Source organism: Lacerta agilis, chromosome 1 (assembly GCF_009819535.1).
Source record: "Lacerta agilis isolate rLacAgi1 chromosome 1, rLacAgi1.pri, whole genome shotgun sequence".
NCBI lineage: Eukaryota > Metazoa > Chordata > Lepidosauria > Squamata > Lacertidae > Lacerta > Lacerta agilis.
Genome location: NC_046312.1, coordinates 6446498 through 6590676, shown reverse-complemented (window position 1 = coordinate 6590676; position 144179 = coordinate 6446498). Strand labels below are relative to the sequence as shown.

The window sequence follows — 144179 nt, the reverse complement described above, 5'->3', positions numbered from 1 at the left end:
CTTCACTGGAGGTTTTTAAGCAGAGGTTGGTTGGCCATCTGTTAGAGATTCTTTAGCTGTGATTCCTGCATTTCAGGAGGTTGGGCTAGATGACTCTCAGGTTCAACTTCCAACTCTACAGTTCTATGATTCCATACTTTTGCAAAACCAACCAACCAATGGACCAAAAGCCAAAACGGCACAAGGAAGCTCTGCCCAGAATACATTTCCCATTGAAAGACATCATGAAGGATGAATCAACAACCCCTATAAAACTGTGAATGAGTAGCAAACTTAGCTGGGAACAGTACATTCTTGGCACTGTGTCACCTCTTCAAAGCCCGCTGCCTCTCCTGTGAAAAGGAAGGATACAATCTGCATCAGAGATCCTTCGGTTGACAGGGAGGTTGCTTAACCCTTTCCTCACACACCAGTTTCCTCCTGCATCTCTCCAGCTAATAGGTGCTTAGCAGGATAAAAGGTTAAGTGCTCACATCCAGACTGAAGCTTCTGTACTGCAAATCACAGCCTCCCCGTCCTGCTGTGAGTAAGGCAGTAGCAACTCCAGACTTTGAAAGTCTTGTGTTTAGCCATTTCAGAGAAGATGCACCGCACTTGCCGGCTTTGACAGGGTGCTCTGCAATTTAAGCTACTGACATATCATCATGGATGCTAGCAGGCCATTTCCTTTGTTAAGCAGATGGCAGGTTTGTATTCCAGGAAAATCACCTGATTATGTTTTCATCAACAGGTTAGGTCAGGACAACTTTTGTCAACCTGGCTGCCCCTAGATGTTTTGGAATATAATTGTCATAAGCCCAAGTTAGGGGCAGATCTACTATGAAACTAAGAAAATTAAAATTCAGGGCCCTTAATCCCAGAGGGGATGCGGGTGGCACTGTGGGTTAAACCACAGAGCCTAGGGCTTGCTGATCAGAAGGTCGGCGGTTTGAATCCCCACGACGGGGTGAGCTCCCGTTGCTCGGTCCCAGCTCTTGCCCACCTAGCAGTTTGAAAGCACGTCAAAGTGCAAATAGATAAATAGGTACCGCTCTGGTGGGAAGGTAAATGGTGTTTCCATGCACTGGTTCACCAGAAAGCAGCTTAGTCAGGCTGGCCACATGACCCGGAAGCTGTACGCTGGCTCCCTCGGCCAGTAAAGCAAGATGAGCACCGCAACCCCAGAGTCGTTTGCGACTGTACCTAATGGTCAGGGGTCCCTTTACCTTTACCTAATCCCAGAGGGGCCACAGAAGTTTTAAAATTTTGGCTCTAGTGGATCCAGTTTTAGTTACACAACTCTCATGTTTTTGAAGACTCAGAAGAGAAGCCTGAATGTAACCAAGGTGCAAGGAGTTTATACCACAAGTTGGGAAAGATGGAATTTGCTTCTTGTTTTTTAGTCATTTGGAAGAAATGCTAGAGCCTTTGAAAAAAGCAAGTAGGAAACTCCAAACCCCTGGTATTTAAAGGTTGCCTTCTGCTATCTACCGTCATTCATTAAAGAACTCGGGAAAAATTCAGCCAATAGGATTGCGCACTGTGATTCAGAAGCGAAAGGTTAGTGTGAAGCAGGGTTGTAGGGGGTGGGCCGCCCCATGTTCCATAATGGAGGGGGTGACAAATTATCAAGAAACAATTACTGCCCTACTTTGTTGTTGTTGTTCATTCGTTCAGTCGTGTCCGACTCTTCGTGACCCCATGGACCAGAGCATGCCAGGCACGCCTATCCTTCACTGCCTCTCGCAGTTTGGCCAAACTCATGTTAGTAGCTTTGAGAACACTGTCCAACCATCTCGTCCTCTGTCGTCCCCTTCTCCTTGTGCCCTCCATCTTTCCCAACATCAGGGTCTTTTCTAGGGAGTCTTCTCTTCTCATGAGGTGGCCAAAGTACTGCCCTATTAGGGTAGTTCACAAAAAAGCTTTTTAAAAAAATGCCTGCTCCAAAAGCCTTATCTTACTATACTAGGGATTATATAGCTATATATGAAATTTCATGCATATCGGTTAATATCTTGACCTTCCTCCACCAAAATAGCTGTTTACTTGGCTGTTTTCCTATGTCGTGAAAGCTGAAATTTCAGTTCAGTGGAGCACTTACTGTTCCCAACCCTAACCCTGTGGAAAGCCATCTAATTAGACTTAAATATGGTTTTGAGATGTTTTTAGGAGGTAATTTAATTATTGTTTGATTTTATACCAATGTTATGTATCTGATGTTAGCCACCCTGAGCCCGACTTTGGCCAGGGAGGGCGAGATATATATAAAAGTTTTTTAAATAATTATTACTTGTTATTATTCCTTTGTAAGAAAATATGAAATAACGTAAAACCATTTTTGCAGGGGGGGGGGATCAACGGGGGGGTTGACAAGAAATTTTTCGCACTGGATACCACCTGACCTTCCTACGCCTCTGGTGCGAAGATACCACCCTAAGTTATTCTGATGCTTCCAAACACATTGCTACAAATAAATTTTCAGATGGAGCAAGTGGAATTGTTTCTTTGATAGGGGCTGACAAATTTCTATCAGTTCGGTGACTGCTTGGCAATCGTGCTGAGCAAGAGGATTGAACCATTTGAGCAGGTTATGAAAAGGTTCAAATTTCTCCCAGAACTGGTGAACAATTTTGAAATTAATGAGGGCAGTATTAAACTGATAATACCGTATTACAAAGACAATATTGACCTCAAATTAGTGAATGGGTGTTATCAGTTCAAAGAATATTTGCACTTTGGGAAACCCCAGAAGAAAACACTCCATCTAAAATGCAATGCCCAGAAGTTCTGCAGCTTATTTGTGACCAAAACCTAATTGAAGTGTTCCCCAATATTACTACTGCACTTAAGCTGTACTTGACATTGCCTATCTTGAGCTATGAAGCAGAAATTGATTTTTCAAAGCTACCCTTTATAAAGAACAAATTTCAGTCTACCATGATTGAAGAGTGCTTAAATTCTTTAAGCATATTGTCTCTAAAAAATGACATTGCAAGGAAGGTTCCATAGGACAAAACTGTATGTATGTCGCTAGAAAAACCAGGGAAAAAATAGTATTTTGTAAAAAGTGCTTCATGTAGTATTTAGTCTCATAGGTGTCTAAAATAAAATGTTGCACTGACTGTAGTTTTTTGTTTTGTTTCACCATTCTATGAGGTTGCGGCCACAGCAAAGGTGGCATTTTTCCATCTCCGCCATATTAAGCAGTTGGTCCCTTACCTTTCTCGCCCTGATCTGACCACAGTGATCCATGCAACGGTCACCTCCAGGCTTGAGTATTGTAACTCGCATATTCACCCAGTGCTTTACCAGCTACACTGGCAGCCGGCAGAGTACAGAGTCAGGTTTAAGGTGCTGGTTTTGATGTTTAAAGCCCTATGTGGCCTAGGAACCCCATACCTATGGAACCGCCTCCTGGTATGCCCTGTGGAGGACCTTAAGGTCCATAAATAACAACACTTTGGAGGCCCCAAGCCTCAAGGAGGTTAGATTGGTTTCAGCGAGGGCCAGGGCCTATTCAGCACTGGCCCCGATGTGGTGGAACGCTCTGTCACAAGAGACAAGGGCCCTGCGGGATTTGACATCTTTCCGCAGGGCCTGCAAGATGGAGCTGTTCCACCTGGCCTTCGGCTTGGACTCACTCTGACCCCTTATATGGGATTTGGCATATCAATTTTCCCTTGGCTTTTTTGCTGGCCTATGTAGGACCAGCATGGATAGCTGGCTTGGGTGAATATCTGATGTTTCCTCCCTTTATGGTCTTTATTTATGGGCTACTACTAAAATGAGGCTGCATTTTAAACCGTATTTTAATTAACTGTTTGTTCGTTGTTTTAGTTATTGTTTTTCCTATTACATTTATTGTAATTCATATTTGGTGTTAGCCGCCCTTAGCCCGGCCCTGGCCGGAGAGGGCGGGGTATAAATAAAAAATTATCATTATCATTATTATTATTATAATTATCATCATGTTTGTATATAATTTCTATCCGTACCATAACTTGAAAACTATAAGGCATAGGACATTTTTATTCACACCAATGACTTTGACATGCGAGATAATCCAGTACTGTACACCAGTTTTAAGGAAAAACTGAGGTGTAGTAGTTAATTTTTTTTTAATCGTGGTGATCTGTCATGGAACAACCCCACTGAAGAAGATAACAGTTGTTGTTGTTGTTGATGATGATGATGATAATGATGATGTTATCTATTAGATTTATATACCACCCTTCATCATAAGATCTCAGGGCGGTTCACAGAATAAAGTTTTACCCATGTATAAAAGGTTACCCAGACCTCGTTTCTGGTTGCAAAGGGTCTCACAGGGGAGGCAACTTGGGCCCCAGGTTATGGGTGCCCAGTGCACATGAGGATGGGGCCACCCCTCATGAATCCTCCTGCCCACATGTTGGAGGGGAAAGCTTGACCTGGTAAGCCTACAAACACACACACACAGACACACACAGAGACACACACACTGCAATTCTGGACCCTGTTTGTTTAGGGTGTGAAATGCCACAGGACAAGCTCCCTGCTCCAGACTTTTTCTTCCGTTGTGTGGAGGCTGAGGTCATCAGGGGACATAATATTGAGGGTGGGGCTGGGGATTGGGACCCTGTGAATGACTAGCACCCAACCGCAGCAAGAGAGACAAAGAAAAAGCAGGGGGTGAACTTGGAGAACAAGCCATACCCTAAAGAAGAAAATGTGGTGGGGATTTCCGGGGACCAGCAAAAAGCTTTGGGCATCATGGGATCTGGCTAGGGCAGTCAATCTTTTAATGTCATTTGGGGGGGTCTCGGGGGCCACAGTCCCTTGGTTTTCCAGGTTTTATAATGTGTGGGGAGTCACCCCCCCCCCAAAAAAGATTGCCCTTCCACTCATGGAGGTTGATTGAAATGGAAACAGGGGGCGGGGGGCAGCTGATACTCTCCCCCACCGCCACTGTTGACATGTTAAATTAACCTTGATATCGACTGCCTGCAGAAGCCTCACAACAATATCCAGGTCTGTTCTGCAGTCCCACTGCTTGTTTCTCGCCTGTTGGTTTTTCCTCTGTTCCAATAAACGCCTTGTTATTAATCCTGGAGATGGAGGAAGCTGGCAAGGCAGAGTTTCCTCCGTTCGGATCTACCTGCCTCCCCTGCAGGCAGCCAAACGGCAGCGAGGGCTGCTCATTTAATGCCGACGGAGCCCCGCGAGAAGGAAAACCAGAGGCCTGTGCCATAATTTCCCTCCCCTCCTTCCTGCCGGCGACGGCACTTCAGGGAAAGGAGGAGGTGGTTTGCACCGAGGATCATTATGCCTGAAATATGCCAGCAATTTTCGCTGCCGTCTGCCAGGAGCTGTTTTGATTTCGCTGAGGGTTCCCCCCCATTCCCTCCCCCAAGCAAGAAGCATGCCATCTGATTGCAAAATCACAATATTGATCAATTTGATTTGAAGTAGAGCCAGCTGCTTAATTTCTGAGTGCCCCCCCTCTCTCGTGCGTTTCTCTTTAATCTGGCCTTGGAAGCAAGCCTGGAAACTCCAGCAAGGTGGTGGGGGGGGGGCGGCGGCAGGGTAAGGAAATAAAAGGAGAGCAGGAAAGAGAAAAAGGAAGCGCTGGTGTCACGATAGATTTGCAGAATGGCCACGGTCTTCGACGGTCAAATTGCTATCAAGTCCCCTGGCACTTGCCAGGCAGTAATTTCCTGAACTGTGTGCCACAGCAGGATTGCTGGAACGGCAGGAGAGAAACGCCGAAGGCTGTTGTTAAAACATGGCAAGAAGCCGTTTCTGGGCGTACAGAGGAGGTGGGGAGGGGGGCAAATTGGTCCATTTTGGTTTCTCTCCATTTCCAGCTTTAAGTTCGGTTCTCCACATTTCTGTGTCATTTTGCAATTTTTTTATTATTATTTTAGAAAAGCACACATGAAAATTCGCAAGCATCTTAGCCTTTACCTTTCTCCTACTCTACAATTTTGTGTAAGCGATTTTGCCTGACGTGAGCATTTGGGCAAGCAGCTTCCCTCCATGTAATGCATTTTTTTTGGCATGTTATTTTCACCATTCTATACACTTCTGTGCACACTCTCTCCCCATGCCAAAAAAATGTGGGCATTTTATAAACATAATTCAGCGAGAACTGCAATGCAAAATTCAGAGAAGTGTGAATTTTTGAGGCTATCTGTACTTCCGCTAATGAATTATTTCAGAAAGTGTGGGTCTGGCCGCTTCACCTGTAAATGTGAATTTAGGTGGTTCTCTCCTCCATCCCTAGTAAGAGAATATCAAGACAATGGGTAGATTCAACGCCATGCTATGAAGAATGCTTTGTTAGTGCAAGGGTTTCGGCTTGCCAGACAGAATGATTCCCTTTCTCCTCTCCCTGAAAGCTGTCTCAGGCGTTCTCCTGACATGCCCTTAAAGGTAATTTGGGGTGAAGGACAGCAAGAGGGGAAGCCCCATTGTGCAAGCTGAAGGCCTTGTACAGTGCTGCTGCTGCTGCAGTTTCTGGTGACGTTCACAGGCAGGTTAGATGTCATGGACTGGTTGGACACAGAGGAATGGTGGGAGGAACCAGCTGGCACACCACCAAGGGAAGAAGGTGCACAGCCCAGTGTGTGGTAGTGGAACAACAATGAGTTGTCAGAGGATGAAGGGGGAGAAGACTGGGAAGAGGATGTGTCGAAAGCGATGGGGTAACAGAGCTTAGTGAGCTGGGAGAGTCTGTGGCAGAGAGCAGTCAAGAATCAGAAGTTGTTGAAGAAGAAGAGGAGGAGGAGGAGGAGTTTGGATTTGATATCCCGCTTTATCACTACCCGAAGGAGTCTCAAAGCAGCCAACATTCTCCTTTCCCTTCCTCCCCCACAACAAACACCCTGTGAGGTGAGTGGGGCTGAGAGACTTCAGAGAAGTGTGACTAGCCCAAGGTCACCCAGCAGCTGCATGTGGAGGAGCGGAGACGCGAACCCGGTTCACCACATTATGAGTCTACTGCTCTTAACCACTACACCACACTGGCTCTCCAGAAGGCAAGTGGGAGGAGGGAAGCCAAGAGGCAGAGCTGAGTCAGGCTGGTGAAGGGTCATGGGTGCGTCCCCCTCCTGCTGTGATAAGCTTTCCCTCCCCCTTGTCTTCCAGAACCAGAAGAGGCATGAAGAGGGAGGAGAAGAGGTTGGCTTCACGCAGGTACAAGTCTCTGATTGCTTGGGGGGTGGGAATGGGAAGAGGCATAGACGGCTGTGGAAAGCCAGGGACTTTCAGTCTTGGCAACTGATTCACGGGGCAAGACCTACCGGAGATGAGCTGCTGTGCCCATTAGGCCTGACACTCTGCCAGGTGAAGACCATGTTTTTGCTAATCAAGAGTTAACTCCAACTTTGAACGGTGCGATTTCCTGCCGTCTCACTCTTCGACATTAGACGACATTGCACCAGAGCAAGTGGTAATGCTTTATAGATTAAAGTGTCAGAACATTTTAGAGCAACGTTTGTAGGGTTTCAAAAGAAAAACAAATCAAATAATTGCTGTACGGCCAGCAGTTATTAGGCTATCTACATTTTTATGCACTGGGATATTTGATTTAAACATTTGATATTTCACCGTGTTTGAGAGCTTGACGTGCAATGACATGTTAAGAAGAGCCCTGCTGGATCAGACCCAAAGGCCTATCAAATCCAGCATCCAAGTTCCCAGTGCAATGTCAAATAACCCAGTCAGAAGCTTTTAGAAAGCCTGCAAACAGGATATGACACAACAGTTTCTCCTGTGTTGGTGCCACAACTGCTCTTCAGGGGTTCAGCTGCCTCTGAATCAGGAATTTCCACCTAGCCATCCTGGCAATTTGCCACATCCTTTACAAATTTGAATCATAGAATCCTAGCGTTGGAAGAGACCACAAGGGCCATCCAGTCCAACCCCCTGCCAAGCAGGAAACACCATCAAAGCATTCCTGACAGATGGCTGTCAAGCCTCTGCTTAAAGACCTCCAAAGAAGGAGACTCCACCACACTCCTTGGCAGCAAATTCCACTGTCAAACAGCTCTTACTGTCAGGAAGTTCTTCCTAATGTTTAGGTGGAATCTTCTTTCTTGTAGTTTGAATCCTTTGCCCAGTGTCCGCTTCTCTGGAGCAGCAGAAAACAACCTTTTCCCCTCCTCTATATGACATCCTTTGATATATTTGAACATGGCTATCATGTCACCCCTTAACCTTCTCTTCTCCAGGCTAAACATACCCAGCTCCCTAAGGCATCATTTCCAGGCCTTTGACTGGGTTGCCCTCCTCTGGACACGTTCCAGCTTGTCAGTATCCTTCTTGAACTGTGCTGCCCAGAACTGGACACAGTATTCCAGTATTCCAGGTGAGGTCTGACCAGAGCGGAATACAGTGGTACTATTACTTCCCTTGATCTAGATGCTATACTCCTATTGATGCAGCCCAGAATTGAATTGGCTTTTTTAGCTGCTGCATCACACTATTGACTCATGTCAAGTTTATGGTCTACCAAGACTCCTAGATCCTTTTCACATGTACTGTTCTCAAGCCAGGTGTCACCCATCCTGTATTTGTGCCTTTTATTTTTATTTTTGCCCAAGTGTAGTACTTTACATTTCTCCCTGTTAAAATTCATCTTGTTTGCTTTGGCCCAGTTCTCTAATCTGTTAAGGTCATTTTGAAGTGTGATCCTGTCCTCTGGGGTATTAGCCACCCCTCCCAATTTGGTGTCATCTGCAAACTTGATCAGGATGCCCTCAAGCCCATCATCCAAAGATGTTGAATAAGACTGGGCCCAAGACAGAACCCTGTGGCACCCCACTAGTCGCTTCTCTCCAGGATGAAGAGGAGCCATTCATGAGCACCCTTTGGGTTCGGTCAGTCAGTCAGTTACAAATCCACTGAATGGTAGCATTGTCTAGCCCACATTTTACCAGCTTCTTTACAAGAATATCATGGGGCACCTTGTCAAAGGCCTTGCTGAAATCAAGATAGGCTACATCCACAGTGTTCCCTTCATCTACCAGGCTGGTAATTCTGTCAAAAAATGTGGCTTTGACTTCTCCCCTTTCAAAGCCATCTAAATCAGTGGCCGTGGCATGGAATTCCATATAACAATGAAATGCACAGAGTGAGACCCTGCAGCTCGGAGTGATTTCATAAATGATTTTAACATTTATTATATTAGTACCTGAATATTTGAGGGATGGCATGCGATAGTATTTGAGTGCATTTGATAATTGTCATGCAACGGTATATAGTATTTGGCAGGGCAGATCGGTGTGACATACAATGATATTTATCATTTGACACTTTCCTTGATGGCATCCATCTGTTGTGTGAGACAATGGAGGAGTGTGCCTTTGGGGGTGAAGTCAAAATTGTTGGAGAGCTACAGCACCTTATGTAGCCACAAAGATCAATATGGAAGAGAAATAAATTAAGAGATGCCAAAGAGCCTGTCAGGGATTTGCCTTCTCCTTGTGAGGAGAGCCCGGGGGTGGTCCTACTTGTGAGGAGAGCCCGGGTGGGAGTACTCCTCGCAGGGAGAGAGGGGAAGGTGATCCTGCTAGTGGGGAGGATCAGGGTAGGGGACCTACTCGAGAGGAGGTCTTGCTCAGGTACAGGGAGCCCCAGCCAATGCTGTCATCTGACTCCTCTCAAAGCCCATCGCCACAGCTCTCTCCCGCGGAAGAGGAGGAGGAGTCGGGGGTCAGGGATGCTGGGCAGAGACCCAGCAATGCCAGCCAGAGGCGATCAGAGGGGGAGTTGCAGCTTCTGGCGCCAGCACAGCATCGGGGGGGGGGGGGTCAGGGGACACAGAAGACGTCATTTCAGGGTGCCGAGGCTTTGGTGCTGGGCGGGAAACAGGAGAGGGGCACTTCCGGATTCTGCAAGTCACTGAGCGGTCATGTTTTTAGTTAGCTCTTCACTGTAAATAGTTATGCACAATAAAGTAATCTTTAGTGTAAGAGGACTCTGTTGTTACTCATGAGCAACACTGTGGTGTGCCCTGAAAGAGCCTATAGCTTTTGAACATTAAAGGATCTGGATGTGTTTTTGTTTCGTTTTGATTTTTGCATTCACTTGAAATGGAAAAGCTGGTGAATGCCAACCAATAGCTTATTTTTTATTTATTTTTTATTTCATTTTTATTTATGGGATTCCTATCCTGCCTTCCTCGTGATGGTGTGCAGTACTGTGACCAATCCTCTAAAATAGAATTCTAAAGTTACCAACAGCTGTAATCGGCAGCAGTAAAACACAACATATTTCCAATTCAGCTTTTGGGGGGTGGGGTGGGGTGGGGGGCAGAGATCGGCCGAGGGTAATTTTTGAGCTGTGAGGCTCAGGGAACCGCAAGCATGTCTTCTGTGGGATCCGACCATCCTTGAGAAAGAAATGCCGTGCTTCAAAAATAGGTCAAGAAGACAGGTCCTGAAAACTTCCTCAAAGGCTTTCCTCGGGAGGCCGGTTCCTGCCAACACCTGTTCCTAGCTAATCTGGAAATCCCATCAAAACAGCCTTTCTCTCAGCAAACACTAGTGGAAAAAAAACATACCCTGACAGGCTCCTGGTAGCCAGATCACTTAGACAAGCAGGGCTTTTCTCGAGACCACCCAAGGCCTGGGGCTGCCTGTTTTGATCGCTGCGGGTGCCTCTCTCTCCACATACAACCTTTACGCACCTGGGGCAACCCCCCCCCCCGTGACTTGCAGCCACCGCTTTGGTATCTGCTGATTGCAATGGAGGAAGGAAATGGCCTTGGATGGAAGGTTCTTTTTTAGAGGGCAAGCGTGACGCATGAGAGGCCTGCCAGGGAGGAGGAAGAGACAATGAAAGGAAGGAGAATCTCCCACCCAGACCAAATTTCCTGCTCTTCCACAACCCACCCCCACCTCCTGTCTCAGATCCCAGGTCTATCTTTACCCCTGAAAACATTTTTTTTCTCCTTCCCCCACCTTCCTCCCCATGCCTGAAGTCTGCATGGCGTCTTTGTCCAACCCACCCACTCCGTGGAAAGCTTCTGTTTTTCCTAAGTGACCTTTACTTTAAATTTTTGCATTTCCCCGCATCTAACCTCTGGACACAAACGGCATTTTGGTTAGCCCAGCATTTTCCAAACAGCTGAGAGCAAAGGGATATTCCCAACTACCCCCCCCCCCCGGGGATTAAACAGGATTCATAAAAAATCATAGCGCTTGGAAGGGAGCTGGGAGGTCGTCAAATGGAGCCTTCTGTGACTCAGGGTGCAACTGTACCATCCCTGGCAGATATCTGTCTGGCCTCTGCCGGAATAGCTCACCTTTCCCGCTGAAAGGGTTTGTGAGGGAATTGCCCAGCCTTCGCAGGAGCACCTTGTGTCGCAAAGGGCTGCCAAATTGATCCAGGGAATGCAGTGTCTCCCCTATGAGGAGAGGGTTGCTGTATTGGGGGCTCTTTAGTTTAGAGAAAACCCAAGTAAGAGGCGACGTGAAAGAGGGGGAGTCAAATTATGTATAATGTAGAGAAAGACGACAGAGTGGTTTTTCTTTTTCTTTTTCTTTTAAAAATAATATTTATTAAATTTTTGACATAACAAAAAACAAAATGACAACATAAAAACTACAATAACAACAACATTAACAAAAAAAACAAAAAAACCACAAAAATAGCAACTTATTACTTTTATAAAAAATAATTCGATTTTCCCTCACATCTTATTAGGACTTCCTCCTGTCTCCTCCTCCTGCGTCCCTTGTGAATACCTTTTTCGTAACTTCCAAAACCTATATAATTCTAATCTATTTTCTATCAACAACTTATCCATTTATATCTCTTGTCTCTTAACTTATATTCTATCCTTATCTAATTAATTAAATTTATCTCTTATCCTATCATATCATCATATATCAAATACAACTAACTTCTAATCTACAGCCTATCTTATCCTCAAAATATATCTAAGTTTCAATCTTACAATGCTCTTTTAAATACATTTTAAATTTTCCCCATTCTTCTTCCACCGCGTCGTCCCTCTGGTCACAAAGTTTCCCGGTCATTTCTGCGAGCTCCATATAGTCCATCATTTTTATCTGCCATTCTTCCATCGTTGGTAATTCCTCTGTCTTCCAGATCTTAGCTATCAAAACTCTAGCTGCTGTTGTAGCATACAAAAACAAATTCCTATCACTTTTTGCAATGTCTTGACCTAGGATGCCCAGTAAAAAGGCCTCTGGTTTCTTCTTAACAACAGAGTGGTTTTTCTCCCTATCTCCTAACTCTAGAACTTAGCGATATTAATATTGCGCAGTTTAAAGCAAGTGGATGCATGAAAACTGACTCCTTTTTGGAAACGAAACATTGTTCAATTAAAACTCTGCTTGCAGAACTTTCTTCAAAACAAAAGCATCAAATGCTACATCCAAACAGTTCCATTAGACACATGCCGGTCCAAGGCACAGGCTCAGCATCTTACAAAATATGAAATACTCCAAACAGACCTAGAAGCAGAGGTCTCTCTCTCTCCACAGCCTGCATCCTGCCTGAGGCTGTGTGCTCTTGGGAAGCTTAATTTGCATCCTCACTCTCACAGAGAACAAAGGACACTCTGGCCACCACCTTTCCAAGACAGCGGTTTTGCAATTCAATACCTTTCATGTGATATATGGTTAAACACTCCTGTGTTAGCTAGCAGAAAACAGTAATAGCTAATTATCAACTCAGCTGAAGCTCAGAATCCCTTAGAACACTGCAGTGGAATTCCCCCAGAGTTACCAACACACATTTAGGCATTCACCATTTCAGTATCAAGTAAATAATTATTCTTAACAATCCTATGGAGCCAAATGTTGGAAGATTGGCTCATAGTTCCCTCCCATAAGAGGCAGTGATGGCCACTAACCTGGATGGCTTTAGAAGAGAATGGGGCAAATTAATGGAGGAGGAGAAGGAGAAGGAGAATACCAATTGTTGGGAACTGCAGGAGTGGAGAGGGCTATTGCACTTGGAACTTGCTTGCAGTTGGCCACTGTGAGAACAGGATGCTGGGCTAGATGAGTCCTTGGGGTCTTCTTATGTCCTTGTGGCTCGTAGAAGAAGAGAGAAGAAGAGTTTGGATTTGATATCCCGCTTTTCACTACCCGAAGGAGTCTCAAAGCGGCTAACATTCTCTTTTCCCTTCCTCCCCCACAACAAACACTCTGTGAGGTGAGTGGGGCTGAGAGACTTCAGAGAAGTGTGACTAGCCCAAGGTCACCCAGCAGCTGCATGTGGAGGAGCGGAGACACGAACCCGGTTCCCCAGATTACGAGTCTACCACTCTTAACCACTACACCACACTGGCTCTCGTCAGTGGAATGTGACCTTGTCTCATCCCCTTTAAAGAGATCCTGGCCCGTGGCCATTATCCCATCTTGTGACAGTGAGTCCCAGGAACCAATGATGTGCCCTGCAAGGAGGACACTCAGTTTGTCTGCCCTGCATCTACTGCCGAAGAACTCCTCTGGGTGACTCAAAGCTCAGGCCCTGCCAGAGGAGGCGAGAGATCTCCACTGACTCCCCCCCCCCCACGCCAGGCATCACGGTTCTGCTGTCAGCCGGGCGATGGCGACTTTCACAGCAAGTGAAAAGCACCCAGGGACAGCCAGGGGGTGGCGATGAAGGTTGGCAGGGGGAGAAGCGGATAAAGACTAACTTAGAGCATGCTGGCAGCACTTGCTGGAAAACGTCTAGTGCTCTCTCGCAGGATTTCATGCGCTTAGCGCAAAAGTGTCGCCCACAATGATCCTTTGGGAAGGGGTGGGAGTGCCTCCAGATTGCCTGTTCATTGATCGTTGATCCCGATTTGGTTGCACAAAGCTTAAGAGGAAGTTGGATTGCATCCGGTCTTTACTGAGCATTTGCTCTGATTCATTTGCAGGGTGTTTGTGCATCTTCCTGTTAGTCGTTCGTTCATCCCACACTTTCCAATGCATTTCCGTTCCTTTTAAAAAGTGGAATTGTTGTATTAGGGCTATGGAGCTCTTTAATACACTTTAACCACGCAATGCTGGTAGCGCTGTGGTCTAAACCACTGAGCCTAGGGCTTGCAGATCAGAAGGTCGGCGGTTCGAATCCCCGCGACGGGGTGAGCTCCCGTTGCTCAGTCCCAGCTCCTGCCAACCTAGCAGTTCGAAAGCATGTCAAAGTGCAAGTAGAGAAATAGGTACCGCTCCGGTGGGAAGGTAAACGGCGTTTCCGTGCGCTGCTCTGGTTCGCCATAAGCAACTTAGTCATGCTGGCCACATGACCCGGAAGCTGTCTGCGGACAAACACCAGCTGCCTCGGCCTATGGAGCGAGATGCGCACACAACCCCAGAGTCGCCCGCGACTGGACCTAGCAGTCAGGGGTACCTTTACCTTTACCTTTAACCATGCAAAACCTAGATTTCCCAGGTTGTGCTGTAATGCCTCCTGCAAAATGTGCCTTAGCCTCATTTAGTTACTAATTCAGATGTGCTAAAAGTAGTAAAGGCTGGAAACCTTCCTGAACTTACTTACTTATTTATTGCATTTATATCCCAACTTCTCGCCAAGGAGCTCAAAGTGAAGTAGATGGTTCTTCCCCTCCTCATTTAATTCCACAACAACCCTGTAAGGTCACCCAGAGAGTTTCATGGCTGAATGAGGATTTGAACCCCAGGTCCTAGTCTGCCACTTTCAACCACTACACTGCACTTTACACTTCACACATTCTGAATGGTTCAAATGTCCCTATATATATGTTGTTGTTCAGTCGTTCAGTCGTGTCCGACCCCATGGACCAGAGCACGCCAGGCACCCTATCCTCCACTGCCTCCTGCAGTTTGGCCAAACTCATGCCAGTCGCTTCGAGAATACTGTCCAACCATCTCATCCTCTGTCGTCCCCTTCTCCTTGTGCCCTTCATCTTTCCCAACATCAGGGTCTTTTCCAGGGAGTCTTCTCTTCTCATGAGGTGGCCAAAGTACTGGAGCCTCAACTTCAGGATCTGTCCTTCTAGTGAGCACTCAGGGCTGATTTCTTTGAGAATGGATAAGTTTGATCTTTTTGCAGTCCATGGGACTCTCAAGAGTCTCCTCCAGCACCATAATTCAAAAGCATCTATTCTTCGGCGATCAGCCTTCTTTATGGTCCAGCTCTCACTTCCGTACATTACTACTGGGAAAACCATAGCTTTAACTATACGGTCCTTTGCCGGCAAGGTGATGTCTCTGCTTTTTAAGATGCTGTCTAGGTTTGTCATTGCTTTTCTCCCAAGAAGCAGGCGCCTTTTAATTTCGTGACTACTGTCACCATCTGCAGTGATCATGGAGCCCAAGAAAGTGAAATCTCTCACTGCCTCCATTTCTTCCCCTTCTATTTGCTAGGAGGTGATGGGACCAGTGGCCATGATCTTATACACACACACACACACACACACACACACACCACACACACACACACACACACACACACACACACACACCACACACACACACACACACACACACACACACACACACCATGCACAAGGAAAGCTAGTATGTCAGGGATGAAATATCTGGCATGGCTCTTCTCCCAAGTATGTTGTTTCTCCTCCATGTGCATGAAGAGAGAACATATGAACAAGCAATTCCCCAGTGGCAGCCTAAACTGGAACAGACAAACTTAGGTCCGGAATGAATTAGCCATCAAGGGAAAAATAAAGTATTGCTGCCATCTTCTGGCCAAATGGCAAACAAAGGCAAATGTATAGATGGTGACAGAAGTTGGGCACAAGGTGGCGCACAAAGGTTTAAGAATATCACAACGCCACAGTTTCATGAAGATCGTTCAGGGAAACAGAAATACTGTAAATAAAGGTAGGCGGGGAATCTCTTAGTGGAGAAATCCTGTCCTACCTGGGCTCCTTTATTCCATGTGAATATTTGCAGAGAGACTCAAACGTTTGGATAATACGAATGTCCCGAATGGAGCTTAAGTCGGTGGCAGGCCACCTATGGCAAAAAGTGAGTGATGCCTCTCTAAACAATGCCCCCCCCCCGGCCAACAATTCCTGAATTACAGTATGTGGAGACAATTGTGAGGCTCTAAAAGGAGCCTTGTGAGAACTGAGCCTGCCACACAATATTGACCAACCCCTTGCTGAATCAGGCCAGTGGCCCGTCTTGTCCAGCATCTTGTTCTCACAGTGGCTGACCAGATCCCTGTGGGAAAACTGCTAGCAGGATTCAAACACAAGACACCTCTCCCTTCCTGTGGTTTCCAGCAACTAGTGTTCAGATGCGTTACTGCCTCTAACTGTGGGGGCAGAGCAGAGCCACCCTGGCTAGTAGCCATTGATAGCCCTCTTTCCTCCACGAATCTGTCTTTCAAAGCCATGTAAGTTATATTACCATAACAAATTTCACATTACAAGTGTCTTTACATCTCCTTGCCAAAGATTTTAATTGTTAAATAAATTGCAGATTTCTTCCAGTCTTAGAAAATACTTGATCTTCCTGGTTTCGGATCTTCCCTGCAATCCATCCATCTACGTGCAGATGTATTGTAGATACAATAAAACCAAATATCATAAAGACACCACAGTCACTGTTTTGCCGCATTGTCCCAAAAGGGAACACAGACTCTGCTTATAGAAATTGGGGTTGTGCATAACAATACATTAAAGTTGATGGCCATCACTGCCTCTTGTGGGAGCAAGTTCCACTGCATGAAGACCTGCTCTTTTTATTTATTAAGAATTTTTATTGAATTTTCAATTTTACAAACAAAACAAACATTTTACTTACCATTAAATATCCAACGACTTTCCTCCCTCTCCTTCCTTGGTACATTTTCTTTACATCCTCTTCCTTCAAATTTTACTAAAACAATTTTTGTCAGTTCTCCATTTTTACATTCCTCAAACCAGGGGTCAGCAAACTTTTTCAGCAGGGGGCCAGTCCACTGTCCCTCAGACCTTGAGGGGGGCTGGATTTTTTTGGGGGGGGAATGAACAAATTCCTATGCCCCACAAATAACCCAGAGATGCATTTTAAATAAAAGGAGACATTCTACTCATGTAAAAACACCAGGCAGGCTCCACAAATAACCCAGAGATGCATTTTAAATAAAAGGAGACATTCTACTCATGTAAAAACACCAGGCAGGCCCACAAATAACCCAGAGATGCATTTTAAATAAAAGGAGACATTCTACTCATGTAAAAACACCAGGCAGGCTCCACAAATAACCCAGAGATGCATTTTAAATAAAAGGAGACATTCTACTCATGTAAAAACACCAGGCAGGCCCACAAATAACCCAGAGATGCATTTTAAATAAAAGGAGACATTCTACTCATGTAAAAACACGCTGATTCCCAGACCGTCCATGGGTTGCATTTAGAAGGCAATTGGGCTGGATCCAGGCTACGGGCCTTAGTTTGCCTACCCATGCCTCAAGCAATAATTACACTGTTGGTTTTATCTTAATGCAGCCAGCGTTTTCAGCTGGTACTGTTATTTTCCATATAGGTAGTCACTAAATATTTTTCACTCTTCTTTAAATATATGATCTTCTTGCTCTCTTATTTTATATGTTCAACGTGCAAGTTCTGCATATTCTAACATCTTAAGTTGCCAGTCCTCTTTACCTGGGACATCTTTCACTTTCCAGTTTCGGGCTAACAAAACTTGAGCCGCCGTTGTGGCATACATAAATAAATTTATCTGATATCTGGGAATTTCTATCCGGATTATTCCTAACAAAAAGGACTTCGGTTTTTTGGGGGGGAAGTTATTTTAAACATTTTTTTTCAGCTCATTGTAAATTATTTCCCAATATTCTTTTACCTTTTTACATGTCCACCACATATGAAAAAAGTACCTTCCATTCTTTACATTTCCAACACATATCAGATTCTGATTCATACATCTTAGCCAACCTAAAGAGAGCCAGTGTGGTGTAGTGGTTAAGAGCGGTAGACTCGTAATCTGGGGAACCGGGTTCATGTCTCCGCTCCTCCACATGCAGCTGCTAGGTGACCTTAGGCTAGTCACACTTCTTTGAAGTCTCTCAGCCCCACTCACCTCACAGAGTGTTTGTTGTGGGGGAAGAAGGTAAAGGAGAATGTTAGCCGCTTTGAGACTCCTTCGCGTAGTGAAAAGCAGGATATCAAATCCAAACTCTTCTTCTTCTTCTTCTAAAGGTAAAGGGACCCCCGACCGTTAGGTCCAGTCGCGGACGACTCTGGGGTTGTGGCGCTCATCCCGCTTTACTGTCCGAGGGAGCCGGCATACAGCTTCTGGGTCATGTGGCCAGCATGACTAAGCCACTTCTGGCGAACCAGAGCAGCGCACAGAAACAGTGTCTACCTTCCCGCCGGAGTGGTACCTATTTATCTACTTGCACTTTGACATGCTTTCGAACTGCTAGGTTGGCAGAAGCAGGGACCGAGCAACAGGAGCTCACCCCATCGCAGGGATTCGAACTGCTGACCTTTGGATCGGCAAGCCCTAGGCTCAGTGGTTTAGACCACAGCGCCACCCGCGTCCCTCTTATAAATAAATAAAGTCTTCTTCTTCTTCTTCTTCTTCTTCTTCTTCTTCTTCTTCTTCTTCTTCTTCTTCTTCTTCTTCTTCTTCTTCCCTGATCGGCCGTGCCTCTTCCAGGGTTCCAGGCAGGGGTTCTCCCTACCAGCAGATTCTCTGCCACTCAGCTACAGCTCGAAGTGCTCCCTCGCTTTCCTTCCAAGCCCGGAGCCAGCATTATCCCTGTTGAATGATGCTATTCTACTGGCTGGCCTTAATCTGCTTCCCCTTCTACAAGAAACAGCTGCTACTTAGCCTGGGCATGTTTACATTGAACTTGCAGGTATATATACATCCCCCGTCTCTCTATCTCACAGCTCCCCAGCAGCAACCGTAATTCCCCTTCTGTTTTGCAATCAGTCTCCCCCCACCGAAGGATCATCCAATTTAAGTCACAGCTTCTCCTACAAGCGTGAGCCACCACTAGGGGGCATTGCATCATCTAATTACACCAAGTAAAGTCATGGTCCTTTGGCAAAGCCACCCCTGATGAACTTAAATGGATTTTAAACATTAATATAATAGGTATTTAGTTAAGAATAAGGAGGACGGGGGTGTTGCGGCGGGAGGGTTGGGGGTGGGGGGGGAAGGAAGAGCGTTTCAAAACCAGCCAGCGGGTACCGGAGGATGCATTAGGAATGCCGAGTTCTGAGTGGCTACTGGATTTATTTCGATATTTAGGAGAGTTCCAATTGTCAAGGAGGCGCAGGGAAGCTAATTCGAGGAAAAGCTCATTTTGATAAATGGCGGTGCAATGACCCTCATGAATCGCAGACTTATTTCTGGAGCTAATGGAGGGTTACTAATTTCACGCCGTCGGAAGGCGCTTCTTCATTTACTTACAAAATGCCTCCTGCGGGCCAAATGCAGAGAAGTCTTCTTTTCGGCAACAGCTGACAGGAAGCTCTGCCAGGATTGTGAATTCGAGGGAAAGGGCAAAAGCCAATGGGCAAAAGAAGGATGTTGTTCGTGTTAACCTCTCTATTTGTTAACCTCCCTGCACTCCCCATGTCTAGGGCAGGGGATGGGGAACATTCTTCACCTGAGGGCCACATTGTCCCATAGGGAACTTTCTGAGGGACGCATGCCAATAGGGGTTGGGACTGATCTATGGGGTCATTTATTTATTTAATGGCAGTTCTATCCCACATTTTCTTCCAAGGAGCTCAAGGTGCCATATCCATGGCTCTCCCCCTCCTCACAACAACATGGTTGGGCAGTAACCCCCCCAAGGTCACCCAGTGAGCTCCGTGGCTGAGATTCGAATCCTGGTCTCCCAGGTCCGAAGACAAACACTCTAGCCATGGCACCTGACCACCGAACTGCAACAAACAAGCCTAAACGGCCTCGGTCCTGTATACCTGAAGGAGCGTCTCCACCCCCATCGTTCAGCCCGGACACTGAGATCCAGCGCTGAGGGCCTTCTGTTGGTTCCCTCGCTGCGAGAAGCAAAACTACAGGGAACCAGGCAGAGGGCCTTCTCGGTAGTGGCGCCCGCCCTGTGGAACGCCCTTCCATCAGAAGTCAAGGGAATAAACAACTACCTGACATTCAGAAAATACCTGAAGGCATCTCTGTTTAGGGAAGTTTTTAAACTGTGATATTTTAAATGTATTTTAATGTTTGGTGGAAGCCGCCCAGAGTGGCTGGGGAGACCCAGCCAGATGGGCGGGGTACAAATAATAAATTATTATTATTATTATTATTATTATTATTATTATTATTATTATTATCTGCACAAGCATTTCTGTTTGCCGAGTTGAATGATTCCCACTTCCCCCCACCCCTCACACACTGTTCTGATCCCCCCATGCTACCAGAGCAAATGGGGGGTCATGGGGGGCACGTAGGGGAAGGAGAGGGGGAAAGCCCCATTGTTCACATGGAAGTCCTTGTGCAGGTCTTCCGCTGATGGGGCTGGTTAGGTGCATCCCACACAATATCCTGTTGTAAAGGTAAAGGGACCCCTGACCATTAGGTCCAGTCGCGGACAACTCTGGGGATGTGGCGCTCATCTCGCTTTACTGGCCGAGGGAGCCGGTGTACAGCTTCTGGATCATGTGGCCAGCATGACTAAGCCACTTCTGGCGAACCAGAGGAGCGCATGGAAACGCCATTTACCTTTCCGCCGGAGCGGTACCTATTTATCTACTTGCACTTTGACGTGCTTTCGAACTGCTGGGTTGGCAGGAGCTGGGACTGAGCAACGGCAGCTCACCCCGTCATGGGGATTCGAACTGCCAACCTTCTGATCGGCAAGCCCTAGGCTCTGTGGTTTAGACCAGAGCTCCACCCATGTCCCATATCCTGTTGTAGCTCCTCCATATAAGAGGATGTCATCCTGTTACATTAAATGGGCCTAGTGAGGGATAAGAGGCTGCAGGGGCAAACACTGAGGGCTCATGCGGACGTCTGATTTTCCCACTGCTTACCCACCCCCCAGAAAACCCCATCTTTACAGCTGAATTGGCACAAACGTCAACCCGGTTCCCCACAAATAGACATTTGCTCCGATTCAGCACTAAAGAATGAGTTTTCCCAGGGGAAACATTGGTGCAAACAGAAAACCGCTCTCATCTGTGCCTACAAAGAATGGAAAAGCAGAAGTGAAGATGAGTCCTGATTGTGGTAGCAGAAGACCCCCAGGGATCTGGTGATAGAGCTTAGTGATAGAGCAACTGCTCTGCATGCAGAAGGTCACGGGTTCAATCCCCAACATGCCCAGGAAGGGAAAGGGAAGATCCCTGTCCTGGAAGCTCACTGCCGGTCAGTGTAGACTATATTGAGCTAGACCGACTGAGAGTCTGGCTTGCTATGAGGCAGCTGCCTGTGTTTCTCCATGTGGTTTTTACTCCTTAGCCGGAGGCCGGATGGGCATCTTTGGCTCCCAGGGATGGTGCACACTGACCTGTCTTTCAGAATAGATTTCCTTCAGCTGCCAAGCCAGCTTAGCCTAGCTTCATAACTCCCACAGGGAGTCCCCAAGTCTGAGCACCATGGACCCTGACGGACAAACGCCAAATGGCAAGCTGTTTGTCAGCCAGCAAATCCAGAGATTTTTCCCCAGCTTGGATTTGAACCCAAGCTGAAGAACAATTTGGGGACCTGTAAAGCTCAACTCTGCTTTAAGTGGGCTTTAACAAGCCATCAATTTTATTTTTTGCGTTGAATGTTGTTGGGTTGGGTTTGGGTTTGGGTTCAGGGGTTCCAACATGAATAAAATATAATTGATCACATGATATGAGACACAAACACTATTTGAATAATAATGCCCATTAACATTTTGGGGGGTCCCGGCCACCTCAAATATTTTAGTGGGGGCAGGGTCCCTGTGGCCTCTAGGAGTTTGCTCCTGCGCTTGGGCCTTACAGGCAAAGCAGAAGTTATAAGCAGAGCCTATTCCGGCAGAATCAGGCCAGGTCAAGGCATGGCAGATCAGCACCCTGGACAGCTTTATGTGGAGCTGTTGAAGAGGTTTTCACAGTCTGTTCCATACCATCTCGGCCTCCCTCATCATCCTCAGATTACTCTGGTGTAGCTTCTCCTGCTCTACTTTCACGGAATCTGTAGGGTCCGCTATGGAGCCTTGAATGACTCTCTCAAGAGGGACAGAAGGGAAGACCCCACTATTCTTCAGACAATTTTGGCCTTTTGCTGTGACAATACCTTCCATAGCTCAGCCAAAAGGGCTCATGGGGTCCTGATCTGCATGGGAAACTTTTTCAGCAAAAGGGATGCCTCTGGGAGTGGCCGCCGGGACCACATAACACTGGTCCTGACAGATCTGCATTGGCTCCCAGTACGTTTCCAAGCACAATTCAAAATGTTGGTGCTGACCTTTAAAGCCCTAAATGGCCTCGGTCCTGTATACCTGAAGGAGCGTCTCCACCCCCATTGTTCAGCCTGGACACTGGAGGTCCAGCTCCAAGGGCCTTCTGGCGGTTCCCTCATTGCGTGAAGTGAGGTTACAGGGAACCAGGGGGAGGGCCTTCTCGGTAGTGGCACCTGCCCTGTGGAACGCCCTCCCATCTCATGTCAAAGAGATAAACAACTACCTTACATTTAGAAGACATCTGACGGCAGCCCTGTTCGGGGAAGTTTTTAATCTGTGACATTTTAATGTATCCTAATATCTGTTGGAAGCCGCCCAGAGTGGCTGGGGAAACCCAGCCAGATGGGCAGGGTACAAATAAATTATTATTATTATTATTATTATTATTATTATTATTATTATTATTATTATTATTATTAATTTGCCTTCTGCGCTACCTTCAGACTGCCCGTCACATCAGTGACGGGCAGGACCAGAGGCAAAAGCGCAGGTCAACAAGTATAATTTTTTCTACTCTCACTCACCCATCTCTCCATCCAGGCAAGTGAGAGGCTTTAACAGAGTTTACATTCCAGTCGGACAAATACACTTGAGGTGTGTAGTCTCCAGAGCAGGGGTGTGGCCTGGGGAGAGTTTGAGGGCTGCATTCTGCCCCAGTACCCACATTTCTCCAGTCCTGGGGTGGAAGACAGTGTTGAGTGGGGTGACCTGTGATTCCTCCAAATACTATCCTTGCTCAGGGTGGCACTGCAACTCAGATGCAGAGGACGTGATGATTTGTTTATTTTATTGCATTTCTACCCCACTTTTCCCCTCCAAGGAGCTCAAAGTGCCATGCATGGTTCAGCGCCCTCCTCAATTAAACCCCCACAGCAATCCTGTGAGGTATGCTAGGCTGAGAGGCAGCAGTTGCCCCAAAGTCACCCAGTGAGCGCCATGGCTGAGCAGGGATTTGAACCCTGGTCTCCTAGGTTCTAGCCAGACACTCTTAACAACTACATAACACTGGAAGTGTTTGTATTGGTAGTTGTGCAAGCACACAACACAGCCAAGCTTTCGGATAAGGTTGGTGTTGCTAAATAAACTGGATACGGCTGCATATAGTCTTGGGTGCCATACAGAGATGTGCCCTGTTGACATGGGGGATTTTGCCGCTGAACAAAGAGCAACAACATCCTTGAATTTCGCTTGTAGTTTGACGCGTTGGTTTCTTCTTCTTTTTTTAATGCTTACAAAGAAAGGAAGTGTCTCAGGCTACGTGTAAAAGATGCGGAACATTTTCTTGGTATTTTAACCGAACGCACAAAAAGTCCCGTTTAAGGTTAAGACTCCTGAAATCGGATTAAACCTGTTTGATATTTGGACAGGTTTTTGGTGCCCTCTCTCTTCAGGAAAAGGGCAGGTGATGGGTTCAAAGTGAAGGATGACCTCAAAGTTGAGATGCTGATAATTCTGGAGACTCTGGGACCATTATTACCAGGGGGCACGAGGGGGGAGTGAGGCGGGGCTTACCTTTAGGCTACCACCATGCCGGCGTGAGCCCCATCAGGATCTAAGCAAGGAGATTGATGCAGGTTGGGTATTAAAGGCTGGAGTGGATTAAACAGAAGAAATTCCCCTTGTAACAAGTGGAGGGGGGGGGACACACTTCAAAAGGCGGATTTTGTTCTCGCTGAAACAAAGAGAAGTAGATTGCCAGCCCAGCCCGGGGGCAAGCCTCTTGGTGGCTTTCAATTTGCTCAAGTTGGATGAAGAAGCAGGACTCTTGTTTGGGCTTTTGAGCTCCAAAGATCTCCCAGTGGGAAAGAACTTTAGGTTTAAAGGCTCAAGCTCTGGGACGACACGGTTTGTCCTCATTAGCTGTTTCGTTTTGTTTTAATGGGAAATGTGTTCAGCAATCCTCCCAGGCCCACCTCCCCAGAGTTGGCGTTAGCCACAAACTTGACGGGAACAAGGAAATGCGGACCTTTGTCAGCTCTGAATTTTGTCGCTGCTCGTCAGCTTGTCTGCGGCCGATGTCGCCGGATTGCTGACACACCCCAGCCTTGCAGCACTTGGAGGCCACCAGTCCCGCAGTGCGAAGGGACCAGGGACCACATGGAGACGGCACCCCTGGCCTCCCGGGAAGAACATCGAGGCAATGGAGAGGCCAAAGAAAATACAGATCCGAGGAGCTCATTTCCTCGCTCCTTGCCTGACAGAATACTCTGCTCCAGCCAGGGCCCAATCTGTCCATTTCAATTCCCCTCAGTTGCTCATTTTTAATTTTCAATTCAGTTCCCCACAGATCCACATTGGTTTGTGAATGTTCTTTTTCCTCAGGGAAATTCATCAGCACTGGAATGCAGTTTCCCCCTAATATACATGGTTTTGTATGCATTGGCTTCTAGCATCTGGTGTTTTGCGCTACTTAATTTTATTATCTTTTTTTTGTAAGGAGGATATAATACTAATACTAATAATACTACTAATAATACTAATAATACTAATACTAAAAATAATAATACTAATAATACTACTAATACTAATACTACTAATACTAATACTACCACACCCATCTGGCTGGGTTGCTCAAGCCACTCATACTATAAAGTGAGGAAAAAAGAGACCTTACACAGCTTACTTGACTTCTCAATACTACTGCTCCATTTTGATGGCCTTTTTATCTTTAATAACCTTCCTAATTGGTTAAATCAAAGTTATTCATGCCTCGCCTATTATTTGATCCATTAAACAGCTCAAACGTTTCATTTGACTCACTTGTGTGTTTTCGCCGCTTCACATTGACTGACGATGCACCCCCAGCCTCACCCATCATGGCCCCCCAACCCCATGGGTTTGGGTGGGGGTGCATCTGGCTTGTCCCACGTTCCACACTCTCACTTATCTTGGCAAGAAAATTGCAGTAGCCCATACAAGTGGTAAAGGTAAAGGACCCCTGGACGGTTAAGTCCCGTCCATGGCGACTCCGGGGTTGCGACGCTCATCTCACTTTCGGGCCGAGGGAGCCGGCGTTTGTCCACAGACAGCTTTCCGGGTCATGTGGCCAGCAGGACACCGTGACAGAAACCAGAGGGCACGGAAACGCCGTTTACCTTCCCGCCAGAGCGGTACCTATTTATCTACTTGCACTGGCGTGCTTTCAAACTGCTAGATTGGCAGGAGCTGGGACCGAGCAACGGGAGCTCACCCCGTCGTGGGGTGGGGATTCGAACCGCCGACCTTCTGATCGGCAAGCCCAAGAGGCTCAGGGGTTTAGACCACAGCGCCACCCACATCCCTTGCAAGTGGTAATAGGAAGTGGTAGTGGTAAAAGCCATAGCACAGCGATGGAGCATGTCCTTTGAATGAAGAAGGTACCAGGTTCAAATTCTGGCATCTCCAGGAAGGGCTGGAAATGTTCCTTGCCTGAAACTCTGGAGAGTCTCTGCCAGTCAGTGTAGACAATACTAAGAAAGATGGGTCAATGGGCTGATGTGGTATAAGGCAACTCCCTATGCAAAGTGCTCCTTATTCCCTAGGTCTCTAAGGAACTAGCAGCACAATGAAACCTGAGCTTTATCACCCTTGTTCCAAAGAGGTTTGGCAGGTTTGCCAACAGGTGACTAGTGTTTTACTGAAGGAGCGTCTCCACCCACATCGTTCAGCCCGGACACTGAGGTCCAGCTCCGAGGGCCTTCTGGCAGTTCCCTCCTTGCGAGAAGTGAGGCTACAGGGAACCAGGGAGAGGGCCTTCTCGGTAGCGGCACCCTCCCTGTGGAACGCCCTCCCATCAGATGTCAAGGAGCTAGACATCTATCTGACTTTCAGAAGACATCTGAAGACAGCCCTGTATTGGGAAAGTTTTAATGTTTGATGTTTTATTATGCTTTAATATTAGTTGGAAACCACCCAGAGTGGCTGGGGCAGGGTGCAAACAATAAAATTATTATTATTACTGCCGTAAACCAGGTAACAGTTTTGCAAAGAATCTAGTGTTGCCATCTGAAGAGCCAGCAAATACCAGATTCTGCTCCAACTCTGTGTGGGCTCCCCACTTCCCCGCTCTGCCTGCTGGCTAGAACTTGCTAATGTCCCCACAAGAAGTGTTTAGGCAGCCAATTATTCTTGAAGCCGGCAGCTCTAGCATTTGAGCCTTCTCCCTTCTGTTTCCCCCTCTTTTGCTTGAAGGAAATGGCTATTACCTGTGCTGGTTAATGGAGCCCCCATGTTCAGGAGCAGTGTTTCTGTGAATATCACTCGCTGGAGAGCAAACAGCAAGGAAGGTCTTTGCCTTCATGCTCCGGGGGTTAACTTTATGGCAGCACACGGACATGTGATGTTTGAAACAGAATTATGGGTTAGGATGAATCTTGTCGTTGATCAAGCAGGATTCTTGCTCCTCCATCAATTTGTCCAATTTGTCCAAGTATGTTGACAAGCTGGAACATGTGCAGAGGAGGGCGACCAAGACGATCAAGGGTCTGGAAACCAAGCCTTATGAGGAGCGTTTGAAGGAGCTGGGTATGTTTAGCCTGGAAAAGAGGAGATGTGATAGCCATCTTCAAATATCTCAAGGGCTGTCACATGGAACATGGAGCAAGCTGGTTTTCTCCTGCTCTGGAGGGTAGGACTCGAACCCGTGGCTTCAAGTTACAAGAAAGGAGATTCTGACTAAACATCCGGAAGAACTTTCTGACGGTCAGAGATGTTCAACGGTGGAGCGGTCTCCCTCGGGAGGTTGCGGACTCTCCTTCCCTGGAGGTTTTAAAGCAGAAGTTGGGTGGCCACCTGTCATGGGTGCTTTAGTTGAGATTCCTGCATTGCAGGGGGTTGGACTAGATGACCCTCAGGGCCCCTTCCAATTCTAAAATGCTATGATTTTATAATTTTACACACTTCTATCATGCCACCTCTTTCTTCCCTGTTCGCTGAAATAAAAATGTCCCAACGTTGCAAGCGTTCCTTCTGACGCACACATTTAAAAGCCATAGTCAAAACAAAATAAAAATAAATAAAAAATCCTTCCAGTAGCACCTTAGAGACCAACTAAGTTTGTTCTTGGTATGAGCTTTCGTGTGCATGCACACTTCTTCAGTGCATGCACGCTTCTTCAGGTGTATCTGAAGAAGTGTGCATGCACACGAAAGCTCATACCAAGAACAAACTTAGTTGGTCTCTAAGGTGCTACTGGAAGGATTTATTTTTTATTTTGTTTTGACTATGGCAGACCAACACGGCTACCTAGAATCATAGAATCACAGAGTTGGAAGAGACCACAAGGGCCATCCCGTCCAACCCCCTGCCAAGCAGGAAACACCATCAAAGCAATCCTGACAGATGGCTGTCAAGCCTCCGCTTAAAGACCTCCAAAGAAGGAGACTCCACCACACTCCTTGGCAGCAAATTCCACTGTCCAACAGCTCTTACTGTCAGGAAGTTCTTCTTAAAGTTTAGGTGGAATCTTCTTTCTTGTAGTTTGAATCCATTGCCCCGTGTCCGCTTCTCTGGAGCAGCAGAAAACAACCTTTCTCCCTCCTCTAGATGACATCCTTTTATATATTTGAACATGGCTATCCTATCACCCCTTAACCTTCTCTTCTCCAGGCTAAACATACCCAGCTCCTGTATCCTGTACCTACCTGTAACTGTATTTAAAAGCCATGTTCCAGGAAATGTATGTTTTGGTTGATCCTGTGAGGTGCTTCTTAGATACTGTTTTTTGTTGTTTTTTAAACCATTCTTAGCAATGTTACTACTTGGAGCCTCTGTTTTGGGGGGCGTTGGGGTGTGTTTCTGTATTTCCCCCTTGCTGCAAAAACGGAGAAGCGAGACTAGTTGTCTCTTGCTACATTTCTGAAACTTGCAAATGATCCTCTGGGCCAGAACAGGAGAGCCCAATCTCAGGCTTCCTCTTCAGAGCTGTCATTTTCCAGGATCCCACAGAGTCGGGAGCGACGTTCGCCGGAGAGTCATTTAAATATTACCGGTCACGTTACATTGTGGTTGTTTGGAAATAATTATATCCATATCACAGACAGTAAATAATAGATGTTCTTTCAGTAACATTTGATTCATGTTCTGTTTTAATATGGCAAACTTAGAAGTAATTTAATCTCCCAGTAAATTGAACTGGTGGGGGGTTCTTCACACAGAAGATTGCAAGTTATTAATTCCAGACAGTCTTCGTCTTGTACAATTAGTCACTGTTTGCAGCTGGAAATGTTTTATTAATTTTCCATAGCAGTTGATTTTCCACAGTTTTCTCAGTTTAAATTAAGCAGTAAGAGCTGCTGTTCCTTCTTAAATAAATTTCCTTTCCACAGAAAAGACACATGCCTCTGGCGATGTCAATTTCCCCATTTGATTAAAGTACCAGCAGGCAATTAATAACTTAATGCATTTTAAAGTACTTTTGGAAAAAGTAATTTGAATAGCCAAACTTGTATAGCTTGAATTGATTGTTGCACAAGGTTTAACACATGCTTTCTTATTTATTTATTTTATTTAAAAGAAGTGTGATATCTCGCAAAGGACGAATGAGAAGTGGGGGGGGGGGGAAGAGAGGAGAGACAATGTCACAGCCTGGGGGGCAGAGTAGGGCCACTTTATTAAGATCTTCCGCTATCTGTAAAGAGTAAATAACGGAAATAACGGGCGGAATTATAAAGAAAAGCAGGAGCAGAAAGAGGAGGTTGGTCCAAATACCGGCAAGAAAAAGAGGCTTCTAATTATGAATTGATGTCGCTGTCGTTATTCTCTGGGACCTCTAATTATTGAAGATCCTACCATCAGCATTGATATTGATGTGTGTGTGTACAGCTAGATAGACAAATAAGTGAGGATGCTAGGTATCATTATAAAAGGGTGCCACATAATACTCATTCCATGTTTTTAAGAAACCAGTCTTTTAATGTGGCAGCTCCTGCACTTTGGAACTCCCTGCCTATTTACTGTACATTTTTTGCGGTGCCTGATTAAGGCATTTTTGTGTAGACAAACCTATCCCAATGTTGTAGAATGTTGTCCTGCATTTTAATCTGCTTTTAGCTTACATTTGATTTAATGTTTTCTTGGAATGTTTTAAACTACTAGCTGGCCCGGCCACGCGTTGCTGTGGGCTTTGTTTGTTTGTTTTTGCTTCTTAAAATTCTCCTGACCCCGAGAGTATTCTGGAAGCTCCTGTTTTCATTTTCCCCTGTCCCTTTAGAGCAGGGGTTAGCAACCCTTTCAGCCGTGGGCCGGTCCACTTTCCCTCAGACCATGTGGTAGGCCGGACTATTTTTTGGGGGGGGGGGGAATGAACTATTTCCTGTGCCCCACAAATAACCCAGAGATGCATTTTACATGTGAAGCTGCGGCGGCCATTTTAGGTGAGGGCACAGGCATTGTTGCTCTGGCCAGGTCTGATGATGTCGACGGGCGATCTGCCTTTCTATTGGATGCTGTTGGAGTCTTCATTCCTTTTGCTGGTGAGGTATAATAGGCGCACCACTTTTTTGCCTTTATTCTATATTTTAGGCATGACAGGTGTGGGTTTTTTTTAATTTTTATGATGCCAGATCCTTCCTCAATGGTCAAGTTATGCTTTGTCCTAATTTGATGCTGTTTGGTGCAGCAGTTACGGAGAACATAGGTTTCTGGCGTACACACAATGGGAACATTTATATATATATATATATGATGCAGAGTCATGTTGTTGTTGTTGTTGTTGTTGTTGTTGTTGTTGTTGTTGTTGTTGTTGTTGTTGTTGTTATTCACTGCCTTTTCCCCTGATGGGACTCAAGGCAGCTTATAAACAAAAATAAGAAGCACTGAAAACATAGAAAAAAACAATCATTACAAATCAATTGAACTATTTAAATATATAAAATCTATTTAAAACATACAAAACGTAATTACAGTAAAAGCAGCACGGCACCAGCCCTTTCGTTAAAAGCAGTCAGTTCCCAAAAGCCTGTTGGAACAAGAAGGTATTCACCAGCTGGCAGAAGGACAGCAAGGAAGGAACCAGTCTGGCTTCTCCAGGGATGGCGTTCCAGTGTCTGGGAACAGCCACCAAGAAGGCCCCGGCACTCAGTTGCACACAGAAGCTGTGTATTAATCTTCCTATATACATAGAAATGTAAGGCTGTCATCACGCAGCCGCCATTGGAGGATCTCTAGTGCCTTATCACAATCCAGTATTTGCATGAAATCAGAGCACAGTCCTCATTTGTAAGTGCCTCAACACAATCCTGAATTCGAATGAAATCACGGTCAGGTAAGGGAAGCAAAACTGTGGTTTGGCCAAACTGTGGGAGGCAGTGGAAGACAGGAGTGCCTGGCATGCTCTGGTCCATGGGGTCACGAAGAGTCAGTCACGACTGAATGACTGAACAACAACAAAGGGAAGTAAAAGCCACCTCCAACCTCTCTCAGTATCGCCCACACCAACTGCCAGAAGCTCTCTCTGGGGTTTCAAGCAGGGGGTACAATCCTAGCCCCACTTGGAGCTGCTGAATATTGAACCTGCGACCTTCTGCATCCCAAGTGCATGATCTTCCCTGGAGCTACAGCCATTCCCAAAATATCCTCCTAGGTGGGGCAGGCTGTTCTGTGAACCCCCAGAGGATTCAGAAAGTCCATGTTAAATAGCGTGAGATATTCCACCGCTCAACTTGGCTCTCCGCATTGAATTGTATGTATGAATGAATGAATTCTGGAATGGGCATTAGGAACGTGGAAACCTAGGAAAATCCCTTATAAGGGCTGCCCCATGGAAGATGGAGCAAGCTTGTTTTCCCTTGCTCTGGAGGGTAGGACTCGAACCCATGGCTTCAAGTTACAAAAAAGGAGATTCCAGCAAAACTTCAGGAAGAACTTTCTGACGGCGAGAGCTGTTTGACAGTGGAACGGACGTTCTCTCTGCATGTTAATGTTTCATTTCTGGCCTCGAGGCAGAAGTGATTGGCATCTGACAACCCCTGGAGGGGCTGCAGGCTGCCCATTTCCGCTCTAGTGCCTCCCTCTCCCCTTGCACCTAGACCCCATGATTAACCCCAAATACAGCCCTCAGCAAAAAAACACGAAACCACCCAAAAAGGTGTTTTGCTGGAGCATCTCGGGAAAAGCTCCCTCTTCCAAGTTAGCAGTGGGGGATATAGGATTTGTAAAAGGGGTGGCAAAGGCAACAAACTCACATCTCAGAAAAACAGTGCAGGAGATAGTCGCGCCGTGGTCTGACCAGCAGAGGTCTCTGCCGTGCGGCAGGGGGTCCCTGCTGCTCCACCTACCAAATATAGCCCGCAAAGCTCTTAATCAGACTCTCGAGGGAGGCATTCCATTAGGATTACCGCGCTGGAAGTTAAGCACACGTTCTGGGGCTTTGCTGAATCAAGGCCTAAGTGCGCTCAGTCTTCGCCGCACGCCGACAATCTGGGAATACGGCAGCATCTGGGAAACAGACCCTATTTTTAACCACAAGTCTTTCTGGTATCAATATTCCAGATTATATATCGCAGAAATATATACCTTTCTTTCGCTTTCAGTAAGCAGCCAGCCTGCGTCACAAGCACCGGAAGCGGCCAAGGCAACTGGACGTCCCATGGACTTCCCCCTTGGCCAGGGCACAGATTATGAGAACAGAGGAGTTTACCTTCTGCAGACTGTTGTTCTACCTAGCTCAGTATGTCCTGCAGTGTTGCATGAGCCTGTGTGGTGTAGTGGTTAGAGTGTTGGACTAGGACCGGGGAGACCGGGGGTTCGAATCCCCACTTATGAAGCTCACTGGGTAACCCTAGGCATGTCCTTGCCTCTCAGGCTAACCTGTCTCACAGGGTTGTTGTGAGGATAAAACAGTGTCGTAGCATGGGTTGCCAGTTCCCGGGGCCACTCAGAGCAGGGTGGGGAGGGGAAGGTATGGAGTACGCATGCACATTCAGCTGCCTAAATGCATCCGCTTCACCCAGGAGATTGCAGCCGCAGAGATAAGGGAATTTTATGGTCTGGAGAGGTCACTTCCTGGTTCACATGGAGAAGCCGTTTTCAACAGAGCCCAGCAACAGAAATATGCCACTATTTCGAGGTAGCACTGGGTGTTTCGTGCCCGGGTCAATCCATGCTACGCCACTGGAATAAAACTAGGAGTTGGGGAACCATGTGCATCACCTTGAACTCCCTTGGAGGAAAAAGTGGTATATAAATGTAATAAATAAATAAATAAATACACTGACTGGCAGCAGCATTCCAGGGTTTCAGGCAAGGGAGTCTTTTCCCAGCCCTACTGGGAGATTATGCTATAAGGTGAATCTGGGACCTTCTGCAGGCAAATCAGGTGTCCACTGCTGAGCTGCAGCCCCTTCCCCACGATTGCAGCCTCCTGCCCACTCCCCAAAGCTCAGTACAATGGAATCAGCGTTGGAAGTGCTGGGATGCAACTTGGCTTGTATTAGGGCTGGTGGATTTGCAGGGGAGAAAGCAGATAGACCTTCCTAAACTGTCTCATTGCCCCTAGATTTCTGTGCTGACCTCTCAGCAATTGCTAGACGGATATTCTTAGAGATGCGGACCTCACTTCCTGTTCCTCTCTCCTTCTAAAGAAAGAGGAGACATCTTCCCCTTGTCTCCTTCTCCTGCAGAAATCAAACAGCAAGCAAGGCCCTTTGCACCCACAACTTAGGTTAGTTAGAACAGGAATTCTTTACTACCCAATATGTATTTCCTGAGTGAGGAGGAATTAAAGAACCTTTTAATGAGGGTGAAAGAGGAAAGCTCAAAATATGGTCTGAAGCTCAACATCAAAAAAACTAAGATCATGGCCACTGGTCCCATCACCTCCTGGCGAATAGAAGGGGAAGAAATGGAGGCAGTGAGAGATTTCACTTTCTTGGGTTCCATGATCACTGCAGATGGTGACAGCAGTCACGAAATTAGAAGGCGCCTGCTTCTTGGGAGGAAAGCAATGACAAACCTAGACAGCATCTTAAAAAGCAAAGACATCACCTTGCCGACAAAGGTCCGTATAGTTAAAGCTATGGTTTTCTCTGTAGTGATGTGTGGAAGTGAGAGCTGGACCATAAAGAAGGCTGATCACGGAAGAATTGATGCTTTTGAATTATGGTGCTGGAGGAGACTCTTGAGAGTCCCATGGACTGCAAGAAGATCAAACCTATCCATCCGTAAAGAAATCAGCCCTGAGTGCTCACTGGAAGGACAGATCCTGAAATTGACGCTCCAATACTTTGGCCACCTCATGAGAAGGGAAGATTCCCTGGAAAAGATCCTGATGTTGGGAAAGATGGAGGGCACAAGGAGAAGGGGACGACAGAAGATGAGATGGTTGGACAGTGTTCTCGAAGCTACTAACATGAGTTTGGCCAAACTGCGAGAGGCAGTGAAGGATAGGCGTGCCTGGCGTGCTCTGGTCCATGGGATCACAAAGATCCCCACTCCCTCACTATATTTAAGGATCTGGTGACTTCTGTTTCAGTGTATCTGAAGTGTGCATGCACACGAAAGCTCATACCAAGAACAAACTCAGTTGGTCTCTAAGGTGCTACTGGAAAGAATTTTATATTTTGGATCACAAAGAGTCGGACACGACTGAACGACTGAACAACAACAACATGTATTTCCTGGGATAAACAGCAGCTTTCTCATTTTCTTACCTGAAGTCTCAATGTGATCAATTTCAGGTGGAAAGCATGCTGCAAGCAAGGATTGATAACTCGACTCAAGTTCTGATGTCGCATACAGACTCCATATGCCAACAATTCAAACCACGCCAAGCCCCCAGCTGGGACTCGAAACCACCACTATCTTTAATGTTCAGGGTGGAAATCTAGGAAGCTACCTGACACCAAGGCAGAAAATGAGCATGAACTTTCCCACAGAAACACCGGGAGCTACTTTATATAGAGCTAGACCATTGGTCCATCTAGCTCACTATGCCCAACACTGACTGGCAGCAGCACTCCTAGGGCCATTCCCAGCGCTTCTTGGAGATAAACCTGGGATTGAACCTGGGGCCTTCTGCATGCAAGGCATGTGCTTTGTTCCTGAGCTGTACTCCTTTTCCTGCTTCTCCATTTGACCCAAAGGTAAAAAGAAGCTCGATTTGGCAGAGGACTTTCTGTCATCTCTTGCATGATGTTAGCTGCTCCGAGCCTGGCTTCAGCTGGGGAGTGCAAGGTACAAATAATTTTATTATTATTATTATTATTTAGTATTTATTATTATTATTATTATTCCAGGTAGGGAGGGATCAGGCTACAAGCTTTTTTAGGGATGCTTTGGTCCACATTTCATGCAATGCCTAACCTTCTCCACTAGATGGAACCAGATGGTGACATTTGGCTCAACAGCAAGTGCAGAGTCACAGCGCCAAAAGGAAAAAGAGATTCCTGGGACAAACGGTTTGTCTGTCTTTCTGTCTGTCTGTCCAACTTGTATCATCTCTAAGCCGTTTACATCCATCAACAAAAATAAAACAATACAAATTCCTCATTCAGTGCTACTACTAACAATGATGATGATAAAATCATGGAAGGGATCCCAGCGGTCATCTAGTCCAACCCCTTGCAACGCAGCAATCTTGACACACGGTCCCCCATCTCATTTGAAACCATACCAGACACTACTTAGCTTTGCAACTGTGCTATCGGTTTTATTGCTGCACCACTTGGGGGGGGGTAATTATTCCCACATTTTAAGTAGCATAATTAAAGGTAAAGGTAAAGGGACCCCTGAGCATTAGGTCCGGTCGTGTGTGACTCTGGGGTTGCAGTGCTCATCTCATGTTACTGGCCGAGGGAGCCGGCGTACAGTTTCTGGGTCATGTGGTCAGCATGACTAAGCCGCTTCTGGCAAACCAGAGCAGCGCATGGAAACGCCGTTTACCTTCCCACTGGAGCGGTACCTGTTTATCTGCTTGCACTTTTTGACGTGCTTTTGAACTGCTAGGTTGGCAGGAGCAGGGACCGAGTAACGGGAGCTCACCCCGTCGCGGGGATTCGAACCGCCAATCCCTCAGCCAGTAACGTGAGATGAGCACCGCAACCCCAGAGTCGGACACGACTGGACCTAACGGTCAGGGGTCCCTTTACCTTTACCAAATGGTGGCGCGGGTGGCGCTGTGGTCTAAACGACTGAGCCTCTCAGGCTTGCCGATCAGAAGGTCGGCAGTTCAAATCCCTGCGATGGGGTGAGCTCCCGTTGCTCGGTCCCAGCTGTAAAGTGAGATGAGCTCTGCAACCCCAGAGTCGTTTGCGACTGGACTTAATTTTCAGGGGTCCCTTTACCTTTAACTTTACCTTTACCAAATGGTGGTATTCAGAACAATCCAAAGTGTGGTGATGAGTCATAGTGAATACAAATAATCTGGGACATTGTGATCTGCGATATATTGCAAGCTCAAATATTATGAAACAATTATCACAATGTGAACTTCAAACTGATTTTGGACAATATACTGATATATCACCCAGCCCTAGCATATACTGAGACAGACATCTTACAATACTCAGTATTGTCTACACTGACTGGCAGCAGCCCTGCCTGGGAATGCCGGGGATTGAACCTGAGACCTTCTGCATGCAAGACAGATGCTCTCTACCACTGAGCCACAGCCCTTCCCCAGCTTCCTGCCCCCGCCGGCGCAGCTTGAGATGGCTGCTGTTTCCAGATCAATCTCACAAGCTCCAGCCTCCACAAGTCCAGCCTCGGAGAGAATCCATCTAAATGTAACCGACCAAATCCTCAAATCTCCAAATAACGAAAACAAGGCGATGCAAGTAATGCAATCTGCCGGAAGTTGGCTGCAAAGTGACTTGGATCTCGGCTGGCTTAGGAGAAAGTGTCCATTAACGAGGGATTAACATGAGTGCAAGGGAAGCACATGGCGTAGGGCGCTCCAAGTAGGGAAAGACCTGTTTCGTTTGCCTTTGGGGAGGGTGCAGAAAGGCAACGCTTTAGACGTGCCCCCCTGTGGCATAGAACCATTTCCTGAATTTTAAAAAAATATCTATTTCCACACAGTATATTTTAACATTTCATATAACAGATTACTTCCACACAATATATTGTATTAACCGTCTTACAACCTTAACCCCTTGTCCCACCACCAATTCCCATTCCCCTTTCAATCAACGTATCTTCCAACTCTTATCTTAGTTTAGAATCATAGAATCCTAGAATGCCACCCGTGCCCCATATCCTGTTGTAGCTCCTCCATATAAGAGGATGTCAGGATGTCATCCTGTTACATTAAATGGGCCTAGTGAGGGATAAGAGGCTGCAGGGGCAAACACCGAGGGCCCATGCAGACATCTGATTGTCCCATTGCTTACCCACCCCCCAGAAAACCCCATCTTTACCGCTGAATTGGCACAAACGTCAACCCGGTTTCCCACAAATAGATGTTTGCTCCAATTCAGCACTAAAGAATGAGTTTTCCCAGGGGAAACATTGGGGCAAACAGAAAACCGCTCTCATCTGTGCCTACAAAGAATGGAAAAGCAGAAGTGAAGATGAGTCCTGAGTGTGGTAGCAGAAGACCCCCAGGGATCTGGTGATAGAGCTTAGTGATAGAGCACCTGCTCTGCATGCAGAAGGTCACGGGTTCAATCCCTATCATGCCCAGGAAGGGAAGGGGAAGATCCCTGTCCTGGAAGCCCACTGCTGGTCAGTGTAGACTATATTGAGCTAGACTGACTAAGAATCATAGAATCCTAGAGTTGGAAGAGACCCCAAGGGCCATCCAGTCCAACCCCCTGCCAAGCAGGAAACACCACCAAAGCATTCCTGACAGATGGCTGTCAAGCCTCCGCTTAAAGACCTCCAAAGAAGGAGACTCCACCACACTCCTTGGCAGCAAATTCCACTGTCCAACAGCTCTTACTGTCAGGAAGTTCTTCCTAATGTTTAGGTGGAATCTTCTTTCTTGTAGTTTGAATCCATTGCCCCGTGTCCGCTTCTCTGGAGCAGCAGAAAACAACCTTTCACCCTCCTCTATATGACATCCTTTGATATATTTGAACATGGCTATCATATCACCCCTTAACCTTCTCTTCTCCAGGCTAAACATACCCAGCTCCCTAAGCCGTTCCTCATAAGGCATCGTTTCCAGGCCTTGGACCATTTTGGTTGCCCTCCTCTGGACACCTTCCAGCTTGTCAGTATCCTTCTTGAACTGGGGTGCCCAGAACTGGACACAGTATTCCAGGTGAGGTCTGACCAGAGCGGAATACAGTGGTACTATTACTTCTCTTGATCTAGATGCTATACTCCTATTGATGTCTCTCCCAGCTCTGCCTGGAGATGGGGATGGGATCTAGGACATTCTGTATGCAAAGCAGATGCTCTCCCACTGAGCTGCAGCCCTTCCAACAAATCACAGAAAACTAGTAGAAAGCGCCTCCCTGAGATGGAAGGATATTTTGAAAAGGAGGGTCCTTTAATTCTGTGTGCCTCCAGGTGCAGTTCAGAGTGCTGCATCACAGACACAGGTTTCCCCACCTCAATGTGAATGGTACAGAGAGTTGCTGACATCATCTCTCTCTCTCTCTCTCCCCTGCCCACCCCACCCCCCCATTGCCCCTGGCTTTGTGGTGCCATAGAAGACTTTTGAAAGAGCCTTGAGTTACACAGAGAGAAAGAAAATATCTGTGGAAGAAAACTGCCTTGAGCTGTTCTTTAAGTTAATTATCACTTCTTTGGGTACCCTGAATGGCTGTTCAATGACAGTGTCAGCGAGTGGAAAGAAGCAAATTACTTTAATTATGGAGTAATTGCACAGAGTGATGGTAATTAAATCTTGATCAGTTTAAGTGAGCGAATTAATTGCTCCAACTTGGAATGCAAATCACAGCGAGAGGAGTTGTTTTGTAGTTTAATTAACACCAGCCACTAAATTCTTATCATATCTAAAATGCAGCCCATTAATGAGTTTGAATCTGGGCTCACCTTAATAGGAACTAGGACAGAATCCCTGCTGTGGAAGGTAAGGTAGGCTGGGTGAAAAGTGATGGGGGAACTTAATATTCTTGTCAGTTGCACAGATATTAGTTGCCCACTCCACTCTGCCTTCCAGTGTAATGTGCAAATAGAAATATTTCCATATAATTAGCTTTTGGACCCCTTTTCTTTTCAAAATTCCCTGATCTGCTAAAGAGTATCCGCTTTCAAATATGACGGGGGGGGGGGGGGCTCCCACCGACTTGCATGTTTGCAACAAGATCCCCTCTGTCTTCTATCTTCTGTAACCAAACCCACCCACCCATTTCCTGATACCTGTCTCTCCACTTCTGGAACTTCATGCCGTTGCAATAAACCTAACAAATTTGATGTTGGCACTGGAAACACCCCGAGATTGAGGGTCTGGTAAGATTGAGGGTCAAGAGAGATAGGGTTGTGGGAAGCTGCTCTATAGTGAGACAGACCTGTGGAAGTTGGCAGGAAGAAGATTAGCAGAAGCTGGCAGAGGTGCCTGGGTGATGCAGCCAGGTAGTAGCCACACCTCCCTCCTTGTCTCTGGCTCCCCGTACTCTGGATTTCTGAAGTCGTTGAGGCTTTCTGGAGACCATCTCTGAACACAATGAAGAGAAATGCCATGCTTAAGCAAACCAGCTTATATTTCTAAATAAATGGCTTTCTTTTCTTTAAAAAAAATATTTTTTATTAAAGATTTTCAAAGGTAGTACAATGTCTCTCTCGTATTTTTTCCATATAACATTTTTACAAATCAGTGTTGTTGAGACATTAGGAAAAAAGGGAGGGGGAGAGAGGTGGGTAGGACAGGGAGATAGGTGGGGTGGGGTGACGATGTTTCTTTTTTACTTGATATGAGTAGGGTTTGGTGTCAGCGTTGTTTATGTAGGTTCTCTGTTGTTTGCTTGTGTTCCTTTGGCGGTGAGAGAGGTCGGGGTTGGCGTGGGATGTGATTGTTCGTTTGTGGTTGGCTGTGGTGATCTTTGGTTTCCTATGTGAGGGGTTGGTGGGTGTTTTGGGTCAGGTTAGCAAAATAAATGGCTTTCTAAATACATTTAGCTGTACAGTAGTGACCGTTCTAACTTTTTCTTCAAAGACAGGCAACAGAAGATCAGTGTTACACAAACACTACTTCTTCTTTCTTCTTTGGCGATCCCTCGTAACCGAGTAACATTGTCTTCCATGAACGCAGGTTTTAAATGTGAGTCCATAAGTGACAGTGGAGGCCAATTCTGGATCCACACATCCTTCCACAGTGGGGACATGGGTTTCTGGGCGGGAGCTGATCACGGTGAGGGTTTGCCAAACGTGCTTTCCTTTTTTAGGATGAGATGGTTGGAGTGTTCTCGAAGCAACTGGCATGAGTTTGGCCAAACTGCGGGAGGCAGTGGAAGACAGGAGTGCCTGGCATGCTCTGGTCCATGGGGTCACGAAGAGTCGGACACGACTGAACAACTGAACAACAACAACACTGGGAAACTAGAAGAAACAACACCTAGCAGTGCTAGATTTATAACGCAGAACACAATTACTTTATAACACGATTGTGGGACATCCAGAAAGCAGAAAGCAATGCAGCTACATAAGAACACAAATAATTTCCAAAATATAAGCCTCTTACATATGTACTTTAAGTATGTACACAAACTCAATGAAAGGTGTGAACTTGCTTTTGCTGGGTAATCTCATATCAGATCTAATTTGGGACAAAAAAAAACCCTCTCATTTCCTCATCAACACAAATAAGCCTTTCTCTCTTCTGATCTTTCATATTTGTCAGCGTTGAAAAGCGCTGCTCACAACAATATGTTGCGGGGAACTGCAGAAGAATAGTCAACGCTCTCAAAGAGAGGCATGGATCATGTTTTTGGTTGTAAAGGTAAAGGTAAAGGGACCCCTGACCAGTCGCGGACGACTCTGGGGTTGTGGCACTCATCTCGCTTTACTGGTCAAGAGAGCTGGTGTACAGCTTCCGGGTCATGTGGCCAGCATGACTAAGCCGCTTCTGGCGAACCAGAGCAGTGCATGGAAATGCCTTTTACCTTCCCGCCGGAGCGGTACCTATTTATCTACTTGCACTTGACGTGCTTTCGAACTGCTAGGTTGGCAGGAGCAGGGACCGAACAACGGGAGCTCACCTCGTCGTGGGGATTTGAACAGCCGACCTTCTGATCGGCAAGCCCTAGGCTCTGTGGTTTAGACCACAGCACCACCCGCGTTTTTGGTTGTACATCTCCCAAAATTATTTTGATGCTATACTAGACTACACTGAAATAATGGAATCAAAGAATTGTAGAGTTGGAAGGGACCCCCAGAGTCTTCTAGTCCAACCCCCTGCAATGCAGGAATCTTTTGCCCAACGTGGGGCTTAAACCCTGAGATTAAGAGTCTTCATGCCTTGTTGAAACGTTTCCTTGCTTGTGCACGAATATTGCCGCAACACCCTTTCAGAACCAGTGGACGATGCCTATCCCTATTGACCCAGCTCTGGACAGGTGCCCTGCTGGTCTGGGTCTCCTGGGCCTGCCTCTCCCCCCTAGCTCCTGCTGGTCCAGCCTCCCACTCCGTCTGCCCTGTAGCCTCTGGTCATTCTCTCTTCAGGGCTGGCAGAAGAAAACTACAGAGAAGTGGGGAAACTCAGTGCTCTCGCCTCTGCTTTTCATGCAGAAGGTCCCAGGTTCAACCCCCAATGGCAATGTCTCCTGCATGAAACCCCAGAGAGCTGCTGGCAGTCAGTGAGATGGAGCGATGGTGCGATTCACTATAAAGCAGCGTCTTATGTTCAGGGACGATGCAAAGGTTGATGTGTACCTGCTCCTGCTCAGATGTGCTCCAAACGCTCAGGACAAAGGGACCGAGACGTCATCTTGTTCTGGAACCGATCTCATCCTTGGGAAAGTGCCCATGTTTTTGGGGGGGCAGGGGGGCGGGGTGAGTGGGGGGCAAAACATCTGGATCCCCCTCTTCCTTTTATCTGCCCATCTTTGGGAGATTTGGTAGCTTACTTTTTTATTTTCGTCTCTTCCAACACATTTCTGCAAAGCTGCTTTGGGCTGAGTGCTTCTTAGTCTCCTTTTCTGTTCCTATTTAAACATATAAAAATGTTTTTAAAAGCACATTGTGGGGGGAGGTCTGCCTAAGAGCGAACCGGAGACGTGCCCCATTTGAGTCTTGTTTACAACGCAGCTCAGCGGCACAATAAATTGCAGTAGATTAAGATTTCCACTAAACTGCATATGTGTGCGGATATGTGTTCGGGTTATGGGTTTTTTTTTTTTTAAACTCTTCCCAAAGTGCAGAATCTATTAGTTCACAACCTTATGTTTCAGTCGCAAGAAAGTAGCTTTGCACTCCATGAAATGTGTTAATGCACGGATAGAACCCCTCTTATCCTTTCGCTTTCGCCAGTTCCAATCAGCGGAATGGATTATGTTTTTAATAATCTGACATTAGTATTAAAAGTGATATTTAAGGCATTAGTCCCTGTAACTGGCACAGAGCGTGAGAGGGCCGCAGCACCTCCCCCCCCCTTTTCTCTCTTTGGCGACAAAACATATGTTTACGAAACAATGCATTAGCGAAAAGGGACCAGGCAAATGCGTGGAGATCAACGGAGGAGACTAGATTACGCTCCGAACATCACTTCCCTTCTGCTTCCCCACCCCCCTCCTCCAATTAGCGGAGAAAGAAAGATTTGAGAGCCATTATGAAACTGATTTTGGAGAAAAGGATTACAGAGACAGTTCATGACTGGTGGGCAGGGAGGCCGTGGCTACGACTGTGGGACCAAAATTTGGCTCAGGGTGGGGAAACCCAAGCACGGCCCTTTGGGGACCTCCCTTTGGCTTTTGGGATTCTCCCCAAAGCCAACTCCCCCTCCCCTCCCCACTTACCTGTCCCGCTCCTCACCCTCCTTAAGAGCCAGGCTAAAATGTCTCTTGCCTGCCTGGATAGAAGATGGAGAGGTGTGTATGTAGAAACAAACCTGCTTTAGAAAGGTAAAATTAACACCTGTTGCTTTGTCCGCCTTTGCCTCTAGCCGAGCCCATCACTGGCACGTGGTCCCTGAAATGTTGCCCAAAAGGGAATGGTCAGGGGTGGGTGCCAGGAGAGGATCAGTAATAACTCACATGGCGTCTGTGAAGTTAACTCGTTATTCAAATAAACAAGACAATTCAGGAGGCCGGTCCTAGTGAGCACAGCAACTCTTGCCCCAAGGAGGCAGTTGTGGAGGCTGAAGGTCCCCACATTCCCACAGCTCCCTATGTCTCCTCCTCTCCCAGGTGCTTTTTAAGCAATCTGAGATTCTGTCTGCATCTTTCTCTGCTCTGCCCTCTTCATACCTCTTCTGGTCCTGGGAGACCAGGGGGGGAAGGGAGCTGGTCGCAGCAGGAAGGGGAGAGAACCTGGCTTCCTCACCAGCCTGCTTCATCTCTGGTTCTTGACCCCTCTCTTCTCCATCCTCTGCTTCTGCCTCTGAGTCTGGACTGCTCTCTGCCCACAGACTCTCCCTGCTCACTACAACCTGTTGCCACTTCAGCTTCTGACACCTCCTCCTTCCAGTCTTCTCCCACTGAGCCTTTGGGGGGTTTCCCAGCTGGTGCCTGCCTCCATTCCTCTGCATCCACCCAGTGCACGATAGGAACCTTTGGAAATCTTTCCAGCTGCAAACTTCAGCATAGCCTTACGAGCTGTTGTTGCCGGGTGGGAAGAAGACGGGCTTGGGAGCTGACATCATAACCACTCAGGGCATCTTCTCAACTCAAATTAAAAAAGAAGAGCAAGGTGTATGTGCAATTTCAGCTGAGACCAGTGGTTAGTTGTTAAACCACAGAGTCTAGGGCTTGCTGATCAGAAGGTCGTCAGTTCGAATCCCTGCCATGGGGTGAGCTCCCGTTGCTCGGTCCTAGCTCCTGCCCACCTAGCAGTTCGAAAGCACGTCAAAGTGCAAGTAGATAAATAGGTACCGCTCCAGCGGGAAGGTAAACGGCGTTTCCGTGCGCTGCTCTGGTTTGCCAGAAGCAGCTTTGTCATGCTGGCCACATGACCCAGAAGCTGTCTGCGGACAAACACCGGCTCCCTTGGCCTATAGAGCGAGATAAGCGCCGCAACCCCAGAGTCGGACATGACTGGACCTGATGGTCAGGGGTCCCTTTACCTTTACTAGTGTGAATTTTTCCAGCAGCAGCACAACGTGACAACGATATTCTGCCCTGCTGAGCGGTTGATTTTATATCCCTTTTTCTGTCCTGCCGTCCTCTAAAGAATCCTGGGAATTTTCATTTGACAAAGTACTAAACATTCTCCCGGAACTTGAGACGCTGGGGATTTCAAGCTGAGACCTCGTGAATGGGGAAGAGAGGCTCCACCAGTGAACCCTGCTCCTGTTAAACGCATTCAATGGCTGTGCAAATACAGGCACTGCTCAGTCACTGCAATGTCAGAGGACAACTTGTGTCACTGAGCAAGCTCTCCGAGATTAGAAACCCGCAATCTCTCCTGATCAAGCTTGTAATTGAGAGTATGGTTCATTACGAACCCTGGAGAAGGGCGTTACAGGGAGATGACGGCATAGATCACGTTGGAAGACGAGGGAGAGCTCTGTCAGTAGAGCATGGAACTGTTAATCTCAGGGTCGCAGGTTCGAGCCCCACGTTGGGCAAAAAGATTCTTGCAATGCATTGTAGAGGGTTGCATTAGATGGCCTGCTTGCTGCTTCCCACAGGAACCAGATGGGCCATTGGCCTGATCCAGCAGGTCTCTTCATCTGTTCTTATCTCTCCAAATAGAGGGCTGTCCTCTGCAGAGTGGGAAAGATGGCCGCCCTAACTCTTAAGCCAGTTTGAGTGTGTGAATACTGTTTTGTCTTATGATCAGCCTGTTAGTTCTTTTTAATGACTCGCCCGTCTCCTGCCCCCACTCCCACCCCCAAAAAGTGCCTCTGAGTGTTTTCCTATTAACCTTATCACCTGATGGGCAAAAGAAAAGGTTTAACGGAAGCTTAGGCCTAATTGGATGGCATTTCTGTATTTTCTTATGTAAAACTGGTTCTGGTCCATTGTTTTTATTTATTTGCAATAACTGTGCTCATTGGAGTTTGTAATGACAATGCCATGGGTGAAGAGAATTTGCTCTAAGTATTATTCTCTCTCCCCCTCCGGTTATCTCCTGCCTCTCCTCTAAACTAGGCCTCTCAGGAGGAAAGCTGCAACAGAGACCCGCAGGAGAGGCACCTCGCTGAGTACACACAGCTTCGGTTGGTTTTGGAGATGCCTGCTCCAGCTGTGTTTGAGATTGCTTTACAAATATCTTGTTTATTTTTCCGTCCTGCTCTCTTCCCACCTTGTGTACTTGCTAATACAGGAAGGGGGGAAAGAGTCAAGAGAGAGAGAGAGAGAGTTGGGCATCGTACAGTTGCTAAGAGAGAGAGAGAGAGAGAGAGAGAGAGAGAGAGAGAGAGAGAGGCGGTGCCATAAATCAGGAAGTCCCCGGTTCAAATTTTGCCCGTGTGCAATGAACTTTCTAGGGGTTAAACTAGTCTTCATATCCAGTACTGACATTCCCATACTGTAGATAAACTCATCCCCGGTGTCTCCTACCAGTGCCGGATTTGTTGTTGTTGTTGTTCAGTTGTTCAGTCGTGTCCGACTCTTTGTGACCCCATGGACCAGAGCATGCCAGGCACACCTATCCTTCACTGCCTCCCGCAGTTTGGCCAAACTCATGCTAGTTGCTTCGAGAACACTGTCCAACCATCTCATCCTCTGTCGTCCCCTTCTCCTTGTGCCCTCCATCTTTCCCAACATCAGGGTCTTTTCCAGGAAGTCTTCTCTTCTCATGAGGTGGCCAAAGTACTGGAGCCTCAACTTCAGGATCTGTCCTTCTAGTGAGCACCCAGGGCTGATTTCTTTAAGAATGGATAGGTTTGATCTTCTTGCAGTCCATGGGACTCTCAAGAGTCTCCTCCAGCTCCAGTGCCGGATTTACGTATAAGCTAAACAAGCTCTAGCTTAGGGCTCTAGCTTAGGGCCCCACTCTCTTGGCCCTCCCCCTCCCCCGAAATGTAAAGGAAAAACTGGATGTGCATTTCCAAAATATAAGATAAAAAAACCAATAAAACAAAACCTACATACAGCAACAGTGTTTTGTGTTGTGTCGGCTCCTATGATGTAAGTCATGGGCCCCGCCTGCTAGCCTGCTCCCTAGAATATCACTGGTTTGCTCATTTCTATATATAGGGTGCCTACATTCTGCATGAACGGGTTGCATGGCAACATGTGCAAATGGCTTTAGGCACCTATTAGGTCCATCAATGGCCACATAGCATATATTCAACACACACAAAAACAACGGTGACAATTTCTTGCTGACAAAGGACAGCTGGACATATAAAGGGCCCCGTTACCTTCAGGAGCTTAGGGCCTCATCAAACCTAAATCTGGCCCTGCCTCCTACCCCTCCAAGTGCCCCTGTTTTCCAGGGACAGTCCTGGATTTCCAGGAAGCGTCCCTGTTTCTGATTTGATCCCGGAATGTCCAGCTTTTCCTTAGGACGTCCCTATTTTCATCAGAAAAAATGTTGAAAGGTATGGAGTTATGCAACCCCTGATCCAAAGAGATAAGTGGCTATACAACCTTTACAAGACATCTGAAGGCAGCCCTGTATAGGGAAGTTTTTGAATGCTTAATGTTTTATTGTGTTTTTATATATGTTGGAAGCTGCTCAGAGTGGCTGGGGCAACCCAGTCAGATGGGCAAGCTGTAATATAACAACAACAACAACAACAACAACAACAACAACAACAACAACAGGGACGTCCCTAATGTTGGAGGATATGCTACCCTATGAAAGCGTTATTCAAAACAGCGGTTTGCGCAACCTGTTAAGGAGCAAAATTATATCATAGTGTTCAAAACAGTAACAATTAATTGCACCTTTAATCAAAATCCAGTTAAAACTATTCGGTTTAATTGACCCAGCAAAGCTGATGAACCTGACTCAGTGATGCCAGCTTTTCAAAGACTCCCCCCCCAGGTCCCCCCTCTGCTGCCCCCTTGCCTCTTAGCATCCTCCCCAGGTAATCCCCCCCCTTCAAGGGGCTGTACCTCCCTCTTTGGGAACCAACGTTGCAGATTAATGGTAACAGCAAATGTTGCTTTAGAACCAGACTTCCTGGAAGCAGAACTCTCCTAATGGGATACTTCAGCTGGAGGAAGTGGGCGGGGGGGGGGGGAGTGAGATACAGTCCTACCACTTGCTCTGCACCTACTGAAAGTTCCCATTTCTCCCAGTTTCTCATTTCCCTTTGTTCTCCACATTTAAAGCTTGCAGGCCCTGGTCAAGGCAAAGGAATTTGCGGCTAAGGCTGCATGCCCGCTAACCCATCTGCAGCACAGAAATGTATTTTGTTTTTCTCAGTCCAGGATCATTCATGCCCATCTTCGACCTTCTGCTTTCAATCTAGATCGATTCTAGACCCTGCCGGCCGTAAGGTTGGGTGCAATTATTTGATACATGCTGGGGGGGGGAACCCCACCCCTTGAGAAGGCTATCCACACCTTTTCCTCTTTGCGCCCCAGCTGAACGAAGAAGGATGCAGGGATGGAAGAAGGATGCAGGGATGGAATTCTTGGTACTGAGGTGGAATTAATGTTTTGTTGTTGTTCAGTCGTTCAGTCGTGTCCGACTCTTCGTGACCCCATGGACCAGAGCACGCCAGGCACCCCTATCCTTCACTGCCTCTCGCAGTTTGGCCAAACTCATGTTAGTAGCTTCGAGAACACTGTCCAACCATCTCATCCTCTGTCATCCCCTTCTCCTTGTGCCCATCATCTTTCCCAACATCAGGGTCTTTTCTAGGGAGTCTTCTCTTCTCATGAGGTGGCCAAAGTACTGGAGCCTCAGCTTCAGGATCTGCCCTTCCAGTGAACACTCAGGGCTGATTTCTTTAAGGATAGATAAGTTTGATCTTCTTGCAGTCCATGGGACTCTCAAGATTCTCCTCCAGCACCAGAATTCAAAAGCATCAATTCTTTGGCAATCAGCTTTCTTTATGGTCCAGCTCTCACTTCCATACATTACTACTGGGAAAACCTTACCTTGAACTAGACGGACCTTTGTCGGCAAGGTGATGTCTCTGCTTTTTAAGATGCTGTGTAGGTTTGTCATTGCTTTCCTCCCAAGAAGCAGGCGTCTTCTAATTTCGTGACTGCTGTCACCATCTGCAGTGATCATGGAACCCAAGAAAGTGAAATCTCTCACTGCCTCCATTTCTTCCCCTTCTATTTGCCTAGAGGTGATGGGACCCGTGGCCATGATCTTAGTTTTTTTTGATGTTGAGCTTCAGACCATATCTTGCGCTCTCCTCTTTCACCCTCATTAAAAGGTTCTTTAATTCCTCCTCACTTTCTGCCATCAAGGTTGTGTCATCAGCATATCTGAGGTTGTTGATATTTCTTCAGGCAATCTTAATTCCGGCTTGGGATTCATCCAGCCCAGCCTTTCGCATGATGAATTCTGCATATAAGTTAAATAAGCAGGGAGACAATATACAGCCTTGTCGTACTCCTTTCCCAATTTTGAACCAATCAGTTGTTCCATATCCAGTTCTAACTGTAGCTTCTTGTCCCACATAGAGATTTCTCAGGAGACAAATGAGGAGATCAGGCACTCCCATTTCTTTAAGAACTTGCCATAGTTTGCTGTGGTCGAATGTTAGTGAACGATTAATGTTAGAATCGTTATTATTAATGCCTCCCCGTGCCACATGCGCAATAGCACAACCTGATCATACGCAAGACTGGTAAGAAGCATTTAAGGGGGAGCCTAATGGCTGACTGTCCCCTCTTGCATCTCTTTCTGACTTTCTTAAAGATACTTGCCTTTTTCTTGACTTGTTCAGGGTCATAGCTTTGGCTGTTCCTTAAACGGATCCTTTCCCCCCCAGATTCCTCCAGTTCTGTTTCGCTGACTCTCCACTAGAGTATGCTCAAGTGTCACACGTTTGACAGAGTAACAGCGCAAGGTGAAGTGTTTAGAAACATAAAGCTTAACCTCAGGACTAGCTCTATACCTAGAAGGGTAAAAGTATTTTCCTGGTGTTGTTTTTTCTTCAGCTTGTTTTTTTTAAAACAAAAAAACACAAAAATTACAGAAAACACCAATCCACACCTACAGCAAAATTTATTAATTGAATCAAATAAGGTTCACATAAAGGCACACCTTTAAAAATGTCATCAGTCCATCTCATTTTCCAAAAACCTGCTAAATGCAGACTCAGGCTTCACTGACTGGGTGTCCTTCGGATCCTTTGGACTACAACTCCCATCATCCAGTGCAACAGTATGATGCTGGGGCTGATGGGAATTGTAGTCCAAAAGCTCCTGGAGGGCACCAGTTTCCACAGGCACTGATTATTTGTGAGGTAAGAAATTTGGTATAATAAATCATAGAATAGGGCAGCTTGCTGGTGGATGTAGCCAGATCGCTTCTATCTCACTCCTCCCCAGTGGTGTGTGTGCATGTGTGTCTTAAATTTCCCAGAATGAAAGCTTTCCCTGAAAAACCTGTAGCGCTTATTTTTCCACATAAAAAATGTCCCTTTCATAAGATTGTTAGTAACAATGAATGGATGCAATACCAGGCAAGTTTGACGTTTTCTAAGCTTCTAACTTTGTTTATCCTTTCATAAAGTTTTCTAATGATAACCCTTAAGACAGTCACAAAAGACTCTAGCAAAATTTATTAATCTGATCTGTTCCATTGGGGGGGGATTACTGTAAATGTATCTGTTTCTATGTTAGATACTGAAAGCGAATAAACATTTCTTACCCCCCCCCTCAAGTTTCTACCATTGTTTCCTAAATGCAAATAAAACAAACACGCTAAATTAGATCACTCTATACCCAGGTGGCGCTGTGGGTTAAACCAGAGTCTAGGGCTTGCTGATCAGGTTGGTGGTTCGAATCCCTGCCACGGGGTGAGCGCCCGTTGCTCGGTCCCAGCTCCTGCCCACCTAGCAGTTCGAAAGCACGTCAAAGTGCAAGTAGATAAATAGGTACCGCTCCAGCGGGAAGGTAAACGGCGTTTCCGTGCGCTGCTCCGGTTTGCCAGAAGCGGCTTTGTCATGCTGGCCACATGACCCGGAAGCTGTCTGCGGACAAACGCCGGCTCCCTCGGCCTATAGAGCGAGATGAGCGCCGCAACTCCAGAGTTGGACACGACTGGACCTGATGGTCAGGGGTACCTTTACCATATACAGCATCAGAATTTCTTTTGCAAACTGTTAATTACCCCATGGAATTGACCCGATTTGCACTGAAAATTGTTCAAATCCAACATTTCCTGGAAAACACACACCACTGCCATCCAGGATGAATCTGAGCCCCCTGCCAGCACTTCCAAATGCTTCACCCATTCATTTCAATGGAGGGAGCTACATCATGTGCATTGAAATGAAGGTGTGTGTGTGTGGGGGGAGGACACACACAACACACATGAGCACCTTTGCACACCCTTACCTCTGAACCGGGGTGCCTACCGTAGATGGTCCACTATCTCCCACCTGCGATACGCAACATTTCAATCAAGCCATCCCTTAATCTTTTCTCTTTTTCCACTCCCCCCTCTCCCCCCCTTTTAAAAATAAAATTAAATGAATGCAAACCTAATTTCCCAAACGTCTCTGCTTAGATTTAATCCACATGACTGTTTTATCATCCCGGTTATGTGCTCCGCTATATCTCTCAGCCCCCCCCTCCCCATTTGTATTCAAAACCCTTTCTTTAATCTCCTCCAGTACTCCAGGTACAGCTTCTCTAGTCTTTTGTTACAATCCCATAATGATTTCTGTGAATGTGTGTTTTATTCTTCTATCAATACTTCTCTGTACTCTATTTGCTTTCTAAACTACTGCCACGCGTTGAACTACTGTTTTTTTTTTTTTTAAATATCCTTTACTACAATCCTCAGCCAGATTTCTCTCTCTCTCTCTCTCTCTGTTTTCTTGGATATCCTTCTGTTTGGCATACAAACATCCTCTATACGATGTACTAAGTCCAGGGTCTGAAAATGGGAATTTAGGTGAAAGAAACACACACACACACACACAACCCAACAGTTTTTACATATTTATCACATGCATATGTTGTCCTTGCCGCAAGGGAGCAGGGGCTTCGTTGAAGGGCAATTCTGCAAGAAGTGGAAGCTGGTCCATTGGAGAAAATGAAGCAGTGTCTCACAAACTTTAGTCCAAAGAACCTAAGGACAGCCTGCTGGGTGAGGCCAATGGCCCATCTAAGTCCAGCATCCTGTTCTCACTGGGGCCAACCAGATACTCCAGGGAGAAGCTTGCAGGCAGGAGAGCCCAAACACAAGAGCCATCTCTCTTCCTGCGGTTTCCACAGCCAGTGTAGTGTGGTGGTTAAGAGCGGTAGACTCGTAATCTGGTGAACCGGGTTCGCGCCTCCGCTCCTCCACATGCAGCTGCTGGGTGACCTTGGGCTAGTCACACTTCTCTGAAGTCTCTCAGCCCCACTCACCTCACAGAGTGTTTGTTGTGGGGGAGGAAGGGAAAGGAGAATGTGAGCCTCTTGGAGACTCCTTCGGGTAGTGAAAAGCGGGATATCAAATCCAAACTCTTCTTCTTCTTCTTCCACTGATTGGTTTTCAGAAACATCCGTGGAGGCAGAGCACAGCCACGATGGCTAGCAGCCATTCACAGCCCTCTCTCTCCTGCATGAATTGGTCTAATCATCTTTTAAGCCATCTAGAAGAATTGATGCTTTTGAATTATGGTGCTGGAGGAGACTCAGGAGAGTCCCATGGACTGCAAGAAGATCAAACCGATCCATTCTGAAGGAAATCAGGCCTGAGTGCTCACTGGAAGGACAGATCCTGAAGCTGAGGCTCCAATACTTTGGCCACCTCATGAGAAGAGAAGACTCCCTGGAAAAGACCCTGATGTTGGGAAAGATGGAGGGTACAAGGAGAAGGGGACAACAGAGGACAAGATGGTTGGACAGTGTTCTTGAAGCTACTAACATGAGTCTGACCAAACTGCGGGAGGCAGTGGAAGACAGGAGTGCCTGGCGTGCTCTGGTCCATGGGGTCACGAAGAGTCGGACATGACTGAATGACTAAACAACAACAAAATGATAAGGATGGCCATCACTGCCTCCTACGGGAGTGAATTTGGATATTGAACATTTCACTCTAGCCCTTTACTTTCTGCTGTTTCTCTCTCTCTCTCTCCCCCCCCCCCATTTGACTGGGGTTTCCCTTCCTGCTGAATTTACCTTTTTTGCATTATTCTGTATCGTGACAGCTGTTGCAGCAATGCAACAAAACTGGTTGACAAAGGGAATGGGGGGGGGCGGGCGGGGCTGAGCACTTTCAAGGCTTGTTATTTTCCCGGAAGAAGTCATAACCGTATTTTAAAAATAAAATAAAAAAATGTTCCCTTCTAAGCAACCACTCACAAATTCCAGCTCGTTTGCACTGAGAAGCCACATTAGGTCTGCTCTTGGGTGCTTAGAGCAATTCTTGTGTTTTTAATCTCACCTGTGCTGTGAACTCAAAAGGGGGCCTTAGGCAAGTCTCTCAGCTTGTCCTCCCATCTGCCAAATAATAATAATAATAATTTATTATTTAAACCCTGCCCATCTGGCTGGGTTTCCCCAGCCACTCTGGGCGGCTTCTAACAGAATGTTAAAATACAATAATCTATTAAACATTAAAAGCTTCCTTCAGAGGACTTCTAAAAGTCTGGTAGTTGTTTTTCTCTTTGACATCTGGTGGGAGGGTGTTCCACAGGGCGGGTGCCACTACTGAGAAGGCCCCCTGCCTGGTTCCCTGTAACTTGCCTTCTCGCAGCGAGGGAACCGCCAGAAGACCCTTGGAGCTGGACCTCAGTGTCCGGGCAGAACGATGCGGGTGGAGACGCTCCTTCAGGTATACTGGACCGAGACCGTTTAGGGCTTTAAAGGTCAGCACCAACACTTTGAATTGTGCTCGGAAACGTACTGGGAGCCAACGTAGGTCTTTCAGGACCGGTGTTATATGGTCTTGGCGGCCGCTCCCCGTCACCATTCTGGATTAGTTGTAGTTTCCGGGTCACCTTCAAAGGTAGCCCCACGTAGAGCGCATTGCAGTAATCAAATGGGTATAATACCATATTGTCTTTACATACTTGCTTTAATCATTACCGATCATTAGAACTAGATGAGGTATAGCCAGTGGGACACCTTAAATTACCATCTGCCCTAGGCAGAAGTTGTTGTTGTTTTTTAAAAAACAAATCTTTATTAAACTTCAAAAACATACATTCCAAATTTAATATTATTACACACATACAATAAAATAAAAGTTGACTTCATATTGCTCTTACATTGACTATCTTTCAATATACATTTCTTTGCTTCGTTTCTTCTTTCCAACTTTATCTCATATACGGTACTCTTTTTTGCCTTGAGTATTCAATTAAAGCATCCCACCAATTCTGTTAATATTTTTTTCTTTTCCCAAATATACCTCTAAATACCTCCATTCTTCCTTTAATTTCTGCTTGGGTATGTTCCTAATTGCTCGTCATTTTCGCCAGATTTGTGAATTTTCCTAATTTGGGGTACTCTTTCTCCCTTCCAGTTTTGTGCTATGATTATCCTTGCTGCCGCACAGGCGTATAAGATGTTTCTCCTTCCCTCTGGTATTTCTTTGGGAATTATACTCAACGTGAACTGTTTTGAGATACTTGAAATGCTCATTCTTATTACATGGGAAGTATTACTTGGGATCCCCCCCCCCCCCGCATCCCTGATGCAACTCAGGTAAATATAGAAAGCTGATTTTCAGTAGATTGGGCAGAAGAAGAGAATATTGTGCATGTGGAACTCGGGCCTGTTCAATGAAACTGAATGTCGGAACACAAAAAGAGCTGCACTGGATCCGTGCCAGTGGCCCATCTAGTCCAGCATCCTGTTCTCACAGCGGCCACTCAGAGATCTATGGGAAGCTGGCAAAGGGCCTGAGCGCAAGAGCAATCTCCCCTGCCATAAAAGAGAATTGGTGCAGATGCGTGTGTACACGCGTGCATTCTCTCCCCAGGTTACGTGCGCGCTGCATGAATTCTCGGCGATAATAATACCCTGAAATCGGGGAGGGGGAGGTAGAAATATGCCCCGCAGTGAGTTTTGCCACTGATAGAACTGCGCACCAGGCGCAACTGGAAGCTTCATTTGCGCTTTCTCAGTAGCAGAGTGAGGCTTGCCCCAGCGTGGCACGCGGGAAGGAGGTGCAAAGGAGGAGGACTGCCCACGATGCGGCGATCTGGGGCCTCAAGGAACCCCACGGCTTACACGGCTTACCCCTTCTTAGCGACCCCGCTTCCCCGCAATCTCCCGGGTCCGCTCGTGCCTGCAGTACCGCTGCCCGCCGGGCGGGGGAGCGCGTCGCCGCAACCAGGCAAGGCAAGCGGAGAGCGCTCCGGCGTGGGCGCAACCACCGCGAAGGGGGTGCAGGAAGTTTCCCTCCTCCGCGACCTCGGGGAATGGAACAGGCCGGCGTTTGCCGCGCCCACAACCCGGAAGCCAGCAGGCGAGCGGGCGGCGAGACGGGCTGGGCGCGCGCATGCGCGGCTTCGATCCATGGGGCCGCTGAGTGGGGCCGGCGCGGTGGGCGCGGGGGTGGCGGCCTTGTACGTGGCGGCCCTACCCCTCTCCGTGCCCGGGGGAGACTCTGGTAACGTACCCGTCCCCTCCTCTCATCCCCATGATGCACCGCGGGGCAAGGGGCGGTACCCTCTTGGCAAAATCTGCATATTTTTGCATATTCTAATTTATGTTAATATGTAGCATCCTTTATTTGTACGGGTTGTTTCCCCCACCCTTTCTCCTTCCCCCTCTATTTATTATGTATTACATATTTCATTATATATTTATTGGTTTCATAAAATGTATGCATCTCAACTTTGGAACTCCCTGCCTATTGAGGTCCAAGCAGGCGCACTTTTTCTATACTGTACTCAAGTTTTCAGCGCCAGCTAAAAATATTCCACTTCAGGCAAGCCTTGCTTACCCAGGTTCTTAGGAAGCGGAGGTGACCTTAATCTGTTTCAGTGCTTTAGCTTTTGCATGCTTAAAAGTAGGGCTGTGATTTCCCCCACCCCACACTCAGTTATTGCTGCTTCACCTTTTAGTAACCCCCCCTTTTTATTTTTTTAAAAAGTAGTGTATAAATTTTATGAAATACAAATATGAAAATTGTAGGTGGGGGAAAATACGCACCTTTATATATAAAAATATAAAGAAATAAAAGTGTCATAAAAAAACCAACAAACACCTCCCCCCCCCCCCCCCGGTAAATTAAAACATAGAAAGTTAAAACCAGAATAGTTCCAGTTACAGGTGGGTAGCCGTGTTGGTCTGCCATAGTCGAAACAAAATAAAAAATAAAAAAATCCCTTCCAATAGCACCTTAGAGACCAACTAAGTTTGTTCTTGGTATGAGCTTTCGTGTATCTGAAGAAGTGTGCATACACACAAAAGCTCATACCAAGAACAAACTTAGCTGGTCTCTAAGGTGCTAGTGGAAAGAATTTTTTTATTTTGTTTCGACTATGGCAGACCAACACGGGTACCTACCTGTATCTGGAATACCAGTCGCTGGAAACCGCAGGAGGGCAGAGGGCTCTTGTGCTCGAATCCTGCTTGCGGTGGTTGTCCACTGTGAACCTGCTGGAGTAGATGGTCCACTGGCCTGATCCAGCAGCTTCTTCCTTATGCCTTTATGGTTTCTTCTCACTGGGCTGTTGGGGGAGTTCCCTGTAAAGGTATTTTGTGCTTCTGTAAATCTGACCTTGGGATTCAACTAATCCGGCTGATACCCACTCCTTGCATGCTGTGGGGTGGGAGAAGTGGGTCTTGGAGAAAAGGAGGTTCTCCCTGTTTTGTGCATTCTGCACTTCCCTGAGGCATTGCCAAGTGGCAGCTATATGGATTTCCTGGAAAAGTTTGATCGGATTCCCCCCCACCCGCCCCCCATACATCAGAAATTTTTCAGTTTGCACCAGGAAAATTCCCCGCTGCATCGGACAGTGGTAATAGTTTAGCTTAGCGTGTTTGCTTCGCTCATGCTTAGTAAACAAAGAAATTTTGAAACTGCTCAGCTTGCTATATTTGCAAGTGCCAACCATTCATCCATCAGGGTTGTTAGTGGGACTGTGCAAACGTCAGTCTCCCTTAGCTCCTCCCTGGTCCTTTCCACTGCCATGCTGTGCTAAGTACTGTTCTTGGGAGGACAGCGGGCGGCCTGGTATGGAGGACTCCCTGGTCCTGAATGGGGCAACTGTGCCCCTGAAGGACCAGGTGCGCAGCCTGGGAGTCATTTTGGACTTACAGCTGTCCATGGAGGCGCAGGTTAATTCTGTGTCCAGGGTGGCTGTCTACCAGCTCTATCTGGTACGCAGGCTGAGGCCCTACCTGCCCGCGGACTGTCTCACCAGAGTGGTGCATGCTCTGGTTATCTCCCGCTTGGACTACTGCAATGCGCTCTACGTGGGGCTACCTTTGAAGGTGACTCGGAAACCCAGCCAGATGGGCGGGGTATAAATAAAAAATTATTATTATTAGCTAAACCAAGGTTTGTCTCAGAGTGTCATCCGAACCAGGATATATGGTTTGGCCCTCTCCTCACTAACCAGATAACAAGCTTATAGGTTCAGTGGTGCTTACTGCCTTTATAGGATTGCAGTTTAGGCTGCTGAGATACTTTAGCGTTAACGCCGCTGTTGCAGAGTGTGGATTCGGCAAATACCGAAAATATAATTTGCAATTCAGTCCTGCCCTTCCTACTCCAGAAATATCGATCTGGAAGAAAAAGCAGTTGCACTCTACAGTAGCGACGTTTTGTGATTTGCACGTACAGTACAAACAAGATGGAGCAGTATTTTAAGCAAATTGTCCCCCGAGTGTAGAAATGTATGGCAGACAAACAGTCTTTCAAGTAGCCTTGCCTGGAATATTATTGGGAAGCCGATATAGGATCAGAAAGTAGTACTAGGAGATTGTTGCTTGGCCCCATGGCGTTTGAGTTGTGGGGTCCTGAAAATTAGTCCATTCTGTCCCTTATGCTGTTCAACATCTATAGGAACCCCTTGGGAGCTGTCATTTGGGGATTTGAAGCACGATGTCATCTGTATGCTGTGGACAAGCAGCTATTATCTCTCCATTCCCTCTGAATCAGGAGAGGCTGTGAAGGCAGAGAGCCAGTGTGGTGTAGTGGTTAAGAGCGGTAGACTCGTAATCTGGTGAACCGGGTTCGCGTCTCCGCTCCTCCACATGCAGCTGCTGGGTGACCTTGGGCTAGTCACACTTCTCTGAAGTCTCTCAGCCCCACTCACCTCAAAGAGTGTTTGTTGTGAGGGAGGAAGGGAAAGGAGAATGTTAGCCGCTTTGAGACTCCTTCGGGTAGTGATAAAGCGGGATATCAAATCCAAACTCTTCTTCTTCTCTTCTTAGACCAGTCCCTGGAAGCAGTGGGGAGCTGTGGGTGGCTGATTCCTGTGTCTGGAAATAAAGTATTTCGTGTGTTCTGGGAGGGGCTGCAGATATCTGGGATTATTCCTGGATTCCAGATTGTGCACCAGACTCTCTCATGTCTTGCCAGAGTGGTGCATGCTCTGGTTATCTCCCGCTTGGACTACTGCAACGGCAACGCGCTCTGCGTGGGGCTAACTTTGAAGGTGACCCGGAAACTACAACTAATCCAGAATGCGGCAGCTAGACTGGTGACTGGGAGTGGCCACCGAGACCACATAACACCTGTCTTGAAAGACCTACATTGGCTCCCAGTATGTTTCCGAGCACAATTCAAAGTGTTGGTGCTGATCTTGTAAGCCCTAAACAGCCTCGGCCCAGTATACCTGAAGGAGCGTCTCCACCCCCATCGTTCAGCCCGGACACTGAGGTCCAGCTCCGAGGGCCTTCTGGCGGTTCCCTCCCTGCGAGAAGCGAGGTTACAGGGAACCAGGCGGAGGGCCTTCTCGGTGGTGGCGCCCGCCCTGTGGAACGCCCTCCCATCAGATGTCAAGCAAATAAACAACTACCAGACTTTTAGAAGACATCTGAAGGCAGCCCTCTTTAGGGAAGTTTTTAATGTTTGATGTTTTATTGTATTTTTAATATTTTGTTGGAAGCCGCCCAGAGTGACTGGGGAAACCCAGCCAGATGGGTGGGGTATAAATATTTATTTATTTATTTATTATTTGGTTTTTGCCCAGTTTAGGCTAGTTTGCCAGCTGTGGATGCCCCTGGACTGGTATAGCGTGACCTCAGTTGCCCATGCCGTAGTGACCTCCCACTTAGACTACTGCAGTGTGCTCTTTACGGGGCTGCCCTTGAAGTTGGTCCGGACGCTGCAGCTCTGCACTGGCTGCCAGTGAGCTACCGAGCCCAAGTGTCAGTGCCAGAGTAAAAAGCCCTAAATGGTGCAGGACCCAATTACCTAAAATAGCGACTTCCCCAGTAACAACCATCTTGGGCCCTACAATTGGCCAGGGGAGACCCAGTGGTGCTGCTGCCTCCTGTTGCCGCCCCATTAGCATGGACCCATGACAGGGCCTTCTCGGTGGTGGCTCCATGTTTCTTCCCTCCCCTCCCCAGTGAGCTGCATCTGTCTCCCGCATTATTGGCTTCCAGCGGAAATTTATAAAGGCATCCTTGCTTACCCAGGCAATTGATGGCTGGGTAGATACTGGCCCTGCCAACCTTGAAATTAGCCACTGCTTTTAACATTCTTGGTGCTTTTAAAATGCCTTTAAACGTTTCGAGTTTGCTTTTATTTTATTTTAAACTGTATGCTTTATAAATAGCCAGCTTGATTCCCTCCGGATTCTGTTGGACACCAGGGGTTTCATTCATTGTAGCACGAAGCAAAAATTCCATCGGGGCTAGGATTGGTATCCATTTCACAGCCAGTTAGCTCGATAAGTAGATAATCTGATTTCTTGCCGGTAAGGTCCCAGGGCGGTTTGCAACAATTTTTTTTTTTTAAAGTTAAGATTGGTTTACAACAAATGACATTCGAGAGAGACCAGGGTGGGTCCTAAAATGCATCTCATGTTTCAGAAGCCAAGGCTCAGGTGTATGATGAAAACCACCTAAATAATATGACAGGTGCACATCCAAATATTTATTGGTGCCGGGCGCTGGAGCCAATGGGAATGCCTTCCTTCGGACGCTCGTGTTTAATTCAGACCTGCTATCCTTCCTACAGTAACGTGAATTGGATTTGGCTAATGCCACCTGACATATCTTGCAGGACATCTGATCCCGTGTACAGTGCTTTGAAGATGCCACCGGCCGAAGGAAGTGCTCAGAGAACACCTCTCTTTCATTTAAAAAAGAAATTGCAAAACAGATGGAAATGTAATTCGGAACAGGGATTTTGGTACACGATAAACGGAGGCCAAATATAAGTGCAACGCGGCAGAGGATTCACAAGTCCCTTGGGAATAAACTGCCACCGGTATGTGGCCATGTTAGGGTGGTCCCCCTGCTTTGAAATGCGAAGCTGCAGATATTTTGGGAGACCAGGAACGATATCAGTAAATCGGTAATGAGCTGAGCTGCTGTGGAAATGAAGTTTGCACGGTTATTTCACATCCCGTCCTGCAATACTGTTTGCGTAACCCCAATAGTTCAAAAATATTATTATTATTATTATTATTATTATTATTATTATTATTACAATAATGCACCTTCATTTATCTGCTGATAGAAGTGTCGAGAAAAAAAACACGCAACAAAAGATATTTTGTGCAACGACATCAGAGGGGGAAGAAAATATTCTTGGAAAAATTTCATGCTGTTAAATCTCTACAGATTTACACTTTTATCCAGTCAAATTAATGCAAAACCCCCAATGCAAGGGTTTGGATTTTCAAAACTTGGGAGGAGTGTCGTTCCCTAATAGTAATTATTGGTTTTACATTATTTTTTCACAGGGGAGCTGATCACAGCCGCCTATGAGCTTGGAGTAAGTATTAGTTTTATTGTTTAATCAATGCTCTCATTAACAGTTTTAGGAATTAAGGAAGTTTAATTAAGCATGGAGTTAAAGTAGATTAATTTATTTTCAAACCACAGTTTTTGCTAACTTATAAGTACAGCACGCGACAATTTACTCCCAAGTTTTAAATCCAATTAAACTAAATTATAAAGCAAAGGCTTTACTGTATATACAGTAGCTGGCTTATTATCAACCCAAATTTTGTATAAGCTGGGGAGAATAAAATAAATCGGGTTAACAATTTTAATAAGTTTTGTTATTTAATAAACTTTTTATTACGGCGTGTGATCCCCTTTAGGCGAGACCTTAGGACTGTCATCGCGGTGGTAATCCGATAGCAGTGTGGTCTTTCAACTTGCTAACCAATAAAATAGTTCAGAATCTGTTCTTTCTTTCTATTTTGGTCGAATCGTATATGTGTGTGTGTATAGGAATCCCAGCCTTTTGAATGACCCTAATATACTACGAACCCAAACTTCAAGCCATTTAAAGGGACAATGGCGATGAGTCCCATCGCATCTCTAAGTGGTGCATTCATCTCCTTAATGAGTGTAGCAAATCCACTAAGGCAAATATTTCTGCAAAGTTTAGAATTGGCACTTTAGAGAGGCAGAGAGAAAGAGATGGAGAGGGGTGGGGTGGGGGAGAAAACCCTCTTCTTCTTCTTTTTTTAAGGGACTGTGTTCAGACTTGTGTGTTTATTATGAGGCTGATTCTCCATCAGACAGCCCTTGTGTGACATCTTCACTGCAAAGCCTTCTCTGTTTGTTCCCCCCCCCCAGGTTGCTCACCCCCCAGGCTATCCTCTCTTCACTCTTTTGGCTAAACTGGCAATTGAGCTGCTCCCTTTCGGCTCGGTCGCTTTCCGGGTGAACCTGCTCTGCGCTGTCCTCGGAGCCGCCGCAGCTCCGTTTTTCTTTTACACCGTGGCCAGGTAAAGTAGATGCTGCTGGTATATTATTCCCTCCCCCACCCCCCCACCCCGTTTTCCAGGATCTGCAGTTGCCGGGTAGGATCTTTAATTGTGGGGACGAGCTTCTCCCCGACACAAAAGCCGTGGCGGCGGCGGCAGTGGCCGCTGCCCGTGACAGGCTGTGCATGCAGAACCTAACAAAATGCATAATTTCCCGGGCGAAGGCCGGGCTCGACAGGACATGACGCTAGCTCTGTGTGAGTCCAAGGGATGACTCCCCACACCCACACCCACCCCGCCGCACCTGCTTTCCTGGAGCGGGAAGCTGCTTCAAGAACGGTTTGTAACATGGGTGGTTCGGGGGGGATTCAGTTTTGGGAAAGCGGGTGGGACGGGGGAACGTCAAAAATTGTGCAGGGCTAGCGCAGGTTCCTTGCATGAGTCTAAGCTGCCCTTTGGATCCCAAGCTCAGTCAATTGTGGGAAAACTACACAGCACCAGAGAACTAACATCGCTCCGACCTTCTGCATCTCAGCTCTCGGCTCCATTCCAGAAGTGGAAGCTGGCAGACGCTCCCTCGTGGAAGCTGCCTGCTTGGGGTTACGGAACAAACCAGAAAGCATGGGAGACACTTTGGGAAATGGAAATGCACCGTATCAGTAGAGCCGGGCAATATATTGATGCAGAGCTTTCCAAACGACACGTTCGTGTGTCGGCTGCAGTGTGTAGGCGTGTTGTGCAAACGCTCCGGGGCTAGAAAGGGAGCGAGCAGCCCGGCGGTTTGCTATCAAAACTGAATTGCTGCGCCGCGAAAGGATGCGTGTCTAAAAAGTGCGTCAACAGCACAAAAGGTTTGGGAAGCTCTGTATTGATAATATCGTCCAAAACCGGTTTTTGGAGTCCGTATCGTGATAGAGGTTTCGTCGTTTTTGAGCCGGCAAGATATCGCGAATCATGATGGGCGTTAATTTTTGACCTGGCAGTATATTGTGAACCGTGGTGTGTGGGTGTGTCTGCTACGCAGAAATCACAATGCAGGGAAAACCGTGAAGCCAGCCTCTGCCTCTGCATAGATCCATCCTTATTTCAGACACTGTGATATATCGCGATGTTTAGCTGGCGATATATCGCGGTGTTGGAAACTGGATATCGCCCAGCCCATGTGTCAGCATGGCAAAGTGTGCCATGCAGATTGTTACAGCTTCTGCACTCATCCTGGTTGCTACTCTTTCTTGTGGGGAAATGGGGTATGGACCCATAGCCTGAATTTGGAGGACCACACACATCGGGATGCACACTTGGAGTCCCTGCACTCGGACTGCTTCTCCGTGGCGTGTTCCATTTGCGTAAGCAGAGCTGGCCCTGGCTGCCGTATGAAGGAGGGGAGCCTTTGGGGGCCGGCAGAGCTCACCATGCGCCCTGGATGTGCATTTAGCCGAGGCATGTGCACTTGTTGGCCCCGCAAATCCCCAAGCATAAAGCATTTCGTTTTTAAACAACCCTGCAAGAGCTTACCCCAGACTGAATTTCTGGGGGCATTATGGGGCATGCTCTTAGGAACATAGGCTGCTGCCTTCTGCTGAGTCCATCTAACTTAGTATTGTCAACACTGGCTGGCAGCAGCTCTCCAGGATTTCAGGCAGGGAGTCTCTCCCAGCCCTACCTGTAGAAGCCTGGGAATGAACCTGGGAAATTCTGAATGCAAGGCAGATGCTCTGCCTCTGAGCTACGGCCCTTTCTCTGATTTTATAAGTATGCAGCTGATCTAGTTATTAATCTTCCTTTCCCCTCTCAGTTTCCTACTTGTTTCTGCCTCCCTTCCTCCTTTCCCCACTTTCTCTCTTTCTCTTAGCCTTATTGTAGTTCGTAGTCATATCCTTAGTGGGAAAACGTCGTTCATAAATTGCCTTCTGAAACAATAATAATATCTGCAATCAATCTAAATTAATTGGGATACGTTCCGTGAACTGTTTTGCTTTAAACAAACAGCGTGCACAAGGAAATATCTGTTGTATACTAAAAGCCCTTCCCTTCTTTGGTTTAGCAGTACAGGTACAGCTCTACATTAAAGTAAAAAAACAACATTCAGCTGAATCGTCACGGCTGCCGAATTGTCAGTTTCCACCCCAGCGCCTGCTGCAAACTGCTAATTGATTCATCTGGCTACAGTTTATATAATTTAAATTTTGCATCGGGCCTTGGAGTCTTCACAAAAGTTAAAAACACACACACAGACAACCCCCCCCCTGGAACCCCCCCCCCCAAACTAATTTATTTCAAAAGAGTGGCAACATTGTTCAGTCTCGTTGATGCTGATCAGATTTATCTAACCAGAAGTAACAATGTTTGTCATTGCAAAAAGACACAGATGTCTTTTTTTTATTAAATAAGTTAACAATACATGCATCAACTGTACTGGCAAACTTTTAATTGCTAGCGTTACGAAGGGGAGGCAGCTGCCTGGTGACGGCTTCTTTTGCGTTATTCCACCTGTGTGTACAGTACAGTAACTTGAATACAGTACTGACCAAATAATATTGAGATGCAGCATGGATTGGCAGGGGCCGCAGTGCAAACGGGAGATCATCAGTTGGAAGTATGTGTGTGTGTGTGTTGGGAAATTTCCAGTTTATACCAACTTGCAAGAAAATATGAACACTCTTTCCCCCTTTTTTTTTTGCATTGCAGGATTCTCTGCTTCTAACCATGTGCAAAAGAAAAATCATTTTGGGGTGGCCTGGCTTGGTTATTTGTTAAATTTATACCTCGTCCTTCCTTCCAAAGGAGCCCAGGGTGGCAGCTGCTACAGTAATTCAAAAATACATTTAAATAATAGCACTGCATTAGTTCCCCCCCCCCCCATCTTTCTGTATCTTAACTCACAGGTGAGAGTTCGGACTGCACTGGCTGTGCTGTCAGGGGCTCGCAGGAGCTTATATTAATTGTTCCAGTCTCAGGGTGACTCAAGAAGATAACATACAAACCGATAAAATCGTCGAAAAGCCAGAAATGTAACCAACGATGTACAACACACAATTCCCCAAATGCTCGCCCAGCAACACAATAAGCCTTACTTGACTCTGCTCAAAGATGACCACAGCTGTAGAGGCTAACTTAACCACAGAAGGCCTGGGCAGGTGGAAGTTTATTTGCCTGGCACTTAAAAGCTGTCACTGGCGATGCCAGCTTTGTTCCCCTGGAGAGGATTCCAGAACCTGGTGGACACCCGAGATGGTGCTGGCTACCTGAGGCCCTCTTCACCCTCGCTTCCAGCAGGGTGGGAGACCGCCCCCTTCTCCCTCCTTACTGTGATCCCAGGCAATTGCGATATATTTAGGAAGGGCGGCCGCGTGGGCCTTTCCCAAATGATAGCTGTAAGATTGCGAGTGGCCCCTGTTACGTACACATCAGCAGGCAGCGGCATGGGTTGGGATGCTGGGTATTCTGATAACAAATTGGCGCTGCAGCAAAATGTTGCAGCGTGGTGTGTTGCTGTTCAGGATGCTTTTATCCACTGGCGGAGGAAGGGGGTGTGGTGGGTGCAGCCTGCCCCAGGTGTCATCCTGGGTGTGTGTGTGTGTGTGTGTGAGTCATCGCCACCCCGCCCCCATGTGCCCCACTCCAGGTGCCGGATCAGCTAGCCCTGCCTCTGCTTATATCTCCCACCTTCCTTGGTTTCCCTTTCTAATCTTCTTATCATCTTGTTATTACAATTAATACCATTTTTTCCCAAGTGTTCAAAGCGCTTTGAGCTCACTGTCTACTTGTAAGTCTTCCTGTAAGATAAGTCAACATCGCCCATGCTACAGTTGGAAGGACTGAGGGGTATCTGTCTATTTTTTCTATTTAAGGGCATGCTTGTCTAAGGCCACCTGACCTGTTGAGTTAATGAGAGGATTCGAACTGGTGACTTCCCAATTTGTAGCTGCATTATGCATCACGCTGACCACAGTGTTAGGGCCCAAGGCCAGTCATATCAGTCTTTCCTTCCACCCACTCTCTCAGTTGGGCATCAGCCGGGTGGGGAAAACCCAAAGGATAGGCCTCACCCACCTGGGCATTCACGTGCATAAAATAGACACAGGGTTGTATCATAGGAGAAGCAGCATCCACACCTCTGTGGCTTCCTGCGGAAGGATTGTTCTGTTTGACAAGGGTCAGAGAAATAGGGCTTGTTTAATGACTTGGGGGGGGGGTAACAGTATAAGGGAGATAAATGCTGCAAGGGAGAGCATTTCAACAAACAATATACAGGGCAGTGGTATACTGGCACACTGCAAAGTCATACCAAAGTAGATCACCAAAGCTACTACTCCAGAGTAAGGAGTGTGGACATGCAAACAAATAAATCTCAGAAATCCTGTGATTTATTTTCTGTGATATATTTTTGTATGACTTTGCATTAATCCTGCCTAGCCGCTTAACTATAGTATGTTTACTGCCAACGAACCACAGTCGGAAACCATGGTTTGTTGTTAGCACAGTGATTTTTTTTGTGTGTGCCAATGAACTTTGGTTTGGTTTAACAGTGGCTTGGCCGCTGTGTGGAATCCAAGAACCTTCCCTAACCACTGCTCATTTTGCCACCTCATCCCTCACCGATGCAGGAGCAGCTGGAAAGCAAACCAGATTTTTTGGAGAAACAAGCATTCGTTTCTTTGATCATCTGTGAGACGTGATTTCTTAAACAAACCATGGTTTATTGTTACATGCGAACAAGACCAGTGTCAAGGCAATCTTAAACAAACCATGGCTCATTGTTACATGCGAACAAGACCAGTGTCAAGGCAATCCCTGTCATGGGACTGTGCCAAATTGGCAAAGGCTGTTTCACCCACATAAAAATGCAGTTTTTGTTTTGGCTATAACCGATAGCACTCCGCCAAGAGAGTTTTCTTGGACTGGGGACTTGAGCTGGTATGGGTGTGTGGGTAAACCAATCATTTTTCATTTGGGAGCCAGTGTGGTGTAGTGGTTAAAAGTGGTAGACTCGTAATCTGGGGAACCGGGTTTGCGTCTCTGCTCCTCCACATGCAGCTGCTGGGTGACCTTGGGCTAGTCACGCTTCTTTGAAGTCTCTCAGCCCCACTCACCTCACAGAGTGTTTGTTGTGGGGGAGGAAGGAAAAGGAGAATGTGAGCCGCTTTGAGACTTCTTCGGGTAGTGAAAAGCGGGATATCAAATCCAAACTCTTCTTCTTCTTCTTCTTCTTCTTTTCCAACTGAAACTGAAGGTTTATGAGTATTTCTGTACAGGGGCTATTTCGAAGATGCTTCAAATAAAGCATCTCGTTCTCTCCCCGCTCCACAACCCTATCATGCTAGCAAATTATTTAGTTTGATGGCAATGCGTTGGCCTTACCGAACTGATGGCACAACCCCGTGGCTCTTCTTGTTTAGAACCCCAGTTATTCATTATTAACCATTCCTATATTGGCTTTCAAAGCTCAGGAGCGCTTTGACAATCCTTATCCCATTCATTTTTTGGGGGGGCGGAAACCACCCACCCTTAATAATCCCGTTTAATGGGTGCGGAAGCGAGGCCAACCGATACCAAGCTGCCCCGGGATATTCAATGAAAAATTTCACGGCCGGATGATGTGCCGGACCCGAGTCGGCCACATCCAAATGCCAGCAGTGTGGCCGTGCCTGTTTTTTATGGCTTCGGGGCCTTCCGAGGGAAATGCCGAATGCCACTCTCTGCCGACGACTCGTTTCGGAGGCACACCGGGCGCCTTAAATCAGCCACCCTTTAATTCCTTACGAGGGGAAGGGACTTCCGCACAGGGCTTGTGTGCGAGCAGAGATGGGGAGCAGCCAGCCTCTTTTGAAGCTCCTCATTACACGTTTTCTTTTCTACCAAATAAGAATTAGCATTGCTTGAAACCCAGACCTGCTCCGCCAAGCACTCCTGCCAGGTTTCCTTGAAAGAGATGCCAGCCTGTTCGGGGAGATGTGCCTCGTGGACTCTGGCGCTGCGCTCTGCACGCTCCTAGGCTGCGATAAATGTTTTACATACTGTGTGCCTTCGGGCAGAGCTGCCTTCAGTGCCTTATTTGCTTAAGTACACCTCTCTGATATTTTATGAATAGGGGCTTCCCCTATCAGATAATTCACCCTTAACTAATTTTCAGCGTCGTTAAAGGAGTAGGGTTAATAGCAATAATGGGGGGGGGGAAGGGCCCCAAAGCTTTTCGGAGGAAAATATATAAAGCGCGAATTCTCAAGTCAAAGAGTGCTTTTGTCATATCGGCCGGGAGCAGCGTTGAGCCTAATGTTGGAGAAGAATAAGTAATAATGCTCCCAAGTTCCATTAGTGGTGGCGCAGGGCGGGCGGGGGGCAGAAATCCCCTCGCCTATACATTTTATTTTATATTAATCTCTAATGCATTCCCAGTAATGCCTCTCTTTGTAAGGATACGTCCTCATCCTCTGTTTATTCTAAACATCACAGGATGAAGCCTTACAGAGGAATTACATTTGCGTGCGGGTTTTTTATTTTTTGCTGTTGTTGTCGTACAGCAGAAGGAGAAAAATAATAAACAGGTAAATTGAAAATAAAATCGCAATGGCAAGCTAATTTTGGGGGGTTTAAAAAAACGCACTTTTTTTTTTAGGACATTTACAATTCATGCCTTATAGACGCCAAGCATTTGAAACTGTATAATATTAGGGGATGTATTTACTGGGAAAGAGTGGCCAAATGTGTCATTCAAATATCTTGAAGACCATTTTTTTTGTTCTACACACCCACACCCACACACCCAGTCTTATAGGAATATATCAATAAGGCTCTTTTAATTGTCCTTTTTAGTGTGCATTCGTTCATGATGATTTGTGCTTATGACGGTATTTGGGGCAATCACTGTTTCATTACTGTTTACTCTTGCAAACGTTTTGGGGTGGACCAACTGTTTCGTTTCCTTTTTAAAAAAATATATATATTTTTTATTAATTTCTTTTTAACACAGTATTTCAACATACCGATACCAAAGCAAATAAATTATTTGCTCTACTGAGCTCGTGACTTCCCTCCATCCCTTCAACAGGTTTTTTTTTTTAATTATTATTTTCAAGTCTTTGTATCGCACTTTGTATCCTCTACTTCTGACCTTTATATCCTTATAGTCAACTCTGTCTCTTTGGTCAAAAAGTTGTAAGAATTTACGATTTTTCGTTGCAGAATTTATATCAGTCCTGCTAGGTGTCTTCACATTTTTACAATAATTATTCACGTACCCAATAAATCCAACTGTTTCGTTTCCAATCCTCGTGTGTCCTGCAGTTTCCTGCAGAGCGAACCACGAATGTTCCAGGTCTTTAATTTGTTTTTTGGCCCGCCTTCTTTGCGCTGCAGCGCAAGGGTGCCAGTCTAGACGTCAATCGTGCTGTGACATTGGGAAGCATCGCAGAGCAACTATTAACTCAGAAGGGTGCTTGGACTGTCCACTACAAACCCGCCGGTAATGCACTTTTATTGCATCAGCAATCAAGTTGCAGAATACTTCCCACAAAACAGTAGTGGAGGGGTGCAGTTGCAACCTCTTAGACATCACCTCTGTCCCAGCTCGCTCTGTCCCAGCTCGCTGCAGCTAGTAGGCCTTCTCTAGAGTTTTGCAATTTGAGGACAGCGCTCTGCTGCCACGTGTGAGAGTAGTGGTTCAGAGCCAGTGTGGTGTATAGAATCCTAGAGTTGGAAGAGACCCCAAGGGCCATCCAGTCGAACCCCCTGCCAAGCAGAAAACACCATCAAAGCATTCCTGACAGATGGCTGTCAAGCCTCCCCTTCAAGACCTCCAAAGAAGGAGACTCCACCACACTCCTTGGCAGCAAATTCCACTCTCGAACAGCTCTTACTGTCAGGAAGTTCTTCCTAGTGTAGTGGTTAAGAGCGGTGGACTCATAATGTGGTGAACCGGGTTCGATTCCCCGCTCTTCCACATGCAGCTGCTGGGTGACCTTGGGCTAGTCACACATCTCTGAAGTCTCTCAGCCCCACTCACCTCACAGATTGTTTGTCGTGGGGGAGGAAGGGAAAGGAGAATGTTAGCTGCTTTGAGGCTCCTTCGGGTAGTGATAAAGCGGGATATCAAATCCAAACTCTTCTTCTTGTGGGCCTTGCACACCAAAGGCAGGCATAGATCGCGACCTCCAGCGCGGAACATTTGTACAGTCAGCTCTGACAACAAGCCACAGAGGTGTTCCACCCCAGCAATGTTTGCGGGATGTTGTACGCTGTGACCACACGTACCTCAACTGTTGTTTACATGCATCCCCCCCCCCCCGCCCGTCATAAACTCTTCTTCTTCTTCTTCTTCTTCAAAAAAAAAAGTGAAATCGAGTCTAAATGACACTGTAGAACAGCCACAGGAATGCTTGAAGTCCCTTTGGGACATCCTTACTCTTTATTATTTTAAGTGCCTAAAGAGTTTGCCTTCTCCTCCTCTGCCCAAAGAGATCCAGGAAATAGTTAAGCCAGCTTTCCCTGACCTGGTACCTTTCAGATGTTTTGGAATGCAACTCCCGCCAGTCCAAAACATCTGGCCGTGCACCCAGGTTGCCAAAGTCCATGGTATGTCATTTCAGAGTGTTGGGAGCGGTTGCCACTGAGTTCTAGGTACCCCCAAGGCCTCTCCGAATACGATACCAATCCCCTATATTTGCGTAGGGTAGAGTGACCTTTAAAAAAAGCCTTCCGGGATCTCTTTTGGGTGGCGGGGCTCAGAAACAACAAGAAAAAAAAATTCCAAAAACCTTCTGTACTAATCCAATAGGTACTTGCAAATATACGAAATGTCTGTTGCTTTTCTTTTTTGCTTTTTTTTTTTTTGAAGGCAGCAAATAATTAATGAAGTGCAGATCCTCCGGGGAACAACGGCAGTTCAAGTGGCAAATCTGTTTCCCCCCCTTCAGACAATAGGCACCCTTCAGAAAGGAGCAGGCCATCTCTATGGTAATCTGGAGCCGAGAGCGGCCTATTGATTTGGCAGAAGAAGACATTATACAGTGTCAGTTGGGGTTGTTAACAATTTCATTTGTTGCGTGACCTGAACTTAACCTTCTGGAAACCCTTTTTCCGCCTTCCGTGTGCATCTAAGCGCACGGAGGCCGTCGGCCGTTTGCAGCGCTGACGGTTGAGTACAGTAAAGAATCGGTCGCTTGGCTTCTCGCCGGCATTTTTTCGTTGTTTTTTTCTTGTATGTTATTTTAATTTGGTTCTGTTGTTTTACAACCAACCAACCAACCACCTCTCCCTCCCCACAACCACCACCACTTTCCACAATTTCCTCCCCGTATATGCTATGTAAATCAGTTATTTTGACAGATTCTGATCCTTTGTCCAGCGTTGCGGTTTGAGGCATCTCCCCAAGTTTTTTTTTCTTTTCTTCGTTTGCAGGTCAAGATAGTTTCTTTTTAATGCTTAATTGAAGGAGGCTTTTTGATTTCGTACAATAGTTCCATTCATTCCCACTTAAGAGGACATTGTTTTACACGCAGGATTAGTGTTTCTGTATTCTGACACTTTGTTCGTCTAATCATGGTTTGAATTCTGCCAGGTATTTAGGGACCCCCCCCCTTTTTATATATGAACGGGGGGAAAACAACTGTCTTCCAGTTTCCATCTATACTTCTTGCCTGAAATAGGAATTTCCTCCCAGAAAAATCTCTTTCAGTTATCTCCTTAATTTTTATCACTTCGGTTTCTGCGTGAGCAGGTTTGATATGAAAACCTCTTTTTTTTTTTTAAACAGCTGTTACCGATTAGGTTTAAAAAACGGATCAGCTCCTGAATTTGCTATCTTTTAAACCTTTTGGTGTGTTGTTGTTGTTTTAAACGCCGGTTTAATTTTTAAGATATCCTTTTGACAGAGTTGGTTTGCGTGGGTGTGGTGCTTCCCCACCCCCACCCATTTTTCCTTTTGAGGAGGGGGCACCTTTTTATGTTTTGCATGCTAATGTTTCAGCCCTTTCAAAAAATTACGTGGCAATGGTTGCCGCCCACTGGAATCCAAATGCCTTCACTCTCTCGCTTATTTTTGTATTTTATTTTTATTTTAAAAAACGTTTTATTGATTTGTCAAGAAGTGCAAGCAACGAAAATGAAGTACCAGCAAAGAATCGGAAATGTAAACCATAAAGTGGAAGGGGGGAAGTGCAAAGGTAATAGATAGCACAGCTCCAAAGGAATAATTGACTCGTACAAGGATTCCCTTTTGCAAATAACGAAGAAGTGGAAAAAACGAAAGTGTTTTCTACCTTTGAGTTCTATAGAACATAAGTTCTATAGAATCTTAGATGAGACACAATATTTGCTTATTCCTCCTCCTGAGTGAAATCCTTGCATTCTTTTTGTTAAGCGGGGATGGAGTTATAGGGTGTTTGGCAATACACGTTTTAGCAGTTGTGAAAAATGTGCCGCATTGCACACGGAGGAAGGAAGGGGGGAAAGGCAGAAATCTGCAGACCTGGGATGTAGCTAATTCTTTTACAAAATGCCTCTTCCTAAGGTTTTGCAACCGTACTGGAGAACGTGGCCGCTCTCCAAGACTGCCGGAAAGTAATAAATTCACATTAAGCAACATTCCCAAAGTGGAAAGTTATCATTCATGTCATCCAGGTTTCAATCTGCAGGATGGGTGTCAGGCTACAAGGCCAACCTCATGTTTGTTTTGCCTGTGTGTGTATTCAGAGAAACATAGGAAAGGACAAGAAAGAGCATAAATTAAAAGCAAACGTAACTTTTTGCTCGTGTGTGTGAAGGGGGAAACCACTACAAAATTCTCTTTTGTTTATATTATTGCAGGAGACGTTTATATATTTTTTTCTAGGTAGAAATACGTAGTGAGAGCAAGCTTTGCCCCCTTTCCCCTTAATTTTTAGCTTTCATTCTTAGAAAACTCTTGAAGCGGAAGCCACGACATATCGGCTCATCTAAAATAAAAAGCAAGGCGTCCACAGGGCAGCTGACAAGCCACATCGACGCTCCTGCCTCTTTGCACCCGCAGCCGAAAGTCAGAGAACAGCACTGACATTCCCCCCCCCCCTTTCACCTTACTCCGAAGTGAAAGGAATCTTAAATATGCCGTGGAAGGGAGGGGGGGGGGAGAGAGGCGGCTTCTCCTAAGTTAAGCCGGAACTGTAGAAATCAAAAGGTAAATTTGGTTTCGAGGCACTTCCTTGCACAGTCCGCAGGGCTGGTAAAGCTGAAGGCCGGCTCTTTGCTGCAAGTTTGCAGTGCACCCATTTTGCAGTTCTCGGTCCCCGAGTTTAAATGGGACGAGTTGGCTCCCTGTTTGGATATATTCCCTTTTCCACCCACCTCTCGAACTTTTATATAAGGGTGTTTGCCTTTGTTTGACCGTGCAGTTGTGACTCCTTCCATCCGTGGCCTGGTGAGGCCGCTGTGTCAATCCCCCCCCCCCCTGCAACAATCCCGAAAGAATCCTTACCTGCCTACTGTCAGGCAAATTAATTGATCAGATTTTCCACCTGCCCGGGCGTCTCCCTTGCTTTCATATGCCAGTCTGGAGCAAATGGAGACTTTACTCTTTTAAGCCCAGAGCTTATTCTCTTCAAACATTGTATCTCTGACCATCATCCCATTCAGCGACGAGCGGGAAATTAAAACGCCGCGCTTTGAAAAGGGAGCGCGGAATCTTCCGATTTAAGGTATATTTGGGTACATTTCTCCCAGATTAGACTATTCCCTTTGTCTGCGGTTCTTGCAAGGCTCTTTTATAATTTCGGGAGCGGCTAATGCTTAAGTAACAAGTAGCTTCTAAGTTTTAGCAAAGTGGGGGTGTGGAATAATAGGCTGTAGAAAGCTCTTGTATTAATTTCCCTTTTAGGAGACTATCTACCATGACCCCTTGGCTAATTGATCTCTCTCTCACACACGCGGGGAGAGGTTTTCCCCCCCTCTCTCTCACTTGCAGCAAAGTTGCATTGAATTAGACTTTATAGGGACCTTAACCGATTTCCCTCATTTGCATTTGCTTTAAAAAAAAAAATTTAGCATTTTTTTTTTGTTAGACTCAAGGATCCATGCTTCATTTTTGGGAGCGGGGAGGGGGGTGTTGGAAAGAAAAAAGCAGGCCAGCGCACCCCCTCCCACCCTTAATTTTCTCCCCCCCCCCCCAAAAAAGGGAGTCTTTCGTGACAGCTAGTCAGAGTTAGAATTAGTTCAAGGAAATGTTAATAAAGCGCTGCCTGGCCTAATCCTCTTGATATCGCCAGGTATCCTCCTGTTCACGGGTTAATTGCTTTAAAAGCAGAGGCAGTATTCTGAACGGTGGGCTGTTTCACCTTTTCACAGCTGTTCCCATTGAGTGACAACTAAATCCCATGTGTAAGATGGGGAAGAGCTCAATCTCCAATTGGGAGAAAATTTATGTAAACCACAATCCCTTCAGAATGTGCGGAAGTCATAGACTTTCTTGATTTACTCTGCTTTTCCAAGAAAGCTCCATTGTCCCCGTCCCTAAGTCCCATCAACCCTTTGTAGCCGAATATCACAGCCGAGGCAGATAGCTTGAAATATATAAATGCTATCATAGCTCTGATTAATAGCACCGCTTATGAGTCAGGTCTGATAACGCGGCTGCACTCCACTCAATTTCAGATACCGCTAATGGAATCTGTCTTCTGCAATTGTAATGTTAGAAGGTCTAATTTGCTATGGAGCTTGGATCTGTCACCAGTAGGGGATTGCGGGGTCAGAAGGGAGCTAGCAGGTTTTTGCCCTGAAGCTTGTATCTCTCACTTTGAAAGGCACAGCCCCCCGCCTGTTAGTGAGCTGATAGGCCCCTCTGTGGGGTTTATGCCACTTCGCACAATAGAGAAGGGCTTCCTAGCCTGCCTTCATAATTGTGGAGCGAGCTCATATTTCCACAGCCTTCCCGGCTGCATAATTTCTAATAAGTGGGTTCTTTTTTTTATTTTTTTTTAACAAACGTCAGATTATGAAAAGTTTCCTCAAATTACAAAAAAAAACTTATAAAACATTTAAATTGCTTAAATCTGTTTCCTGCAGAGTTTCCTCTTTTCTTTTCCTTCTTTCCCCCCCTCCAACCCCCTTCCCCCTTCCTACCCCATACCCCTAACTTTCCGTTCCACCACTTGGCATCCGGGCATCTCTACTTAAACTACACCAGTTGAAGCTGTAATAAAGTGCAGGTTGGTTGCTTTTTTTTTTTTTAAGTGTGTGTATAGAGAGATTTTTTGAAAAACGCGTGACTCGGAACGATAGATTGGGTCATGACGTCAGCCCTGGCTGCCTTAAGGAGAGAGCCGCCCGCCGTAGAGTTAGGAGCAACTTCTGATGACACCATTTGTGCAACTTCTGTGGGAAGAGCCCTTTGGAGTGTGTTTTCACTGTGCTGGCGGTTTCACTTAATACTTCTCGCGCGAGAGAAATCGTAGGAGCTCCACCGTCTTCAAACATTCCGCAGAACCATCACTCCAAAGCAAGTGTTAACTAATCACTGGACCTGCTGAACTTCCGCCAGGTTTCATTGGTAGAGTTGGAAAAGAGGGAGAGACTGACCTGTTCTAAACAGGATGGAGCCTTTGATTGGGGCACCAGAAATTCTCCTTCGTAACCCACCTGTTACTTCCCCATCTGCCAGGAATGCTTTGATGGTGTTTCCTGCTTGGCAGGAGGTTGGACTGGATGGCCCTTGTGGTCTCTTCCAACTCTAGGATTCTATGTAAATGGATTTGGCCTTGGTGATGGCAGCCGTCGACAATTCTCAGCCAAGTATCCATAGCTAGGACAAGAGGTTGGATGGTCATCTATCATGGATGCTTTAGTTGAAATTATTGCATTCCAGGGGGTTGGACTGGATGACGCTCAGGGTCCCTTCCAGCTCTACAACGCTGTGATTCTGTAAGCTTCTGGATCGTGTCCTCGTTCAGTTAGCCTTTGACAGATGCATTAAGTTAGTATTGCAGTGTGTGTGTGTGTGTGTGTGTGCGCACACACATGGGTTTGCCTCTGAAGATGGTTTGGAAACTTCAGCTGGCGCAGAATTCAATGGCTGGGTTGCTCACCAACACAAGATGGCTTGAGCACTAAACCTGGCCCGACTGCACTGGCTGCTAGTTAGTTTCTGGGCCCAATCCAAAATGCTGTTTTTGACCTATAAAGCCTTAAACAGCTCAGAACTCCAGGGACCACCATATGGACAAACTCAGACCCTGCAACCATCACCTGAGGCCCTTCTTTGTTGTGTGCCTCCTCCGTGAGAGGCCTGGAAGGTGGCAACATGAGAACGGGGCCTTTTCTGCAGAGACTCCCCATTTGTGGAACGCTCCCCCAGGGAGGCTCACCTGGTGCTTTCATTGCATATCTTTAGGTGCCAGGCAAAAACGTCCCTCTGTAATCAAGCCTTTGGCCTTTAACTATCTGTGGCCCTTTAGAAGTGGGTGGGATGTTTAGACCTCTTGGTCTAATGCAGGGATCCCCAAACTTGGGTTTCCAGCTGTTTTGGGGCTACATTTCCCATCGTCCCTGACCACTGCTTCTGCTAGCTAGGCATCTTAAAGGGGCTAGATATCAAGGCCTGACCTAAAGTTTCAGGTTTTCCGTTGCCTTAGGCCAGAGAGGAGTTGAAATCCCAGGTGAGGAATCACTAATGGGAGGGGAGACTGCTTCACCTCAGGGATAATTCCCAGACTTATTTCTTATTCTGAAATGTAAATTGCACTCTGACATGCTGTCATAGAATCATAGAATCCTAGAGTTGGAAGAGACCACAAGGGCCATCCAGTCCAACCCCCTGCCAAGCAGGAAACACCACCAAAGCATTCCTGACAGATGGCTGTCAAGCCTCCGCTTAAAGACCTCCAAAGAAGGAGACTCCACCACACTCCTTGGCAGCAAATTCCACTGCCGAACAGCTCTCACTGTCAGGAAGTTCTTCCTAATGTTTAGGTGGAATCCTCTTTCTTGTAGTTTGAATCCATTGCCCCGTGTCCGCTTCTCTGGAGCAGCAGAAAACAACCTTTCAGCCTCCTCTAGATGACATCCTTTGATATATTTGAACATGGCTATCATGTCACCCCTTAACCTTCTCTTCTCCAGGCTAAACATACCCAGCTCCCTAAGCCGTTCCTCATCAGTGAACGATCAGCACTTGGGTGATCAGTTCACCAGCCGCCTTTTCCTCCTGCCCCTGGTGCCCCAATCCAAAAGGGTTCTAAGCTGGTCCTACGTAAAGTGGACAGGAGGCATATTTTGGCCTGTCACACACCGAGCATTTAAAATGCATTTAAAGAAGAAGAAGAAGAGGAGGAGGAGGAGTTTGGATTTGATATCCAGCTTCATCACTACCCTAAGGAGTCTCAAAGCGGCTCACATTCTCCTTCCCCTTCCTCCCCCACAACAAACACTCTGTGAGGTGAGTGGGGCTGAGAGACTTCAGAGAAGTGTGACTAGCCCAAGGTCACCCAGCAGCTGCATGCGGAGGAGCGGAAACGCGAACCCGGTTCACCAGATAACGAGTCTGTCGCTCTTAACCACTACACCACACTGGCTCTCAATGACACATTGCTTCACCTCTCCCAAGAATCATGGGAACTGTAGTTTGTTACAGCTGCTGGGAATTGTGGCGCTGTGAAGAGCAAACAACCGTTCCCAGGAATCTCCGGGGCGAGGAAAGGTGCTATGGCGTGTACAAGGTTTTGAGGGAGCAAAATCTGGTGGGGGAAAACCTCGCAGAGGAGTATTTCATCATTGCCCTGTCATCCCAGTCGCCCCTTCTGGGAAAGGTCAAAGTTCAGTGGGTGCAGTGCTCCTCATCTTCCTCCTCCCGCTTCCTGCCTGGCTCGCCATCACCAAGGCAGCATCAGGTGTGTGTTTTGTAACTTTCTGATACCAGTCGTCACTATACCATGGAAGGACTGTAGGGTAGCTGCAGAGGACACACATCTGGCATTCAGAAGCCCCCCGGCATCTCCAGGTGAAAGGCTCAAGTAGCACACCTCTGGCTGAAACCCTGGAGTGTGCATCAGCGTCCTGTTTACCAGGAGGGGGCCTGCTTGAGAATCGTAGAATTGTAGAGTTGGAAGGGATGCTCAAGGGCCATAATAATAATAATTATTATTATTATTATTTGTACCCCGCCCATCTGGCTGGATTTCCCCAGCCACTCTGGGCGGCTTCCAACAAAAATCAGATACAAAAATATCACACATTAAAAACTTCCCTGAAAAGGGCTGCCTTCAGGTATTTTCTGAATGTCAGGTAATTGTTTATCTCCTTGACCTGTGATGGGAGGGCGTTCCACAGGGCGGGCGCCACTACCGAGAAGGCCCTCTGCCTGGTTCCCTGTAGCTTTGCTTCTCGCAGTGAGGGAACCGCCAGAAGGCCCTCGGCACTGGACGATGGGGGTGGAGACGCTCCTTCAGGTATACAGGACCGAGGCCGTTTAGGGCTTCAAAGGTCAGCACCAACACTTTGAATTGTGCTCGGAAACGTACTGGGAGCCAATGTAGATCTCTCAGGACCGGTGTATCCCAACCTCCTGCAAAGCGTTTCTGCTTAAGAATCCTCCAAGGAATAATAATAATAATAATAATAATAATAATAATAATAATAATAATAATAATTTATTATTTGTACCCCACCCATCTGGCTGGGTCTCCTTCCACTGTTGGACAGCTCTCACTGTCAGAAAGTTCTTCCTGGCATTGAGTCGGCATCTCCTTCCTTGTCATTTGAATCCATTGGCTCGGCTCCTGCCTTCTTCCGGAGCAGGAGAAAACACCTTCCATGTGATGTTGTTGTTTGCATCAATCTGTCTCTAGAGACAGCGGAGTTCACCTCCGGGGCTGAAGTCACCCTGCTGGAGAATCTAGCGCCTACTGTGATTGAAGTAACTCGTAACTGCTGCCTCCCACGTTTTTTGCTGCTGTAGCAGCGCTGAAGCGACCTCCCCATGGCGCAAGCCTAGGCAGTGTGCATGGAGGTCCTGGGGTGCCCCCAGGGGACAAGACACACACACACACACCGGTTGGCCTCACCGATGTGGTGCAAAGGAAAGCAGGGCAAGACACTTGACACCAGTTTGGCTGCAGGAGTTGCTGCAAGGAGACATACCAAGTGCCATCCAACTGCCTTAGGGAGTCCACTCCAGATTTGTGTAGGGTTTACTCCTTAGCCCATGGGTAGGCAAACTAAAGGGACACAGGTGACGCTGTGGGTTAAATCACAAAAATTGGTAGAAAGTGGTTAAAATAAATATGGGTGCCTAAAATTGTACACCTGGGCAAGCTTGCTGAAATAAAATGTTTATCACTATTTGCAAATCTGACACCATTTATTTAAGACAGCGGTTACCAATTAGGTAAGTACTGTGGACCCCGTTTTTCAAAAGCCAAGCCACGGACCCCCTGCTTTTGAAAATTCTGATATCTGTTTGGTTGTTTTTGTTATATGAACAGTGCCACGGACCCCCTCTGCAGACCAGCAATTTCGAACCATTGATTTAATGTATTACTAATTTATTCATTCTATATATTTATATCCTGCCCAATAACAAAAGTTTTCAGGAGAACTCACAACTACCTACCTTGAGGGGTGAGTTAGGGTTAGTATGATTGACCCAGTCACCCAGCAAGCTTCATAGCCGAGCAAAGATTCGAGCCGAGATCTCCCCTTTGCATGTTGCATTTTCTCACTTGTTGAATTGGGCCCCGACCTTTATAATCTGGTGGAGCCATCAGATAAAATTCCCTTGGCGGCTGTTGCATCTGCGCAGCGAGGGTAGGAAGCTACTTTATACTGAGTTGGACCACTGGTCAACACCGGCCAATGTCTCCCACTCTGACAGGCAACAACTCCCCAGGGTCTCTGGCACAGAAAAGTCTTCCCATTCGCCTGTCATCTGAGATCCCTTTAAAAATGGAGATGCTGTGAATTGACACATGCATTCACAGCATGTGCTCCACTGTAAAGTTATGGGCCTACTGATGGGCTAACACTCTCTGGACTTCAGATCTTCAACTATCTGAAAGAAAGGTTGTTACATAGACATCTTGCAGGACATCTTTGGGAGAAGAAAAGGCTAAGGCAGGGGTCAGCAAACTTTTGCAGTAGGGGGCCAGTCCACTGTCCCTCAGACCTTGTGGGGGGCCGGACTATATTTTTTTTTGGGGGGGATGAACGAATTCCTATGCCCCACAAAAAACCCAGAGATGCATTTTAAATAAACGGGCTCATTCTACTCAAGTAAAAACACACTGATTTCCGGACCATCCGTGGGCCGGATTTAGAAAGCGATTGGGCCTGATCCGGCCCACAGGCCTTAGTTTGCCTAAAGCAGGGGTCGGAAAACTTACCCGGTCTCGGGCCGGTTCCTCCGGCACTGATCGTGCAGCAGGCTGGAAGGCAGGGGAGCGTGTGCCCATACGCGCATGCACTTGCTTTTCCCGGCACACTTCCAGGTCGGCGCAGAGCCAGGAATAGCTTCTGCGCATGTGCGTCATTTCTGGCGTGCTTTCAAACTGCTAGGTGGGCAGGAGCTGGGACCGAGCAACGGGAGCTCACCCCACCGCGGAGATTTGAACCGCCGACCTTCTGATCGGCAAGCCCTAGGCTCTGTGGTTTAACCTACAGCGCCACCCTTGTCCCCCCCCCCATTAAGTGGTACTGTATAAGAATTAGGTAGTTGACTAAACCAAGGGAAATGAAGCAAGTATTGCCCACCACCCTTCCTTATTTTTTCCCATCCCAGATATGGAGACGGACTGAGTGGACTTAACCGTCCAGAGGTCCTTTACCATTCCTTACCTACCTGCACTAAAGTCCATTAAACTGAGCCTCCCGGTCAGATATCTGTGGTTGCTGTTGTGCTGTTTGTAGTCCAGGCCTTAAAAAGGGGTTATTGGGGGGGGGGAGCGGCAACACAGTCTCATATCTGACCCCCATTTTTTTGTCCATGCTTGTGTGAACAGCAGCATTAACGTGTGTCTGGGTCAAAAGTTTTGGGTTTTTTTTTTTTTTAAAAAAGCAAAACCTGGCTGATATTTGAGGGGAGGAAGTGCGGTGCAAGGGGGCCAAACTCCTTGCTTTACGTCAATTTTCTTTGCAGGGAGGGGGGCAGAGAGCAACAATCACCAACATTTCAGCGGGTGGCTGCCGTTCTGGAACGCTCCAGAAGGGAGCTACATGTGGACACACTATCAACTGGGTCCCTGTTGGCGTGGCGGTCCGCCATTTTGTTTCTCTCAGAATATTCGCCGGGAGGAAGCTGCGTAAGCGTAGCTGTGAGGTGCCATGCCACTGAATTTCATCCTCGGAAAACGCCGAAACACTACACCTGACAGCCTGCGAACGGGACCACAGGGTTATGGGCTGGTTTTTGGCGCAGAGCCAGCCAGCCCATGGCAGGAAAAAAAAGAAAACTCCAAGACCCTGTTCTCTCATATAAAAATACTAATAAACTATCATTAACTTTTTTGTGCAGGCCTGTCAGGTCATGTTTGAATGCAGCCTTAAGGCGTAAGGGTTTTTTTGGTTTTTGGTTTTGAAAAATAAAAATAAGACATGGCATTGGGAGGGCCTGAGATGGACCGAGATTGTGGTGAGAGCACTTTAAACCTTTGTCTGCTCAGCAGTCCTGGTTTGGAAATTGAGGCCCCTGTGTTTATGGTATTCAACTGTGCCAATGGAAGATCCCCCCCCCATCACCGCCACCGTTCGTATCTGAAGAAGTGTGCATGCAGAACAAACGTAGTTGGTCTCTATGGTGTTACTGGACAATATTTTTTTATTTTTAAAAAATTTATTTTGACTGCGTCAGACCAACATGGCTACCTACCTGAATGTAGAACCACAGTCCAGTTTCATCCTCAGTCCCCTCAACCACACTTTGGGGCTGCAGGTTGCTTGGAACCCGACGTGAAAGCTATTGCAATGGGGGTTTTGTGTGTGCGTGAGAGGGAGAGAGCACTCCTGTGCATGTACAGAGTCTCCAGCCCTCACTCGCTCTCTCTGCACTCTCGACCAATGTATCCCACTTTCCCCAAGCATTTCAGAGCTGAACACTAGTAATCAATAACTGATCCAGAAGTCGAGATTAAGGCATGTTTTTAAAAAGACCCCAAAACAAGAAAAGCCTTGCAGTGGGTGCGTTCCCCCCCCAAAAAGGTGTATTTTGCTGGTGCTGCTCTTGTGGGTTCAAAGATGGGTAGGGGTGGCAGCCCAGAAGGACAGTGGAGGCTTCTTCTCTGTTTTTTCGTGTGAGGGGTGGGTTGTGTACTAAGTGTTGTTGGAGGAAAATGTACATTTTCTTGTTATCTGTTTTTGCAGGCTTTCTGGCAAGCATGCTGCAGGAATCTTTGCTGTGGGATGTTTTCGTTTTCCTCGCCTCACATGGCAGTGGTCCATCACGGCGGAGGTTTTCAGCTTAAACAATCTGTTTGTGGGGCTGCTGATGGCTCTCTCCGTGTGCTTCCGGGAGGCTGCGACCGCCAAGGAGAGATCAAAGGTAGACCGCTCAGGATCAAAAGGCATCACGATAAGATTATTTCTCTCCCCACCTACGCCATTAATGGAAGCAACCTGAGTCTACAATTTCAGCCTTCCCAGATGTTTTGGACTACAGGTCCCATCAGCGCATGGCCATGATGGCTGGGGATGATGGGAGTCATAGTCCAAAACATCTGGAAGAAGCTGAGTCTGGGAAAGTTTTATCTCGGGCCGAACTGCACATGGCGGTTTAACACACCCGGAACAGAGCAAACCGCCTTCCTGCTGAGTCAGGCCATTGGACATCTAGCTTACAATACAACACCTTTATTGGCATAAATAAAACAACGAGCATAAACGCTCTGTATATGCTAAAATTCTAAGACATACGATGTAAAATAAGGGGAGAGGGGGAGAGATCTCCGACAACCGCTATTATTCAGGCCAGAGCGCCCCAAATTTTACTTCAAAAATCCTGGTCAGAAATTGTGCCGTAACTCTAGTGACTTCAGGAGAATCATCCCTCAACAAGAACTGGACTACGAGTTGTTTAATAGAGGGAGCCCTGAGCTTTTTTTTTTTAACAATTAGTAGGATTTTTAAGATGGCTGCCGTGAGGATGGCTGTTTTCTTTTGACCTCAAGATATCCTCGGTCTGTTTTACATCATATACTCCTTTATATTTCTTTATATTTTATATTATTTAACTTTTTTAGGGTTAAGTTTACGTTTGAAGTCTTAAGTTCCTAATTTTAAAACTCTAAAAGAAAATATTCGTGGCAGCTGCTTTAAATTTTTACCAGCCTTTTATCGACCCTTGCCTGGGAGAACGTTGGGGGTCCTCTAGCAGCAATTGAAGAAAGCCTGTATGCTGTGACCGCCTTTGATACTATCTCTGCCTGCTCATACTCCCTTTTTAATAATAATAATAATATAATAATAATATAATAATAATAATAATAATAATAATAATAATTTTATTTATACCCCCGCCCTTCCCAGCCAAAAACTGGGCTCAGGGCGGCTAACACTAATTAAAATCACAGCAAAACATAAAAACAATCAATTTAAATACAGATTAAAATACAAATTTAAAAATTCAAAATTAAAACTGCAGTCTCATTTTCAAATAGCCCACCATAAAAGAATGAAGCATAACTATCAAACAGAAAACCAACCCAAAGGCCTGGTGGAACAGCTCCGTCTTGCAGGCCCTGCGGAAAGATGCCAAATCCCGCAGGGCCCTGGTCTCTTGTGATAGACTGTTCCACAAGTCGGTGCCAATACTGAGAAGGCCCTGGCCCTAGTTGAGGCCAACCTAGCATCTTGTTGCTCGGGACCTCCAAAAAGATTATTATTTGAGGACCTTATTTGAGGACCTTTTACCACTCCAGTTAATGAGCTGAAGTGAGATTCCTCCCTAATACCAAACAATCCCAACAAAATATGGTGATCTAGCTCATATTGCTTGCCCTGACTGGCAGCAGCACTCCTGAGGTTCAGATCGAGCTCTTTCCTTGCCCTGCCTGGAGGTGCTGCCAAGTTTTGAACCTGGGGCCTTCTGCATTTAAAACAGTTGCTCTACCACTAAACCCGGAGTTGGTCCTGTAGGAACACGGGAAACATCTTCCTACCGCATAAGACTGCTTGTCCATATAGCCCAGTATAGTCTGCTCTGACAGGCAGCAACTCCTATGAACGTGAGAAGAGCACGTCTGCCGGATCAGGCCAAAGGCCCATCTGGCCGAGCATCCCTGCTCGTGATTCCCGGAGACTTCCAAAACACCTGCTACCCGAGCCTCTTTCTAAACCCAGAGATGGCTGGGAGGCGGCACCAGTGCTGTAGAATTCCCTCCCTGCTGAAATACGAGAGACTCCCATCAGTGTCGGCATTCCGCCGGCTCCTGAAGACGCAAGCGTTCCCTTGAGCATAATTTCTCGTCTTATTGTTTCAGCTGTTTTGTTTTATTTTTAGAAATAAATTGATCCATTGTGTCAGGAAACCCCCCCCCCCTCCCCACGGCAGGCAGCGTCCCGGGATCGTTTGCCGCAGCGGACCCTGTGCCGCTGTTCACCAGCTCGTCATTCCCCTCCTCAGGAGGAAGCGACCATTCCTCCAGTGGGGAGGGGGAGTTGGAGGCAGGAAGTCGGCGCAGGGGCTGTGAGCGGGTCGCATTGCCTGAACACCGCAGGGAGAGCGGGGGCACAGGGTCAGTTTCCCACGCTCCGAGGTCGCAGACAGGAAAGATGTGGAAGGGAGAGGCGGGGGTTCCGAATCCGCGTCTTTTTTGCTGGACAAAGAACCGTAAGGGTTCATTCCTGGACTCTGCAGAGGGATGAGATGGACGTTTGAACTTTTGCTCCACTGTAAATATTTGCACTATAAAGTACTTAGTTTTAGAAGTTCTGCGTTTGGCTGACTTCTCATGAGCAACCACTGAACGTCCTTACACATTGTTTATTTGAATTTAGTGTCTTTTTAATGTGCGTTTTAAATATGAATTTATTTTATAGCTGTAAACCGTGTAGAAGCCATTTTCGCCTCTAAACGGTATATAAATTAATAAATGATAATATATGTGCTGCAACAATGAGAGGCATTCTCTCTCTCTCTCTCTTTCTCTCTCTAATTAATTTCTCTGATTATAGAGAAAGTGAGGTGGTGGGATTTTTATTTATTTATTAATGAAAAATGTGGTGCATGAGTTGAGATGATACTGCCCCAACAGTTTATCTCTGTAGCCTGTCTCGCAGTTGAGAGAAGAGACTTAATAAGCATGTAAGAAAAACCCTGTCGGTCGGGTTATACCTAGGGCTGCCATACGTCTGGATTTTCCCGGACGTTACTGGGATTTCAAAGGCAGAATTGCTGTCCGTGGGGAATTTCTGAAAGGTGGCCCTTTGTCCTGGATCTTAGGCAAGTCAATCAAAAATGACATATATTTTTTTGGTATTTTTGTAACGAAAATCTCAACTTTCGGGCTGTCCTCGTTTTTAATTTTAGAAATATTCATTCCAAAGGTCCATTTAGTCTTATTTCCCTCAGTGGCCAACTGGTAAAACAACATCCCTCTCCCTGTTAATACCATTTGCCGTATTTTTTCGCTCCATAGGGCGCATCGGACCATAGGGTGAACCTCGTTTTTAGAGGAGGAAACAAGAAAAAAAATCCTGGTTTTCCTCCTCTAAAACCCCTGTTTTTTTGAGGATCAGCTAAAAGTTTTGCAGCTTTTTTTGCAAAGGGAAAAGCCCTGGTTTTTCTGAGGATCAGCTAAAAGTTTTGCAGCTTTTTTGCAAAGGGAGAAAAGCAAGCTCCTTTTGCAAAGGGGGAAAAACAAAGAGGAAAAGCTCTGTTTTTATGGGGTTCAACTCACATTTCTGCAGCTTCTAAAGGAAAGGGAGCCTTTTCTACAGTTTCCAGACAGATAATCTAATCAGCCAGTCACACATATGAAATATACTTAGAGTCAAGTGTGAATTTCATGCTCTTTATTCAGCTCATAGTAGTGAGGGAATGCAGTAGCTGGGGAAACAAACAACCTCCCTCTGCAGCACATTCAACAATGGAGGCCTAGGCAAGGGGGCAGGGCGAAAGGGAGCCGGGACTCTTATCTCTCTCTCGATCTCTTGCTGATCAGCTGCTGAGCGGGGTCCTTTCAATCACCCCTTTTTCTCTTTGTAAAATAAAAAGCACTATCTGCTTTTGGCCCCTGTGCAATTCGGCTCCAGGGACCACCATTCGCTCCATAAGACACACAGATATTTCCCCTTAATTTTTAGGAGGGGAAAACTGTGTCTTATGGAGCGAAAAATACAGTAACCTCAGTCCCTGGTTATTAGGGATGGGGGCAAAAATTCAGTTCAGCTCATCTCCGAAAGCGATTTTACCTACGGTAATTCACACTATGGCGGGGCTGCCCAACCGGTTGACCGCGATTGACTGGTCTACCCCCGTGGTGTCTGAGTTGATTGCGGGCTGTTTTTCCTTTGCGAGGGAAAAAGAGGATCTGGCCCGGCCCCCTCACGCCGTCCTCCATTCGTGCGTGATCGGAAGGCAGAGTTTAAAAATTAAAAAGCACAACAACCATGTCCTGAACCCCCCCCCCAAAAAAGGGCAACATACCTCCCTAAAAAAGTTCAACAACTTCAACCTGAACTCCCCCCCCAAAGGTCTAAAAGCTCAACAACTCTGATCACTGCCATTTCCTCCCCCCCCCCCCCCAGCGAGTAGATCGCAGTCCCTTGGGAGCTGGAAAGCCCTGGACTATGGTAACCAAAACACAGTGATGCTTTGAAATTTGCACTTATCCGAAATGTGCAGTGCAATTCTCCAGCAAAGCATATTGTGCACAAAAATGCATATATTGGACTGAAGTGTGTATAAAAATGCACTGATTAGTGTGTGTGTGGGGGGGGGGGGGAATTAGAAATGCATTGTATTAGGTAAATGTCTTTCCAGAAATAATAATAACAATACTACTACTAATAATAACAATAATACCAGTTACAGGTGGGTAGCCGTGTTGGTCTGCCATAGTCTAAACAAAATAGAAAATTCTTTCCAGTAGCACCTTAGAGACCAACTGAGTTTGTTCTTGGTATGAGCTTTCGTGTGCATGCACATGAAAGCTCATACCAAGAACAAACTCAGTTGGTCTCTAAGGTGCTACTGGAAACAATAACAATAATAGTAAGTTATTATAGGCCACCCATCTGACTGTTATATTTCTATATAAAATATTCCCACAAGCATCTGGTTGGCCACTGCGGAAGCAGGAAGTTGGACTAGCCAGATCCAGCAGGTTCTTCTTACGTTTTGAAAAACCAATTTAAAAAGCCACGATTAGATGCTCGTTTCCTTTCCCTTTTGCAGATCTGTAAAGGCGGGCGCCTTCTGCTGTGGCCTCAGCTTGTGCAACCAGCACACCATCGTCGTCTATGTGATTTGTGTCGCACTGTGGGTTTTCTCCTGCTTGCTCGGGAGAGGGTGAGTACCCACAAGTGCACTTTGGAAAGAAGACTCGGGTGGCCGAGAGAGTCCAGGGATGAGCGTGGCCAGACCCTCTTCGCAGCCTTCTCTCTGTGGCGCTGAGGTCTAAACCACTGAGCCTCTTGGGCTTGCCAATTAGAAGGTTGGCAGTTCAAATCCCCACGACGGAGTGAGCTCCCGTTGGCCGGTCCCAAGCTCCTGCCAGCCTAGCAGTTCGAAAGCATTGCCAGTGCAAGTAGATAAATAGGTACCACTGTGGCGGGAAGGTAAACGGCGTTTCCATGCGCTCTGGTTTCCGTCACAGTGTTTCGTTGCGCCAGAAGTGGTTTAGTCCTGCTGGCCACATGACCCGGAAAGCTGTCTGTGGACTAACGCTGGCTCCCTCGGCCTGAAAGCGAGATGAGCGCCGCAACCCCAGAGTTGCCTTTGACTGGACTTAGCTGTCCTGGGTCCTTCGCCTTTTACCTGGGCATGCAGAAAGGAGCAGAAGCTTGCCACCCAAAGTTGTAGGAGGGAGATTCTAATGGCGCAGAGAAGGCAGCTTAGAGGAGGTAACTTGGAAACGGGTCCCGTGCATGGCAACTGACCGAGTGCAAAATGGAAGACATCTCTGGGTGGTCCTGAGAAAGTGCTATTCCTCTTGGAGTGCCGCCCATAAAAGCAAGCCCACAGTGAAGGGTTAGGGGGTTTGCCAGTTGGTTCCAGTAACCCCCATTATTGTGATGAGGGGGTGGTTTTGTGAATTCTTTTCATTTCCTAGGAGAGAGCCAAGGTAGATGCGTGGAGTGTTGGGCGAGAGCCAGGAAGCTGGTAGGTGTCTCAGAAGGAGAAAGAACTGGGATTAGTCCGTATTTGCTAGCATGAATGGTTTTATTCTGTGTTTTTGTAACGTTATTTGTTGTTTTAGTTTTCTATACACTGCTTGAAAGGTGTTTTTTTTTAACACATTAAAACCATATATAAAATATAGCCCTTATGTTTTTATGTCTGTTGGAAGCTGTCCAGAGTGGCAGGGACAACCCAGTAGATGGACAGGGTACAGATAATAAAATAATCGTCAGCATCATCAACATCCCATTATCATTATTATTTGAGAGCCAGTGTGGTGTAGTGGTTAAGAGCGGTAGTCTCGTACTGGGGAACCGGGTTCGTGTCTCCGCTCCGCCACATGCAGCTGCTGGGTGACCTTGGGCTAGTCACACTTCTTTGAAGTCTCTCAGCCCCACTCACCTCACAGAGTGTTTGTTGTGGGGGAGGAAGGGAAAGGAGAATGTGAGCCGCTTTGAGACTCCTTCGGGTAGTGAAAAAGCGGGATATCAAATCCAAACTCTTCTTCTTCTTCTTCTATTTCAGACAGCAAAAAATAGTCTCTGTTCCCAAGGACCTTACAATCTAGAATGGATTGCTTGTTATGTATTAAAGTGCAGTTTTTTAAAAAACAAACCAAACAACAACAACCATGCAACCAGTCTTCAGAGGTTGTTGCCCCTGAACATGGAGGCTCTGCTTTGCTAGTAGTTATTGATAAGCATCTTCCTTCAAGAGCTTGTCTAACTTCAGCCTCAGAAGAATGCAACAATCCTTTCAGCTGCCCTGTAGGCTGCGTTTACCTGTCACAGTAAGCTGTGGTTTGCCAATGTTAGGCTTAGTGGGATGTCTGAACCAGGGATTGTGGTTTCCTCTGCTCCCAAAAAGAGGCATGATATAAAGCCAAGATTTGTTCTTTACTTACTAATTGTGGTGTGAGCAAAGAAATGATAGTCGTCAGTGCTTCAGACTAAACTCTAAGCCGCAGGCTGTGGTTTGTGGTTCCTCTCTCCCAGCGGGGAGGAGCAAAGTGAGAACGATCTGTAAACCGCTAACCATGGTTTACTGTGACATGCAAACAGAACCGTTGTCTTTTACAGTTAGACACACACCCATTCTCTTCTGAATCCTTCTGTGCGGCTGTGTCCTGGCACTAGAAAGATAAATAAATGGGATCAAGCTATTGATGAAAAGCATGTTTTTTTTGGGGGGGGGAGAACGACAACAAGCCTTAGTTATTTAATTTAATTATGGGCGAAGGGGGTTGTAAATGGAAAACCCAGCCAACTCTTATCACTGCAAAGTGGTTTATCTCTGCATTGCAGCGTTTTCCACCACCCAGGCCTGTTTGTGGCGAAACGTGCCACAAACGTGATCTTTCGGGAGCCTCTAATATTATTCGCTTCACTTCAAAAATTCACCCTGCCATGCAGAAGAGATCAGAGCGATGTCATTTCCCCCGAGTAATCCACGGAGATGGTGCCGTTTCCAGCATCGCCTTTCGCGGGGACTTAACGTGCAAATTGAGAGATCATTTCTGTGTGTCAATATATATATATATCCATATATTTCCTTTGCCATTCCTCCCCAAACCCTTGATGTCCGATGGCGAAGTTCCGGCACGACCCCAACCGAAATAATCACTGTTGTGGCAATTTGACATGTTGTGGGTTTTTTCGTTGCAGGAATTGACCCCAGGCCACATGCTAAAGTTGACCTCCTGCTTCCTGGCTGGCTGGCTGCCTTATCTCTACCTGCCTGCCTCTTCCTACCTCAACAAAGCACGCTGGACCTGGGGAGACCAGACGACCCTTAAGGGATTTACGACCCATCTTCTCAGGGAAGAATACGGAACCTTCAATCTGGTAACGGGGGGTGGGCTCTCTTCCGGAGAACAAGGTTTCTCTTGTGTATCTTGAGTCCGCGTGGCTCCAAATCTTTTTAGACGCACAGTCTGGGATCCTAGTGGCAGACGGGCTTTTAAAAAAAAAAAAGTTATTTCTCAAATAGCGGTTTGGTAGCCCTCGTGCTTCTTCTTCGGGGTGGCTAAATCACTTGGTAGCTAGAGAAATAAATGTGATCTCGTGCCGCTTAATCGTAGTTATTTTGTTCCGACGGGGAAATGAGCAGGCCGGTGAGGCCGTCGCAGCTGCAGTGTGACACTCTGCCCTGTTCGTGTCAGTGGAAAGGGAAAGCTGAACATATGCAATGAATTGGAGGTGCCGGGGGGGGGGGTGTCGTCCAACTGATATCCAGCTGCTAGCAGTTTCCGAAGAGGTAGTGGATTCGGTCCAGAAAACGAGGATAAACCTATCAAGGGCTACTAGCCAAGATGGCTCGGCTCTGTCTCCACGGTTGGAGGCAGCAATGCTTCTGAGCCTAGCTGTCAACTTTCCCCTTTTTTAAAGGGAAATTCCCTTATTCCAAATAGGATTCCTTGCAAGAAAAGGGAAAAGTTGACAGCTATGCTTCTGAGTCTGGAAACAGCAGGAGGGGAGAGGGTTCTTGTGCCGGGATCCTGCTCCCTGGTTTCTCACCAGGGAGAGCCAGTGTGGAGTAGTGGTTAAGAGCAGTAGACTCGTAATCTGGTGAACCATGTTCGCGTCTCCGCTGCTCCACATGCAGCTGCTGGGTGACCTTGGGCTAGTCACACATCTCTGAAGTCTCTCAGCCCCACTCACCTCACAGAGTGTTTGTTGTGGGGGAGGAAGGGAAAGGAGAATGTTGGCCGCTTTGAGACTCCTTCGGGTAGTGATAAAGCAGGGTATCAAATCCAAACTCTTCTTCTTCTTCTTCCCACAGGCCTCTGGTTGGCCACTGTGAGAACAGGATGCTGGACTAGATGGGGCAGTGGCCTGATCCTGTAGGCTCTCCTTATGTTACTGTGGCCAGCACCAGTTGACTGGGAGGAAAGTCTGCGATAAGGGAGGACCAGGACTGGTGCTAGGGCTTCTGGCGCCCTAGGCGAGACCAATCTTCTGCCCCCCCCCCCCGCCGCCAAAGCCTGCTTTAGCGGGAGGTGGGGGGGTGGAGAGGCAAGCAGTGGTTTCTCCACTGTAGCAGAGAAGCTGCTGCTAGCCTGTCCCGCACCCCCGCCCAAGCCTGGCCAGCACCCCCTCCATTTTGGCGCCCTAGGCGATTGCCTGGTTCGCCTAAATGGACGCGCCGGCCCTGGGGAGGACATGACAGTTGTGCATAAATTTATGCGTGGAGAAAGTGCATGGAGATTTCTCTCTCTCTCTCTCTCTCTCTCTCTCTCCTTCTTTTCTAAGACTAGAACTTGGGGCCCTCCTGCAAAGCTGAATGTTGGCAGATTCAGGACAGGGAAAATAAAGTACTTCTGCCCATGGAGTTGGCTCCGACAGTATGTAGCGATGGACTCCAGTAAAAATCCTGGGGTTAACCTCTGGGAAAAGAGGGCAGGAACCTATTGCAGCATTTGTTGAGTTTCTTCTTTTCTGTGCAGGCAAAACTAGAGAACGGATCAAGTATGGCTGATATATTGCTGTAAGTGAATGATTTGGTTTCTTTCTTGGTGTGGGATGGCTCATAACAAAATCCTACATTGGTGGCTTATATTATTATTATTAGTAGTAGTAGTAGTAGTAGTAGTATAAGTATATCCTTCCTTTTTCACTGCTAGGGACTCAAGGCAATTGATAAAAATAGGAGCTGCTAAAAACATGGGAAAAAATCATTTAAAATCCAATTAAACATTGATAAAATTATATACACAAACACACACCATACAAATAATTTTAATAAAAGCAGCACGGCACCAACCCTTTCATGAGAAATGGTCAGTTCCCAAAAGCACATTGGAATAAAAAGGTCTCCACCTGCCAGAAGAAGGATAACAAGGAGGGAGCCAGACTGGCTTCTCTAGGGAGGGAGTTCCAAATTTTTGGAGCAGCCACCAAGAAGGCCCTCAGGTTTATTTGGCTGCAGCAGGCAGCAGCATTTGACTAACCACAATATCCGTAACGTAACATTGTTCCAGGACGTGGGTGGCGCTGTGGTCTAAACCACAGAGCCTAGGGTCGAATCCCTGTGACTGGGTCAGCTCCCGTTGCTCGGTCCCTGCTCCTGCCCACCTAGCAGTTTGAAAGCACGTCAGAGTGCAAGTAGATAAACAGGGACCGCTCTGGCGGGAAGTTAAACAGCGTTTCCATGAGCTGCTCTGGTTCGCTAGAAGCGGCTTAGTCATGCTTGCCACATGACCTAGAAGCTGTACGCCGGCTCCTTTGGCCAGTTAAGTGAGATGAGCACCGCAACCCCAGAGTTGTCCGCGACTGGACCTAATGGTTGGGGTCCTTTTACCTTTAACATTGTTCCAGGGCAGGAATGCTCAGGCGGGTTGATCTCTGTGAATTCTCACACAGCTGACCAGCTTCATACCTCCTGGAGCCAACGTGCAGATCGGAACTTCATTATCCACCTGTCTCTTGCACTTCCCAAACATTTCAACATGTCAGACATATCGGAATGTATTTAGAAATGAAAATGCTGATGTTACGTTGGACATGCATGTTTTGAAAGAAGATGCTTTTTTAAAAAAAGTGTTTAACAGTCTTTATCTAAACACATTTTTGAGAGGATTTAATGTGCAGATTAATGTGGCAATTGGACGGTGTAGACGTCTGGGGAACCACAGTTGAATTTGACACAGGCTGAGTTACTTCACCCTGAAACACCATGGGAACCAGCGGCCAAATGTTCATTGGAACCTCGGGCAAAATATGTCTTTAAAGGGTGGCCCAGGGCAGGTGTCAACTGTAGGCCCTGCAGGGCCCTAACACAGGCATAGGGAAACTGCAACCCCCCAGATGTTTTGAGACTACAGTTCCCATGATCCCTGACCACTGGTCCCATTAGCTTAGGATGATGGGAATTGTAGTTCCAAAACATCTGGAGGGCCGGAGTTTGCCTATGCCTGCTCTAGCAGCTGCCCAAGTTGTTGCATCAACTTAGCCTTCCCAATTGTCAGAATGGGACATCACTGCTTCCACCCCATGGTTTCCGAGGCCCCGTAATTTTTCTGTCAGCGGTTGTGCTGCCGCAATTTGTGGATGCATTGACTTGACGGATGTTGCGACGATCTGCTTCTAGCTGTTGCGCTACTGATATTGTGATTTTTTGATGCCTTTGCAGTTTCCAAGTGACTGGTATGAGGACGGAGCTCTCCGCCATCACCCAAGCCCTTGCGGTCGCCGCCTGCTTGTGTGCTGCAGTGAGGTAGCGGCCGGTTTTTGTTTGTGGGTTTGCTCTTCAAAAAGTTGTGAGCCGCGTTCTCCTCCGTTGTGCTTTGCTAAAACCTAGGCCTTCGTGGGGAGTTTGGACCCCTCCCTTATCGTACCGATTGGTACAGTATATTGGTACAACATATGGCTGTATAGCTGATTTATTTTATTTCACTGTAGTCTTTGTATTCCACCCTGGGAACCTCGTTTGAAGCGTAGTTTTAAAAATAATGATTTAAGCCAACGGCAGCCACCTTTTGCCGGGCTCTCTTTGGAATCACATCCCTGGTGTACCTTTCGTGACGTTAGGTGTGTGCTGCATCTTCTGCCGTTCTTCAATTAAAATTCAGCTTTGTTGTTTGCATTTTTCCACCTTAATCACTCTCTTAATAGGAATAGGAATAGGAATGATTTTATTGGCCAAGTACCAACATACTTGGAATTTTGCTTCGGCTACATCACCTATATTAAAGTGCAAGTGTCTACTGCGCATGTGCCCCACGGACAGCCGTTGGGACTTGGAGCGCAGAGACGCTCTGCGCGTGTTCCCGATGTTGCTAGGGCAACAGGGACACTATGCGCAGAGCTGGCTACGTCATGCGGCTCTCGCGTTGTTAGGTGGGGAAATGAGATAAGCGAGAGCCGCTCAGTCAGCTCTGCGCATGTCCCCGACGTTGCTAGGGCAACAGTTTGACCACATATGTTCTAGCGCCCGTTAATTTATTTTTTTTATAAGATTTTTATTATTTTCCAATAAAACAAGAGAAAAACATAACATAACATAAACACCAACATTAACACAATAAAAAACACATTACATAAACACAATCGACAAAGAAAACAGTTAAAACAAAACCAAAACCAATACATACCTAAACTGGAACACCAATCTATCTCTTACTACTTAACAAAATCTAGTTTCTGATCTTCTAAAGGGACCTCCCCCGCTTTCCCTCCTCTGCCTTCAATACTAATATACTTTGGTAACATCCATTTTTAACATTACAATTCATTATCCAACCTTTTATAATATCATAAAAACTTAACATCTTATAGTATCATGAAATAATTCTTAAATCAATCTTATACTTCTTTTCACTTAAGCTGCTGCTATTAATCAGTTACATATCTCTTCACTAATTCAAAATTCCCTAAATCGTAACATCAAAATCTTAAAACTTAACATCAAAATCCTAAAATCTTAACACACTATCTTCAGGGTACCATAAATCCATCCTAATTCAATTTTTATCATTTTCACCCTATTCCCCTTCTCACCATTTTTCTGCTCTCTCCCATGCCCCCCCACCATTCATCTTTACATTCCCCTCTGTTGTCCTTGTTCAGTATCATCTTAAAATTTATAAATCTCCTCCTTGGGCGCCTCAAGAGGCACCAGCTCTCCTCTCCCAGCAACTCCATTTCGCAATTTTGATTTCCTTCCACTTGTGTCTTCAAAAATCTTCTCACCTTCATCTCTGGACTCCCACTCCAGAGACTGAATCTCGTAGCTCCAGTCAAAACATCAGCCCTGTGTTTCTCACTACACCAGGGCCGTCCATTTACCTGGGGTTGCTGAATCAATTCGTCCCATTTCTCCAGCACCTCCCCCAGTTCCCTGGAGAAGTCTGTTTCCAAATTATCAAAATTCTCCCAGATCTGGCTGGTCTCTCCTGCTCCACAACAAATTTCTTTGAAATTACGTCCTAGCCAGTCCATTTTCCGATTCACAAACTCCAATTGCAGAAGGATTGCTAGCGCCCGTTAATTTAACGGGGTTAGTGTACTAGTTGCAATATAAACGTACCTTATACAACACTATTCCACTCACAATACAATAACACAGCAAAGGAATCTCACCCATAACCGGCCTCCCCTTCCGCTACATAACTACAAATTTAACAATTTCATGGCGCAAGGGAAGAAACTGTTCCTGTGCCTAGCCGTTTTTTCTGTATAAAGCCCTGTAGCGACGTCCAGATGGAAGTAAACCAAACAGATGATGACCGGGATGCAAAGGATCTGCAACAATTCCCTCTGCTCTCTTCCTAACTCGGGTAGCATAGAGTGTCTCTGTTGAAGGCAAGCTAGCACCAATTACCCTTTCTGCAATTCTTACTGCTCGTTGGAGCCTTTTCTTGTCCATCTTGGAGGCTGTGCCGTACCAAGCAGTAATAGAATTGCAGAGAACAGTTTCAATGATAATCGCAGTCTCTCTCCCCTCTCTCCTCTTCTTCTAGGCCCAAGGTGGAGAAGCCACATTTAGTCTGGCTGTTCACTTCCATGCTCCTCGCCTATTCATTTTTCTTTGCTTGGAGAGCAAATCTGGATATTTCAAAGCCGCTATTTAAAGGAGTGGTATGTTTGCTTCCGGAGTAGTAACCTTGCTTTCAAGGTTGCTATTTTTGTTTTGTTTTTTAAAAAAACACATGGTATCATCATTATTATTATTATTATTATTATTATTATTATTAAAAACTTATTTGAGGATTTATAAATTGCTCTGCAGTATCTGAGCAGAGAGATGAATGCCTGGGGGAGGGAGAGAAAAGTTCGGGGGGGGGAGTATTTTCCCATTTCCTCCTCCAATGCCCATTTCTTTGGGGTTTTTTTTCTGGAAAAGAATGAAAAAGAAAAGGCACTGTGACATGTAGAAGTTTTTTTCAATCTGGGCAAGCTTTCAGCTGAAGAAGTGTGCATGCACACGAAAGCTCATACCAAGAACAAACTTAGTTGGTCTCTAAGGTGCTACTGGAAGGATTTTTTTATTTTTTATTTAGCTTTTAGAAAGTCTGTGATAGATACGGTGACAAATACGAAGAAGCAAAAAGAGAAACTGAAAGTGATGTCTCAGATAATGAGACTGATTAAATTTATAAAGGTAAAGGTAAAGGGACCCCTGACCATTAGGTCCAGTCATGTCCGACTCTGGGGTTGCGACGCTCATATCGCGTTACTGGCCGAGGAAGCTGGCATACCATACAGCTTCCGGGTCATGTGGCCAGCATGACAAAGCCGCTTCTGGTGAACTAGAGCAGCACATGGAAACGCCATTTACCTTCCTGCTGGAGCGGTCCCTATTTTTCTACTTGCACTTTGACGTGTTTTCGAACTGCTAGGTTGGCAGGAGAAGGTACCGAGCAACGGGCGCTCACCCCGTCGTGGGGATTCGAACCGCCGACCTTCTGATCAGCAAGCCCTAGGCTCTGTGGTTTAACCCACAGCGCCACCTGCTGTGGTTATAGTATTTTATAGTATTCATCAACTCTTGATTCCTTCCCTTTTTCGCAGAACATGTTATGGACATGAGTGCTGTATGTCTGCTTGACTTGGTTGAGGACTGGAGGAAACCTAATAATTTTCAGCATACATTATACTTTTCTCTTTTTTCTATAATGTTGATGAGTTCCCTTGTTTTTATTGTTTTATACCTGCTCCTTATAAACTGGCAAAATGAAAAAAGATGCCAGGCTCCTTACAGTTCAGCACCTTCCAGCTCTGCTTGTAACTAAAATTTAAACCTGAAAATTCCACCTGTGCCAGGCAGAGATTACCTTCTTCATTATTGTCTTTGCTGGCGATCACAAGGATTGAACCTAGGGCTTTCTGCCCATGCTCTGACGGTGAGCTGTGGCCCTTCCTCTAGATTTCGGAAAACCGAAAGACAATCTCCCAGGTGTATATTCACTAAAGCTGAACTCCATGCAGCGTCTTGAAAACATGCATTATGTGGGAGATTTGCAGTCCAGCCTAACAGTGCTAGTTAGTATGTGAAGGGGTTAAGGACCACAGAGTTCTCAATTATTAGAGTAGCCTCTGTGATGTCACATCCCTTCTTCTCCAAGGAGGGAGGAAGTAAGCCTTGTTCCCTGTTCCTTTCGCTGTCTCTCTATCACGCTGCAAGCAAGGAAGCAGAAATGCCTCAGCTTTGTTCTCTGCCTCTCATATGTATCCGAGGCTGCTTTGCTGTATATATTTCAACTGAGAACATTTACCTGCATTTTATTGTTGCTACTAAGGAAAATTCAACTCTGAGACCTAGCGACTGTAAGTAAAACATTTTAAACTTACCTTGCAGTCTGTGGTCTTTTTATTGAAAAGGGGGCCAGGTGCCTTAAGAGCTGGGGTGTATTAAAAAAAAGGTTTAAAAACCTATTCTTAGGCGTCAGCAAATCTGCCTAACAGTGAGATTTAAGCTCCACTACTGGGTCTCTTTATGCGCACATGCCATTTTGTGTTAATCCAAACACGTGAGTCTCTAGAGAATCAGTTATAATTAATATATCCTTATGATAATACATAGGATAGCTCAGTTGGTGGAGCATGAGCCCCACGTTGGGCAAAACATTTCTGCATTGCAGGGGGTTGGACTAGATGACCCCCGTAATCCCTTCCAACTCTGCGTTTCTATGATTCTAATACCCATCACATTAAGCATTCGCTTCTACGCAGATGGGGAAACGCTGTCTGTCTGTCCTTCTGCAGGTGGAGCGATTCTGGATGCAGAGCAATGCGGTGGTTGCTGTTCTAGCCGGCCTCGGTTTCTCCTCGCTTTTCTCTTTTGCAGAGGGGGTAGTTGGAAACAGCCGAGTGCTTCGCTGCCTGGAATGGCTTCTTGCTGCCGTTCTGGTTACTGGGCAAGTCTACTCTAATTACAGGTAACTGCAAGAAAGAGCACAGTGGGTTCAGCTTTGTAGGGTGTGCTTAAAAGTCCAATTGGCGTTGTGTTCATTTCACACTGTTCCCTCAAGTAGTTCAGGGCAGCCACACCTGCTTCTCGCTTCCTTGTTTAGCCACGCAACCTGTGTTGTTAAGGAGGCATCGTTTTCTGTTCTCCCTTGTATCCATCGCATGCGGCGCCGCTTCCATTCCACTGCAGTTCGCCTTTTGCCAAATTCATCTCACTGCCCCGCTGCTACATGCCATTCCACCCCGTGCAAAGGAAAGGCAATGCAAACAAGGAGGGGAACGTAATCGGTTACATATCAGAAGGAGCAGCAACAACAACAAATCCCGAACTGGTTTGATTTCCATTCTGGACGTGGGACATGTAAGGAAACATCGACCATTTCCCCTCCTGTTTCCATTTCCATTGAAACTGTCTGATGTTCCTACTCACAACACCCTTGTCAGGTAGGTTAGGCTGAAAGAGAGCGAGTGGACTACTACCACTGCTATTTTTTAAAATTATTTTATTCGTACCCTGCCCATCTGACTGGGTGCTCCCAGCCACTCTAAGCAGCTCCAAACAAAATACTATGGACTGAAAACAACACAAAACAGCCTTTTCTTTTCTTTCCGATTATCTCTTTCCGCCCAGTGCCTGCGACCAAAGCCGCAACTACGTCGTCGACCGCTTTGCGAGGAACCTTTTGACCTCCATGCCTCCGGATGCCATCGTCCTGCTGAGAGGGGACTTGCCCGGCAATTCTCTCCGATACCTCCATTATTGTGAGGGAGTGAGACCTGACGTTACCTTGGTGGACCAAGAAGTAGGTGGGAAGCGAGGTTTGCATACTTTACAGAGTGCGAGAAGACAGTTCCTTGTAAGGCATGAGAGCACGAGAAGCTGCTGGGCTGGCCAGACCTTGGTTCATGTAGCTCAGTCTTGCTGATGCTGAGAGCAGTTTAAACCAGTTTCAGGTCAGGCAGGTGACACTCCCGGCCAGGGCCCGGATTTAGGTTTGATGAGGCCCCAAGCTACTGAAGGTAATGGGGCCCTTTATATGTCCAGCCGTCCTTTGTCAACAAGAAATTGTCACTGTTTTTTGTGTTGAATATATGCTATATGGTAATTTATGGACCTAATAGGTATCTAAAGCCATTTGTACGTAGCAAAAAAATGTATTTTATCAAAGTAATTGTTGAACTGAAATACAATTAAGAAGAAGTATATTAATAGTGAAATACAATGTTTTAGGGGTTGTTTTTAAAAGTCTGGAACGGATTAATCCATTTTACATTACTTTCTACGGGAAAGAACGCCTTGGTTTTGGAATGCTTTGGTTTTGGAACAGACATCCGGAATGGATTAAGTTTGAGAACCAAGGTGCCACTGTATATAGAAATGAGCAAAGCAGTGATATTTTAGGGAGCAGGCTAGCAGGCGGGGCCCATTACTTACACTTCACTTAATTTGGGAGTAATTCCGATTCGGTGCAACAGGACTTAACTTCTGAGTCGACCTGGTGAGGACTTCAGCCTTAGTGTCAGGTTTTAGGTATGTTTATTTACATCGACCGTGCTTCGGGTCGGAGAAGCCCACAGCCTCGTCTTTAATTTCATCTCGTCTTGGCCTGCTCTAGATGATGACTTACCACTGGTACTTACCGAAGATGTCAAAACATTTGCCTGGCCTCATCTTTCCTGGGAGCCGGTGGAATCCTCTGGAAGGGACCGTTGCCCGATGGGACGACCACATTTAATCTCCATCAGTTTCTCAAAGTAAATAAACAGTAAGCATTCCTGTTCACGTAATAGCATTCCTTTCCCCCCATAAAAATTGCATCAGTTTCATTCTCAAGTTGCTCTGTGTTAGGGGAGGCTAATCTCTCACCTGGGGCCCTTATTAGGACCCCCTAAGCATTTTTGTGTGTCCTCAAAAACTACTCACTTGCCCCAATTTTGATAGCAGCAACAACAAAAATTTAAAATACAAAGTACACTTCCAGTGTCACCACACATAAAGCTCCGATTCTTCCTGGGCTCATAAAAAATAAATTAACCACCCTTGCTTTCTATAGCATCTGAACCTGCAAGCCAGAGTACAAATTTCCTCCTGAACAGTCATGTTTACAGCAAGAATGGGTGTAGGTGTGTGTTGTGTGTATGTATATATGCTGTGCACACACACATTTTTTGTTGTTTTACTATAATTCATTACCTACCTTCACCCTAATGTCCCTGGTGGGTTACAACAAAACTATTGAAAACAGTTTAAACAACTTAATATTCAGAAATAAGGCGAGCCCTTAAAAATAATGAGTTGTGGGTACTTCGTACGAATTCCTTTGTTGGTGTAATGTATTTATAGACTTGTTTTCTAAGTGTGTTGTCAGTCGCTTGGAGGCATTTGCATAAACAAAGGACTAAGAAGTCTAACGGAGTTGGAAGGGACCCCCAAAGGTCATCCAGTCCAACCCCCTGCAATGCAGGAATCTCAGATAAAGCTTCCATGGCAGATGGCCATCCAACCTCTGCTTAATAACCTCCGAGGGAAGGAGAGTCCACAAGCCTCCCGCGGAGACCATTCCACTGTCAAACAGCTCTTACTGTCAGAAAGTTATTCTGTATGTTTAATCTGTTAATAAGAATAGCTATATCCTTGCAATTATTGGTTTTCTGTGGAGGGCTGTGTACATACTGGTTACCAGTCTTTTCTGAGCTCAGTTCAAGGTGTTGGTTTTGGCCGTTTAAAGCCAGAATGTGACCAGAGTACCTTGCAAATCGTCTCTCTACCCTCTCCTCATTCCCCAATGTTCCTGAGATGGTACACATTTTTATTGCACAGCAGAAGGCAAAACATATGTTCTGTGTTGCTCCAGAGTGACCGTAAGTTACAGGAAGGTGGGTGTCAGTTGTGTCCTCTGGAAGGTCCTCAAAGTCTTTAATTTTATGGTGAGAGCAGACTAAAGATTTCTCTAATCCAGCAACATCTTCTCCACAGATTCTAAATTGCTGTGGGGAGTCTAGCCTAATAATCGCTCTTAAAGTTTTAATTGTTAAACTCTGCCTTCTGCGTGTGGTGGTTTCCTTGTTACCCAGAACCAAGCTACATTGTTGAGATACGAGAGGCCTCCATCCAGGGGCGTCGCTGGGGGGGGGCGGTGGGGGTGGTACGCCCCGGGTGCCAGGGGAGGGGGGGTGACAAGCGGCGGCCCCTTCCGCCACTCCCCAAGGGGAGCCCCGGCATCCTGTCTGTGCAGCGCTGCTGCTCCCGGGGCGACGGAGCGAGCGGCGGCTCATGGAGAGTGGCGGGAGGAGCCGCCGCTTGTCACCCCCACGTGCCGCCGCTCGCTCCGTTGCCCTGGGAGCAGCAGCACACGGTGTGCGGTGCTGCTGCTCCTGGGGCGACGGAGCGAACGGTGGTGCGTGGGGGTGACAAGCAGCAGCCCCTCCCGCCATGCGCACAGCCTGATGACAGAGTGCGCCTGCGCGACATTTCGCGCAGGCGCACTCTGTCGTCAGGACCGCGCTTCCGCTGCCCCTTTTTGAGCCGCAGAGCGAAAAGGCAGCTCGTGGGGCTGCCGTGCGCGATTGGCGGGGATTGACGACACCCCGCCCCCGGGGCGTTTCCTTTCGCCGCCCCGGGTAGCGCGGAGACTTCCTCTGCCCCTGCCTCCATCAGTATTGGCATTCTAGCCAGTGTGGTGTAGTGGTTAAGAGCGGTAGACTCGTAATCTGGGGAACCGGGTTCGCGTCTCCACTCCTCCACATGCAGCTGCTGGGTGACCTTGGGCTAGTCACACTTCTCTGAAGTCTCTCAGTCCCACTGAGAGTGTTTGTTGTGGGGGAGGAAGGGAAAAGGAGAATGTTAGCCGCTTTGAGACTCCTTCGGGTAGTGAAAAGCGGGGTATCAAATCCAAACTCATCTTCTTCTTAAAGTACCCATGTTTAGACGAGTGTTCCCCCTGTTCTCTTAACTTTAACCTCCTGTTGTGAGTGTTTTAATTGCTTCTTTGACAGAGTGCATTGCAGTAAATCCAATCTTAAATATAAATTAATAAATAATATTATTGGTGGTGATGATTCTGTTTCGGCTCCAGTTTCCCATTTGTATTTTGTTCTGTTTTTGTTTTTGTGGCTTGTTTGCAACAGCAAAGAAACCTTTGTCTGCATTGGGCTCCATGAAGGCGACCCCACCTGGAAGAAAAGCCACTCCTTTGGCCGTGGGGCTCCTGCGAGAAGCTGGTGCCTTCGAAAACTCCCTTCGACCCCGGAGAGTGGATTGAGCGAACCAGAAACCTCTATAACTGGAGCGAGGAATATGGGAGGTGAGAACAGCAGAACTGGTGGCAGGGTTTGAAAGTTCTCAAACCTGGATGAGGAACTTGGATGCAGTTACCATCCAAGCAGAGACATCACCTTTGCCGACAAAGTTCAGTATAGTTGAAGCTATGGTTTTCCCAGTAGTGATGTGTGGAAGTGAGAGCTGGACCATAAAGAAGGCTGATCGCCGAAGAATGGATGCTTTTGAATTCTGGTGCTGGAGGAGACTCTTGAGAGTCCCATGGACTGCAAGAAGATGAAACCGATCCATTCTCAAAGAAATCAGCCCTGAGTGCTCACTAGAAGGACAGATCCTGAAGTTGAGGCTCCAGTACTTTGGCCACCTCATGAGAAGAGAAGACTCCCTGGAAAAGACCTGATGTTGGGAAAGATGGAGGGCACAAGGAGAAGGGGACGACAGAGGATGAGATGGTTGGACAGTGTTCTCGAAGCTACTAACATGAGTTTGGCCAAACTGCGAGAGGCAGTGAAAGATAGGCGTGCCTGGCGTGCTCTGGTCCATGGGGTCACGAAGAGTCGGACACGACTGAACAACAACAACCACCACTGGCCTAGTTGCCCCCATCTTCCTTGGCAGCCGTAGCTCTTGAGCCATGGTGTTGGCCTCAGAAATGGGTGGGTGGGGGCAATATCCATTACACCAGACATCCCCAGGAGCTTTTGACTACAGTTCCCATCAGCCCCAGCGAACAAGGTCCAGTGGTCAAGGGTGATGGGAATTGTAGCCCAGCAACATCTACAGGGCTATGTTATGGGCAAAACTTTAAAGGCGTTTTTTAAAAATCAAGTTTCTAGTCCTCCTGATTGCGACGATATACCTGTGGGCGTGTGGGTTGTGCTTGCTGAAATCTCAGGAGCTGGAGGGGCAACTAAATAAGAATTGAGGGAGGGGGATTTGTTGTTGTTGTTGTTCCATGTTGCTCTTTGCTCTTCCATCATAACCAGAATGCATTGCAGAATGAGACATGGTGTGCAATGCGCTCGACATCCCACGGATTCAGGCGCTCCACAGAATTCTGCTGTCCCCGACGCAGAATGTCTTTGAGCGCCAAATTCCAGTGTTTGTACAGTGTGTGACCCTGTTTGATACTCTGCCCTCTCGGTCTTTCTGTGACCTTCTCGTGTCTGGTGATCCAGTTAATCAGCTCCTGTTGTTCACTTCCTAAAGGTTCGATTCATCTTCGTGGGAGTAGTAGCAAATGAAGAGATGTGGCAAGCCAGGTGAGAGCCCCCCCCCCATATTCCCCCTTCTGAATGGGTTCTAAAGGGAAGGCAGACACCGTGGTGTCCACATGGGCCTTCGTTTGGGAAACGGCTATCTTCTTTTCTTCTTTGGCAATACCTCGTAGTCGAGTAAGATTGTCTTTCAAAACAGGGTTTTAGCAGTGAGTCCGTAAGTGACTGTGGAGGCCAATTCTAGATCCACACGTCCTTCCACAGTGGGGACATTGGTTCCTGGGCGGGAGTTGATCACGGTGAGGGTTTGCCAAGCGTGCCTTCCTCTTAGCACGTCCTGAGTTTGAGTGTCTTCAAAGCCCACAACACCTTTGGCAAAAGCTGTTCTCCAACTGGAGCGCTCGCAGGCCAGCGTTTCCCCAGTTTTTTTAGATTGCCTGGAGAGAGTCTTTAAACCTCTTTTGTTGACCACCCAACATTACACTTCCATTTTAAAGTGGTTTTTTAAGTAGTCCATTTTCAAGTAGAGTAGTTGCTTTAGAAGACGATAATCAGGCATCCGAACAACATGACAGTCTGACAAAGTTGATGTTGACCCTGGGAGATCCCTTCCAACCTCTAGAATTTTATATTCTTTACTGCCACCATCCTGGGCACCATACCTCTGGCACAGTTTCTCTGGCTCGGTGTCCTCAGCAAACCCTGGTTCATGAGCACCAGCTGGTATTTAAATAACCCTTAACCCTGATGGTAATGTGCTTCCACTTTTTTGCAGGATGAGACAGCCTTCTTCATTTTTGACCTAGCGGAAACGGCCCGTGTGCCTACGGATGTGAAAGCCCAGCTTTATACATATGCTTACAGTGTAGGTACCCGTATCTTTGCCTTAAAGAAGCAGAGGGGAAGCCTCCGCCCTTTGTTATCTCTTAGTGTGCATGATGGAGTGGTGCCCTGCTTTTTTGACAGGGCCGTCTTAAGCTTTTCTGGCGCCGTGGTGCAAGGATCCCTCCAGGCCCACCACCCCTACGATTCCCTCCGGGCGGGCAGCCGCTGGAGGGCGGCCTCCGGTGGGACGGAGGCTCCGGGGTGCGGCAGCATGGCATGGTGGAGGCGGGCGAGGGTGGCGATGCCGGCGGGGCTGGAGGGCAGCTCCTCCAGCAGGGAGGAGGCTCCGGGCGCAGCATGGCAGAGGCGAACAAGGGCAGTGAACTGATGCTGGGAGGCGCCCACATCCAGCCCTCCACCTCTTCCTAGCGCTCTCCAGAACGTGGCGCCGTGGTTCTGCGCACCACTAGCCTCTATGGCTAAGACGGCCCTGTTTTTTGATATGGATCCCCCAAAGAAACTTCCATTCTTAGCCCTGGCATCTTCCTTTCCAAAGCTCTCTCCTTTCCCTCCTTTTCACTCTGCTGGACCAGTCTTCCTGTGATGTCACAGCAGCACAGCCAATTACTGCCTGAGGCTCTGTCAGCTGCGGGCGCAAAACCTCAAAGATTTCAATCCTTGTGCACGCTTACCTGGGAGTAAGTCCTATGAATTCAGCGGGGACTTCCCTCTGCATAGATATGTATCAGATCGAGCTGTGTCTTAACAATGTGTGTTTGTTGGACATTGTACTACTTTCTGCAAATACTTATTTTTTATGGATATTGGTGCATCAAACATGACCTTTCAAAAAACAACAGCCATCTGTCAGGAATGCTTTGATGGTGTTTCCTGCTTGGCAGGGGGTTGGACTGGATGGCCCTTGTGGTCTCTTCCAACTCTAGGATTCTATGATTCTAAGTGAGCATTAGTTTAAAATTTGAGAAAAATGAGGGCATAGTACGAACGTGCAACATTTCTGTGGGTTTTCTGCAAATGTTTTGGAAGCAGGGTGGATAAAAATCAATTATTTTTTAAAAAATAAATAAAACAATCAAGTTTTTTTTTATATTCAAATTGGATTTTTAAAATAAAATTCTTTTGGAGGAAAAATCTTTCTAAAGATAGTTTTCTATTTAAGTTACATTATAGTCCAAAAGCTATTCATCAGGAAATAAGGATTTGTTTGATTTTTTCATGTGTGCTAAAACTCAGTCTAAGTTTTTTTTAAACCCTACATTAACAAACATGGATACATATGCTATAATGTTATCGTTTTAGTTAAATAATTTGTTTAAAGTGTTATTAAGGAAATGATTATTTTTCTCCTTCCAATAAAGTACAGCAGAAAAGTTGTCCAAATATAAACAGTTAACTTATTAAACCTCACAATAATTTCATAATGATGGTCTATGTATTTCTAATAGTATAACCAAATCAGTAATTTTTGATATAACTGTAAAAACTGCTCTGAAAGTTTATTATTCCAAAAATGAAACCTTCATCTGGTTTTAAATATTAAGATTATACCAGCAAGAATGAGTATTTCTGGGTGTTTTTTTTTAAAAAAAAGATTTAAACCAAGTCTTACTGACTAGTGACTTAAATCGTGATTTAAATCGATTTGATTTGAATCAGATCCACCCTTTTCGGAAGTACCTTCAAAACTGAGTTCTCCCCAGTGCTGTCAAGTATCCCGTTTTCCCCGGGATTCTCCCTTATTTCAAGCAGTTTCCCGCTGCTCTCCCTTATTTTTATTTCCCTTAATTTCCCGTTTTAACGGAAGCAGCTCCTCCCCTGCTGGCCAGGGACTGGGTGGGAAGACCTCGCCTACCTGGAGAGCCATTTCCCGCGCTTACAGGGGGGTGTATTCCTCCCCCTGCATCAGCCCCTACCCGTTGCCACCGAGCCCCTCAGCCGGCCAATAGGGTTAGCTGGCGGGCGGAGCCTGGCTGCCTTTGAGCAGCTGCTGCTTCCTGTCCTGTTTTGATGGGATCAGACAAGAAGACGGGGGCTCCATTGCGCGGAGCACATGGCTGCCCTCCTCTATGCTCCGCTCTGAGCCTGAGCCCGCTTGGAGTTTACATTGCTGCTCCGCCCACTTTTGCTTCTGGCTCCGCCCACCACTGACATGTGACTGTCCCCGGGATAGGTGAGACTGCTGATCCCTTATTTTCAAATCTGAAACTTGACAGCTATGGTTCTCCCCCGTTGTCTCTAGCTGTACAAGGAGATGGTGAGCACCCACAAAGTGCACCCTGTGAACTGGCACAAGAACTACGCGATTGCCTGCGAGAGGATGTTGCACCTTCAACCGGAGAGGGAAGACCCGGAACTGCTCTCAGAAGCCATCAAGCACTTCCTCCTTTACACAGAGAAAGCGGAAGAAGACGAGCCCCAGCAGGGCAGTATTTTGCAAGCTGTAAAACACCTGAGAAGGAACTTAGGGGGTTGAGGAAAATGAAACGGGGCAGGGAGACTTTTCACCAAGGCACAAAGTGAAGTGCGTGCTGTGGACACACATAGAAAATAATGAAATATAAGAGAAACCATAATGTGAACAGTCTGTGGGTGGAAGTGAAGTCAACCTCTGGTTGCTTGCTTTAAGAAAAAAAAAGGGAGGGCAGGGCCGGATTTAGGTTTGATGAGGCCCTCAGCTACTGAAGGTAATTGGGGACCGTGATATGTCAAGCTGTCCTTGTCAACAAGAAATTGTCACTGTTTTTTTGTGTGAATATATGCTATATGGTAATTGATGGACCAGCTATGGTTTTCCCCAGTAGTAATGTACGGAAGTGAGAGCTGGACCATAAAGAAGGCTGATCGCTGAAGAATTGATGCTTTTGATATTATGGTGGCTGGAGGAGACTCTTAAGAGTCCCATGGACTGCAAGAAGGTCAAACCTCTCAATCTCAAGGAAATCGGCCCTGAGGTGGCTCACTAGAAGGACAGATCCTGAAGTGAGGCTCCAGTACTTTGGCCACCTCATGAGAAGAGAAGACTCCCTGGAAAAGACCCTGGTGTGGGGACAGATGGAGAGCACAAGGAAAGGGGACGACAGGGGATGAGATGGTTGGACAGTGTTCTCGAAGCTACTACATGAGTCTGGCCAACCGCGAGATGGCAGTGGAGGATGGGGGCCTGGCGTTGCTCTGGTCCATGGGGTCACGAAGAGTCGGACACGACTTGAAACGACTGTAACAACAACAAATGATGGACCCTACTAGGTATCTAAAGCCATTTGCACATAACAAAATATGTGTTTTATCAAAGTAATTGATATAGAAATGAGCAAAGCAGTGATATTTGAGGGAGCAGGCGGGCCCATGACTTACATCATAGGAGCCTACACAACACAAAACACTGTTGCTGTATGTAGGTTTTATTTTATTGGTTTTTATCTTATATTTTGGAAATATACAGCCAGTTTTTCCCCCTTTAATTTTTTTTTGGGGGGGGGTGCCCAAGAAGTGTGGGGCCCTAAGAGCATAGCTTGTTTAGCTTATACGTAAACCGGCACTGGGGAGGATTAAGAAAGGGGGAAGTGACAGAGGCTTTATGAAATTGCATCAAACAAACAAACAAAGTGCAAGCTGGGAAAGTAGACAGAGAAGCATTTCTCCTTTTGCCCATATACTGAAATCTTTAGTCACCCAATGTTTCAAACGCACAAATCTAGGGCGTGCGTTTGAAGGACGGATGGAAGTGTTCTGCGACCAAGTGCAACCAAAACCACTTTCGAAAAGGAACAGCCTTTTTGCAAGTGAGCAAATGTGACAGGAAAAGCATTGAGAAGTGAAGTGAAGGAGAGACTTGACGGGAAGATGTGCCAACACCCCGCAGCCAGATCAGGAGCAGTGGAGGGGTTGTGGTGTTGTTGTTTAGTCGTTTAGTCGTGTCCGGACTCTTCATGACCCCATGGACAGAGCACGCCAGGCACGCCTATCCTCCACTGCCTCTCGCAGTTTGGCCAAACTCAGGCTAGTCGCTTCGAGAACACTGTCCAACCATCTCGTCCTCTGTCGTCCCCTTCTCCTTGTGCCCTCCATCCTTCCCAACATCAGGGTCTTTTCCAGGGAGTCTTCTCTTCTCATGAGGTGGCCAAAGTATTGGAGCCTCAACTTCAGGATCTGTCCTTCCAGTGAGCACTCAGGGCTGATTTCTTTAAGGATGGAGAGGTTTGATCTTATTGCAGTCCATGGGACCTCTCCAGCACCATAATTCAAAAGCATCCATTTTCGCCAATCAGCCTTCTTTATGGTCCAGCTCTCACTTCCATACACCCATTGCAAATAAGTCCCCTGCAAATGAGTCGATGGGAACTTTCCATTGAGTCTCTTGAGGCTACTAAATCCAGCCCATTGTTTGGAGGGCCAAGCAGCCTCATCGGCACAGTTCTCCTTTACGCACCATTTGCAGCCTCTGAACAAAAGTTGTTACAAATTTTCTGGTGGCATCGCAGGATTGTTGTAATTATTACCCAAAGGGTTGGGACCATAAGTCAAGCGGTTGAGCGTCCACTTTGCATGCAAATGGTCCTGGGTTTAATCCCCAGCATCTGTCGGTTGGGCTGGGAATGCACCCTGCCTGAAACCCTGGAGAGCTGCTGCCAGTCAGTGCAGACAATACTGAACTAGATGGACCATTGCTCTGACATGGTATAAAGCAGCTTATATCTTCCTATGAATCTGGCCTTCAGTCTTAATCAGGATTATTCACCATCAATACAAAATTCATTATCCTTATGATGATGCATAAAGAAAGGACCGGGTGATCTGAAGACACCCAGGAGGGCTACTGCCAGCCAGAGAAGGCAGTACTGGGCTAGATGAACAAATAATCTAACTCTGTATAAGGCGGCTCCATATGCTTATAATGCACTGAATGTGGAGCTGTCATTGAGTTTGGAAACTGTGGTTAGTACAAAACTCACCTGCTAGGTTGCTAAGTGGGACTGAGTGCATTTCGGCTGTTTTAAGACAGCTGTACTAGCTCCCCATCCCTTTTGGGACCTAATTCGGGCACTGGTTTTGACCCCCTAAACATCCTGCATGGTTTTGGAGGCCTGGCCTCTCCTCTTGCACGAACCTAGGAGGCCAGTGGAGGCTAGATCTTTGTGACAAATGGGGTGCTGCCCCCCCATCGGCCTCAGCCAGCCCCAACCTGCCTGACTTACCTCTTACTTCCATCTCCGAGGGGGTGGCAGTGCCTGTTAGCTTCCTCCTCCTTAATCTCAGAGTTGCCCTCCTCAGCAGGGAGGAGGGTGGAGACAAAACTAGAATTAGTTGAACCCGGTGCTATTTTTTTAGAAAAATTGGCACTGGATCTCGTTGTGAACACCTCCCTCGTTCTCTTGGAAGGGCAATGGTGGCCTTTATTTCTTCTGTTGCCATTACTGTTTTCTAATGCTCCTCTACATTTGCTTTTTTAATGTGTATATTGCAATTTTGTTTTCGTTTTCATTGCGTTAGCTGTTCTGAGAGTTTGTGGGTTTTTACCTGTGGATGCACGATCGTTCATCAAATAAACAGATAAATACCCTGTTTTCCTGCCTGGTTTGTACCATCCTCTTCCCTCTGCAAAATCGCTGAGAGTGAATGGGCTGTGTGGGAATCTCCTGTATACAATTGCAGTGCCTGCAAACTTAAGCAGGTTGTTTATCCATAGCAGTGGCCAGAGGAGGAATGACCACCATCTTTGTCCCTGCCTGTTGCCCATGCATGCCGGAGCTGATCAGAGTTGGGAGTCCAGGGACAATTCTGGTGCAAGGACAAAAGGCCCACCTGAACAGCTGTTGGAAGTGACACTCGCTTGGACCGGCGAACTCCAAGACCCCTGAGCGACTCCCGGGTGGCTCTCTCTGGCTGGCATGCCCCTTCAGTCCAGAGTGCCAATAATATGCGACCCTCATATGAGAAGAGCAAACAAGTCATCTAGCATCACGCAGCAAGAGGAAAGAGACATCCGTAGATCTAAACTACGTTTATTTACAGTCTATGTACAGAGACTCCATTTCTACATCTGTGTTCTCCAAGCTCAGGCAGAACAAGAAAACAAACTGCGACACGGCAGAAGTGAAACCAAATATACAGTTACAGGTTGGTAGCCGTGTTGGTCTGCCATAGTCAAAACAAAATAAAAATATAAAAAATTCCTTCCAGTAGCACCTTGGAGACGAACTAAGTTTGTTCTTGGTATGAGCTTTCTTGTGCATGCACACTGCTTCAGATATCTATCAGATATCACATATTTGGTATGCTGCTTCAGATATCTATCAGATAACAGATATTTGGTATCTGAAGAAGTGTGCATGCACACGACAGCTCATACCAAGAACAAACTTAGTTGGTCTCTTAAGGTGCTACTGGACAGGAATTTTTTTAAAAAAAGAATATTTTGTTTCAAATACACAATAACTCTCTTGCTATGGAAGAAATAAGACGGTCTTCCATTCCCACACACTCTCTCAGACATTCATGTGATTTATACTAATCACAACAGTCCTGCTGTTGTGATTAGTCCTGTTGAGAGCCAGTGTGGTGTAGTGGTTAAGAGCGGCAGACTCGTAATCTGGGGAACCGGGTTTGTGTCTCCGCTCCTCCACATGCAGCTGCTGGGTGACCTTGGGCTAGTCACGCTTCTCTGAAGTCTCTCAGCCCCACTCACCTCACAGAGTGTTTGTTGTGGGGGAGGAAGGGAAAGGAGGATGTTAGCCGCTTTGAGACTCCTTCGGGTAGTGAAAAGCAGGATATCAAATCCAAACTCTTCTTCTTCTTCTTCTGCAGAAGCAGCAGAAGATACGCAAAAATCCTAACAACAGCCCCCCCCCCCTTACCACACCTGGAAACTCCATGCCGGTGGCAAAGTGTCCTGCTCCCATAACACTGCCTGCAGGGAAAGGGCCAGAGTCTCTTGAAACAGGGTTAATAATAATAATAATAATAATAATAATAATAATAATATTTAAATGCCCCCCACTTTCTGGCTGGGTTGCCCCAGCCACTCTGGGCAGCTCCCAACAAAATATTAAAACCACAGTCAAACATCAGCCATTAAAAACTTCCCTGAACAGGGCTGCCTCCAGATGTCTCCTAAAAGTCAAATAGTTGTTTATCTGTTTGACATCTGACAGGAGGGCGTTCTGCAAGGCAGGTGCCACCACTGAGAAGGCCCTCTGCCTGCTTCCCTGTAGAATGTCACCAGGTGCACGAGTCTCCCAGTAACCCCGACCCTTATTTCGTTACCGAACAGATCGCCCGACCCGGGTTGCCCTCTGGAAAGCAAAGACCCGCTTGCCATCAAACATCCACCCAGCGCATCCAGAGTGAGGCCTCCTCATTCCTTGCAGCGGCCGCGGTGCTTGAAGGAAGCCAACGGGGGAAAGTTTAATTTCGACGGTCCTCCCAGGGTGCAAACAACCAGGTGCCACCCTTATTCCCTTCTCAGTTGCACAAACCAGTTGCCAAGTAAACAAATTTCTGCATTTTCCTAATTACTTTCCTATTTGCGTTTCGCCTCCCCTATTTGTTCCCTTTGACGATCCGGTCCTTGTAATTAGCTGCCAGCCCTGCTGCTTATATGTTGAAAAGGAGCATTTGTGGAAAGCGGGTAGGGGGAGAGTGTTTTTTTCTTTTCACCCTCTTTCTCTCTCTCTCTCTCTCTTGTGTGCGTGTGCTGGGTTTTGTTTTGTTTTTTAAATATATTACCCCCCCTTTATTTTATTTTATTTTTCGTTAAAAGAATCTCTCCCCACCCCACGCACTGCCTCCTCGCTTGCGGACCAAAAGGGAACGGCGTTAAGAAATGCAAATAATGGCTCTTTATTTGATTATGACAGTTAATTAATAGCAACCTGTTTTAATGAATTAAGTCACTCACGGCCCTTCAGCACTTGGGTAAGTAGTAGCCAGAATCTGTAGGGAATCTTGAGCCCCCTGCACCCTGCACCAATTGTGTAGCTGCTAGACTCCAGAGCACTTAACACAGGCTCCTGTATAGAAATGTCCGCTTAATGAAGAGGGGAGGTTTTAGGAGCTAGCTTGGCATTCAGAGATCACTGGTGAGCTATTCAGGGGCGGAGGGGGGGGGAAGAGCCCCCGCACCCCACCCCACCCGGCTATTCCTCCGTACGAGGAATAGTCACAGTTCCGCAACCATTGTTGTAGCCGAGGTCCTTGATCAAAAAAGGCCTCCTGGTGAACTCAACTGGGCTCCCTTTCAGACGACGGCCATAATTAAAACCACTAATTCTCTTTTAAAAGTGCTACAGGATGCCAATGCGGGCCCCTGTTTTGGAGTGTCCTTTGTGATGTCATAAGCCGTTGAGGGCAGGGAGTTGGGTTTGTACGATGGGGTGGGGTGGGAAGCATTTTGGGGGTTTTTTTGTGTTGGTTTTTTTTGGAGACCAAGAGATGCCCGTCACCGAGTTGCTCTACAACAAGGGTTCCTGTGACAGCCGTTGACGAAGTCTTGACTACTGCACATCCCCGAACCCTCCATCTGCCTCCTTGTCCGCCGCGGCCAGGAAATAAATCTCAAAAGGGGGGGATGGATGAGAGGAGAGGGGGGGGTGGGTTGGGAGAGGGTGGTGGCAGCGGCGCTAATGGTGGGAGCTGGAGTTTCGTTGACTGATCTGCCAGGCCTTTTATTGGTCTTGGCGTGACACCAAGGGAGACACTCTTGCACTCCTTTGCCCCTGCGGTTTGAAGATGCCCACTGGAGCCTGCCAGGCTCAGAGCACGGCCTTTTGAACAGCATCAATAGACGCAACAGTTCAGCTGTTAGGGGGACAAATAAACGGAGGAGGGCTCATTAAGACCCTTTTTTTGGCTGTCTCGGTGCCTTTTGCCCTTTTATCACACGGCCTTATTAGTCTCCTACTCATCTTGAACCGGGAGGGGATGAATAGGAGTTGTCGAGCGCTAATTGGCAAAGACTTTTAATCATAGGCTAAGGACTTTCGCTGACTTGAAAGTAACTTCTCCATGGGAAGGGGCCAAGAAGAAATCAGAAGTCGTTCCTCTTCCCCAACCCTTCGCTCTGTCTACAAAAGCATTATCGGAGGGGGAGAGAGGAGAGAGAGAGAGAGAGAGAGAGAGAGAGAGAGAGAGAGAGAGAGAAAGAAAGAAAGAAAGAAAGAAAAGAAAGAAAGAAAGAAAGAAAGAAAGAAAGAAAGAAAGAAAGAGCTTGCTTAGTACTTGGTAATTTTTTTAAAAAAAAATGAGAAGTTAAGCAACCGTTTGTTCGCCTTTAAAGGCACATGCTTTTAAAAGGCAGCGGTGCTGCTCCACAGCCTTCATAATTGCTTAATCCCAAGGAGTTTGGGCAGACTTGCTTGCGAGTAAGCGTGCTGGGGATGGCCATTTTAGGACCCAATATTGCACCCAATATTGCTTCAGAAGATAAAAACGGGTGGCCTTCTTTTACAGAAATGAAAACACAAACAAATCTGGCACCAAGAGAAGTATGCTCATTCCCCTCCTGCCAAAATGTCTTGTGCTTTTCCCCCGAGTACGATTAAGGACCACCAATCTCTGCGGTTTTTCAGGATGCCGTGAAAATCTGCTCTAAAAGTACCGTTGTCACATTTTTCAATACAGTATTCAGCATATAAACTCGTTGCTGGGCAAGCAGATGGATTATTTTGCTCATTTTTCTTTGTAACAGAATACTATTTTAAAAGATGTTACAGTATACAATGTAAACATCTACGTAAAAAAGCAAAAAGTCTCCTCAACTTTATTATCTTGTTAAACGAATTAGACAATATAAGGGGCCTGCAGTATAAAACACTTGTTTTCAAATGTTTAAAAACTATTTTACATTAGAGAGTATATATATATATATATTTTAATTCACACAATGTCTTAATAAGTTGATCCTTAGAGTACATAATTGTGACAGTACAGTTGCAATTCTGGCATCTAGATCATAGGGGTGTGTGTGTGTGTGTGTGTGTGTGTGTGTGTGTGTGTAAAAAAGTATTTGCACTTAAATTCTCGCTGATCTTTCTATTTAAGGTATTTCTCAACTGCTTATCGGACCAAAGTAAAATCTCCAGCAACGGCGTTTGAAAAGCAGACTGCTTGATAGATTAAAGGATGCCTTAGGAGAAAGGTTTACACCTGCCTCCTGCTAAATCAACACGATGTGACAGAGGTGTGTGAAATTATTCATGGTGTGTGGAGAAAGTGAACAGACCAAAGTTTTTCTTCCCGCCTTTAATATCAGAACTCAGGAGGAGGGAATCCAAGGAAGCTGAATGTTGGAAGACTCGGGACGGAAAAAGGAAGGAATTCACCATGACTATGGAGTGGTCAGCAACTTGGATGACTTTAGAAGAGGAGGAGGTCATTGGAGGAGAATGAGGCCAGCCCTGGCCGGCAGCCACAATGTATATGTTCTGCCACCACTATCTGAGACTGGACGAGACTGAATACCAGTTGCTGGAAATAGGAGGGAGGAGAGAGGGCTGTTGCGTTTAGCTCCAAATTAAGGGCTTCCCACGGGCACCTGGTTGGCATCTGGTGGGCCTTTGGCCTGATCCAGCAGACTCTTCTTATGTGCTTGGTTGGGCGAGAGCCCATAGAATCATAGAATCCTAGAGTTGGAAGAGACCCCAAGGGCCATCCAGTCCAACTCCCTGCCAAGCAGGAAACACCATCAAAGCATTCCTGACAGATGGCTGTCAAGCCTCTGCTTAAAGACCTCCAAAGAAGGAGACTCCACCGCACTCCTTGGCAGCAAATCCCACTGTCGGACAGCTCTTACTGTCAGGAAGTTCTTCCTAATGTTTAGGTGGAATCTTCTTTCTTGTAGTTTGAATCCATTGCCCCGTGTCCGCTTCTCTGGAGCAGCAGAAAACAACCTTTCTCCCTCCTCTATATGACATCCTTTGATATATTTGAACATGGCTATCATATCACCCCTTAACCTTCTCTTCTCCAGACTAAACATACCCAGCTCCCTAAGCCGTTCCTCATAAGGCATCGTTTCCAGGCCTTGGACCATTTTGGTCGCCCTCCTCTGGACACCTTCCAGCTTGTCAGTATCCTTCTTGAACTGTGGTGCCCAGAACTGGACACAGTATTCCAAGTGAGGTCTGCCCACACCAATAACCAATACACAGGCATTGTCTAAAAGGAAAAGGGCCAGCTCTTACAAAGCAGCTTCTTTTAGTCAGTGGGTAGGAATCCTTCATTAGCAAATCAGGATCTGCACAGGAGTGTCGGGCCTAATCAATGCAGCAACTCAGGTCTTGACTCCATGAAGCAGTTGCTGAGACTAAAGGTCCCTGCCTTTCCACAACTGCCTAAGCCTCCTGCTCCCCCTGGTCCTTCCCAAGCAATCTGAGACTCCTTCGATGTGTCTCCGCTCTCTTCATGCCTCTTCTGGCCCTAGGGAGACCAGGGGGAGAGCAGCCTGTCGCAGCAGGAGGGGGAGACACCTGTGCCTCTTCACCAGCCTGACTCATCTCTGCCTCTTGCTTCAGTTTCTGCCTCTGATTCTGAACTTGTCTCTGCTGCAGATTCTCCTCGCTCACTAAGCCCTGTTACACCTTCAGTTTCTGACTCCTCCTCTTCCCTGTCTTCTCCTTCTGGCCATTCATCATTGTCCTACCACCACTCCCTGGGCTCTGAGCCATCTTCCCTTGTGGTTTCCCCACCCGGTTCTTCCCACCATTCCTCTGCACCCAACCAGTCCATGACATGGATGGGGACAAAGCTAGAAATAGCTGACTCAGCCTGCTGTTGGCTGTGGCGCCACCTGGTGTTTGGCTCCCTGCCTCCTGCCCTACCAGTTCCCCTGGGTACCAGACAACATGGAGGAGATCGCTGGTTTGTTCCCCGGTGTCTCCAGTTGGAAAGATCTTGAATAGCAGGACCTGGAAATAATATCTGCTTGGAGGAATTTATGCAACATCAAAGTAGACTGAGTGGCAGCAGGTTTCAGGTGAGACATTTCAGGTGAGCCCTACCTGGAGATGCCAGGGATTGAACTTCGGACCCTCCAGATGCAAAGCAGATATTCTGCAGCTGAGCTACAGCCTTTTCCCACAGGGCTCTTTAGACTGTAGCATGCATCCATTTGCCAAGAGCTAGACCCAGGCTTCCTTGAACTGCGGCCCTATTTACAACAATGGGACAAGTCAGTCATGAATCAACCTCAGTCCCCATTGATTTCAGTGGGACCTCAGTGGAAGTAGCGTGCTGTGTGATTCTACTCAGAAGTAAGCTTTATTCCATTCAGTAGGGCTTCCTCCACAGTAAGTGGGGCTAGCCTTTGTCTGGATCCTACGCCATATCTTCCCCGTGGATCAAAGCAGTGAGCAACCACATGCTCAAAGAACAACTAGGCAAATGCTCAATAGCTGGAGACCATCAGATGTGGGTTGAACACAATGTGGAAAAGGATCTAGGAGGGTGTCTTGGCGGATCACAAGCTTAACTCGAGTCAACAGTGTGATGCAGCAGCAAAAGAAAGTTATGCTCATCTAGGCAGCATCAACAGAAGTATAGTGTCCTCATCATGGGAAGTAATAGTACCACTCTATTTTGCCATGTGGGTGGCGCTGTGGTCTAAACTACTGAGCCTAGGGCTTGCCAATCAGAAAGTCGGCGGTTCGAATCCCCATGACGTGCTCGGTCCCTGCTCCTGCCCACCTAGCAGTTTGAAAGCATGTCAAGTACAAGTAGATAAATAGGTACCACTCTGGCGGGAAGGTAAACAGCGTTTCCGTGCACTGCTCTGGTTCGCCATAAGCGGCTTAGTCATGCTGGCCACATGACCCGGAAGCTGTCTGCAGACAAACGCCAGCTCCCTCGGCCTATAGAGCAAAATGAGCGCTGCAACCCCAGAGTCGTCCGCAACTGGACCTAACGGTCAGGGGTACCTTTACCTTTTTATTCTGCCTTGGTCAGACCACACCTGGAATGCTGTGTCCAGTTCTGGATGCCAAAATTTAAGAAGGATGTTGACAAGCTGGAACGTGTGCAGCGGAGGGTGACCAGGATGATCAAGGGTCTGGAAACTAAGCCTTATGAGGAATGGTTGAAGGAGCTGGGTATGTTTAGCCTGGGAAAGAGGAGCTGTGATAGCGGTCTTCAAATATCTGAAGGAGACGGATGATGGAGCAAGCTTGTTTTCAACTGCTGCAGAGAGCAGGACCCGAATCAAAGTATTCAAATCACAGGAAAGGAGATTCTGACTCAACATTAGGAAGATCTCTCTGACAGCAAGAGCTGTTTGACAGTGGAACGGATCACCTCGGAAGGTGGTGGACTCTCCTTCACTGGAGGTTCCTAAACAGAAACTGGATGGCCATCTAGCTGTGATTCCTGCACTGCAGAGGGTTGGGCTAAATGACCCTTGGGGGTCCCTTCCAACTATCTACAATTCTATGACTCCATGGATGTTTTGGTCAAACACGGGCCGCCATGCTAACTGCATATTACCTGATGTCCGCTGTCAGGTTAACCCTCGCTGCAGGAGATAAGTGCAAACCCCCCCACCCCCACCCCCAGATACCATAATTATTTTCTCAAGTTATATATTTTTTGTTTCTTTTCTTCTTTTTTTCCTAATGTGCCATCAGCGGTTTCCTGATAAGAGCACACATTTTAAGTGGTATTATGCTAAGTAATTATTTGTACCGGATGGGAAATTAAACAAATTTTTGCACAGCCATGAAATTATGCCTGCCACGTATTTACTTTGGTGACAGATTTTTTTTTTTAGTTTGGACAGGCTGGGTGGCAAGGGAACAAAAAACTAAAAACTAAAAAAACCGCAGAGAACCAAGAATAATAACTCTCCACCCTCCCCCCACCCCAAAAAACCCCCCTACCATAGGTAAGTCCTTGTAGCAAAATTTTGTTGGCTGGATCAAATATTAAACCTGCTACTCCAAATTTCACGCTTCGGATTCCTAAAGCAGATGCGAGCGGAAGGTGCCAAATTTTAATTGGAGGCAGCGTGGCCTGCGCTCGCCGCCTTTCTCCAGCAGAGGGCAGGCCAGAGAAGACTTGGGGAGTCTCTATCTCTCCGTTTGCAAAAAATAAAAAGGGGGGGGGGCATCTCTCCGACAGAGGCTGCCTTGCAATTTTCCCCCCTTCAAAATATGTAGCCGCATGCTTGCGTGTGCGTATTTACATTTTGGAATGTGTTTCAGAATGCGGGCGTCAGATTTAAAACTCCCCTTCTCCTCACCGGCACGTTGGAGACGCCGTTCGAGGCGCGCTCTCCTCTGTTTACCGATGCAAGTTGCTAAATGCTTGGATTTAATTGTCACACTAGAACGAGCCGTTGCATCTCCTTCCTCTTCTTCTTCACCCGACTTTCCTTTTCCTTGTTCTAATGGTAAGAAGGGGGAAAGGAAATAGACACCTTTTAAAGACCCAGGGAGGAGAGGGGAGGCAGAAATGTCGATCTGCGCATAGACAGGCCGATAGTGCCTTGGTTTTATCAAATACGCAACTCAGTGCTGGATTTACACGTAAGCTAAAACAAGCTATAGTTCAGGGCTCCACTCATTTAGGGGCTCCCAAAAAAATTAAAGGAAAAAACTGGGTGTACATTTCCAAAATATTAGATAAAAATAAATAAAAATAAAACCTACATGCAGCAACAGTGTTTTGTGTTGTGTTGTGTTGTGTTGTGTAGGCTCCTATGGTGTAGGTGATGGGCCCCGTCTGCTAGCTCGCTCCCTAAAATATCACTGGTTTGCTCATTTCTATATATAGGGTGCCTACATTCTGCATGGGCTCCTGCCCACCTGGCAGTTTGAAAGCACATCAAAGTGCAAGTAGAAAGATAGGTACCACTCCGGCGGGAAGGTAAACAGCATTTCTGTGCGCTGCTCTGGTTTCCCCAGAAGCGGCTTAGTCATGCTGGCCACATGACCCGGAAGCTGTACGCCGGCTCCCTCAGCCAGTAAAGCGAGATGAGCGCCACAACTCCAGAGTCGTCTGCGACTGGACCTAACGGTCTTGACTGGCCCAAGTTCAGTGTGATGAGCAACAAGGCTGAGTGTGAATCTGAACCTTTGCATTCCGGGGCCTAGCCTGACACCCTAACCACTGCACCTCACTGTCTCTTTAGAATACAGGCGTTTATTCTGTTCATCCACATTGCCTGAAGAGTGAGGCAAGAATGACACAATAGCCCTGTAAGATCAGTCAGGATTAGCCTGGAGATAGCTTCTCCCTCTTAGAGCTGAAGGCGTTTTGAAAGAAATGTTCTTGCTTTGCAGTGTGTGCACTCATTCTACTTTTTAATGTATTTTAATATTTGTTGGAAGCCGCCCAGAGTGGCTGGGGAGACCCAGCCAGATGGGCGGGGTACAAATAATAAATTGTTGTTGTTGTTGTTGTTGTTGTTGTTGTTGTTGTTTTGCCTCTATTTAGTCAAAGTTTTGTGCAATTCAAAAATCAGCGATTTCTACTTTCCTGAAAGTCACAACAAGACTACAGTGTACATTCATGCAAAGTACCACTTTCAATTCTTTCTTTTTTAAAAGTATTTTTTTAAAAAGATTTTCTTGATTTACAAAGGTGCAATGTCTGTCTTGTATTTTTTCCATGTAACATTTTTACATATCGGTTTCGTTTGTTGAGACATTAGGAAGAAAAGGGGGAGGTGGACAACAACCATACGAGAAATATGTAAGATAACCAAGCAAGTGCTAGAAATCACCCCAGAATTGGCCTTACTAAATATCTTCCAAGACAACAATGCCCACTTACACCACAAAGAACTCATAACCCACCTACTCTCAGCAGCCAGAAACATCATAGCCAGACACTGGAGAGACCTGTCAGGAGTAAGCATGGACCAATGGTACCAAACAGTATGGGAAACAGCCCTATTAGAAAAAAATTAACCAATAAGTTGAAACTGACACGGGGACAAATAGACAAAGACACATTCACCCCAGTATGGCTCCCCTTCATCTCTCACACAGCCCAACAAGACAATGAGAAAAATCTACCGACAGCATACAAATCAATATGGCTAACCTGATCCAAAACACTCACCCACCCCACTCACACAGGAAACCAAAGACCACCAGAGCCAACCACAAATGAACAATCACACCCTATGCCAATCCCAATCTCTCTCACCGCCAAGGGAGCACAAGCGAACAACAGAGAACCTACACAAACAACGTTGACACCAAACCCTACATATATTAAGTAAAGTAGAAACATCATCACCCCACCCCACTTTCAGTTGTTTTGAAAGCAATTATGTGTTTCTTATTATCCCCCATGTTACAGCTGGGTTGGGGAACGCTGAGGCTGAGAGATAACAGAGGCTAACCTAAGGCCTAGGGCTTGCCGATCGGAAGGTTGGCGGTTCGAATCCCCATGACGGGGTGAGCTCCCGTTGCTCGGTCCCTGCTGCTGCCAACGTAGCAGTTCAAAAGCATGTCAAGGTGCAAGTAGATAAATAGGTACCACTCCGGCGGGAAGGTAAATGGCGTTTCCGTGTGCTGCTCCGGTTCGCCAGAAGCAGCTTAGTCATGCTGGCCACATGACCCAGAAATTGTACACCAGCTCCCTCGGCCAGTAACGCGAGATGAGCACCGCAACCCCAGAGTTGTCCGCGACTGGACCTAATGGTCAGGGGTCCCTTTACCTTTAAGGGAGTCCTTACGTGGGTGGCGCTGTGGTCTAAACCACAGAGCCTTGGGCATGCAGATCAAAAGGTTGGCGGTTCGAATCCCCACAATGGGGTGAGTTCCCATTGCTCGGTCCCTGCACATCAAAGTGCAAGTAGATAAATAGGCACCGCTCCGGTGGGAAGGTAAATGGTGTTTCCGTGCGCTGCTTTGGTTCGCCAGAAGTGGCTTTGTCATGCTGGCCACATGACCTTGAAGCTGTCTGCAGACAAACGCTGGCTCCCTCGGCCAGTAAAGCGAGATGAGCGCTGCAACCCCAGAATCGTCCGTGACTGGACTTAACTGTCAGGGGTCCTTTACCTTTTTAAGGGAGTCCAATAGTTTCTAAATAGCATTTTCTGTTGTATAAGTCTTGGTTTAAGATCTTAAACTCAAACCCCTGCGTTAAGCAGAGCAAGGCAGCTGGGGTGGCACTGGGGTAATGGTAACAGCCTCTGCCGCCTCTGTGATGATCCTCCTGAGAAGCAGAGCTTTCTGTGCTGGGTGTCATCTCACTGCTGCCCTCATTTGTGCTGCAGGATGCTGTCCTGCACAGCAGTGCTGAAGTCAACTTGGATCACCAGAGCAGTCAGTTTCTCTCACCTGCGATGGCTCCTTCTGGACATGGCTACCAATGGCTACAAGCCCCCATGGCTATGTCCAGTGCCAAATTTACGTATAAACTAAACAAGCTATAGCTTAGGGCCCCACTCTCTTGGGGGCCCCAAAAAAATTTAAAGGCAAAAAAACTCCTGGATGTACATTTCCAAAATATAAGATAAAAAAGAAATAAAATAAAACCTATATACAGCAACAGTGTTTTGTGTTGTGTCGGCTCCTATGATGTAAGTCATGGGCCCCGCCTGCTAGCCTGCTCCCTAAAATATCACTGGTTTGCTCATTTCTATATATAGGGTGCCTACATTCTGCATGGACGGGTTGCACGGCAACATGTGCAAATGGCTTTAGATACCTATTAGGTCCATAAATTACCATATAGCATATATTCAACACAAAAAAACAGTGACAATTTGTTGTTGACAAAGGACAGCTGGACATATAAAGGGCCCCATTACCTTCAGTAGCTTAGGGCCTCATCAAACCTAAATCCGGCCCTGGCTATGTCCCACTTTCACTATCAGATGCAGAATGCTTCTGAATGCCAGCCGCTGGTGATCACAGGTTGTTGTTATGCTCATGTTTGGCTTGTGGGCTTCCTGAAGGTCTTGGGCTCAGTCAATGTGAGAACAGGAAGCTGGACTAGATGGGCCACTGGCCTGATCCAGAAAGCTCATAGAATTATCAAATTGCACAGTGGGATCCTGAGGGTCTTCTGGTCCAACTACCTACAATGCAGGAATTTCAACTAAAGTATCCTTGGCAGTTGGCCACCCAACCTCTGCTTAGAAACCTCCAAGGAAGGAGTGTCCACAACTTCTCATGGGAGCCCATTCCACTGTCGAACAGCTCTTGCCACCAGAAAGTTCTTCCTGAAGTTTGGCCAGAATCTCCTTTCTTGTAATTTCAATCTACTTGTTGGGGTCCTACCCTCTGCAGCAGCAGAAAGCAAGCTTGCTCCATGGGGCAGCCCTTCAGATATTTGAGAAGATGACTCTCAAATCACCTCTCGGTCGTCTCTTCTCTGGGCTAAATATCCCCCCCACTGTTCCTCGAAAGGCTTGGAGTCCAGACCTTTTATCGCCCTTATCTTCTTAAATGGGGAAGTGGGTACAATCTTGTCCTTGGCCTCAACCATCTAGATGTCTGGGTCCAGCCTTGATCACATTTCCTTCAGAGACATCTGAGGCAGGTGGAGGCAGGAATGCCAACTTTGAATTTTGGAAATGCAGGTTCCCTCTCTGATAACAGCAAACAAAAAAATCCTCTGCCCCGCCTGCCCCAAACCTATTCTGTCCCAGTTTTTCATGAGAACAAGCCAGAGCTCTGAAGGTTCACTACTTAAGACAGGGGTAGGCAACCTAAGGCCCATGGGCCAGATCCGGCCCAATCGCCTTCTAAATCTGGCCTGCAGACGGTCCGGGAACCAGTGTGTTTTTACATGAGTAGAATGTGCCCTTTTATTTAAAATGGATCTCTGGGTTATTTGTGGGGCATAGGAATTCGTTCATTCCCCTCCCCCAAATATTGTCTGGCCCACCACATGGCCTGAGGCAGGGGCGTAGCAAGGTAAACTGGTACCCGGGGGCAAAAAAAAATTGTCACCCCCCCAGGCATGGGAAGGTCAGGTGATACCCGGTGCGGAAAATTTCTTGTCAAACCCCCCCCCCCATTGATTCCCCTCCCCACAAAAATGGTTTTACGTTATTTCATATCCCACCCTCCCCGGCCGAAGTCGGGCTCAGGGTGGCTAACATCAGATACATAACATTGGTATAAAATCAAACAATAATTAAATTACATCCTAAAAACATCTCAAAATCAAATTAAAGTCTAATTAGATGGCTTTCCACAGGGTTAGGGTTGGGAACCGTAAGTGTTCTCTGAACTGAAATTTCAGCCTTCATGAGGGTCAAGATATTAACCAATATGCATGAAATTTCATATATAGCTATATAATCCCTAGTATAGTAAGATAAGACCTTCGGAGGAGGCATTTAAAAAAAAAATTCAAATTTTTTTGTCCCTTGATAATTTGTCACCCCCTCCATTATGGAAACCGGGGCAGACCGCCCCCTGCCCCCCTTGCTACACCCTTGGCCTGAGGGACAGTGGACCAGCCCACAGCTGAAAAAGGTTGCTGACCCCTGACTTAAGAGATAACCTTTTCCACATGGGACTTTACATCCCATTCATTCCCCTCTTCCTGGTTGAAAGGAGATTGCAGGCAGCGGCGTAGGAAATCTTTTCGCCGCCCGGGGCGGCGGCGTGGAGGCACCCCCCTGGGGGTGGGGCGTCACGGCGTGTGCGTTGTGATGCCACGACACGTCCGATGCACCACGCACACCCGGAATTTCCGGGCATGCGTAGTGGATCCGTCTGGCGCTGCTGCGAGTCAGCGAGCCAGCGGCTGTTCGGGCAGCCCCACGACCTGCTGCTCGCTCGCCGGCTCGTGGGGCTGCCCCGGCCAGACGGGGTGCCGGGCGGCAGGGGAGGGGCCGGGGAGTGTCACCCCCCTCCCCTGGAACCTGGGGCACGGCGCCCCCTACGCCCCGCCCTTCCTACGCCACTGATTGCAGGCCGACCTTGGTGCCAAATACCTAAATGGCCTCTTGTTTGCCTGGTGTATGTGTGATTCCCTCCTGCTGCAGACTGCAACGTGCCTACCATTTCTGTCATCTCTTTCCGCTGCTGGGGACCTGGGATCTCCTCCTCTAACCGCATGGAAACGCCGCTGTGACTTCCTTGGCTCTGCACAAACGTCACGGACTGTCAAGCCCCCTTCATTAACGCTCGTTTCCCCTCCTCCCCCTTTTTTTGTGCCGAGAAACCTTTAAACCTCTAAATCTCCCTCTAGTGAGCCAACCTGCGTGTCTCATGCTCGCGGTGCGTCTGCGAGCATGTGCTTAGCAACGATCCCAGATATAATTGGAAATTTAATAAAGCTGCTAAAATATTTGGTGGGTTTCGGCTTTTCTTCTCCTCTCAGCAAGGAGCGAGGCCTTCCTGGTTTCACAGGCATCTTTCAACAACTTTAATTTCATTTGTCGATTAAGGATGGAAGTAGCATTTCCACTCGGTTGACTTAACTGGGCTTGAGGAAGACAAAAGGACTCATTGTTTGCAACGTTCGGGAGTGGTTTGATAGCCCCCCCTCCCCCGCTCTGTCTCTCTCTCTCTCTCTCTCTCTCTCTCTCTCTCTCTCTCTCTCTCTCTCTCTCTTTCAGTTGTATTTTCTAAAGCCAGACATTAAGCCGTAGGTGGCATTCTTTACATCTGACGTCGAAGGGCTTTTGTCAGGTGTTGAGTTGACAGGATTTACCACAAGCTCATTTTAGATGCGAGGAGCACTGAAAGAGAAGAGGAGGAGGAGGAGAGAAAATGCTCCTCTCATAGACTGGGATGCGCCAGTGTGGTTGAACATCCCTAGCTGGCTAACTGTTACTTGCCACACAGAGCATTGGCAGATGTTCAAGGGAAATTACTTGGCAAATTACAGCCCCAGGGTGCAGTGGCCAACCAAAATGGCAAAGGCCATTTCCTCATTCTTGACTGATGGACTTTCTCAACTCACTTATCAAGGAACAGGTGCCAATGTCCATATACTGGCCGGCCTTCTGCATGTGATGTCAATCCTGTGATTTCTATAGTTTAGCCACCAGAATTTTTCCTCGATATTCAGAGACCAACTTCTAAGTTCAGCAGCTTTTATCACTCTCTTGTGTGAGTTGAGCATTGCCTCTGTTGTTGTTGTTGTTGTTAATTCAACTTATACACCGCCCTATAAATTCAAAATGCTTTTGAATTATGGTGCTGGAGGAGACTCTCGAGAGTCCCATGGACTGCAAGAAGATCAAACCTATCCATTCTTAAAGAAATCAGCCCTGAGTGCTCACTAGAAGGACAGATCCTGAAGTTGAGGCTCCAGTACTTTGGCCACCTCATGAGAAGAGAAGACTCCCTGGAAAAGACCCTGATGTTGGGAAAGATGGAGGGCACAAGGAGAAGGGGACGACAGAGGACGAGATGGTTGGACAGTGTTCTTGAAGCTACTAACATGAGTTTGGCCAAACTGTGAGAGGCAGTGGAAGACAGGAGTGCCTGGCGTGCTCTGGTCCATGGGGTCACAAAGAGTTGGACACGACTGAACGACTGAACAACAACAAATAAATGGAGGTCTCAGGGCAGTTCACAACAAACCACAACATATAAAATCAAGCCCAAAGCAATAACCCAATAACCATCCCCCTCGAAGCCACATTCTAAAAGGGTGTTGGATGTCAATAAGATCAACCAAAGGCCTGGTTAAAAAGGAACCTTTTTGCCTGGCACCTACAGGTGTATAATGAATGTGCCAGGAGAACTCAGGATGCAAGGAAGAAATGTGCTAAGAGCAAGACATGTAGAGGCTGTTTGCCTGTACATACCAACTCCTAAATATTAGCATTTCAAAGCCTACTTTGTCCCAAGCACATCTGTGTGTAAGTCTTCTATTTTAAGTATTGGGGATGATGCCCTCTTTCCAAAGTGATGCAGCAGCTAAAAAAGCCAATGCAATTATGGGCTGCATCAATAGGAGTATAGCATCTAGATCAAGGGATGTAATAGTACCACTGTATTCCGCTCTGGTCAGACCTCACCTGGAATACTGTGTCCAGTTCTGGACACCACAGTTCAAGAAGGATACTGACAAGCTGGAAGGTGTCCAGAGGAGGGCAACCAAAATGGTCAAAGGCCTGGAAACAATGCCTTATGAGGAACGGCTTAGGGAGCTGGGTATGTTTAGCCTGGAGAAGAGAAGGTTAAGGGGGGATATGATAGCCCTGTTCAAATATATCAAAGGATGTCATCTAGAGGAGGGTGAAAGGTTGTTTTCTGCTGCTCCAGAGAAGCGGACACAGGGCAATGGATTCAAACTACAAAAAAGAAGATTCCACCTAAACATTAGGAAGAACTTCCTGACAGTGAGAGCTGTTTGACAGTGGAATTTGCTGCCAAGGAGTGTGGTGGAGTCTCCTTCTTTGGAGGTCTTTAAGCGGAGGCTTGACAGCCATCTGTCAGGAATGCTTTGATGGTGTTTCCTGCTTGGCAGGGGGTTGGACTGGTTGGCCCTTGGGGTCTCTTCCAACTCTATGATTCTATGATTCTAAGTAGTTTTCCCCTCCCCCCGCTTTGATGTCATAAAGGGAATAGGGTGGGTTGATATACATGGTTTTTTTTTAATGACGCAACTTGTAAGTTGCATATCCATTTAGAATTCCAGCAAAGCTAATCCTCCCTCGCCCACAAAATAAACATTAAAAAAAGTTTATCGCATGATGTTGCCCATTTGAGTGCCCGTTATCTCCGCCTCGAAAGCCAATACAACTCAGCTTTCAAGACAAAACAGGATGATTTGGCTTCAAAGCAGGGTTGGGCTCATTGGTGGCCGGGAACGATGTTTTTGCAGTCCACCAAAGTCCGATAATGAAGGCAATCAAGCCCCCTTGCTTCAGGGGGTAAACCGATTCTCCCACTGAGAGACCTCATCACTGGGCACTGTTATTGGGAGGCGAATGTGCTTAAAGTATCAGGTATTGGTTAGTGCTGCAGGGCAGGGACTCCAGAGTTTTCTGACTCAGTGAGCAAGAAAGCTCTACCTGCGCTGAACCAGGGGAGAGAAGCACAAAGGTTTGACGATGCCGCCGCTGTATGCCCAACAAATAAGTAGCTTGGATACGAAGGGCTCCTTCAGAGTGTTTTCTTTGTTTTATATAATTTTCCCTCTGAAAAAGGGACAACACAGGAAAATGTGTTGATGGAAGAGAACAAAAACACACTTGGGCAGCTAATTCCGCCGCTAATTCCGGAGTGGCATTTGCTATGGTGGGCTTTTGGCCAAAGCCATTGGTAAACCCCATTTTCCTCCGGATAAAATAATTTCAGATTAGCAGCCCCTGCGGTGGCGGCAAAACTGTAAAACGAAGCCCATCTTGTGTGTTATTGCTTAAACTATTCAGGTATTCTCTTTCTTGCATGTGCTGCGAAGGTGCTCGCGGCAGAAATTCAATCTCTTTTCTAATTATTATTTATTTGCAGAAGTAGCCGCAACGGAAAAGGACTTGGTCGCTTTCCAGATATTCACAAAGAGGCCATCGTTCCACATAGGCTTAAGTGGCTCGGGATTTGTTTGTTTAGATTGGTAGCCCTCCCACCCCCAAAGGCTCGGGGTGGGTAACGGAAGCCAGAATCAACAAAATGGAGCAACAAAAAGTCTTTCGGTTTGTTCATGCCTGGTGCATTGGCCAGGATAGGCAATACTGGTGTCTTCCGGATGCTGTTAGAATCCCATTCCCATCACCTGCAGCCAAGATGCCCAATGACTGGGATTGATGGGAGTTCAAGAATATATGGAGGGCACCAGATTGCACACAATCTGACTTGGGGGGAGATCTGGGCCTGCCTTAACCTGATGTGGCCAAATCCTGAGTTGATCTGAATCTGCAGCGCAGGTTTTAGGGCAGTGCGGGCTCCTCTTCATCCGGGAGAGAAGAAGAAGAAGAAGAGTTTGGATTTGATATCCCGCTTTTCACTACCCAAAGGAGTCTCAAAGCGGCTAACATTCTCCTTTCCCTTCCTCCCCCACAACAAACACTCTGTGAGGTGAGTGGGGCTGAGAGACTTCAAAGAAGTGTGACTAGCCCAAGGTCACCCAGCAGCTGCATGTGGAGGAGCGGAGACACGAACCCGGTTCACCAGATTATGAGTCCACCGCTCTTAACCACTACACCACACTGGCTCTAGAGAAGTGACTAGTGGGGTGCCACAGGGTTCTGTCTTGGGCCCGGTCTTATTCAACATCTTCATCAATGACTTGGATGATGAGCTTGAGGGCATCCTGATCAAGTCTGCAGATGACACCAAATTGGGAGGGGTGGCTAATACCCCAGAGGACAGGATCACACTTCAAAATGACCATAACAGATTAGAGAACTGGGCCAAAGCAAACAAGATGAATTTTAACAGGGAGAAATCCACCCCTCAGTGTAGGATCCGGCCATATCCGGGACACAGCCCTACTGTTGAGTCTCTTGGTTGGTTTTATTGTAGCAGAAGGAAGCCATACTGATGTGACGGGGGTGGGGGTTAGGGTGATTTTTCTGTGTATCTGCAGGCATGTCCTATATTCCACTTTACTGAGGACAGTCCTCTATATGAAGTGCTTCCTGGTCCAATTCTGATGTGGGAATAGCCAGCAGATGGACGACCAGTAATTCTGGAGTTCCCGCTCCCACTGCGCCGTGAAAAGGTCCGCTGGCTATGATCTGAAGGTTTCTGTTGTGAGTTCTGAAGGTTTCTGGAGTTTCTGAGGGTTTTCTGCAGACGTCTGGAGGTTCCGAAGATTCTGGAGGTCTCCGGAGAAGAAGTTAAACTAAACTAGATAGCGGCCAAAACGTAGACGGCCAAAAGAACGTTTTTAAATAAAATGGAATAAATGGAAAGAGACTGCAGTCTGGTGAAGAAGCTCTCAACTGCTCTGTGTGGCTGGTTTTGGTTTTGGTTTCTCTCTTGGCTTGCCACGCACCAATGTTCTCTCTAGCTTGTCTCGCGCGTTCTCCACACTCGCCACAGAGAGCGGAGGCTATTTATTGAAGACTCAAACATCATCATAACCATTATAATAACCAATCACAACCTTGTTACTGTGCTAGCTTTTGGGCGGGAAACTAACTGCTGGCCGTTGCATTGGCCAAATTGGCGCGCTTCGCCCAAGCGCGGAGGGATCCAAGCAGTGAAACTCCCTGCTAGATCCTTTGTCCTTCCTACCTAAGGTGGAAGGACACCTAAAGTAAACCCAAACAAACAGGTGCAGAAGCACCTTTAAAAACATATTCCCACAGTCTGATATACAGTATAAATGGAAATAACCATAATCATAATGGGAGACCCGCAGGGGCTATTGAAGTTGCCGATCAGCTTGTGAGCACCTGAACTCTAAGAAGGCACACACAGGTCTCCTGGGCAGAGTCTTGCTCCCCAGTAGGGTGAGGTCCCCACCCAGTTAAATTACAGAAATTAGCATATCTAAATGTTATGAAAATGTGCCTTGCCTTTGTTTTGGGTCATGCATAAATAGCCACCCTAACTGGGCTACAGGTACCCTAGTTATCATATCAACCTACCTGAAGCATTTTTATTCATTTCCTCCACACCCAAACACATTCCCAGTGCAGCAACCCCCACCTGGCATCAAGTGGATTGTTCAGCAAATCATTTCATTTCCTTGCCATTGTCCAAAAAGGTAATCAAGTATATTGGATACAATAGTTCTCTGTAGGAAGGAAGCCGCCACCCCCCCCTGCCCATTTCTATTCATATAAATTTCATATATATGACTTCCCCAAGCATTTATAAATATTAATACAGAATGCTCAGCAAGAACAATACATAACAATAATGAGAATCGCAAAATCCCATCCTATTGATTCTGGTGTCTCAGCAGCTTTAAGGATTAGCAGGTGAACTTTGGAGTTAAAATATTGCTTTGGGGGGGGGGGGAACAAAAAAACAACAATGATAATGTAAAAATGTAAAAAGAGGGAAATAAGGCCCCTGTGTTGAATTCCCTGCTCTTGTGGCCTTGGATCAGATATTCCACCACTGCTAGGAATAGCTGGTGATGAGAGATCAGAACCTACCCATGCTATTTCCCTAGGGTCTCCTGACCTTCTCCAACCCCTGCCCTGCCCCCCCCCCCCGGCCACCAAACAAGGTACACAACCCTTCCATGCAAGAAAAGAACCATAGCTCCGTGGCAGAGCACCTGTTTTGCATGCAGAAGGCCCAGGTTCAATCCCTGGCATCTCCAGGTAGGTCTGAGAACTGCTGCCCATCAGTGTGGACGTTGTTGTTGTTGTTTAAATTTGTATACCATCCTATAACCACAGGTCTCAGGGTGGTTCAGATAGTAAGCTAGATGGACCCAGCGGTCACAGGAGCCAGCCAGTCCAAAGATGGAGTTCACTCTTTATTAGTCGAAACAAAATAAAAAATAAATAAAAATCCCTCCAGTAACACCTTAGAGGCCAACTAAGTGGAAGTTACTGGAAGGATATTTTTTATTTGATTTTTATTCTTTATTAGTGTTTTTTATGGCACATTTGTCTCTCTTCTATCTTCGGCGATCACTCGTGGCCGAGTAAGATTGTCTTCCATAAACACGGTCTTAACGGTGAGTCCGTAAGTGATTGTTGGGGCCAATTCTCAACCCACACGTCCTTCCACAGTGGGGACATTGGTTTCCTGCAAGAGTCAATCACGGTGTGGATTTGCCAAGCGTGCCTTTCTCTTAGCACGTTTCTCCCTTGCGTCCTGAGTTCAAGTGTCTTCAAAGCTCATGACACCTTTGGTAACGGCTGTTTTCCGATTGGAGCGCTCGCAGGCCAGTGTTTCTGGGTTGTTGGTGTTGATACTACATTTTTAAAGATTTGCCTTGAGGCAGTTTTTAAACCTCTTTTGTTGACCACCAGCCTTACGCTTTCCATTTTTAAGTTCGGGATAGAGTAGTTTCTTTGGAAGATGATAATCTGGCATCCGCACAACATGACCTGTACAACAAAGTTGATGTTGAAGAATCATTGCTTCGACACTGGTGAATCACCTTGAGACACAAAGTATACACAAAGGGAGATTTGTGCACATGTAAATAAGCAAATGGGATGCGGGTGGCGCTGTGGGTTAAACCACTGAGCCTAAGGCCTGCTGATCAGAAGGTCCGCGGTTTGAATCCCCGCAACGGGGTGAGCTCCCGTTGCTCGGTCCCAGCTCCTGCCCATCTAGCACGTCAAAGTGTAAGTAGATAAATAGGTACCGCTCTGGCAGGAAGGTAAACGGCGTTTCTGTGTGCTGCTCTGGTTCGCCAGAAGTGGCTTTGTCATGCTGGCCACATGACCCGGAAGCTGTACACCAGCTCCCTCAGCCAGTAACGCAAGATGAGCGCCGCAACCCCAGAGTCGGACACAACTGGACCTAATGGTCAGGGGTCCCTTTACCTAAGTAAGCAAATGTTGTTGTTGTTGTTGTTGTTCAGTCGTGTCCGACTCTTCGTGACGCCATGGACCAGAGCACGCCAGGCACGCCTATCCTTCACTGCCTCTTGCAGTTTGGCCAAACTCATGTTAGTAGCTTCGAGAACACTGTCCAACCATCTCATCCTCTGTCGTCCCCTTCTCCTTGTGCCCTCCATCTTTCCCAACATCAGGGTCTTTTCTAGGGAGTCTTCTCTTCTCATGAGGTGTCCAAAGTACTGGAGCCTCAACTTCAGGATCTGTCCTTCTAGTGAGTACTCAGGGCTGATTTCTTTAAGAATGGATAGGTTTGAACTTCTTGCAGTCCATGGGACCCTCAAGAGTCTCCTCCAGCACCATAATTCAAAAGCATCAATTCTTCGGCGATCAGCCTTCTTTATGGTCCAGCTCTCACTTCCGTACATTACTACTCGGAAAACCATAGCTTTAACTATACGAACCTCGGCAAGATGATGTCTTTGCTTTTTAAGATGCTGTCTAGGTTTGTCATTGCTTTAGGTTTGTCATAAGCAAATAGATTCATTTATTTTTTCCACATCAACCCATCCATCACGGTTGCAACCCAGCTTCACAGATTGGCTGGGCACCCATGGCCAAGTCACCTTGAGCACCGCCACCGACTGTAGGTCAGGATAGAACCCTGGGCAGCCAAGTCGATAGGTGGCGAATAAGACTGGTGTTGAAACGGTAGGAGGAGCAGACCCCCCCTTCCCTCGGCCGAGTTCCTCCCATGGTTGAGGACACACCAGAGGTCAGCGGGGTTAGACAGCAATAACAGCTGGAATGGCAGCCCTAAAGAATGGGGAGGGGACGAGACAAGAGTCGGGATGAATAGCAGCCTGCAGGCCTTTTCATTCCTCCATTGAGAAAATGATGCTCTGGGTGGGACGCCTCCTCGCCTGCCCATCAAGTGTTCCTCCCGCCCCGACAACCCATTCATAAAGGGAGAGTGAAGGGAAACAGGGGCCTTGTATTCCCCGCTGGCTCTGGTAATGAGAGGGGAGTGTCTCAGGCAGGCAGTGGGCCCCAGATGTCGCAGGGATGAGCTCGGAGATGTGGCAGAAAGTGGGCCGGAGGCAGGTGGCTCAGGCTGGGGAATTGATACTGGACCCAAAGGAAGATAGGAGAAATGTATTTCTATATGCATGTGCAGCGGCGAGGATGTTGATTGCTCAAAATTGGAAAGGGGGAGAAGATCCCAACAATTGAGGATTGGCAGATTAAATTAGTAGAATATATGAATTTAGCAAAGATGACAGCAGCGATTAGAAATGTCCCAAAACAAAAAATCAAAAGCGAGTGGAAATATGTGGAGGATTACTTGATTAAAGAAGGTATAAAAACAGAATTGGTGATTTGTCTAGAATGAGACACATAAGGGAATATATAGATTGATAGTGTATTATATGACAGATTGATGCATTTGCTAGATGGTGGTATTGTATTGTATGGTGAGGAATAGTAAGAAATGTTAAAACGTAGAGGGAAACGATATACAAATGACGGGGAGTCATTGTTTTTATTTTTCATTTTTCATTTTTATTTCTGTTGTTTTTTGGGGGGGGTTATTGGCTATCTTTTTTGTGATTGTGTTTGTATTGTATGATTTGCATTTTCTTTGTTGTATATTTGTGTGTGAATGTATTCTTTTAAAATATTTTGAAATAAAAAATAAAAAAGGAAGATGGGTGGGGTTTTTTTATAAAAAAAAATAAAAAAATAAAAATTCCTGCAAGTGACAGGTGCCCTTTTTATCTACTTCTGTACTTGCACAAACAGTCGCCTGTCAATCTGAATGTGGCCGCCAGCAATGGCTTCACACACAAGAAACACGATAAAATAAAACGGGAAGTGTCCAGTGCACTTTTTATTGCGGGACGAAACAGTTCTTTTCTCGGAGGCTTTGCTACCCTCCCTCCAAAAAAGAGGGGGGAGGGCAATCGTTAATAAACCACGCTTAAAAGATGAAGATACCTGAAAACGCCATATCAAAACTGTTCCCATTTCAAACTCATATATATCAAGTTTGGGGGAGGGTGGTAGCTCGGTGGGAGATCATCTGGTTTGCATGCAGAGAGTGGTGGCACCAGTAATGGTGTGGAGGGCACAGAATCGTAGAATCGTAGCATTGAAGAGCTGGAAGGGACCCTGAGGATCATCTAGTCCAACCCCTGCAATGCAGGAACATGCAGCTCTACCATACGGGGATAGAACCTAAGGGGCAAAATATATTTCTAGGCGGGTGAGATGTAGCCCACATGTTAAGATTGCTGAAGGAAAAATAGCAGTATATATGTTAATGACATGAATCCAGCAATGGGGAAGGGCAAGTGGGGGGGGGGGGCTCCTTGCTTTTGGGTTTGTTTGTTTTTTTGCCACCCTGGACCCCCTTAATTGAAAAATGTCCCCAGTTCAGTCCTCAGCATCTCCATGAATGGCTGGGGACAACTCCCTTTCTGAAACTCTGGAGAGCCACAGCCAGTCCCAAATCACCCTGAAAACACACACACACACACGTTTTATTTAGATCACCAACAACCAAAACACAAACAGTGGAAACCCCCCCCCCAGGCGGCCGATACATTGGATATACACGAAAACATATATAAACCTTAAAATACGACCTTGGGGGTGGGGGGTCACATATAATAAAATAGAATACAACCTCAATTTAAAAAAATAATAATTAAAATATGGTGTAGCAAATGGGCAGGTGGCAAAAATATCCTTGAAATCCCATTAGCAGCTGGCATCAGTCGCCAGCAAAAGCCGCAGAAAATAATAACAGAAAGGTTCTCGATGTGCACTGGAATTGCATCACCGTGTGGGGGGGCATGACTGTTTTTTTCTAGGGGGAGACCATTCCACAGAGAAGGCACCTCTTGCTGCCTAATGCCAGATGGATGGGTGCCTGTCGACTGGCACAAAACGAGGAGGGTCATGAACTACAACCAAGGTTTGCCCATGACTTGTGGTTTACCCGGGAGACTCCAGCTCCCATCAGCCTCAGCCCATACGGCCAATGGTCAGGGAAGATGAGAATTGTAGTCTTTGTCGTTGTCATAATCACCATCATTTTATTAGTAAGCTGCCTTTCCATAGTTGAAACTGTGCTCAAGGCGGCTTACAACGCGACAAGATTTACATAATTACAAGCATTAACAGAAGTCACAAGCAATGAATAAAACACATCAAAAAGCACACAACCAAATGGAAACAATTTCCAAAACTAACGATACAACGATAATATCAGTAACAGCAACAGCTCTCTCAGCACCCCCGTAAACAATAGTCCACCCAGGGCCGGCGTGTCCATTTAGGCGAACTAGGCAATTGCCTAGGGCGCCAAAATGGAGGGGGCGCTGGACAGGCTTGGGCGGGACGGGCTAGCCAGCCCCGTCTCGTCCATTGGGGCTGGTGGCACGGCGCGCCAGGGCGCCGGCCCCTCCAGGGGCGCCCCCGCGAGCCCGCCGGCATACCGGGCGCCCCCTCCCCAACCCGCCACCACGGGTGGGTGGGCGGTTGGGTGCTCGCACGCCGGTGGCACAGCCGCTGCTGCCCAGCCCTGTCTTCGAGCGCAGTGAGCGGGGGGAGCTGCGCGGCCCCGGCCTCCCCCTGCCCCCACAGGCGGCCGGGTGCTTGTGCCGCCTGCACTCTCCCCTGGACGCCCCGGACGCATGGGGGCGCCGGAAGGATCGCCGTGCCACGGTGGCAGATGTGCCTGAGACGGCCCTAGGGCTAGCAGCAGCTTCTCCGCTGTAGCAGAGAGGTGCTGCTTGCCCCCTAAACCACCTCCCCAGCTCCCGCTATAGCAGGCTTTGGCAGGGGGCGGGGGCAGGATGGGCGAGCAGCAGCTTCTCCTCTACAGCGGAGAAACTGCTGCTTGCCTCTCCACCACCCCCACCTCCCGCTAAAGCAGGCTTTGGCAGGGGGGGGGCGCCAGCAGGTGGTTCGCCTAGGGCACAAGAAGCCCTAGCACCATTCCTGAGTCCACCCCTTTGCTAAGCCAAATGATGGCTTAGCTCAGTAGAGCTCAGCAGGAGGAGTGCAGTGGCCATGATCCCTTCTCTGGGAGTCTGGAGGCTCGCACATTTATGCTATGCCATGGGTGTCCATGGGTGCACGCATGTGTAAGAGAGGCTGGGTTGTTCATGCCTTGCTTGGGGCCTTCCTGAAGGCATCTGGTTGGCTTTGGTCAGAAATGGGATTCTGTATCAGGCAGTATGACCTACTGGGCCACATGGCCTCCCGGCCTCCCAAGATCATATTAAGAGCCTGCTGGATCAGGCCAATGGTCCATCTAGCCCAGCATCCTGTTCTCACAGTGGCCAACCTATAGGAAACCTGTGGGAATGTTAAGGGATGTGGGGGAGGATATATTGTTTAAGATATCCTGTCCCAACTTGTGTTTACAAGTTCTATAATATCTGCAGAGTTAACATTCCCTTTTTAGCACACACACACAGCGGATAGCTTGCACAGACTCGCTAGAGTCATTAGAAATATTATCCTGGTGTCTTCCCCTTTTAATCCCTCTTTTAATAAGACACTACACAGTCTTCAGTAAAGTATAAAACGTTTACTCACAAGAAATCATCTGTTCACACAAAGGATCCCAGAGGCAGACTTAAAAGTTACTAAACATGTGGTGACTATCTCCTTATGGGAGAAAGTCCCCCTTTTCTTCTCTTGGCCTAGAGCCAAGGGTGCATCTTAGTAATGCTGCTGTTAAGATGGCAGTGAGAGAGAGAAGACTGAAGAGACAAAATGGAGGCCCGGCCTGTGGTTCTTCAAGGAGAGGCCGCACCCATCTCAAGTTACATACAAGGGAGTTTTGTCTCAGTCCAGGAAGGCAGGAAGTTCCGGCTGGAGGACTGAGACAACCTTTATGTCTACTCTAGCAAAAGTTGTGTTTGACTGCTCCTGTCCTCTTTTACATCCCACAAAACCTGCATTCAGGACCTGAGCACAAGAGCCCTCTCCCCTCCTCCCATTTCCAGCAACTGGGATTCAGAAGCATTGCTACCTGAAACCATGGAGGTAGACCGTCGCCATCCTGACAAGCAGCCGTCGATAGCCCTCTCCAAAACCGGGCATAAAACCCTGATTGAAATGGATCCAGAAAATCCGTTTCTTCCCAAAGTGACTGGATCTGGCCTGCGACCACTCGCAGGCCAGGCTTGCATAGATTCAGCAGTGTTTCTGCATACTCTTGAAGAATAAACCAAGTCTGGCCTGCCTCCCAAGTACAGATCTTGGAGAATCCCTACAAAAACAGGAATAGGAATTAGTTTGCTAATCTGTCCACTGCACAGAATGGAAGCCAATGGGCAGTTGCTGTTCCTTTCAGTCCACAAATTATACTTTATTGATTATGTCCCCTCCCCCACTCAATTTGCATTACATTCAGTTTGCATTGAAATGGATAGGGTGGAATAATGTAACGACAATGTAATTTCTCTGATTAATTGGGTTAGTTATGTTATTTTGCCACAGCAGACAGAGAGACGAATTATGTGGTTTTCAGTGGGAGGATGAAATGCAGCAGAATGGAAACACTGCTGGGGAAGGATCCCAGTGTGGTGTAGTGGTTAAGAGCGGTAGACTCGTAATCTGGGGAACCGGGTTCGCGTCCCCGCTCCTCCACATGCAGCTGCTGGGTGACCTTGTGCTAGTCACACTTCTCTGAAGTCTCTCAGCCCCACTCACCTCACAGAGTGTTTGTTGTGGGGGAGGAAGGGAAAGGAGAATGTTAGCCGCTTTGAGACTCCTTCGGGTAGTGATAAAGCGGGATATCAAATCCAAACTCCTCCTCCTCCTCTTCTTCTTCTTCTTCTTCTTCTTCTTCTTCTTCTTCTTCTTCCAGCCCTAATCCTAAGAAAGACTGCCTCTGTTTCTCTCTTCAGCCAAATGGATCTCTTTTCTGCTTTTCTGTCAACGCTTTCTTAATGTGCTCTTCCCACCGTGAGCTAGGCCTGTTCTGTCTGAAGCCTGCCTCATTTCCTAATACACAGACACACACACACACACACACGGGTCTGGTGACTTCTGTTTCAGTGTATCTGAAGAAGTGTGCATGCACACGAAAGCTCATACCAAGAACAAACTTAGTTGGTCTCTAAGGTGCTACTGGAATGAATTTTTTTATTTTTTATTTTGTTTCAACTATGGCAGACCAACACAGCTACCTACCTGTAACTAAAATGTGACAAATGCGCCGGTCTCATCTTGAAGTACCAGAGAAAAATGGCAGCTGGGACTCAGAAATGCCAAGACATATTTACCCTCCGTGTCCATGTTGAACGATTGGTGTGTGTGTGTGTGGGGGGGGGAATTGCACCTTCCCTCCTCCCCAATTAAAATTCATACCCTTTAACCCACTGAGATCTCTATCATTAAGGCTGATTCCGCGAGGTGCCTTGATATTCTCAATTATTTGTATGCCCGGGAATCCCAAATAAACATTTGTGAAATTCATTTCAAAAGACGTTAACACTTGTGAAACCTGCGCGCCCCAGAGGGATTAGATAAATTTCCATGTCAAATATTTGAAGCGGGAACACTTCTACAGAAACAGTGGGCTCCCCCCCCCCTTTTTTGGCCCTGTGTTTTGATGCCTTTCATTTCCATAAACTAGATTACTTTCTGAAATTACTTTCACACAGAGAACAGTTTCTATTGAATTCCAGTCAGTGAGCTCCTGGGAGTGTGAGGTGAATAAAAATATCAGTCGGCCGAGAGTCACTTCCAAGATTCACATGCAGTTGAGTCTCATGAAGAGGGCAGCACGAGTTTCAGATTTATATCTTGAAGAGAGTTCAAGATACGCCAAGAAGGCTGATTGTCTTAGAATAATTGCTAAACAGCTCCCTACTTTATTCTCTCTCTCTCTCTCTCTCTCCACTTCTTCTGCCTAGCTAATAAGGACTTGAGCTCTGCACTTAAGGAGAGATTTTGCCAGCACACAGAAGCGATTTCCCTAGGACTGAGGATCACTGCTGGGAAATGGCAGGGAATGTCTAGGCCCAGTCAAAAGCCAGCCCTTCCAGTGTTCCTACCCTGACAAACTTCATCCAGTGCTTGGAGATGGCGATGGGCTGGATGCAGTTCAATTGTTGTTGTTGTTCAGTCGTTCAGTCGTGTCCGACTCTTTGTGACCCCATGGACCAGAGCACGCCAGGCACTCCTGTCTTCCACTGCCTCCCGCAGTTTGGTCAGACTCATGTTGGTAGCTTTGAGAACACTGTCCAACCATCTCATCCTCTGTCGTCCCCTTCTCCTTGTGCCCTCCATCTTTCCCAACATCAGGGTCTTTTCCAGGGAGTCTTCTCTTCTCATGAGATGCCCAAAGTATTGGAGCCTCAGCTTCAGGATCTGCCCTTCCAGTGAGCACGAGATGGTTGGGCAGTTTTCTCAAAGCTACCAACATGAGTCTGACCAAACTGTGGGAGGCAGTGGAAGACAGGAGTGCCTGGCATGCTCTGGTCCAGAGGTAGGCAACCTAAGGCCCATGATGCGGCCCAATCGCCATCTCAATCCAGCCCATGGACGGTCCAGGAATCAGTATGTTTTTACATGAGTAGAATGTGTCCTTTTATTTAAAATGCATCTCTGGGTTATTTGTGGGGCATAGGAATTCGTTCATTTCCCCCCCAAAAATATAGTCCAGCCTATCACATGGTCTGAGGGACTGTGGACTGGCCCACAGCTGAAAAAGGTTGCTGACCCCTGCTCTGGTCCATGGTGTCACAAAGAGTCGGACACAACTCAACAACAACAACAACAACAACAACAACAACAACAACAACAAGAAGAAGAAGCTTTCTCTATTCCATTCTACCAGGCCCTGACATAATGCTGGTTGTTGTTGTTCAGTCGTTCAGTCATGTCCGACTCTTCGTGACCCCATGGACCAGAGCACGCCAGGCACTCCTGTCTTCCACTGCCTCCCGCAGTTTGGTCAGACTCATGTTGGTAGCTTCGAGAACACTGTCCAACCATCTCATCCTCTGTTGTCCCCTTCTCCTTGTGCCCTCCATCTTTCCCAACATCAGGGTCTTTTCCAGGGAGTCTTCTCTTCTCATGAGGTGGCCAAAGTACCTGGAGAAGGAACTGGCAAGCCACTCCTGTATCCCTGCCAAGTAAACTCCATGGACAAAGACAACAGGCATAATGCTGGTACAAAGGAACTATTCATTACCTTGCACCAGAGTCATGGCTTCCACTATACTCAAGTGGACATCCTTGCTTCAATGGCCAGTTATGAGATGCAATTTTATCTACCTTGTTTCTCTCTTTTTTTCCAGCTGCAAAAGCGGACGGGTGAGGCCATTTCAGGTTACAAGCCTTCCTCCTTTCTGGGACAGATAATGTGTTGGGTTGTCCCACCCCCTACCCCCTCCCATGCCCGGTTGGATTTCATTTTCTGCCTGGCTTAGAACCGATCAATTGATTCACCAACTGATTAACCATAATATTACAGTATCTCAATAGAAGGTTTGGGATCATTTAATTAAATGTCTCAGTGAAATAGCATCCCAGACACAAGTGACTTATTGTGAATAAAATCACCTGACCTCCCTGCCTGAATAAAGAGGTGGATGTAGAATGCCTACTACAATGCTATCAGTGCTGAACACCTCCTTTTATTTACGGGACACAATTCTGATTAATTTCTGATTAGTGCATTCAGCCCACAGTTTTGCTCCTTCCTCCATCTCTCCCAACCTCCATCTCTCCTGACCCCTGCTCTCTCCTTCCTCCGCCAGATATGCTGAAGTTCCACACACCTAACAGCAGCCATGGAGCATAACCAGTAATATAAAATGTGGGGTGGGAATCTAACCACTGAAAAATCGATGAATTGTAGAAACTGAAACAGCCGCGTTTGAGAACTAGAAATTTAACTTGGTTCACTGGACTCACTTTGGGCTCGTGTGAGATGCTCCCATCTGTCTTTTAGCATCTGTCTCGTTTTGCTTTTTCAATTAGATTTCTGTAGGTTTTCCGAATAGGGTTTTACCAGTATTAATTTATTTCGACAACTTAACGTGCTGCTTAATGCTGCTGGCTTCTAAGCAGCGTACAATGAGGCTACAGAAACAATTTAAACAAGAAATGCCAACTTAAAATCCCTGCTGAATTGTTCCTAAACAGCCTTCACAAAGGTGCCTGAAGTTCAACAGGAGGAGAGCCTGCCGTATTTCAGGCAGGACGGAGTTGGGGGCCACAATCGTGAATGTACAGCTGCTGCTGGTCGATGTGATCACCCTCTGGAGCCATGGGTGACCACTAACAGAGACCGTGGTGACCTGGCAAGGATATAAGGAACCAAGTTGTCCTCAAGGTATCCTGGACCAAAATGGTTAAGAGCCTTGTAAATGTATAGAAGAACTTGGCCTGGGAACATACAGGTAGACAGGGCAAGCACCAGAGTTATGGGCTGGCATTAGTGCGTCCCCATCAACAATCTAGCCATAGTGTTTTGCACCAGCTGAAGAGTTCAGACCAGGCCTAAGGGAAGCCCCACGTAAAGTGCATTGCAATAATAGACTACCCAGGAGCACACAGAAAAGATCATACCGATTATCCTGAGCAGATTGTCATTTTGCAGTGAGTTTTTATGCACCTATAACCCGGTGGTTATATAATGCGGGTGGCGCTGTGGGTTAAACCACAGAGCCTAGGGCTTGCCTAACAGAAGGTTGGCGGTTTGAATCCCTGTGACGGGGTGAGCTCCCGTTGCTCAGTCCCCGATCCTGCCAACCTAGCAGTTCGAAAGCACGTCAAAGTGCAAGTAGATAAATGGGTACCGCTCCGGCGGGAAGGTAAACGGCATTTCCGTGTGCTGCTCTGGTTCGCCAGAAGCGGCTTAGTCATGCTGGCCACATGACCCGGAAGCTGTCTGGACAAACGGCGGCTCCCTCGGCCTATAGAGCAAGATGAGTGCCACAACCCCAGAGTCGTCCTCGGCTGGACCTAATGGTCAGGGGTCCCTTTACCTTTTAACCCAGAAGTGGGGAAGGTAGATGATGATGATGGTGATGATGATGATGATACAGTAATAATAATAACAACGCCCATTTAACTGGGCTGACCCAACAGCCACTCTAGGTGGCTTCCAGCATATACAAAAACGTAATCAAACATTAAACACTAAAAAGTTTCCCCATACAGAGTTGTCATTAGATGTCTTCGAAAAGTCATATACCTGTTTATTTCCTTGACTTCTGACGGGAGGGCATTCCGCAGGGCAGGCGCCACTACCAAGAAGGCCCTTTGCCTGGTTCCCTGTAACCTCACTTCTCGCACTGAGAGAACCGCCGGAAGGCCCTCGGCACTGGATCTCAGTGTCCAGGCTGAACGATGGGGGTGGAGATGCTCCTTCAGGTATACTGGGCCGAGGTGGCTTAGGGCCTTCTTGGTAGTGGCACCAACACTTTGAATTGTGCTCGGAAACGTACTGGGAGCCATTGTAGGTCTTTCAGGACCGTTGTTATGTGGTCTCGGCGGCTGCTCCCAGTCACCAGTCTAGCTGCCGCATTCTGAATTAGTTGTAGTTTCCAAGTCACCTTCAAAGGTAGCCCCATGTAGAGCGCATTGCAGTAGTCCAAGCAGGAGAAAACCAGAACTTGTACTGGAAGGACTGATAGGAACCGAACGCTGATGCGGATGTTGCAAATCTTGGAATCAGCTTTAGAACTTCTGTCTAAGCTTCAAGTTGACACACAGCGGAATGCAAGACAGAGCAAATGAAGGCAACAATAATGGAACATGATTTGGGGGCTGGTGAACTCTCTCATCCCCACTGTAGACTACAAAGCACACGCTAGGATTGCTCTGCCAGGTTAGGAAAGATTTCGTTTCCAGCCCTCCAGATCTCTTAAAACACCAGAGATGCAAATTTGGCTCGGGGTAGTCAGTTTCCTTCTAGTTCCCGGGCCTTTAAACGTTGTTGGGGATTCATAAGCTCATGCTTCCAGCTTCATTTTCTCTGATCTCCATCCCTTCTGCCCAAACTGGCTGCCTTTACTTACATTTGATCTTTACCCCCTGTGGACGGTGTGCTCAATATAATCTTCTGATAAAGAAGCACTTACTGGAAGAGGATGAAGTTGGCCTGTTCAACGCTGAGTGGAGCTCTAATTAAGATTTTTTTTTTTTTAAAAAAGAAAACAACCCAAAACAAAACAGGGGTAAAAAAAGGTTCCTGGTGCTTGCCGCTAATGATATGTTTGGTAAACTTGTTTAAAACAATGCAGCATGTGTCCCTCCCCCCATATGCAAATTGGCAGTTCAGCGGCGCGTCTCCCGTCGAACAGCAATTAGACATAATTTGGTCCTGAGATTTAGACATTTGTCTTTATGTCACCAAGTTTACGATTATAAACCCTTCATGTTGATTCAGGGCGTGACTTAGATCCTTAAGCCTTCCGCAGGCAATCAAGCCATTCAGAGGCGCAGCGGCGCCGAGACGCGCCCGATCAAAACATTGCAAACGTTCCCTGGTTAGCCCCTTAATGACCCAATCCAAGGACTTGCTGCGCCAGAACATTTTGAAGAAGAAGAAGAAGAAGAAGAAGAAGAAGAAGAAGAAGAAGAAGAAGACAGGGCGGAATAAATGTGATGGAGGATCTCTTGTGCAACTGGAGGTGAAGGTTCTGGGTGCCACCCTGTCCCATCTCAACCGGGGACAGGTAACCATTTGCGACATGAAAAGGAACAGCAACCACAGGTTAACCGGGTTATTGATGGCTTTATATTTGTGAGTTTGTTTGTCGTTATTAATATTATTTTATTTATTTGCATCCCGCTTTTTCCCAGGCCAGGACTCATGGTGGCTTATGGAAGTTTAAATGAAACAAAAATTCCTTCCAGTAGCACCTTAGAGACCAACTAAATTTGTTATTTCTATGAGCTTTCGTGTGCATGCACACTTCTTCAGATACCAAACAAAAGCTCATACCAAGAACAAACTTAGTTGGTCTCTAAGGTGCTACTGGAAGGAAATTTTCTTTTTTCTTTTTGTTTCGACTATGGCAAACCAACATGGCTACCTACCTGTAGCAAGTTTAAACAACACAGATAAAATACCAAAAAGCTAAAATCATATAAAAGGTAATTGTTAAAAGGTAATTAAATTTAAAACAATATAAAGAAGAATCTATTGAAATACAGATAGTAAAACAGATCTTCACTATTAAAATCCCTTTTCTTTTCTTTTCTTTTTTTAAAAAGTCAGTTCTCAAAGGTCTGTCAGAATAAAACAGTCTTCACTTGCCAATGGAAGGACAACAAGGAGGAAACCAGTCTGGATTCTCCAGGGATGGAATTCCAAAGTTGCTAGGGAGTAGCCACCAAGAAGGCCCTCTCCTGCATCCACACACCAAGTGAGGCTCCTCCAGAGATCTCAAAGCCTGGGCAGGTTTGTGTGTGAGAACACGGTCCTTCAGATAGCCTGGGGCCTTTCTCCCCAGATGCATCATTTAAAACAGAATCATAGCAAGCATTCTAAAACAGACCGAGACATTGGACTCAGCTATACAGCTGCAAACAAAACATTTTAAGTGTGTTGTGAAGTGCAATATAGAAATCTGACACTAGATGGCGATGGTGAGCTATGTCAAATTCAATATATTTTTCAAAACTTTTTTAAAAAAGCATTTTCATAGTGTTTTTATATGTGTGTAGGTTCCACCATTCTAAAAACAATTACAGTTGAAAACCACCAGCCAGCCTCACTTGCTGCTCATAGGGTCCGTATGTATTACGACTGAACTGAAACACCCCATCCTATGTTGCCATGGTCAGCAAACCAAAGGAAGGGCATTTCAGCTGAGTTGCTCTGTGCGCATGTGCACAAAACTCGCCAGTGCACCTCTGAGTTCGACTTCTGGTGGCCACCATTTTTAATTTCGAATGACAACAACAATAGCATACTGAAGAGTCCCACTGGATCAGGCTAAAGGCCTGTCTCCGTCCAGCATTCTAGTCCAGTGGTCAACCAGCTACATTTGGGGAGCCTACAGACTGAAGCAGGAAGAGGAAGACGAAGAAAGCCAGAAAATTGATGGATCTCTTATGTTTTGTAGCCAGCCTCCTCAACTTCCCACACTTCAATTAAAGCTCAGGGGAAGATGTCGTTGTGGGACTTTATTACAGTTTAACCAACAATTCTTGCTTTGCCAGATGGGCACATGAAGGGACTGGAGCTCACAGAGCCTTCCTGTAAAATTTCCCAGAGAGAACTCTGTGAGATCACTACCTTTGTCTGCCTTGGCAGGAAGCTGTAACACAACATACTTCTTTCAAGAGGCATCTGGTTGGCCACTGTGAGAACAGGATGCTGGACTAGATGTGCCACTAGATGGAGAGCTCTTATTGTGCTTTTATGTAAAGCCTGAGAGGTCATAGATATGTTCTGCTTGCAAAAAAATTATATTTCAGTTGCGTGGCAACACACCAAAAAACTTCCCGTTGCCATACACTTTTCTCCATCTTTTCATACTCTTTCCAGAAGTGTGGGGGAAACATGCAGTTTTTAGAAACCCGTCTTCAGCTCTCATAAACATGTGATCTGAAAGGTGTCCAGTTGTCAGAAGAAGAAGAAGAAGAGTTTGGATTTGATATCCCGCTTTATCACTACCCGAAGGAGTCTCAAAGCGGTTAACATTCTCCTTTCCCTTCCTCCCCCACAACAAACACTCTGTGAGGTGAGTGGGGCTGAGAGACTTCAGAGAAGTGTGACTAACTAAGGTCACCCAGCAGCTGCATGTGGAGGAGCGGAGACACGAACCCGGTTCCCCAGATTACGAGTCTACCGCTCTTAACCACTACAACACACTGGCTCTCAAAGGGATTGATTTTCCATACATTATGTAAAGAGCCTGAGAATATCTAAGCAATGTACCAGATTCTATAGATGCATCTGAAATCAAGGTTTTCAGACACTCCATTTCACCCCACCAGGCCGCTATATCTACGTGGTTTTTTCCCATTTCCAGG

General features: G+C 46.8%; 1 protein-coding gene across 1 annotated transcript; it reads left to right on the top strand.

Annotated features, from left to right (window-relative positions):
- The first annotated feature begins 53885 nt into the window (after window positions 1-53885).
- Window positions 53886-105303, top strand: TMEM260 (transmembrane protein 260). The gene is given in 20 exon segments (XM_033168826.1): window positions 53886-54030; window positions 59294-59325; window positions 60141-60292; window positions 80585-80764; window positions 85620-85734; window positions 88226-88405; window positions 90007-90047; window positions 91692-91775; window positions 94021-94138; window positions 96266-96438; window positions 97101-97272; window positions 98086-98178; window positions 98180-98235; window positions 100598-100656; window positions 100659-100773; window positions 101958-101977; window positions 101980-102010; window position 102165; window positions 102741-102830; window positions 105051-105303. Coding segments are annotated over 20 exon segments (2040 nt in total). The 5' UTR covers window positions 53886-53936; the 3' UTR covers window positions 105285-105303.
- The last annotated feature ends 38876 nt before the right edge of the window (window positions 105304-144179 follow it).